The sequence below is a fragment of the Sturnira hondurensis genome, unplaced genomic scaffold, assembly GCF_014824575.4.
Source record: "Sturnira hondurensis isolate 20B ecotype Veracruz unplaced genomic scaffold, ASM1482457v3 Scaffold0019006, whole genome shotgun sequence".
Classification (NCBI taxonomy): domain Eukaryota; kingdom Metazoa; phylum Chordata; class Mammalia; order Chiroptera; family Phyllostomidae; genus Sturnira; species Sturnira hondurensis.
Genome location: NW_028091637.1, coordinates 10,420,479 through 10,533,150, shown reverse-complemented (window position 1 = coordinate 10,533,150; position 112,672 = coordinate 10,420,479). Strand labels below are relative to the sequence as shown.

The 112,672-nt window shown below is 43.5% G+C and overlaps 2 protein-coding genes and 1 long non-coding RNA gene across 8 annotated transcripts; 2 read left to right on the top strand and 1 right to left on the bottom strand.

The window, feature by feature from the left end:
* Positions 1 to 780: 780 nt before the first annotated feature.
* UBP1 (upstream binding protein 1) lies at positions 781 to 57,027 on the top strand. 4 transcript variants are annotated; one of them, XM_037070847.1, is made up of 16 exons: positions 1,012 to 1,136; positions 12,281 to 12,432; positions 28,555 to 28,631; positions 33,779 to 33,884; positions 34,623 to 34,729; positions 36,370 to 36,522; positions 36,620 to 36,730; positions 37,174 to 37,281; positions 42,661 to 42,764; positions 44,456 to 44,510; positions 44,780 to 44,873; positions 47,582 to 47,672; positions 48,437 to 48,555; positions 50,632 to 50,774; positions 51,481 to 51,532; positions 54,879 to 57,027. In XM_037070847.1, exons 1-16 carry the CDS (start codon positions 1,024 to 1,026, stop codon positions 54,914 to 54,916), a joined length of 1,623 nt encoding a protein of 540 aa, XP_036926742.1. In that variant the 5' UTR covers positions 1,012 to 1,023; the 3' UTR covers positions 54,917 to 57,027. The 4 variants fall into 4 exon arrangements, 3 of the variants coding, with proteins under 3 accessions (XP_036926744.1, XP_036926743.1, XP_036926742.1); XR_005070112.1 differs by lacking the exons at positions 50,632 to 50,774; positions 51,481 to 51,532; positions 54,879 to 57,027 and adding exons at positions 47,843 to 47,975; positions 48,204 to 48,275 and having other exon boundaries at positions 781 to 1,136; positions 48,437 to 48,529; XM_037070848.1 differs by lacking the exon at positions 37,174 to 37,281 and having other exon boundaries at positions 789 to 1,136.
* Positions 53,713 to 54,029, top strand: LOC119004105 (uncharacterized). Its single transcript, XR_005070113.1, has 2 exons — positions 53,713 to 53,852; positions 53,896 to 54,029. It is a non-coding gene; the product is annotated as an uncharacterized LOC119004105 (long non-coding RNA).
* Positions 57,028 to 57,983: 956 nt separating the features above from the next.
* Positions 57,984 to 98,299, bottom strand: FBXL2 (F-box and leucine rich repeat protein 2). 3 transcript variants are annotated; one of them, XM_037070850.1, is made up of 15 exons: positions 98,235 to 98,299; positions 91,566 to 91,627; positions 91,325 to 91,418; positions 80,053 to 80,127; positions 77,830 to 77,924; positions 70,124 to 70,192; positions 69,928 to 70,023; positions 69,573 to 69,699; positions 69,354 to 69,428; positions 68,049 to 68,179; positions 66,519 to 66,579; positions 65,687 to 65,731; positions 65,173 to 65,229; positions 59,554 to 59,766; positions 57,984 to 58,734 (listed from the first exon to the last, which is right to left on the bottom strand). In XM_037070850.1, the coding sequence occupies exons 1-15, from the start codon at positions 98,235 to 98,237 to the stop codon at positions 58,627 to 58,629; spliced, it is 1,311 nt and encodes a 436-aa protein (XP_036926745.1). In that variant the 5' UTR covers positions 98,238 to 98,299; the 3' UTR covers positions 57,984 to 58,626. The 3 variants fall into 3 exon arrangements, with proteins under 3 accessions (XP_036926745.1, XP_036926746.1, XP_036926747.1); XM_037070851.1 differs by lacking the exon at positions 91,325 to 91,418 and adding an exon at positions 80,398 to 80,452; XM_037070852.1 differs by lacking the exons at positions 80,053 to 80,127; positions 91,325 to 91,418; positions 91,566 to 91,627; positions 98,235 to 98,299 and having other exon boundaries at positions 69,928 to 70,042; positions 77,830 to 77,918.
* Positions 98,300 to 112,672: the final 14,373 nt, after the last annotated feature.

The following is a 112,672-nucleotide window of genomic DNA, read 5'->3' as shown; positions in this document are numbered from 1 at the left end:
TCCAGAGACTACCCACAAAGACCATTGACGAGTAAAATACCACAGGAAGTGGCGTTTGTGCTTCCTCTAGTGCGGTCCAATGAACTCTTTATTTTGGCAGCAAATTCAGTTCTGGAGCCCGCCCAAGAGGAAGCACATTCTGATTGGTTGTTTAGGACAGGGACACAGAGACTCACGGGAGCCTCGACCAAGCACTTACCATCATTGTCCAGTTCGCCGGTCAATCAACTAACCTTTCTGGATCGGCGGAAACTGGCAGCCCTTTTGGCACCGCCTTTTCCTGGGCTGGTGTTCCAGAAGGCAGCAAGGCCGCAGGGGCCAAGAACTTGCCGTGTGGGCGGGGTCGCCGTGCTCCGCTGGGACAGTTCCTCCGCTGTGACAAGCGGGGAGTGCCCCGAGCGCGGGACCCTGCGGGGCGGGCCTGCGCCTGGGGCGACCTCGGGGGCGGGGCCGGGGCGGGGTTGCTGGAGGCGGAAGCGGCGAGAGAGCTCGAGCCGGAGCTGTATCGAAGCCATCGTCCGCGCCCGCGGAGCGGCGTCGGCGGGGTTGGCTGGGGCGGCAGAACCTGGGCGGGCGGGCCGAAGCCCAGGGGTCGAGGCCGGGGATCGGGTGACGGGCGGGCTCACCCCAACGCGGTCGTCGGAGCGGGCTGAACTCCCGCCCCCGCGCAGTCCTGGGGAGGATGCAGCCGGGGGCCCCGGGGTGGGGCGGGCGGCGGCGGCTTCAGCGCTAGCGGCGCAGGGGGTGGGCGGCGGCGGCGGCATGAGGCGCGGGGCCTGCGCCCGCGGGAGGGAGGCGCTGCCGGCGGCCCTGCCGTGCCCGCTGGAGCTCCTCGTCTTGCCCTGCCCACGGGGCCCCGGCCGCTCTCGTCCCGGCCGCCGCCCGGGCCGCCGCTGGTGACCACTCGCCGCGCCGCCGGAGGCTTCACCCGCGCCCTCCCTCAGGACGCTCCCGCGGAGCTCTGGGCTCTTCGCCCCGCTCGCGGAGGCAGCGCTGCGTGCCGGGCGACGGCGAGTCCGGAAGATGGCTTGGGTGCTCAAGATGGACGAGGTGATCGAGTCCGGGCTGGTGCACGACTTCGACGCCAGCCTTTCGGGCATCGGGCAGGAGCTGGGTGCCGGCGCATACAGCATGAGGTACCTGGCGCTCTGGGGCGGGCGGTAACCTCTGTCCCCTTGGGAAAGGCCTGCAGGACCCTGTGCCTTTGCCAGGCGTAGCTGCGATGATCGCTTCCCCGGCCTACCTGGCTTGGGGTCAGTCCCCTGCCGCGTGGCCGTCGGGGCCACGGAGCCTCCCAGGCTTCTGCCCACCCCAGTGGCGGGCGTGGGAGGGCGGCCCTGCAACCTTCGGCGCGGGTACCGTGCTTGAAGGCTTCATTTTTGCTGTAAAACGTGCCCGGCTGTTAGGTTGGCTTGTGTCAGTGGGGGAAGGGGTTTCATTTCCTTGCAAGTGATTTACAAGCCACTTAGAGCTGGAAAACTGGGCGAGATAATAGGACTTATATTGAGAAAGTACTCTCCAAAGTTTTGGTATCAGTTCTACCCTTCTACATTGTAGTCTTTCCTAGTTGCAAGTTTTAATCACTTGATATTACAGTATTAATTGTATTTGAAAATAGCTACAGGGGAGAAAAGCACATCAACATAGTTAAGGTTTTCTGATGGCCTTCAAAGCGACATTTTTCATTTTGGGGACTACCCTCCTGGGCTCTTGCCTTTTGAAGAAGTCTAAGATGCAGTGATTGTACCACAAACAACAATTTGTTTAGTCTTCACTGCCTGTAGCAGCAGCCACTCATTTTGTTTAATTTTGAGGGGTTGGAACAGATCTGGAGTTTAGTCTCTGGCCTTTACCCTAAAGCATACTGTTTTTTTTAACTTATGTTAGTTTGGCAGGTCTTTATTTTTCTTTCTTACCTTTTTTTGAAATACAGTTTACATACTATATATTCACCTGATTAAAGTATAAAATCCGATGGTTTGGCAGCTTTCGTTAATGCGAATTGAGATTTTCCAAACATGTTCCTTAAAGTAACAATGCCCGATGCCTTTGAAGTGCTGTCCATTTCCCAGTGACTGCCATGCATCTTGCTGCAGCTCCAGGGGCGGGGACGGGCACCTAAATGTCTTGAAGAAGGACTTCTGGGTCAGGTTGGGCCTGGGGGTGGGGAAGCAGCTCGCTGAAGTAATTCAGCTTTTAAATCTTGTAAAATAAAGAGCTCTCAAAAAAGGTGCAGATGTTCCTCAGGGTGAGGAGGTGCCTGATGGAAAACCTTTTTGCGCCAGTCTCTAATCCTGATTCTGCTTGTGCTGGTCTCTCTGAACTTGGCACTTCTTCTCCCTGCTGTTGTGCAACTCGAGGGTGCCGTAAGGTGGCTTGTTTTGTGGAACAACTGTTTCAGTTGTGGAGGAAATTGAGCTACTGAAAGTCATAGGGTCAACCCAGTCGGGATTACTAGAGGCAGTGATTTCCTTGTGAAAAGCTGGGCCTCCAGGGTCATGCTTTTTTTCATAGAGACCTGGACTTGCCCTTCAGGAGTGAGAGGGCACCTGAATCAAATTCAGTGTGTCTCTTCAGCTGTTTCTCAGTTCTCAGTTATGGCAAAATGGGAGTTTGCTGCTTAGAACTTTGCTTACTGAGAGTTATTTTGAGCTTTTACTCTCCACCCACCCCCACCCCGCCGAATTTGTTTATTTTAGTGATTTGACCAACTAATGAACTTTTTGTTTATGGTTTATTCTGTGAAAAAGAAATATAACAATCTTGACATTAAACTTTTCCTTGACCTTTTTCTTAATGTGCAACATCTTTGTAATTGTTTTTTACAACACTTTCCATGGGGAAACTGCTTCCATTGAATGCTTTTGGTTATTGGTTATATAGTATGTGTCATTTAATCCAAATTTTGAAGTATCTTTGAAAGCAAATACCATTTTGGTTATTTTTTCAGATATTCTTGGTATCAGTATGCTCCTCAGCATTTGCTCCTCAAAAACTAAGAGGAGCCCTTAAGAGTCTTTGCCTCTTGCAGATTCAAGACTCTTTTCTTGAAATTAATACTTAGGAAACTACAGAATTAACTTGATCTGGACGAAGTCTGAAGAAAACTTAAGTTAGCAGGGTGTCCATATTTTAGCATCTCTGGGCCACACTGGAAGAAGAAGAGTTGTCTTGGGCATCACATTAAATACACAAACACTGAAAACTGATGAGCAAAAAAACCGGTTTTAAGTGAATTTACGTTTTGTGTTGGGCCACATTCACAGCCATCCTGGGCCACAGGTTGGACACCTCTGCGTGCTGGCCTTTGATTGCACTTAATTCCCCCCACCTGGACCTAGAGCTGAGATGGCCAGACTGGTCTCAGGAGTGCCCAGGGTCTCTTCCTCTGGTACCAAATGGGAAATGAGGCTGTTGATGCTTGTCTTTTTCATTTGTTCTCTCAAGGTCAAGAAGTAAACTGGAGATGCTAATTTTGAAATTATTTGAAAAGTGACTTTCTGATAAAAGTTTACTTTGTAGGCAGCTTTGCATTTTTCTTTCAAAGTGAAGTATGCATACTGTATTTGCTTTTTGTATGACTTCAAACAAGAGGGAGTTTTTAAAGACCACTTTTAGAAAAAAATTTGGGGGAGTTCTGGGGTAACTGACTTAAAAGAGACAGTTTCTTTTCATAGTCTAACTTTAAAAATATCTGCATAAATTGTAGGTTCATAGTATTGGGATACTGTAAGGCTAATTTCTGATACTGCCTTTGCTGTTCTTTTCCCCCTCGTTTTGTGCCATTGCCCTTGCAAAGGTGTACTGCAGTATCACGTTTATATGTGAGGTATGAGCGGCTTCAGATTCTGTATGAAATGAAGTAGGTCGTAAAGGGTTTTTCAAATCTTAGTTATATATATATATATATTCCAGAAATGAATGAAGAGATCTTAGAAAACCGCTAGATCATTCCTTATGAGCAAGTAAACCTAAGCTCATAGACGTTACAGTGATTGGTCCAAGAGGCATGTGGGTGGCATTACCGCTCCAAATGGAAGCTGAGTTCCCATATACTCAATGAAGGCTGAAATTCATTGCGAGTTGAAATCTGGGGTCATCCATGTTTTGTGAAGTAAGGACCAGATAAAACTTCTACCCGGTCTTTGGGCGGACTGCTGGTAATTTTCTTTCCATCTTACTGTTCACATGAAATGTATAATCTGTAGCAACTTAATTTTAAGGATTTAAAAAATAATGCAACTTCTTGCCCTGGCTGGTGTGGCTCAGTGGATTGAGTGCTGGCTTGCAAAACCAAGGGGTTACCAGTTCGATTCCCAGCTGGCGCACATGCCTGGGTTGCTGGCCAGGCCCCCAGTGTAGGGTGTGCGAAAGGCAATCACATATTGATGTTTCTCTTCCTCCTTCCCCTCCTCCCTTCCTCCTCGCTAAAAATAAATTAATAAAATATATTTTAAAAAATAAAAAATAATGCAACTTACTTAGATTACACATAAAAACTTTGATAATTAATCAGTACTTTACAAAAGGCATTGGTCTGAGCCCTGTTAAACTACCCTATAGTATAAATCAGTTTCAAAAATTACACTTTACATATTCTGTGAGAGTCCACCCATAGTTTATGAATAATTTGCTAAATTTAAACTGCTTTGAGCTGACAACTTTGCTATATTGATTGATAGTTTGAAGTATCAGTCTGTAAAGCTACTTATTTCAGAGTTTGAATGTTTTTTCTAAATTTACTCTTGACTCAGGTATAGGAAAGAATTTAATAAGTTGCTGATTAAAAAACATTTCAGATATCATGTTTGCGATGTTTTTTTTATTTATTATTTTAAAACAAGTTGGCAAACCTATTCTGTAAAAAGCCAGATAGCAAATATTTAAGGCTTTGCAGGCCAGAGGGTTCTCTGTCACACATTTTTGTCTGTATATGTCCCCTTTTAATAATTTAAATGTAGAAACCATTCTTACATCATGGCTGTACAAAAACAGGTTGACTGAAGTGGCCCTATCTGTCTACCCCTGCTCCGAAGGATAGACTCTAACAATGAGATGTGACTGCCTTGGGAATTTGTTTGCTGAGTATTGACGTCTGTTTAAGAAGTAACTTTCATTAAAAGTCTGTATGGTTTTTTCCATAAAATAAGACATTTTTCATTTTCAAAAGAGCTCTGGAATAATTTATTTTGCTTGCTTTGGGACATAACTAATAGATGGATATGAAATTGTTCTGTGTTGAACGTCGGTGGTCTTTCTTTTTTTTTAAAGATTTTATTTATTTTTGGAGTGAGGGGAAGGGTGGGGGAGAGAGGAAGAGAAACATGAATGTGAGAGAGAAACAACAATTTGGTGGGATGACACCCCACACCAGTAAGGGCGTAGTCTTTTCTTTTGAAACTTCCTGAGGTTTTTGGCATTTGTCAAATTGTTATCTTGTGATATGGACTGTGACAAAACTTTATGTATGTATGTGTTGGTGGTGAAATTTTTAACTTAAATTTTTTTGTTTTAAAATAACTTGAGGGTTTCAAGTTAATAAGTTGTCTATGATCTAGTAAGTTGGCATGAACCCTTTACCCAGCTTTTCCTACTTGCATAACTAGAGGACAGTTTTATGTTATGTAAACTACAAAATTTGTTTCACAAGTTCCTGTCTGTTGTCCTTTTTCCAATCTAGGTTTCAACCTCGGATGCCATACAGATTGCATTTAGTTTTTGTCTCCTTCAATGATAATTTTTTAGTCTTTCCTTCTCTTATGACTTTGCCGATCTTATATATAGTGCTCAAAGCTGTGGCTTTTTTTTTTTTAATTTTTATTTATTTATCTTTAGAGGGGAAGGGAAGAACAGGAGAGAAATATCAATGTATGGCTGCCTCTCGTGTGCCCCCTGCTGGGAACTGGCCTGCAACCCAGGCATGTGCCCTGACTGGGAATCGAACCATGATCGTGTGGTTCGCAGGCCTGCGCTCAGTCCACTAAGCTACACCAGCCAGGGCAAAGCTGTGGCTTTTAAACATGTAAAAATTTTTGGAAGCAAAGGTAAAATATTCCTGTGAATACTATTTAGCTTTTAAAAAACCCGTTACTTTAGAAGAATGACTTGGAGCAGAGGAGGACCACCAGTGGTGTCATTTTCGTTCGTTTGAAAGTCCCTTTGACTCAGTCTCAGATTCCTGTGTCTCTGAGTAGGGTAGTAGGTTGTGGTTCTTTGTTGTCCTTTCATGTGAAAGAAATTTGGAAATTAATTTATTTAAAATAACAATTATATGCCGTTATGTGTTACCATTTTCTAATTGAAATACTGTTTTGCTTAAAAAAAAAACTGAGAGTGAGAGGCATTATCTTAGGCTTTTTGCAAATCTTTTTAGTGCGTAGCTTAGAAAAATAAATGGATTCTCTTCTCTGCTATTGGAATACATACATGAAGAAAATCCAGCTTCATACAGGGATCTGACTGGGAAACAGAAGATTGTTTTAATAGCGCTTTTAAATAATTTTGGAAGTTCTTTGACAAAAAAACAGCACTTGGTAGTGTCTTAAAGTTGCAGCTTGGCGTCTGCAGCTATCTCAGTGTGCTTTTTGCACCGTTACATTAGAATCCGTTGGTGTGTCCTGGACTTTGGATCTCTTAACCTGTGTAATTTTGAACTACGCATGTGTTGTTCATTAGAAAAGCAATGGTCTCCTGAGTTACGCAGATCTTCTGAATGTTGACACTTTTCACTGTGCAGTATCAAAAAAAAATCACATTCCTTAATATTGCCACCATCTCATCAGAGAAAGCACATGGTAGAGAGTCAAGATTTTGTCATCGCCAACAAATGGTAACACAATTATAAATGGTAGGCCTGCTTACTCATTTTTAAGGAAACTTTTGTCAAATACCCAGGTCCGAATAATCATAGCTTGTCATTTTTTTCTCTCAAGTAAAAATGATAATTCTGTGGCAAAAACTGTTAGGTCAGCTCACAGATCACAGTTACATAGCATCTTTTCCGTGAGACAACCTTTGCACCAGAAAATACATTATTTGCAGCAGGAATACATTATACCTACCCAAGGACGAGTACATTGTAACATTTCTGTACACCTGTTGGTACAGTTGGTGCCACTGCCTTAATTCATGCCAAGGCACCAGCAGTTTTCACCACCATTGGTTTTCACCACCATTGAGTACAAGTGGCAACAGAGTGAAATGGGCAAATAATGTGTTATTCTGAAAATAGGTTTGACCTCCGGACCCCTTGAAAGGGTCTCGGGCTCCCCAGGATTACACCAGCCACACTTTGAGAATCTCTGATCTACTGTGTTGAGAGTTTTGATGCTTAAAATATTTTATTCTAAGTTAAAAACAAACCCATTTAAGTAGCCGCCGTAGTGTTACTCAGCAAGTGGCGGAGCTGGGATTTGAAGCTCCAGAGCTGGGGTTTCATCTCCACTTCTTTCCATGACACCCTTTGGCTACCTACTGATTAATAACAGAAGTTTTCTCGAGGTACTAGAATATCATCGTTCTGCATAGGAAGAATCAGCTGGGAATGCTGTGTGTATTTCTTATTGTTGTATCTTGCCTTTCTTTCCTCCAGGACCTTGTTGATAGGTTTGTTTCTTCCTGTTAATCATTACATTTCACTTTCTTGCCACAGTGTGCTAGCTAGGGCCTCACTGAGCTGTCATTGTGAAATCTCCCTTTGTCCTTAAAGTCTTCTGCATTTTCCATCATTTGACTCTCTGTGCTCTCTTCTGGATAACTTCTTTTTACCTATATCCCAGTTTTCTTATTTACTCTTCATTTCTCTCTGAGCTGCTGTTAAATATGAGTTTTTGATTTTAGCAATTTTCTAGTTCTAGAAGGTTCTGTAACTTTTTTCAGTCTTGCTGCCCCTTAAAATTTACTGTTCCTTGAAGATTTTTTCAAGCTTGTCTTTTATATATTGTTGAACAAAGCAAGCATAATTTAAAGTATGGGTCCAATAATTCTAGCATCTTAAGTCTTTGGGGATATCAGTCCAATCAGAAAACTACAAGCCATTTAGATGTTTCAAGCAGAGACAGACTGACAGTGTTGGATTGCACAGGTGCCAGAGGGTTTGGGAGGAGGGCCTGTTACCTGATTGCTCCTGAACTGCCGACTGCCAGCTGGAGGCGTGGTGGTTGCTGCCCTGAAATTCCTGCGCCTGCAGTGTGTGTGGTTGCTTGCCTGGTCCTTTCTCTGCTCCCTTTTAATTTTCCACCAGTGTTTCCCTTCGGAGCAACCTAACAGGACTCCAGCTGCCGTGTGTATGTACAGGCCTCTCAACTCTGGAACCAGGGGCAAAAAAGAGGAGACAGAATCTGGAAAAGGGTATATGGGGTCTGTTGTTACTGTTGTTGGTTCTTGTTCCTAGAGTCTCGTTTGACTTTGTGTGCCTGAATATTTTCAGGTACTGGCATTTAAAATTACTTGGAACAGTTTGAAGCCTTAAGGCTTCTCGTTTGTTTGTCAGATTACTGGGAGTTCTATGGTTCAGCCTAGTAGAAATTGATCTTAAATTATCCAGAGAACTCATTTTCTATTTTAGTAATAACTGATCACTAATGCTGTGATTGGTTCATTGATTTTAGCGGATGTCGCGCTCCTTCTTTGTGCTGGATGCTGGGGTCAGTCAGTGAAGAGGAACAAAATTGGGGGGGTGGCTACCGCATTTTGCCACGTATAATGCACACATTTTTGCCCAGATTTTTGAGGGGAAAAATAAGGATGTGCATTATACATGGGTAGTACCTGAAATACCTTGTATCTGTTCTTGTGTTTTGTAATTACTTGTTACATGAAATTTCTTGTACCATAATACATTAAAAAATAAATGCCAAAATTCCTTTATAATACAAATACATATCTAAATGTAAATGATTTAAAAATCGAATTAAAAACTTAAAATGAAAGATTTTTTTCCTGAAAGTTTGGGCCAAAAACATGGTTGCACATTATTCACGGGAGCGCATTATACATGGCAAAATACAGTGTATACCTGTGGAGGGAACAAATCTCAGTCATGTATACTGTTTGAAAGTGGCCTGTGTTTTGGATAAATGGAGTAGGGAAAGGGAAATTGGGGGGTGTGGATGGGAACATTGCAATTGTCAAGCTGTCACCGAGCTGACATTTGAATTAAGTGAGCCAGTAGGACACCAGCAGGAGAGTGGAGCCTGTGCAGAAGGGCCTGAGGAAGACCTGGAAGGAGGCTGATTGGGCTCGGGCAGACGGAGAAGGGCAGACGGAGGAGGGCCTTGCGAGGACCCTGGTTGAAAGTGAGCCGATGGAGTTAAAGTGACAAAATGATCTGGCTTCTGTTGGAAGAGAATCGCTCTGGCTGCTCTGTTGATTGGAATGTATTGTTTTTCTAATTAAGTAAAAAATTAATTGGGATTTCAGTAATAAATGATCTTTACATGCTTATTTGTTGAGCTTGTTTAAGAATCATGTAGTCTCTGGCTGGCTTAGTTGGTTGGAGCAACCTACCATACACGGAAAGGTTGCAGTCTGGGTCCCTGGTTGGGGCGCGTGGAAGATGACCTGTCGATTTTCTCCCTCCCAAGCTGCCCCTGTCCCTCTGTACCTCTCTTGCCCTATTCTTCTCTGCTTCCCTCTACATCTCTCTAAAATCAATAAACATATTCTCTGGTAAGGATTAAAAAAAATCATTAGCATCCACCATGAGCGTAGTATATCCTGTGTGGATCTTCCAGGCTGTATCGAAGTGAATAAATGGTGGTTGCCTTCTAGGATCTGAGGCAAATATGATTTTATTTATCATGTGTGCGTTTATTTATACATAGCTACTCTTACACAGTCTTATGGGTTATTTTGATGACATGTATTTAATGATCGACCCAAGAGGTTAGCATTGGAACCTTAAAATTATTCTCCATGTCACCTTACTCAAATGTCACAGTACTCAAAAGTACACTTTGGATGCTCTCAGTGTATCAAGCTAGCTAATTCAGTATAATTAGCTAATACTTCTGAGGCATAGCTCTCATTATCTTTCTCACAAAGGGGACTTTAAATGCTTACATATGTGTGGCATAGGAATATGTATATTTTAATCTTGTGGAGAACCATTTTTTACTGTTATGGTGGTTTCTCATAAAGACAGCTGCTATGAGTCTTTGTAAGTCTCCTGAAAAATGTTTGTATCTGCCACAAAGTTTTTTTATCATTCCACTTAGGTGGGATCAAAGTCCCTAGGTCAGTGTTGGGAAGAACTCCAGAGGAGGGCTGGAGGCCATCGCTGACTGTGTTCCTTAGTTATACTGCGTGCTGAGTGTTTTCATAGTTCCTAGGTATAAAGAAAACAGAAGGAGAATTAGTAGTAATTTAGTTTCTGAATAATCAGTCTAGTGCTTTAATAGAAATGAATGCGAGGAGGAGGGAATGTAGGGTTTTCCTCCCATTTCATTTATTTCCACATTTTATTTGTAAATTCAGTTAACCTAAAATGAGCCAGCCAAATATCTGAATTAGTCATCAGCTTGCAGAAAACAGAAGGGGAAATGAGCGATCCAAACAAGCCTTTGATATTGGTGTTACAGTAGTTACTCATTTGATTATCTTATTATTTTACTTTTTATTGAGGAACAAGCAGAAAAATTAGCAAACTGTAAGTATACAGCTTAGTGAATTATGTCAGTTGCCTCATACATTACTGATGGGGATGTGATGGTGTAGCTGCTGTGGAAAATAGCTTGGCGCTTGTCCAAAAGTTAAACAGTTACCATATGACCCAGTAATTCTACTCCTTGGTGTATATGCACATCCTTATATGCCCAAGAGAATTAGACATGTCTACACAAAAACATATGCAAGTGTTCATAGCAGCGTTGTGCACTATAGCCAAAAATTTGAAGCAAGCCTGATGTCCATCATTGGATGAATGGATAAACTGACTGTGGTATATCCATACAATGGGATATCATTCAGCCATAAAAAGGAATTAAGCACTGGTACATGCTGTAACATGGGTGGACCTTGAAAACAGACTGAGAAGAAGAAGCCAGTTTCAAAAGGCTATGTGACTCAGTTTGCATTAAATGTCCAAAACAGGCAAATCCATAGAGACAAAGTAGGTTAGTGGTTGTCAGGGTTGGGGACATGGTAGGGGGGAAAGGGATGGGGAGTGACTGCCAACAGGTACAAGACTATGGTGAACATGTTCTAGAAGTAGTGATGATGACAACTCTGCACAACTCTGAATATACTAAAACCCACTGAATTTACACTTTAAAATGCATGACTTTTATCATGTGTAAATTATATCTCAGCCCTGGCTGGTGTGGCTCGGTTGGTTGGAATGCCCTTCCATAATCAAAAGGCCGTGGTCCAGTTGAAAGGTTGGGGCACATACCTAGGCCCCCTGGTCGGGGCACATACAGAAGGCAGTCAATCGACTGTTTCTTCTCGCATCGTTTCTCAACCTTTCTCTTTAAAAAAAAAAAAAAGGTAATGAAAAAAATGGTCATGGGTGAGGATTAAAAAAATGTTACTCTCTCTCAGTTGTTTGTTGTTGTTGTTTTGTTTTTTCTAGAAAACCAATGTCTCCCCAGGTTAACAGAATATAGACAGTGTCCCAGAAGACCCCCGCCCCATTCCCCTCTCAATCACTGACTGCCCCATGTTATTCTTGGTAGAAAAAAATACTAGCTGTTTTTACTGCTGTTTGCTTCTCAGAAGAAGCCATTGTTTTAGATAAGGGTATGAAGCCCTGTACTCTCAGCAGTTGCCAGGCCTAGCAGGAAACTTTTTGTAAAGTACCATTTTAATCAAATGCTTCTTTGTGGTTTCATGGTGCTAGTGTGACCTACCTTTGGCAGCAATAATAGCTCCTGCCTTTCAAAGCAGGTAGCTATGTGCTCCTCGCTGGCTTTTTCCTTTTTTTATATACAAACAATACAGTTTAAAATGTTTTAAAATTTTTTGAAGTAACTTTTTAAAAAGTACCATCTTTATTGTTTAGCCCAGTTTCTTTATCAGTAGCATGGACTTTATTCACCATTAAATACTCTTATTTTATGTACCTAATCATAGCTGCCCTCCTTCTCCCCACTGCCACACTCTGGAGGTGTCATTTGGGGAAGCCAGATTAGCATTATTGGTACTTTTATTTTACATATCATTTTGTAGCTTAAATTTAAAAAGAAACTACCCCTCGACATTTTTATATGCTTTTGACTATTTTAAACCCCAAGCAAGGTTGGTGTCGATTCATTTATTTGCTTATTTTTTTGCTTTTCAGTGATGTCTTGGCATTGCCCATTTTCAAGCAGGAAGACTCCAGCCTTCCGTTGGATGATGAAACTAAAAACCCGCCCTTTCAGTATGTGATGTGCGCCGCAACGTCGCCCGCAGTGAAACTGCATGACGAAACGCTCACGTACCTGAACCAGGGTGAGTGGGGCCATCTCGTAGTCTGGTGCCAGAACTTACAAGAATACTAAATGAAAGTTTGGGCATTATAGCCTTAGTTACTGGCAGTAATTTTGAGTTAGGTTTTTTCCTTAAGTTTTATAAATTCAGTTCATAAAAGTTGTAGGAGTTTTACTGTGAGCCAACAAAGTTGTAGTTTGTGGAAACTGATTTAGATAAAGAGGGTCCATGCAACAAGATTTATTATAGGGTTGTTCAGACAAAATCCAAAGGAGAAGCAAGTAGGAAGGCTGTCAGTTATTTTTAAGTGTATGGTTTCAATGTGGAATTTGAGAATGAATCAGAGCCCAGCTCGCAAGGACGTGGGTCTCAGGCATGAGGCAAGTTTGTGCTGAAAATAGATATAAGCTGTACCAAGATAGAGTCTGTGGCTAAAATAATCGTGTCAAATTTTGTCTGCCCATATCTTGTGTATACTTTATGAGAATATTATATTTTAGTGATAGAAAATTGAGAGGGGGCAGGATTGAAAATAAAGATGAGGGGTGTAGAATTTACCACTGGGAAGTATAAGGGAGTTTTTTCAGGTACTCTTAGCAGTTTGGGCACAGGCCAGTAAAACTAACCAGTGTAAACAAAAGTACTTTGTTGTGCAGGAATTAATGTTGGGTACATATACTGAAACTGTGTTGAATTCTTTTTTTTCAAAAATGAATATTATAAAGATAGTATAGACTCATTGTAGAAAAATTGGGAGATATGTCAGAGGATAAAGCTGAAAATTGACTACAGTTGCATTCCACCCAGATAATTAACATTTAGGCATATTTCCTTGTGTGTATATCTGTTTCCAAAAAAAATGAAATTAACATCTACTCACTTAGGAGTATGTTGTGATTATTTTAAATTTTTTAAAGTATATTTTATTGATTATGCTATTACAGTTGTCTAATATCTCTCCCTTTGTCCCCCTCCATACAGCACCCCTACTCTCTCAGGCAATCCCCCCACCATTGCTCACGTCCATGGGTCATGTATATAAGTGCTTTGGCTACTCCATTTCCTTCATATACTGTACTTTACATCTTCTTGGCTATTCTGAAACTACATAGTTGTACTCTTATCCCCCACCTCTTCACCCATTCCCCCACCTCTTCACCCATTCCCCCACCTCTTCACCCATTCCCCCACACCCCCCATCCCACCTGGCAATCATCAAAACACTCTCTGTATCTGTGATTCTGTCTCTGTTCTTCTTGTTTGCTTAGTTTGTTTTTTAGATTCAGTTGTTGATAGATATGTGTTTTTTGCTGTTTTATTTTTTTATAGTTTTGATCCTCTTAAATAAGTCCCTTTAACATTTCATATAATAGTGGTTTGGTGATGATGAACTCCTTTAGTGTTTTTCTTGTCTGGGAAGTTCTTTATCTGCCCTTTGATTCTAAATGATAGCTTTGCTGGGTAGAGCAATCTTGGCTGTAGGTCTCTGCTTGTCATAACTTTGAATATGTCTTGCCAGTCCCTTCTTGCCTGCAGTTTTTCTTTTGAGAAATCAAGAGAGAGACTTACAGGAACTTCCCTGTAGGAAACCTAATTTCTTTTTTCTTGCTGCTTTTAAGATTCTCCCTTGATCTTTAACTCTTGGTATTTTAATTGTGATATGTCTTGGAGTAGGCCTCTTTGCATCCATCTTGTTTGGGACTCTGTGCTTCCTGGGCTTGCATGTCTGTTTCCTTCACCAAATTAGAGGAGTTTTCTTTCACTATTTTTTTGAACAGGTTCCCAATTTCTTGCTCTTTCTCTTCTTCTGTCACCCCTATGATGTGAATGTTGGACCTCGTGCAGTTTTCTTAGAGGCTGCTTATATTTTTCTTGTTTTTTTGGATTCTTTTTTTTTCTTCGTAATATTCTGATTGTTTTTTTGTTTGTTTTCTTTTTTGGTTTTTTGTTTGTTTGCTTTCTTTTATTTTACTTTATTTTTTTGCTTGCTTATGCTCCAAATCATTGATTTGATTCTCAGCTTCATTCACTCTACTGTTGTTTCCCTGTAAATTGTTCTTTATTTCAGTTAGTGTATCCTTCATTTCTGACTGGATCCCTTTTATGCTGTTGAGATCCTCACTGAGTTCTTTGAGCATCCTTATAAACCAGTGTTTTGAACTCTGCATCTGATAGATTCCTTATCTCCGTTTTGTTTAGCTCTTTTTCTGGAGTTTTGATCTGTGCCTTCATTTGGGCCATGTTTCTTTGTCTCCTCAATTTGGCAGCCTCCCTGCGTTTGTTTCTGTGTATTAGGTAGAGCTGCTTTCACTCCATGTATTGGTAGAATGGCCCAATGTACTGGGTGTCCTGTAGGGTCCAGTGGCATATCATCCCCTGTCACCCAAGCTTGATACTTTTTCACGTACTTGTCTCCTAGCATTTATTGCTTAGACAAAGGTCCAGAATCCAAGATTTCTCATGAATTCCCTAAAATTGTTTTCAGATTTTTAATGTATACTTTTCTAAAGAGAGGCTCTGCTCCATAGCTCTTTCTAGATTCAGGCAAGGTTTGGACGTGATTGGAATGCTGCTGAGTATCTTTCATCCTGCCTCTTTTAAACTGATAAAACACATAGGGCCAGATTTAGCAATTTTCAGTTGACCGGGCTAACTTACAAAAGGAAACATTCAGTAGTGCATATGTGGTTTTTATTTTATTTATTTTTTTTACAGAATTCTTTTCTGTAATGTGCTGTAAAGAGAATCAGGCATATATGTGTAAAATAATATTTAAGCTTGACTAATTTATCCAGGAATTCCATAAAGTCCCTTTAATATATTTTTAGTTGGAGTAATACTGCCATGGAAAGTTCTTGCAAAGTGCACCTCAGTGACACCATTTTAGTAGCATCCTGCATCATCTTTGACGGTGTGACTGTTAAGTGTTGATGTAATTTAGTGTTCACTCTTTCTGTTAGGAATCAGATTGTGGTTCAGTTTTATTGCTCATGAATCAATTTTCTTGTCATCAGGTGATCTCTTAAGCTCCACCAAAGAAAATGACTTAAAATGGCCGTGTTGCCTTAGCAAAAAAAGGTACAGTGACTTACAGGGATCAGATAGGGCACTTGAAGTTGTCACTCATCAGCACAGGTTTCGTTCCTTGTAAGCTCCTGTGTGTGGGTTTATCTACATTTGTTCTAGTAAATGGGAGGGAAATTAAGCAGTCAGTTTTCCTTCTGCATTCAGGCTCTATGTAACGATGTTTTAGTGCCATCAGCGCTGTCGGAATGTTGTAGGGCATTGGAGCACTCACGTGTGATGCTGGGAAACACCCCTGCTGCGCTGGGAGTCCTGTTAAAGTACAGCACGTACAATATGCATCGTGCGTACAATATGCATAGTACTGAACATGATAGTAAATGACTCGATGACGGATACTGGTTTGTGTATTTATTTTTTATCATTATTTTTGAGTGTACTTTTTCTACTTACTAAAAAAATGTTTGCTTTAGACCTATGTTGTGTTACCCCGGCAACAGCCTCATATATCTTGTGTTTACTGTGCCTCGTAATCACATTTTCTCTTCTGCTTGATTTAATCTCATGTTCTTCTGTTCATCATGGCCTCTAAGTGCAAGATTCACTGCTAATGGTGCCAATGAGAGGCCATGTCAAGTGATTGGCCTGGAAATGAAAATAGAGTTGATTAAGGACTGTGAAGGGAAAAATCAGTGGTGGTTATTGCTCATCAGTCAGGCGTGTCTCATTCCACCATAGCTACCATCTTGAAAAACAAAAACAAAGTGACACACTATCAAAGGATCTGCTTCTCTGAAAGCGGTGAGAGTAACAAAGAATTCTAGAAAGGTCTAAACTAGACATGGAGAGACTTACTAATGACGTGTATTGAAGACCTGGGACAAAGGTGTATCCCTCTCGGCACCATGAGGATCACGGCCAAAGCAAAACATCTGTTTGCAAGTTGAAAGAAAGGGCCAGACCTGACTGTGATGTTTAATTTACTGCTTGCTCTGGATGGTTTAAATTATATTTAAAAAAGTGTTATTTATTACATAATGTAAAAGTGTTGAGTCTACAAGTGCTGGTGCGAAGTTAGCTGAAGAATTTTTGGAAACTACATAAAGTTAATTGTGGAGGAAAATTACTTGCTAGAACAAATCATTCACTTTGGATGAAACCTTTGTATTCTGAAAATAGAAAGCCTAAAAGGACTTTCACCCATAAGGAGGTTTCAGGGGTAACAGTCTTGCTTGGAAGCAGTTCTGCAGGCCGCAGGCTGAAACCCTGTCTGAGCTGGAGAGTGAGGCCCCCGGGCCGGCAAGCCTGATGATAAGCACACACCGCCAATGCGCTGCAGGAGCAGGAAGTCACGGGTGACCCGGCTGCTTCTTTAAGGTGCCCTCCTGGCCAGCAAAATTCAAAAGTACTATTTGGAAAATAACATACCTTTCAAGGTTTTGCATACTATTGATACTACTCCCCAGACATCCTCCTTTTGGTGATCTTCATTGAATATCAAAGTCACATTTCTCCTCCCAAACACCACCTCCTTGATCCAACCACTGAATCAAGGCATTATAGCAGCTTTTAAGACTTAGTACCTGAGGAGGACCTTTTCCTGGGCTCTCACTACAACTGAGGCAGATGCTAATGGAAGGGTTGTTCCGGAAGGATTACAGCCTCTGTGACTGCATCAGGAACTTTGCTTGGGTGATGTCACCAGGGAGTGTTTGAAGGGCATCTGGAAGAAGATACTGAAGAAGTTTGTCCATGACTTCAAAGGATTTGCCAAGGATGGGGAGGTTGCGAGAATCAACAGGGCTGTGGCTGAGGTAATGACTCTCACCTGAGTGTGGATAGGGACGACATCGAGGACACCCTAGAGGTGGTTTCTGCGGAATTGATTAATGAGTTGTTGAAACTGGAACAGGAAGGCACAGCTGAAAAAGAGGCAAGAGAAAAGGAAACTGCAAGAAAAGAAACTAGAAAATTCAGAGTGAAGGGTTTAACAGGAGCTTTTGCAGACCTCAAGAAGCTCCTTTAAAAGTTTGAAAACATGGACCCCCAACTTCCTCGTTAATACAGAGGAACGTTCATGGTGCACGATCTGCTTACAAGCACATCCGTGGTGAGAAAAGACACTGAGCAAACCACCGTGGACGCATTGATGTAAAGAGTAGCGCCGCCTCAAGAGCAGCCTCGGCCAGGTCCTTCAGGAGGTGTTCCAGGAGGCCTTGTAATAGGCGGTGACAGCTCCATGCGTGTCCCTGCCCCTGAAGGCCTTCCAGTGGGACAGGATGTGGGGTAGAAGACAGTGATACTGACGACCCTGGCCCTCTGTCTTTGTTTTTTTTAGTCAGCAGACTTAGACTTGATTTTCTTTATTACTGATTAATTTTAGACCACATGAACTTGAAAAACATTTGGGTTTCTATATTTCTGCATTTGAATTAATGTTAATAATGCCATCCGGAGGTAGAAAATTATCTCACATTTACAAAACATAACACAGACATACACAACATACCCTTTAGTGAAAGGGGCAAACTGACTAGTTTATAAAAGAACAATTATTGCCCTGGAGGCATTTACAGTTTGTATCTGTTTTTGACAAGTGAAGTTCCAAATGACCTTCCCCCCTTTAAGAATAAGGACAGCCATTTTTAATACCTCAAAGAATTGGGTTGACCCTAAATGACATTATAGTTTGATCTGTTTTTCTAAATTGTTTTGAAGCTTCAAGGGCCAGCCAAATGTTTTCCATTCATTCTGCCTAATTTTATTAACAGCTTTTCCTAATTGTGTGCAAAAAAGTTAACTTAAAGGTATTAATTTAATACTGGGAGGCACTATTTCCCATGTTAATTTTGAGATCTGTAGAGTCAGAACAAACTTCTGGGAAAACCTGCCTTTATTTTCATGTCTCCAGACAAGCTGATGTAGTGAACATCCCTGTAAGACTGCTTTAAACCCTAGAAGAATTTTATTTCCCTAGGCAACTCCACGAATAGTCTTAATCACTTAAGAATACCTGAGCAAGGGCCAGTGAGAGTTGGAACCATGACACTTTCCAAAGCATGGTTCCACTTCCTGCCGTGTGTCCCCTGCCAAGGTTCCTCTCTCGGGGTGAACCCATTCCAGGGTGTCCTGCCTGCCTCCTCCCTTGGGAGCCCCTGTCGCCCTCCCCAGGATCAGCTGCACTGACACACTGGATGGCTCCTGGCACCCCCTCCACCACTCTGGGTTCAGAGGTCTGGAAAAAGGGTCCAGAACTCCCTCGAACCAGGCTGTCCAGGTCAAGGGAGCAAGTGTCCTTCCCCTCTCTGAGCTAAGGAGGGTTCCGTCTCACTTAACCGGCAAAGACTTTGTTCAGACTCTCAGGAAGCAGTCTAATTAAAAAGTCGGCTAAAAGCAGCAACCCATTCTTTTTTCCTTTTTCCTGGGTTTTCTCTATCCTGTCCACCCTAAGGATTTTCAGAGAACAGCTCAAATAAAGTCATGGCCTGCTACTCAAAGCAAAGAGACCCCAATTTCGAGAGAAACTCACCTAAGTTCATCCGGTGGGGCACAGTGGGCCCTTGTGTGTACTTAGCACCAGGTCCAGGTCTGCAGTGTGGTCCTGGGTGGGCTTTGGAATCCTGCCAATTACGCGAAATACATGGCAACGTGAGAACATCCCAACCTGCAGAGCGTTTTTCTAACAGCTTATTTGAGCCAAACTGATGACATGCTAGGGGGCAAGATCTCAAATGTGCCCTTTGTGTCTGTTAACAAAGAGTTTAAAAAGTAAAATAAAATTTAAAATTAGAAAAAAACTTACAGGGTAAGGATGTAAAGGGATTTTGTACAGCTTTACCAGTGTGTTTGTATTTTAAGCTACCTGTTATTACAAAAAGTTGAAAAGTTAAAAAAATCAAGTTTATAAAGTAACAAAGTTATAAGCTAATTTGTTATTAAAGAAAAAAGTTTTTTAAATATGTTTTGTTATTTATTTGGAGAGAGAAAGAGAGGAAAAGAAACATCAGTGTGTGGTTGTTTTTCATGTGGCCCCACTGGGGACCTGGCCCACAACCTAGGCACATGCCCTGACTGGGGATTGAACCAGCAACCCTTTGGTTCACAGCCTGCACATCATCCACTGAGCCACACCAGCCAGAGCTGAAGAAAAAAACTTTAATAATTTCTGTAGCCTAAGTGGAGAACCTGCCGTAGTGTACAGTAATTCCTAGCCCTTCACATTCACTCCCCACTCGTTCACTTGCCCAGAGCAACTTCTGGTCCTGCAAGCTCCATTCATAGTAAGTGCTCTATACAGGTACCGTTTTTTATCTTTTATACTATAATTTTACTCTGCCTCTTGTATGTTTAGGTACGTAAATACTTTACCATTGTGTTACAATTGCCTATAGTATTAAGTACAGTAGCATGCTTTACAGGTTTATAGTGTAGGGTTGTAGTAGCTATCTGTCTAGGTTTGTGTAGTACACTGATGTTCACCCAAAGAAATCACCTAATGGTGCATTTCTCAGAACTTAACCCCCTTGTTAAATGACACATGACTGCTTGAAAATGATAGTGGCTGTTAACAAAAGCATGATCATCCCTATTTTATGATGGCATTACAGCTTTAGAGGAAGTAATTTTTCCTACGGTTATCTATTGAATATGCTTTTTATAAAAATTTAAACCCAGAGTTTGCCGATTCCAAATTTCATTTTCTTAACCAATAAGCCTTGTTACTAGAATATTTCCAGAGTTTCCTGAGTTAATCGTAACATTTTAAATTTAGCATTTTTAAAAGTATTTTTTAAAGATTTTGTTTACTTTTAGAGAGAGGGGGAGGGAGAGAAACAGCAGTGTGAGAGAGGTATATCAGTTGGTTGCCTCTTGCATACCCCCAACCAAGCCCACGACCCTTTTGGTCCTTAGGTCAGCACTCAGTCCACTGACCCACACGAGGGAGGGCAAGCTTAGCATTTTAAATAGGTGATGTATATACATGCTTCAAAATTGAAAAGCTATGAGAGGGTGTACAATAAGAAGTCTTAACTCTCATGAATCCTACTTAATCTAGTCTGCTCATCTCAGGAAGGCACCGAATTAGAACCACTTTTTCTAATCATGGTTTATGACAGTGTTTGTGTAACAAAAATATTCTGTGGTTACTACTTTATTGAATTTATTCTAGTAAGTTTATTTGTTCATTTAATGAGTGAATTGCATGCTTAAGTGGGCTTGTGGTCAGTTTAATGGTCTTGTCACTAAAGGGCGAACTTTAAAAGAGAATTTCCCTCTCTAAACTGATGCCTGGCAGAAGCTGTCACACATATAGTTGCCAGTGCTTGCCCAGGATATATGCACCTCTGCTGCAAATTAGATGTCCTCATGTGCATTATTTAGATAACTTCGTTCCTTTTCATTGTTTCAACTAGTTATAGTTAATGGTAATTATCAGCTGTCTCTAGAGCCAGGCTGCCTATGCGTAGATCTCATTACACCCCTTGCTAGTCTAGGCAAGTTCCTTAATTTAATATCCCCACATAAGGTAGTTGAGAATTAAATTGAGTAATATATGTGATGCATTTAGAAGTCGGCCAGCACAGCATGAGCTTTTGCTGCTGTTACTATTAATTAATAAGTAAGTAGCTTTAATGATTCCTGGTTGAACTGGAAAACCAAGTGTTTAGACGTTAGTTGATGTGTTAGTTTCCTGTCGCAGCTGGATGAGCACTTTTTACAAATGCTAGGAGCACAACCCAGGGGCTAGATATCTGTGTAATGACTCAGAAAGTTTGCCAGGTTTGTTGGAAAATAAGATTTTAATCTTTTAAATATGTCTGTAACAGTTAGGGTTTTGAACTGTAGAAATGGCATGTTTACACGCTTAGCAACTGCTAGGCAGAGGGGTGGCTCCCCAGAGATGCCCACGTCCTAATCCCAGAACATGGGAATATCTTACTTTATGGAGCCCGGGGGGCTTTGCAGATGCAGTAACTTAAGGATGTTGAGATGGAGAGGTTATCCGGGATTATCAGAGTGGTGAGTACAGTGAAGTCACAGGATGGAAAGTGACATCAGGCGGGAGAGTCAGGAGTCAGAGTCGAACACGCCGTTTGCAGCTGGCCTAAAGATGGAAGGAGGGGCTCTCCGCCAGGGCTCGTGGGCGGCATCAAGAAGTAGAAAGAGGCAAGGAAATAGATTCTCCACTAGAGTCTCCAGAAGGAACACAGCTCTGCCAACAGCTTGATTTCTTTTTAACCCAGTAAAATCCAGTTGGACTTCAGAATTCCAAAACTGTATAGTAATAAATTTGTATAGTTTCAAGCCACTCAGTTTGTGGGCATTTGTTATGGCAGCAGTAGGAGACTAACACATCAGTCGGGCAAATGTGTGCTAACCAGGTGGAGGATCTCCAAAGTGGTGCAGGTGAACCACTGTTACGTGCGTCAGAGTTGTTTCCATGGGGCAGCCAGCGGGTACTTGAATGAGATTTCAGAGAGCGACACTGCATCCCGCAGTGCTGCCCCCAGCTTGTCTCTGAAGGCCCTGTCAAAGCTGGGTCTTGAAATGGGCACCTAGCAAGTCCTGAGCCCTTGTTTGCGTGCATGAAATGTGTGACACATGTATATCCAGATATTTGGACTGTACACATGTAATGTGTGAGGTACAGTCCATACAATGAGTGTAATTAATATGTGAGCATAAGTGCATTTGCGGAACATACGTAATGGAGTAAAAGCTGTCCTGGACTCATAAGGCTTACAGTCCTGTCAGACAGGTGAATGACTTGGGAGTTTTAGTCGCTCATGAAGGAATCATGATGCAGTTTACTTTAAAGAGCTTTGCATTGACTCACTACTTCTTCATTTTAACATGCACAATCAAATAATTTGAACTAAAAAGGACTTGAAACCTTATTACATGTAGTACCATATAGTGAGTGTTTCGTGTAACACTACATTAAAGGAACCTTAGGCAAAGTGATGCAGTCGTATAATCAGCCATCCCAAATTAGGCCACTTTCCTCTTTGGAAGAGTGTTTATCATAACATATCCTACAGTATTTATTCGGTTTCTGAGAAAAGACAGTTCATTCTTACCATTTTACTCAAGTGTTTTGAGTATTAAGTTATTCCCCTAAGAAGGTCCTGAACACTTTGTGGTGGACACTATAGAGTCGCCGGACATTTGTAGCTTCTCCACCTTCAGCGTGCATTGGAGTCACGTGGAGGGCGTGTCAGAATGCGGTTGCCAGGCCCCCTGGAGTTCCTGATTTAGCGGGGCTGCCGTGGGGTTGGCCACTTTGCATCTCGGACAAGTTCCCAGGTGATGCTGATGCTGCTAGTCTGTGGGCCGAGCCAGATTTTTTATTATTTTGAATATTCAGGCAAATATGTGAGCTTCCCCTCACCAGCACTTTTTAAAGATTTTGTTAATTTTAGAGAGGGGAAAGGAGGGGAAAAGAAAGGGAGAGAGAAACATCATTCAGTTGCCTTTTGCATGCCCCCAGTGGGCCCACAAACCAGGCGTGTTTCCTGACCCAGAATCAGCCAGTGACCTTTCACTGTATGGGATGATGCACAACCCACTGAGCCACGCCATTCAGGGTCCACCACCACCTTTTATAGACGTATTTCCTCAGAGGAAAGGGATGGCACATAGCAGGGACTGTGCATCATTATTAGGTCATAGCTTGGTCACTCCTAGTAGCTTCCCCTTAAAGCTCATTTCTCACCTCTGCCATCTGGGTAGCTATTACCGAAGAATATTCGCCATTGTATAACATCATAAAGAAAAAAGTAAACTGTATGGCCTTCATCAGTCAGGTAGAAATTGGAACAAGTGTCCCAAGTTGTATTAATGCCTTAGAGTGTCTGATTTGTACTCTTTTTTTGAACAGTGGAAGTGCAGAGATTTAAAACTTTGTGTTTTCTGCTCTGGCTGATGTAGCTCAGTGGATTGGACATAGGTTGCGAACCAGGGGATCGCCAGTTCGATTCCCAGTCGGGACACATGCTTGGGTTGCGGGCTAGATCCCCAGTGGGGGCAATGTGAGAGGCAACCACACATTGATGTTTTTCTCTCTCTTCCTCCTTCTCCTATCTCTAAAAATAAATAAATAAAATATTTAAAAACAAAATAAAAACACTTTGTTTTCCTGGTTATGTCTAAGCACCTGTCCTCTGCTCTTAGGTAGCAAGAAGAGTTGAGCTTGACTTTGTGAAGTAGAAACTACAGTCCCAACACGGAAGCACAGGAGGGTGGAGGAAACTCGGCGGGCTCTCCTGTTTAGCAGAGAGTTCGCTGGAATAGGCTGCCCTGTGTTTTACAGCTCAAGCCAGGTCTTTGATACTTTCACACCTCATGATACGAGAGAGGGTTTTGGTTTTAATCCCTGGATTTATCGCACATCAGTTTATTGCTGCTATTGGATCAGAAATACCTATTTGTTTGGAGGCCAGATTCTACTTGGAGAATCCTCTAATAATAATTTTGCAAACAGGTTTTAGGCCGTAAGCAATAAACACCTATTGATTAAATATATTGTTAAATGATAGACCTTCAAAAAAAATATAGGGTGGGCTGGGATGGGAGTAAAAGACAGAAAACTGTACTTGAACAGCAATTAAAATGAAATTGAAAAAGAAAAAGGAAATATAGTTGTGTGTCCCTTAACAATGGATGCATTCTGAGAACTGCATCATTAGGTGATTTCATCGTTATGGGAACACCGTAGAATGCACTTACACAAACCTAAAATGGTAGAGGCTACTACACACCTAGCCCATAGTTTAGCCTGCTGCTCCTAGGCTGCCAACCATTACAGCATGTTACTATGCTGAATATGGTGGGCCACTGCAGTACAGTGGTAAGAATGTGTGTATCTAAACGTAGAAAATACATGGTAAAAATACAGTGTAAAAGATAAATGATACACCTATATAGGGCACTTACCATGAATGGAGCTTGCAGGACTCGAACAGTTGCCCTGAGTGAGTCAGTGGGTGAGTGGAAAGTGAATGTGAAGGCCCGGCCGTTACTGTGATGCCCTGTGCTAGGATTTTTATGTACTGCGTCAGTAGGTAATCAGAATCTTCCAGTTCCAATACAATCTTTCAGGACGATCCTCATATGCAGTTCATTGTTGACTGAAACTTCACGATAAGGTACATACCTGTCATTTTTTATTTTATTTTACATTGTAGGAGATTTCCTTGAGTTTAGCTTTGGTTGTTGTTTTAAAGTTGTATATTAGGACATTAAAAATAAATGCTTTGAATTTAACCAAGGTAGGGGCTGTCACATCTTAGGATTCAGTCTGTGTCAGAGGTGGCTGGGGACGTGAATGTACTGCAGCTGTATTTTTGAACTCTTGTCAGTGCTTTTGCATTTCTAAGTCAGAAAAGGGAGTGAAAAAAATCAAAACATGAAACGTAAATTCAGGAGACAAAGCTAAAAATAGGATTAGCAACTAGTATACTGTATACTGAAAACCGAAGTCACACTTGACTAGAATATTGCTGTTTATGTTAATTTCGTATAGTAGAACCTTCTTTATATTTCAGTTGGAACCTAGACTGATATTTCAGGAAGCTGTATTAATATTATTATGGAAAGGATTAAATAGAAGAGGAAATTAAACCCATTAAAGTACTACTCAAGCAGTTGTATTAACATTGGAGAAAATTGTTGGTGGAGAGGAATTTCTAAATGAGTTGAGGACATAAAAGTTTCCAGTGAGGAAATCGTTTGAAGCATAAGTGTTATAGGGACTTTAAGAAAAATCCCCAGACAACTTGATTTTAGAGTAAAAATCTACAGTGCTTTAATACAGGAGGAACAGATCTTGAGATCTGCTTGTGGAAGCAGATTGAAGTTTGTATTTTGTTAGGTTGGCTAGGAAAAATACAAAAGAGGATGGGACCGTTGATTTCTTCCTTAATTTGGTTTCTTCAGTTCTGGGAGTTTTGGGTTTTTGAAGATCCCAAGACAGTCCGGGTGAGATGGGTCTCTCCTCTCCTCAGCAGCCCAGTGAAGGGCTTCCAGGACACTGCGTGCACTGTCCACCTCCCATCCTGCCAGCTGCTCTTTTTTGACTTTCTCTTTGTCCCAGAGAAGTTTACTTAGCTCCTCTTCTTTTTTCTCCACTCACTCCCTAGGTGATCCCGTTTTTAAATAGCTTTACCTGACAGTGGTACCCTGAGAAGGCCCCTATTAGTATCTCCAACCCAGCTCTCTTCCGCTTAGCTCCGTATTTGTGAATCCAACTGGATTAACAACTTGGATGTCCAAAAGGTATTCAGACTTAGTGTATTCAGTTGCGCTCTTTTAAAAAACATTTATTACTAATTTTAGAAAGAGGGAGAGAATTTGTTGTTCCACCTCTTGATGCATTCATTGGTTGCTTCCTGTATGTCCCATGACCTGACATCGACCCACGCGCACCCACAGCCGTGGCATATTGGGGTGATACTCTGACCAACTGAGCTACCTGGCCCGGGCTTAATGGCACACTTGATTTTTCTCCTCCAAATCTACTCCTTGTGCTCTTGCCTGGCTTGAGAAATTCCTTGGCTAAAAATTTTCAACTTTGCTCTTAAACTTTATATTTGATACTCCAGAAAATGTTCAGTTAGGCTCTCCCTTCAAAATGTCCCCAGAGAGTTCTGCTGCGTCCATTTCCCCTGTCCTGTTGTCCTAATACGAGTGTGACTGTTTCCCTTTAGCCTCCGCAACTTGAACTGAACGTCAGTGCTAACCTGACGGGTGAAAAATGATTTCACTGTGCTTTTAGTTTGCATTTCTCTGATGGAAGTTGATTGTCTTTTGATATGTTTAAGAACGGTTGGCATTTTTTTCTTTTGTGAACTGTGTTCATGTCATTTGCTCATTTTTTTTCTTCTAGGGGTGTTGGGCATTTGTTAGCAATTTTGTAGTGTTCTGTGTATTGGGGAGATTAGCAGTTTGTGTGTAATGCGAATTACAAATATTCCCTTTTTTGCACTTTTTTCTTTTTGTCTTGACTAATTAGAATTCTTGAGTGGAAGGATACAATATTTAACTTAAACAGGTGCAGCCAGATTGGCTTTCAGAAAAACTTTAATTAATATATCCCCATATTATGTGCTTATTTCTCTTCCATTCTTCCCCACTTGATTTTTAATTAAACATTTTTGATCTGATAATTAGCACAAACATTTTAATTTTTATTTCCTGAGTTCTTATGAGATTGAGGGTAATTTTTAATATGTAATGGTATATCTTTCAAAGATATCTTCATATGCTGTATTTTAAAAATTGTATCTTTCTGTTCTGAGTTGAGATCTATTGTTAAATATGCTACAAATTTAACATAAAAATACCTCTTGCCATAGAAGTGTTCATTTATTGTTAATCTCACAATCTGTTGAATAAATGTAAGGACTACTCCTTAGGAACGTAGTATCTGTAGTTGTTTCCATCACCAGCCTTGGAGTGATTTTGTTGTAGTTTGATGACTCTTTCTTGTATCTTGACCCTGTGCTCTAGTGCCCTTTGTGTACATCTTTTTGTAAGCCCCATTGGTGCATGGAGAATATACAGTTATGAAATTACAGTCATATCATAAAGAGCCTCAACTTCATATGGTACTAAAAGTACTCTTTTAGCCCTGGCTGGAGTGGCCTAGTGGGTTGAGGGCTGGCCTGAGAACCGAAAGGTTGCTGGTTCGATACCCAGTCCGGGCACATGCCTGGGTCGCGGGCCAGGTCCCCAGATGGGAACATGGGAGAGGCAACCGATTGATGTTCCTCTTGCACATCGATGTTTCTCTCCCCCCCTTTCTCCCTCCCTTTCATTCTTTCTATAAATAAATAAAATCTAAAAAATAAAAAAATAATAAAAGCACTTTTAATTTCTACTGATTTTCTACATAGCAATTATACTGTCATTTTTATTATTTAATAACATGATCTAGAATCATTTTTGTGGATTTGAAAGTACATTGTTAACTTTTGGTTAGCAGCTTGTTTTCCTAGTTATATAGATTGGTGTATGAATATCTATATGTGTTTTCTTAGGGGTACCAATCGAGCAGTGAGGAAATAGGAGTTGGGTTCGTTGGACACAGGGGTGGAGGCTACAGGATTAAATTTTGATCCTGGCTCAATAAAAACCTATATGCACATATGATCATAGTGTTGTTATTAATAATAGCCAAAAAGTGGAAACAGCACACATGTTCATCAGCTGATGAAGATGAGCAGAATATGGTACATTTATGCAATAAATAATATTTGGCAATAAAAAGGAATGAAGTATTAATACATCCAATAACATGCATAAACATCATGTGTAGTGAAAGAAGCCAGTCACAAAAGGCCGTACATTGTGTGATTCCATTTATATCAAGTGCCCAAAGTAGGCAAATCCCTAGAGGTGGAAGTAGATTGAGTCATGGTTACCAGGGGCTTGGGGGATGGGAGTGGTGAATAGTGACTGCTAATGGGTTTTGAGTTCTTTTGGGGGTGATGAAAACGTTCTCAAATTGATAGTGGTAATGGTTGCATAACTCTGGATACAAGAGTATACTAAAAACCAATTGTACACCTTATTTTTTTTAAGATTTTATTTCTTTTTAGAGAGAGGGGAAGGGAGGTAGAAAGAGAGGGAGAGAAACATCAGTGTGTGGTTGCCTCTCCTGAGCCCGCACTGGGGCCCTGGACCACAATCCAGGCATGCGCTCTGACTGGAAATTGAACCTGCAACCCTTTGCTTCACAGGCCTGTGCTCAATCCACTGAGCTACACCAGCCAGGGCCAGTTGTACACTTTAAAGGGTGAATTTTATGGTATGTAAATTTAGTATCTCAATAAAACTGTTAGAAAAAGTTGGTCTCAGATACTGGATGTATATATAATATAAATTTAATATGAGAGGGTAACAGGTGAAAATAAATTGACAGAAATTCTAGAGTATTCTCTAATAGCGTAGGAAGCAAAGAATGGCAGGATTTTCAGGAAAGAGAGGTAAACCTAAATTTGCTTTTCTAACAAATTAACACTGAATAATTTTATTTTGAGAAATAGTTAAAAGTTTATGTTAAACAGAGTGATGTTCTTTGCATGGATTGTTTTGATGCACGGTTTCTTTAAATAGGTCAGTCCTACGAAATTCGAATGCTGGATAATCGGAAAGTGGGCGACATGCCTGAGATCACTGGGAAGTTGGTGAAGGTAAGGTCAGTCCATTTACATTTGTAGCAGGCACTGCAGTGATTTTTAAACTGCTTTATTAAAAGAGTTTCTATTAAAAGTTTAATTTCACTTTAAAAAGTTAGGACTATTTTAAAGCTCCTGACTTTTTTGAGGTCATGTGAAAGCCCTCCAATTTGGAAAGGCACCATAGAAAAATTACTTGCAGCTATATGGGCAGAGACCTACCACCACTACAGGAACCCTAAGTTTCTCTTTAAAATAAAAGGATAATGTGAAAAAAATCTAAGTGTTACAATAAAATGTCCTCTACTTCACCTCTTAAAAGTTCTATAAATTTTTTTCTTTTCTTTTTTTTTTAAAGATTTTATTTAGCTTTTTTTTTTTTTTTTTTTTTTAGAGGGGAAGGGAAGGAGAGAGGGAGAGAAATATCAGTGTATGGTTGCCTCTGGTATGTCCCCTGCCGGGAATTGGCCTGCAACCCAGGCATGTGCCCTGACTGGGAATCCCTCTGGTTCACAGGCCCCCCACTCAATCCACTGAGCTACACCAGCCAGGGCAAATTTCTGTAAATTTGAAATCTCTGGTCATCCTACCGATGTATCTGAATGCAGGTATAGGAGGTATAGGCATTGGCCAACTAAATCATTGCTTTTAGGATATATCTTCAGAACTGGCCCCGCCCCTTCCATTGTAATATAAGGTGGTTCTTTCTAGTCTCTACCTGTTGTGCACCACAGTTTATTATAAATTCCATAGCATTACAGGGCCAGGGTTATGGAAGAAGCTTACATAATTAGGAAAAGGCAAAACGTCAGGGTGGTTAAATATTAGCAAAAAGTAGTAGGTATGAGTTCACTTGATCCATCCATCTCCCCGCAGAGAGCCATGTCAGGCACTGCTGAGCCCTCAGTACGAGAGACCTTCCATGGGAAAGACTCTGTCCTCTGTGGATCTGCCTCTTTGGAGGGCAAGTGTGTGAAAGGCAGCCTCAGTAGGGCGCATGAATACTAATACTAATGCTAGCAAATTTGGGGTATTTTAGTAAGCCAGTGGCTCAGTACCTGCATGCCTCCGGGTGTTTGGTATGTTTAAGTACTCCCACGCCAGGGGCAAGAAGCCCTCCATCATCCTGTGGGAGGTTGAGGGCAAAGGTAAAGGTTCTGGTCCCCACTGGAGCGCTGTCTTGCCAATTCAGAGTGAGGTCCCAGCTTTCTCTTTCTGACTTGGTCTCCCAACGTACTCACATTAGAAGAAGAGGTTATTTGCCCATTCTCACATTTGTCATCTACAGTTTGAGTCTGTCATGTCTGTGTTCCATCAGTGGCTTTGGTCATTTCCCTAGAGGTTGAGTCAGATGGTCTTCTTTTTTTTAATTCCCCCCTGTTGGCCTTCTGACCCGTAGTAAGCACTGAGTGGACTCACTGTTTTAGAAAGCCATCAGCATTGTTCTTTCTCAGCAAGCAAGCCCTGTTTGGGTTGACTGGACTCCAGTGGCAAAGAACTACTGCTTGCTCAACGAGCCTACAGGTCTCATTTTGCAGTGTCTAGGAAACTTAGAAATGTGAAGATTTTCTCAGCATGCCCTGGTCCCAGCTGGCTTGTCAGACAAGCCATTGGGCATGAGACTCACCTTAAGGGAAGATGTGGGTGAGCTCTCTGTGACTGTGGAAGTTACATTCAATGACTCAGATACTGACTTTTTTTTAAATCAGTGTAATGAATGGATTGAAAGTTTTTTGTTATAAAAATTAATTTTAATATAATGGAATAGGGCTTGATGGCTCTTCAACCCAAATATACCCAGAAGGAGAGAGAATGGTATAATGAATCCATGTTTTGTCGTGTGGTGGTTACAATAAACCCACCTATGTCGTCAGTTCATGTGTTACGTTCTCCCGCCAGTTTCAACAGTTAACAATCTGCCGGTCTTGTTTCATCTAGTCCCATGTTTATTTTTCTTTTTTTTGTTTGTTTGACTATGGAACTTACTAATTCATAATTTTAACTCACTTTAAGTTTATTACTCATTATTACTCTGTGTTCTGAGGAAAATATAATAAACTTTGGCACCAAATTAAAATGCCAAAGTTCAGTTTCCATCAGAGCAGTGAAGCAAGTCATTTCTGAAGTTGTTTGTTATCTATCAGTGAAGACAGACTGGCTCTATAGGGCAGTTTGCTGAATAAGTGGTAAGATTGAAAAATAACCAGTCCGATAGATAAGACTTGATGTTTATAATACTTTTAGCAAGCTAGCCTGTCAAACAAACTTGGAGTGGCGGAGTTAAGTAGTTGCACGATGGCTTTAAGCTTACTTGCTTGGATTTTGTTCTAAATTAAAACTTGTAAAAAAAAAAAACAAAACATTTACTACACAACATTAATGCAAGGTAAGAAATGAAGGCCCTGGCCAGGTTGCTCAGATGGTTACAGTGTCATCCCTATATGCTGTGATACAGGTTCAGACCCTGGTCAGGGCACATACAAGAATTAACCAATGAATGCATCAGTAAGAACAAGAAATCAATGTCTCTCTCTCTCCCCTGCCCTTTAAAATCAATCAGTAAATTGGTGTGTTTTTTTTAAAGAAACTTAAGTAGAGAAAACATCCAGCTATAATAAGGGCACTTATTTTGAAAGCATTAGTATCCCTAAAAGTTTGCTTAAAAATTGGAAAGGGTTAATTTTAAAAGATCTTAAATCAGTTTCATCTTTCACTTGATAAGTCCCGTCTGATTTTTGGTGGATATTCCAGGATATATCCAGTTACACCTCGAGAGCTTGCCAGGGCTTCAGAGCTACGGTCTGCCACTGCCAAAGGCTATAGGATGAACTTCTAAAAATCAAATCCTTCTTCAGCTAGAGAGTCCCTGAAGTATTCTGCAGCCATCTAGAATTTAATTTTTTGGCCCCATGATCTTTGACTCTGTTGTAGGGGGAGCCTTGGGGATCAACTGCTGGGTGCTTTTGTTACCGAACACAGGGCCAAGGGGAATATGATATACTATTACCTAAAGGACCCCTCCCATTAGGTTCGCTTGTCCGCTACCAAAGGAAAGACATCTCTCAATGCCAGAGATTTGTGAAATGGAAAGAAAATGTTTATTTAAAGCTATACAGACTTAGAGTAGTGACCTAATGTCTTCATTAAAATTTCAGAATCCTTTTAGGATACCCACAGAAGCACACGGTCCTTCCTTCTCCCTCTGCCCTAATTTGGGGTACCATACCTCAGGAAAAGAAGTAGATTCAGGCTCCCGACACCATCAGCTGTGTCGTGGGCCAGGATCAAGCCAAGTGGTTTTCCTTTGCAAAGCTGCAAGGGGGTCTCCACTCTGCCAAAGCTGCATGGTTCTCCCCTTAATGGCTACCATGCAGCTCTGTTTAAATCCCTGCGCCAATCCTCCTTTGCAGCCGCATTTCTGACTCCTCCCACAATTGGCTACACTTGCCAGAACTCCCGTATCCTTCCAGCCTTACTGAGCTGCCCTTGTGAGTCTGGGCAGGCGTGGCCCCATCATCTCCAAGCTCTCACCCAGGTGCCCTATTTGAGGCCCTCTCTTGCCTGCACCCTGTTTCACTCTGAAACAACTGGAGTGTGCCTCTCATAGCAGCGCTGTGATTTCTGCTGGTTCTGTTTCAGTCTTACTGCTAGGGCCCCTTTATCTCTTGCTGGTTCTCTAGATGTGTTCAGTCTCCTTTTAATCAGAACTTACAGGTAACAACTTTTCCCTTCCATTTTCATTAAAGAGGTTTTATGTCTTGCAGTTCTTAAACTATGTTCGGTCCTTTCATATTGTTTACTGTGTATCTTAGTCTGACCTCCTATGGCATTTTGGAAAGTTAAGTCTAACATGTATATTCTCACATTATTTCCATCTGAATATTAAGATTTAACCTGGTTCTTACAAAATACAGAATAATCAAAATCAGTACATTTTCTGTGTTACACTTTCTTCTGAGAGGTCAACATGCAGGTGAATGTGAACCTGGGGCCACCACCAGCCCGTGGCACTGTCACTGAGGGCTTTGGCACCAGCAGCCAGTGGTACGAAGCAGGTGGCGGAGCAGGGGCTGCCAGGGCAGGCACGGTCACAGGTGGGGAGGTGACACCAGGTCCTACACAGACTTCCCCCACAGTGGTCCTAACTACTGACTTGTTCTTTAATTGCTCAAGTTAAAATATTACTGCCTTTAACTGGTTCCCTTCAAAATGTTTGCCAGCTGCATTTTGGACGTTATTTGGAGAGTGTAGAAGGCAGGTGTACTAGTATAGTATTTATTTGTATTGCTAACAAATTATTTCCTAATCGTACCAGCAGAGTATGCTGGAATCATGATTATCTTATTGCAGCATAGTCTGAGAAAGTTATTCATAAATGTGTCAGAAACACGAATTAGTACAAATCTGTTATCTGAATGTATTTTGAGACCTGTTTAATCCTGTCCCTGGAATGAAGTAGTAGCTGGCTTCCCAAACCTGTGGGAGGTAAAGGAGGGATGATAGGTAGAGAACAGAGACTTAGCCCAGAGTTTGTAGAGTTGAATTAAAACCTTTTCCTAGGAACTTGGGTGTTTGAATAAAGTTACCTTGTGTATGTGTGTTTCTTGCTTGCCTTAGACAACCCGACTTTCTGGTAAAATAGTTGAGAGTGAATTTTGCATATAGGTTCTCAGGGTGGGGGAAGACCTCCGTTCTTCCTGCCAGGTGACTCTCTTTTTAAAGATACTTGGTTATTAACTCTCACTTTAAGTGAACAGTTTTTACCATTGTGCCTGGGTTTCTCTGCTTCTGTTTATGCCACCTTTCATGTTAGTCATTCCTGTGTTCATCCAGTGCTTTCTGCATAGAAGTATAATTTTTGCTCATGAATTTTCTGGGCATGGACCTTAATTCTGAATTGCAACATCAGATTTTTTAATAAAAACTACACTTAATCACTTTATTTGGGCTTTTTACATTTGAATTGTAATTCTTTGCACCAAATAACTATACCAATAATCCAGATAAAAAAGATCAAAGCAGTTATCTTACAAAATGTTTAAAGCAGAATTTGTTTTTGTATGTTCTTCTATTGTAGGAATGCATAAGACATGAAAACGCTTCTGTCTTTTAGCTAGAACGGTACTCATTAAAAGAACTCATTTTCCCCACTTATTTCATAGAGCATCATAAGAGTTGTCTTCCATGATAGACGGCTACAGTATACAGAGCATCAGCAACTTGAAGGTTGGAAGTGGAATCGCCCAGGAGACAGACTTCTTGATTTAGGTACAGTTGATCGTCAGAAGACCTCGGAGAGAGAGATGAAGGCGTTTTAGCTATGTCCATGTCAGCACCATGGACATAGCTGTGTGGGCGTGGCCCCATGGCGTGGGGAGAGAAGCTGTGGGAAGAGTCCTGGAGTGAGTGGATGCTATGTGCCTTGAGTTGTTTTATAGTTTAAAATGTTGACCCTTGAACAACACTGGGATTGTGGGCGCTGACTCCCATGCAGTCAAAAATTTGCACATAACTAGACTCCCCCAAAACTTAACTGATAGCCTACTGTTGATTGGAAGCTTTACAGATAATATAAACAGTTGGTCAACACATATTTTATATGTTATTTGTATCATAAACTGTATATTTACAGTATTTATTGAAGGCATTTGCATGTAAGTGGACCCATGGAGTTCTCACCCATGTTGTTCGAGGGCCAGCTTTAGCTTTTGGTGCTAAAAGACCCTGTGCCAAGAATTTTATGAGTTCAAAACTATTTATTTAATTCTCAGTTGGCACTACCCATCATATTCTGAGTAGAATGATATGGTGGAAACAGTGCTGGAAGAAAGTATGATACTCATTAGGTGGGTTTTGGTGTTGAAATGGTTGACCGTGGAGAATGCTGAAGAAAAAGTTCATCTTGGAGGTATACCGTTTTTCACTAGAACATAATTATAGTAAGTGCTAAGCTTTTAAATTATTCACAGTACATAAGTTTCTGTGTAACTCCTTTTTACAATACAGATATTCCAATGTCAGTGGGAATCATTGACACAAGGACAAACCCAAGCCAGTTAAATGCAGTTGAATTTCTGTGGGACCCTGCGAAACGCACATCCGCCTTCATTCAGGTTTGGATTTTTTACATTCCTAGAGGTAATGACGTTACTAGCATAGCCTTTATGAGGCCATGGGCAAGACTGAATTCTTGATGCATGATATCACTTTCTTAAATAAAATCTTATTTATAAACTGCTTTGTATTGTCTTTTTAAAAATATACACTGTTAAATTGGGGGTTAATCTATTAAATCCATTATTTTACAAACTCACATACAAAAGCAATCTGATACATGAAACATTCAAACGTTACTTATAGTTCTGGTAGTAAGAATAATCAAACTTCCATTTTGCATAAGATGCATTTCTCTTGACCCAAAGCTGCCATTTTAAAGTATGTGATTGACAAAATAGAAGATTCTTGGTTAAAAAAACATTCTAATACTGAGATTTTTCAAATGTCCACAGAAGTAAAAGAACAGTAATAATGAATCCTCTGTGTAATTACCACGTGACTTCAAGAGTTGTTAGCTCCTCCCCCTCTGTAAGTTACTGATGGAGTACCTTAAAGCAACTCTTAGGCACTTCATTTCACCTAAAAATACTCAGTTTGTATCTAAGAGATAAGTTTTTTAAACATTAATATATATAAAATAAATGGTAATTCTGATACCTGGAATGTTCAAATTCGTAAGTGGTAGAATTCGTAAGTGGTAAAACAACTGATGAAGTACTCTTATGTAGAAAAGGCATGTTGCTTAATTGCTGACCAGTCTAAGTAGACTATGGTTTTTGTGAACAGTAAAGAGTCTTTGGTATTCTGAATTTTTGTGGCCTGGAAAATATTATCTCCCATAAATTAATGGTCCCTAGGGACATGGCTCATATTTGTTGAACGTTGTTTCATACTGTTTCTCTAACAGGACAACTAGTGATGTAGTGAATGAAAGTAGTATAAGAGCTGGCCTTGCATCTCAGGCTGTCCACAGTGTACTCCAGGGATCAGTTTTAACTTCAATAGTCACTAGAAGATGGGATGTGCAGCAGTCAGGAATTACCAAAATCTGTTTCCTAATCCTGTGAGGTATCCTGAAGCTACCTTTGTGGTGGTATTAGGAGAGGGTGCAGAGTGGTGGGAGATGCGTATTTCCCTCAGGACCCTTTGAAGGGCTGACAAAGAGTTTAAATGCATACAAGTAGGACAGTCCATGGGCTTCTGGACTGTGGAAGTTCCCCAGGCAAAGTGCCCCAAGTTGATGTAGGTTGGAATAGCTGTAAGATGATTGACAGGGTAGAGTGGAGGAAATGGCAGGAGAGGGCAAACAGTGGAAGCTCTGAATGATGAGGTGAGGGTTGCTGTGGATTGAGCTTAGGCTTAGGACCCAGGATCTGAGAGCAGAATACCCTCTGAAGTGCAGGTAGGGGATGTAGGCAGGACACCTCTGTACTGTTGTACCCTTGAAGGGAGCAAGTCCTGCCTTAGAGGGAGAGACACTGGAGTGGGAAACGAGAGCTCCTTCCCAAAAGCTCAGAAAAGGCTCAGATTTGTGAAAGGAAAGCCAGTATTAAAAGTGATCAGAGAAATCCGTAACAGATACATGCCTAAGATACAGGAGTTTGTTTTAAAGGATCTTGAATTCATAGAGGTGGCAGGACATAACAGAGGGAACAAACCAGTGGATGGTACTTGGAACCCTTCCCAAATCATTTAGGTACACTGCATCAGCACAGAATTCACTCCCCGGAAGCACGGAGGTGAAAAAGGGGTGCCTTTCAGGATCCAGGTGGACACCTTTAAGCAGAATGAAAACGGAGAGTACACAGACCATCTACACTCAGCTAGCTGCCAAATCAAAGTTTTTAAGGTAAGAGATAGAAACCAAGCTTTCAGTAAATAAAGCCCCGTTCTGCTGCTGTTTGTAACCTGATAGATGAAATAACCTCCTGTGCATTGTATTTTAGCCTAAAGGTGCAGACCGGAAACAGAAAACTGATCGAGAGAAGATGGAGAAGAGAACCGCTCACGAAAAAGAAAAGTATCAGCCATCCTATGATACCACGATCCTCACAGAGGTAATGCAGAGCGGCGTTTCGGTGTCTGAGGAGAGGCGGAGGTTTGCACAGTGGCACTTCCCTAAGGATGAGTTCGCTGCAAAAGGGTTGGGGGAGGGGCGGCGGGGGATAGATTGACATAGGTTCTTTGTGAATTTGGGGGGGAAATGTTTTATTTAAACTCTGGGATTTTAATAGATTAGTTTCCTGGGTGGGATCTTGAATGAAGATGCTGAAATCCCAAACAGGTCTCAGAGACAGACCTTAAAAACCTTGAAGTTGGCAAGAGATTAAGTCGGGGCCTAGAAAGTTTGATTTTTGTCACTGCTGGGGTTTTGCATTTTCTTTAACTTTGAACCCTGCTAGTCATGTGGTTAATTGGACTGCAGAGACATAAAATAGGGTGTTAGATCTTTCTTTGTATAATGAAAACACATTGATCCCAATCTTTGGTGTTTGTCCAGATGAGGCTTGAGCCTATAATTGAAGATGCAGTTGAACATGAGCAGAAAAAGTCCAGCAAGCGGACTTTGCCAGCAGACTACGGTGATTCTCTGGCAAAGCGAGGCAGTGTAAGGGACTTCTGCTTCTCTTTTCATTGTGCAGGAAACCTTGTGCAGTGTTAGATATAGGACCCACTTCCACTGAAAAGTAAAGCCAAATTTGTTTTTAATGTCTTTGTCTTGGTTTAATTTGCTTTTGTTTAGACTTCCTGCTTTCTGTTTGTTCCTCACTAAGGAAAACTTCCTAAATCTAACACTTTAAAACAAAGTTGAGCTTATTGGGTGGTTTTGGAGGGAAAAAACGACACCCAGAAATGTGTTCCCTCCCTCTCTCCTTCCCTTCCTCCCTCCCTCTCTCCTTGTCACACGCACTTCCTTCAGGAGCACTGGATTAACTGAAAATACACTCTTCAGTAAAGTAGTTACCGTTTTTGTGTAATTTAAAAAGGTTTCGCTTCTTCGTGTGTCCAGCAGATGAGAAATTTTCCCGGCTATCTAGAGACATGATGGCAGCAAGCTTAACGTTAATATCCGCGTTGCTTCGGGTTACATTTCCCTGTGGGCAGTAGAAGAAGGTGTGTCTGTCTGAGCTTTTCAAAGCCTCGTTTGGCAGCCCTGGTAGAAAAAGGTCTTTGCATCAGTGTTTCCTCTTGGCACTGCATTGTGAGCTTACGCTTCAGGCCAGATTCCCCTCCACACACAGCCAGGGGGGTTTGGGTTGCATACAAGCTTTGTCAGCTTCAGTGCAGCACACCCTTACTTTCTGACCCCACTCTTCATCCAACAGTCCGGCTCAGCTGTGTGTCCAAGTAAATGTAAACACAGTAGTAACCCTTTCCTTAAATAACTCACCGTCTGCATTAATGGCTGCTGTGTTCATCATTGCAGTGTTCATATTATCAAGGTGCCGGAAATGGAATTCTTGCTCTTAAACGTGTCTGCGATTCTCTGTAGGCTCTGAAAGTCACAAGCACCGTCACTAGACCTTCGTTTCCAAAGTATTGTAAAGGCATCGAGGGAACATGTGTTAAATGCTTCTGTGTGCACTGCTACCGAAAATGCACTCCTCTGAAAGGCTGGGGAGCACCCTTGTTGCATTTTAACTGGGGTTTTTGAGGCAAATCAAAGGTTATGTGGAACTACTCAGTACTCCTTCCCCAAATGCTGGGCCCTCCAATTTAGTGTTTATCCTCTTCTAGGTTCCTAGCTGAAGACTCTCAAGTGGTTCTTAAACTTTCGGGGGGAAACCGTGGTAGCTCAAATCACTTTTCCCCTCTTATTAAAAACTAATTAAACGGAATGGGTTTTGCTCACTCATAAAATAATCTACTCGAACCCAGAGCTACTCTGAAGATGGTAGAATTATTGGCAAATTATTAATGATTCTTAACTCAAGTCTAAAGCATGCAAAACGTCAGCAGTTCATTGGCCTGGGATTTCACATCTTCCTCGTCTGTGTTGGCTGTCGCCCTAGGCTGCATTTGGTTTGGTTAGGATATTTCTAGGGGTGGTTAGAACTCCTCTTGGAAACCTCTTTTTAAGAATCAAGGTACAAACTAATCCCCTAAAGAAGAAAGTCTGCAGCATTGCATGTATTTGTGCAAGTACCTAAAAAGGGAGGCCAGCACTTTTTTTTTTTTTTAACAGACCTTGGAAAGTCACGGTTGGTTCTTCTCAGTAGGGAAGGGATACCCAGACTTACCTGTCAGGGTTGAAAGGTGCTGTGTGAAGTGGTCTCCCATCTAGTAGAGGGCTTTTGTTGGTTTCTAAGAACAATTTGTTCTAAGCAGTTTGTTCTGCTGCAGAACAAAACCCCTGCTCAGGTGTCTGTTGTCTTTGCCTCTGAGCTGTACTTTATTGGCTCAGATCAGGGTGGCTAATTTCTATAGTCTACGGTGGGTCATCTTCTAGTCCACCTGAGGAGGGAGTACCAACACTGTGACTGTAAGAGTCCAGGCCAGGCAGTGCTGGAGCCTTAGTGGATTACAGGTTGTCTTCAGGACAGTGGTGTATTTTGCACCATTGCTTACTTTTTTTTTTTTTAAGATTTTATTTATCTTTAGAGGGGAAGGGAAGGAGAGAGGGAGAGAAATATCAATGTATGGTTGCCTCTCGTGCGTCCCCTGCCAGGAACCGGGAACTAGCCTGAAACCCAGGCATGTGCCCTTGACTGGGAATCGAACCACAATCATGTGGTTCGCAGGCCCGCGCTCAGTACACTGAGCTATACCAGCCAGGGCTGCTTACTTTTTTTTTTTTTTCCCCAAAGATTTTAATTATTTATTTTTTTTCAGAGCAAGAGAAAGGGAGGCAGATAAACAGCAATGTGTGTTTGCCTCTTGTGCACTCTCCATGGGGACCTGGCCTGCAATGCAGGCATGTGCCCTGACTGGGAATCGAACCAGCGACACTTTGGATGACAGACTGGCACTCAGTCCAGAGAGTCACACCAGCCAGGGCAGCAATATTAATCTTAGTTTCAAAAGTTACCCAAGGGCTCTGGCTGGTATGTGGTTGAGTGGATTGAGCACTGACCTGCAAACCAAAAGGTTTTGGGTTCGATTCCCAGTTGGGGCACATGCCTGTGTTGCATGCCAGGTCCCCAGCTGGGGGTGTACAAGAGGACCATTGCTTACTTTTAAAGACTGGGAAGGACAAGGTAGAAGAAACATGGTGAAAATATCCTTGGTAGGCCTTTACCATCCTGGGCTGAGACTGCTAGGGAAACCTGTGAAACACAAGCGGGCATGTAGGTCTTAGTGTTTCATTTAGCCAGGCCATTCAAGAACTTGGAATGTTACTTTCTAAAAGTAGAGGCTTCCCCTTAGAACCGGTTATCACTGAACACTGGTCTCCTGGTATTCAGTAAATCAGTCTCATATTTATGGGCAGTTCTTACATATCAGCTGTTAACAGCCCTGCCTCTATTGCTAAAAGAGTCTAGATATGTAAAATTGAAAATAGGTATGTTTATGAGGTTTCCGTCAATTTGGTGTCTCCCGTACTAATATGAAGCTTTTGATGGCTTCGTGTCCTCAGTAGGCAGCTGGCAATAATTACCAAAGCAAACTGTGGGAGTCTTGACATTAAGAGGTTGATATTTAGCTGTGTGTGTTATGCTGCACTGCACTATTCTGTACTGGAGAGGAGGGTGTAGCGGGGAGTTCTTTCAGGTGCTGGAGATGACTGAGCAGGGGACACTCCTAAGTTACTCCCTCTGCCAGTTGGCTCACAAGGTCTTGGGTTCCGCACACTACGTATAAGCTCAGGAAGTAACTGCGTCATAAGGTGGAAAGTCAAACAGGGAGGGGCCCTGGTTTAAGAAAGAGCATTGTGGTGTGAAATTTATAGTGGAATTAGTTTGCTGTGCAAGGTGCTTAGCAATGCTGTCCAGCCAGGAAATTTCTTTTGAAGGTTGAGAACAATATGTTCCGTCATTTTCCCCATTTTTAAAAGGAAACACATGGGTAGTTGTAATAATACTAAGATTTGGGATTTCTATTTTGTTTTTCTTGTATCCTTGCTTTCGACAGGTGTCAGTTCCTCTAGCCAATAAAATAAAGTGCTTCATAGTCTTGTAGCTCCTTCTACATTTTTAGGTTGACAACTAAAAGTTTTCATTATATACATTTAAGTAGGAGCTGCGGCTGGTGTGGCTCAGTCGGTGGGGCATTACCACGCAAAGCACAATACAGCTGGTTGGATTCCCGGTCAGGGCACAGCCTGGGTTGCAGCTTTGGTGCCCGGTCGGGGCATGTACCACATGCGACCCATTGATGTTTCCCTCCCTCTCCTTCTCCATCCTTTCCCCTCTCTTTAAAAATAAATAAATAAAAATTTTTAAAAAATAATTCCAGAGGAGACAGTTTTCTGACAGAGTGGGTATTTGCATTTACAATTCTGAAGCGTACTCTGTGGACCCTGACTCCCGTAGCAATTTTGACACCCACTGTTGTTATTTTAAAATTTCATGGGCAAGCCCTTTATTAAGTCTGAAACTTTACTCTGCTTCTTCTTCTTCATTTCATCTTTTCTTTTCCACTCCCCTTAAATAATTTTACCGTTATGACATACTTTTATGCCTGAAAGCCTAATTTTGTATGACAAATATATACATTGACATTTAATTTTTTTAATTTTCTGTGACCAGAGGCTAAATCAGTTGAAAAAATTTTTAACTTCATTATTATTGGTGCCAGGTTATCAAAGCAACAAATTGTGTAAATTTTGATGAGTAATTTTTTAATATGAAATAGAAATGTTATTGGAAATACATTTTGAATGAGACAGGATAAAACATAACTAATTGTAGGGGGGGTTATAGATAAGAGAAATTTTATTTAGATACTTATTTTTCTTTCGGCAGTGTCTTTTTGGTCTTGAAACTCCTTTTGAGTTATCTGCCAAAAGTCCCAGTGATTCATTTTGTATGATCCTAGGTTTATTTGAAAACTGTGTTTCAGCTGACAGCACTTTTCCGAATTTAAAGCAAAGAATTGAAGACCACCTGACACGCAGAAGAATTTCTTTTGTAGAGTCGTGTTCTTCCTTAGTATCTGCCCTAATACCTTTGAGTAGATCTTTTGCTTGGATTTGGGGGAGTCTTGTATGGCCATGGTGAGATCCAAAGCCTTTTTTGTGTGCAATAGGGATGTTTATGAAAGGGGACCTCTGAGAGCAAGGGCGTTCTCAGATCAGTTTTAGAAAGAATACACGGAGTGAAGTGATTAGATTCCCTTTAGGGCCAGGTGTGAAGACTCCGACTGGGCGCCACCCTGGCCTGCCCAGCATGCTTTCAGTGTCGGTGCGCCTCTGTGTCTCTGCTCTGTCTTGGGCCAGAATTGTGCTTCGGGCTGAAAGGTGTTTTAGTTTGCCGCGCCCCTTCCGGAAAATACAAATAATAGACACACATGGATAGACAGATACAGGCAGTACCATACTCAGTTGTATTTTGGTCTGAACCGATCTCATCTTACTTGGGGATTATGAATCTTAGAGAAATCTAAGGAAGCAGGTGGGCACTGGTGAGGCAGAGGGAGTACAGGTAGGACAGACACCCCCCCCCCCCCCCGCCCCCGCCGCCATGTGAGGTCAGATGCTGCTTACGCGTCCTTTCTTGCCTCTGCTATTCTTGACCCTTGATAGGCACTTTTTGGAGAATTGGTAGAGGAAAGTGAAGAGCTCTCGAAAGCAAATTGTACATCAGTATACATGTAAAATGCCTGCATGAAGCTCTGCTGCTATCGTCACTTCCAGTCTTCTCTAGAATTAGTGCCCAGACCTGTGCAGCAGAAGGCAGTCTGATGCATTTCCACAAGGTTGCTTGATGAGCGTCAGGTGTCTTGTGTTTTAGAATCTCATATTCGGCCAGACTAGAGAGTAAATACAAAGTGTTTTTCCATGTCCTTTAAAAGCATACCATTAATTTATCTTTGTTTCTGTCCTTAGTGTTCTCCGTGGCCCGACACCCCCACAGCCTATGTGAATAACGGTCCCTCCGCGGCGCCCACTTTCACATCCCCACAGCAGAGCACTTGCAGTGTCCCCGACAGGTACCTGCTTTGTGTCGTTGTGCATCCGAGGCCGGCTGCTGCTCGAGCTCCTTCGTTGCCCTTCCCCTCGATTTACAGCAGCCTCTCTCTCTGTTTTTCTGATGTATGTAGTCGTGGGAAGTGGCCTCCCAATTTCAGAGAAAAATCATCTTCCCCCGCCTGCCTTCTGCCTCCCAGTGCCTCGTGTCTCACACATTCACAAACTGTGGAAATTGTACGTGCGGGGGTGTTTTCAAGGTAGATTCTCCCTGAGATAAAAAGAACATTAGTGGGGTTGATGGATAGAGAAAGGGCAGTGAGGTTTAAAGGTGAAGCTATGGCTTGAATATGTTGTGATTGCAGTTGTTACAAATGCTTATCATATCAAACAAGGGTTACTTTCTGCTCCATTTCTTCTCCTTCCTAATAAATGTACTCTTTGTTTAGTAAGTCTTCAAACTTAAAGGAAGGGCTTCCAGTTTCTAAGGACTTACAGTGGTTTTAAAAACAGGAATGGTGGACTTTGCTTACTCCACTATCTGGCCTTGACATGCAACTGAAAGTCCCGTGCCCTCTGGGTGGGAGCTGGAGCGGTGTCTCAGGCGTCCTGGACGTGCGGCCGCAGTGCCCAACGGGACTTCCCTGCCCAGCTTTGCTGAAGGACTGGTGCCAGTCGGGTCAGATCAGGACCTTCCTGCCGGGAGGAAGTTCCGGCCCCGCCTCCCAACCTGTGGCCTGAGATTTCAACATACGATGCAAACATGCTTTTTCCCCAAGGAGAAGGAAAAGCTGGCGAGGCAGCCAGTTTTTTAGGTTGTTGTGCTCTAAGAGTAGAAAAAAATTCAACTCAGATGGAAGAGTCCAGAAGACCACCAGCATGTTGCCATGTAGGGGGACTCTTCCCGTTTCAGTCAAGTCCAGCTTCAATAGTCTTAGAAAATGATTAGGATATTAGAGACAGGCCATGAATTCGTGCACTCACTAGTTGAGTGGCTATTTCCTGAGGCTCCTGTGTGCTCAGCACTGTTTCCAGGTGCTGTGATGTTTCAGAGACAGATCCCTGTCTGAGAAGCTGAGGTTCTGGCGGGTGAAGGAGGGTGGTAAACAGTCGACACAGTGAACCCAGGTAAAACTCGAGTACAAGTTGCTGAGAGAGGAGCGAGAGCCCAGGACCTGGGAGGGAGGTGGCCCCGTTCCCTGGGGAAGTGATCTTCCTTTCACCTTAGTAACAGAAGGAGGGCGCGCATGTTTGTTGGTTTCTTTCGTTCTCTTGAATTTCACCCTCTTGAATCATTGGTAAATGTATTGATTAAAGCGGCATCGTTTTCCATTTTGATTTAGAATTGTCATACCACTTCTTACAGCTTACTGTGGTCTTAGACTTTTTTGGCAGTAATTTCCCATTGTTTATCTTCCTTGGTTTCTCACATTTTTTCCCAACTAAAATGAGTATCCTTCATTTTCCTATTATCCTGGAGATAATTGGAGCCCCTTAGTTTCACAAAACTTGAATCTCTCACCAGAAGAGATGAGAGAAAGAGGCAGCATCAATTAAGAAAGTCTTCTGTCGTAATCTCATCATATTCACCCGACCAGCTGTTGTGTCAGTATTCTTACTGCAAGTTTATATTGTTTTGTCACATGGTGTTTTTTACAATGTACACACCCACTCAAACAATAACCATCTTTTCCTCCTTCTCCCCTCTCCCCAGCAATTCTTCTTCCCCAAATCACCAGGGAGATGGAGTTCCACAGACCTCTGGTGAGGTGAGTGTCGTGTTCCGCACACTGCCGCGTGCTTCCCAGGCCCTGTGTTTTCAAGGCCCTGGCGAGGGCTTGAGGCATTGTTTGGGTCACTGAGTGCTCAGACTTGTGCTCTCCTTGGGGCTTTTTGTTTTGTTTTGTTTTGTTTTTTTAACTTCAGCATTGGAGGGTCCCTGCCTATTGTTCCAGTGTTCTTTATAACATGCCAACGGCCTGGGGTTTCATTTTTCTGTAAATTTGAATGGTTCTGTTCATGTTTTCTCTGTTAATAGCAACTTCAGCCTTCAGCCACGACCCAGGAAACACAGCAGTGGCTGCTCAAAAACAGGTTTTCTTCCTACACAAGACTGTTTTCCAACTTTTCAGGTATGTGTGTGTGTGTGTGTACGCATGCATGTACATGTGTATTTTTGTCTTTGTACTTTTCATTAACCTTATTTTTTTAAATTTTGAAGTAATTAGAGATTTATAAAAAGTTGTCAGAAACCCGTCCAGGGAAGTCCTGTGTTCCTATCACTCAGCCTCCCCCAGCGGTAACAGCTCACATGGCCTGTGCACATGTCAGAATCAGGGGCTAACATCAACGCAGTTGGTGTGCCTGCATTTGTGTATGGGCACATACAGTTCTGTGCAATTTTTTCGTTACTGACTTTTTATTTTGAAGTAGTTCTTCCCTTACTGTAAGTCGCAAAGATAGTACAGAGATGTTCCAGGGTATCCTTCACTCACACGATTATAGTCAGTGTCGGACCATGAAATTGATACTGGCGCACTGTGTGTATATAGTTCTGTGTCATTTCTCACACGCACAGATTTGTATAACCACCACTGAAGATTCAGAAATACGCCCCTACAGAGTTTCCATTTTGCCGTCCTACCCACTACCACCAACCCCTAATCCTGACAGTCTGTGTGTTGTCTGTGATTATGTCATTTCAAGAATGTTACATAAATGGAATCATACAGTATATGACCTTTTGAGCCTGGCCTTTATTTTTAACTTAGCATAATGCCCTTGAGTCTGTCCAAGTTGTATCAATAGTTTGTTATTCCTCTTTATTGCTGTGTAGCATTTGCATGGTATGAGTGTACTCAGGTATGGTTTTTATAATACTTAAGTATAACCTTGCATAATTAGCTAAAAGAATATTAAGTGGAATTTTAAAAGGGACCAAGCAAGTGCTTCTTTGGGTGATGCAATAGGATACCTGTTTAGAGGGACAGTAATAGATACACCAGGTGGAAGATTTTTCCCAAACATATTGGCTCCAGAACCCTTTTCCCACGAAATACGAACAGACGCATCCTGAGAACCACTGGGCCGCAGTAAAGTGTCACTTAGCTCTCCTTTGCCCTCGGTGCTGTGGGCCATAAAAATGCGGCTTGAGCCTTTTAGGGGGATGGAGCACTGGCGCGCATATACCTGGCCTAGAGGAAAGCGTGATCCCACAAAGAGTATGGCTTACTTCCGTGTCAGCCATGTACGGCGATGCTTGTGCGATGATTAGTCATTTCACATGTCATTCTTTGTCTCTCTAAAATTAAAGCACTGGGATAAAGTCATGCTACCAGCCGCACTTCTGTTTGATTAAGTAGAACCTTATCTGTGGAAAACTGGAAATTCTAAGTTTTCAGTGTGTGAGAGAGGGAAACACATCTTGAACCCTCGTCAAGAGTAAAATTCATACAAAAAGCTTTGACTGTTGGAACTAGGGGCTGGTCCCAGGTTACGCCTGTTATATTAGACTGGTCCATCTTTCCATCTAGAGAGTTCTAAGCTCTTTCCACTGTGACCGTGATCCCCTGCCTTGGCCTCTGGCCCTTACCCTTTGAGCTTCCCAGTAACAGAAGGGTGAGCAGGAGATTGAGCTCCTGCTCTGAGCCTCCTGGGCATCCACATTTCAGGAAGGTTGTGCACATGAGTATCTGTCCAGTTCTGTGGAGGGTTACAGGTGCGCACACCTGTAACTGACAGACCACACCTGTGAGCCAGTCCAGTGTTCAGGGGGCATGTCGTTGGCCACAGTAGAGAGATAAGAACGATCCTGTCTTGGTTTCACTGACTCCATCAGTGCTCGTGCCTCATGGGAAATGTGTTTCTCTGGTCTTTGTATCTCTTAACCAGCTGTAGTTGGTGGGCTCTCACCTTCAGGCCCTCAAAAATAGAAAGTAACCCTATTGTCTTGTTACATAGGTAAGTGGATATCTGTCATATGGAAGTCATGCCTGAATCCCATAGGGTATCTCACTTCTCCCAATAAACTACATCTTGAGTGTTAATAAAAGGGAAAAACAAGATTACAGAGATTTTCAGACATAAAGAGTAGACCGAAGAGTATGATGGACTCTTGTGTAACCATCCCCAGCCTCAAACATGAGCAGACTTTGGTCGGTCTGACTCTACCACTCCCTCCCCCCCTTTCTGTTGTATTTTACAACATATTCAGATAGGCCATTTACACTTACAGATATTTGGGGGTGAGGGTGGAATCTAAAGGCATAATGCACAGTTCTCTGCCATGCTTTTGTGCCAAGCTGGCTGCTGTGACAGTTGTTCCAGAAAGCTTGGCTTCACCGGGCATGTTGCAGAAGAGGCCTACACCTAGGTGTCCTCCCAACTTGTGTGGCATTAGCTAGGCAAGTGCCCAGAACTCTGGACTTCATTTCCTTTTTTTATAAAATGAAAGATTGGTCTAGGTGACCACAAGGAAAATTACGTGGAGTCAGAATCACGTTTGTCCACACGACCACAGCACAACCCAAGTAACGCAGGTGGTGAAGCCCTGTGTTGGAGCAAACCGTCCTGTTGGCCCCACTCGTTGATCCGGTTTGCCAGCCTCTGGGCTTCTAAGCTCCTTCGTACCGGATGTGGAAGAGCCAGCATTTCCTTTGGCTTTGAGAAACTGTGTGTGTATTCTTGTGTGTGTGTGTGTGTGTGTGTGTGTGTATACACAGGAGACCTGTGATGATTTTGAAAGACCTTTAACTGTGTAAAGACAGATGCCATAAAGCAGCCAGTCCTGCTAGCTCCCTTTCCATTTCTTTGAGAAGAATCTCTTTATGCTATTCTCCAGGTGCCGACTTACTAAAACTGACAAAGGAAGATTTAGTACAAATTTGTGGTGCAGCCGATGGAATTCGGCTCTATAATTCCCTGAAGTCAAGGTAAAATACTGTGTTTCAAAGGAACCGTCTTGCTTGAGAGAAGAATGTGTCTTTCTTTGTGTGGGGCTGTGGGCAGAATGGGTGTCCACGCTAGGTGGGCGTGTGCCTGTGCGCTGCCGCGCGTCGGCAGCGTCATGCTCACGAGGAGACTGTTTTGTGTACACCTTCAGGGCAGGCCCACATATGATGCAGGCACTGATGAGGGCAGAGGTAGACGGTAAGACGGGTAGCAATGCACATGGGCAGTACTGAGTTCTTGAAGACGACTGGGTTTGTTGCCAAGAAAACAAACTTCTCATTTAGGTGAGCTATACGGAATCTATGGTTTTCAAGGTCATATGGCTGCTACTAAACAGTTATTAAAAATGTAAACCTCTAACTGTGCATTAAAATGAAAGAACCGTAAACTGTGCTGGCTTTTAGGATTCATTTACTGTCATTGCTGTTTCTAGACCTGTGTGAAAATTCCATTAAAATTGAACCTTACTGATTTTAAATTGCTGACTTAATCTTGAAACTTAAATTTACCAGCATCTGACAGACCATCTCAGTGGTTTAGAGTCTGGATCATCAGATTAGACCACCTGTGATAGTTGGTGTGAGGTGTGTGTTTTTATATTTTTATTAGTACATTATTTTGTATAATGAATTAACATTGTAAAGTTCTCATAAGGAACTAGCGCTTAGATTCCTGTAGTGTCATTTGTACATGTGGCGAAGCCGCGCTCTCCCCTGGGCTCATGAGTGGCATCTTGTGATTGCAGGTCGGTTAGGCCACGCTTAACCATCTACGTGTGCCAGGAGCAGCCGGGCAGCACAGCGCTGCAGGGGCAGCAGCCGGCTGTGGGCCAAGGAGCAGAGAATGGCAGCGGGACCCCCTACGGTGGGTATGGGCAGCTCAGCCTCCCGTCACTCCTCTGACACCGAGGTACCAGCAGAAGGTGTCAGCCAGGGCTTTGAAGGACACCTGTCCCATTAGGACTGTCAAATTGCTGTCGTGCAAGTCCCAGCAGCATGGAGCTCTAGGGCCAAGTCCCCTGGGAGCAGGGAGATGGGGCCATCTCTCAGTTACTTCAGCCACATGATACTGTTTTTTTTTTTTTTTTACATGGCCCTTCATGCCAGAAATATCTAACACATAAAAACACTAGCTTGATGCTTTGGGGGTTTGCAGCCTTAGGAAAAAATCTCAGGTGCAGTGATGAATATGACCTTGGCCTCTTGTCAAGAAAGCAGGAGGGTTTTTCTTATTATCCATTTTACTGACTGGGGGAGAAGACTTAAAATGTCACGTGCGTAAAGATGTATTTTTCTGTGTATCAGTGGGAGTGTGTGGCCTTCTGTCAGGCAAGCATCTGGCCAGCTCTGTGAGCTCTATGTGGTGAGTCTGGTGGCTGTGCTGTGTCATCATAAATACACTCTACATCTTATCACCTGAGTACTGGGAGGGCCTCATCTGCCCGCAGGTTTTCCTGAATTAGGGCAGAGATAAAAACCCGGCCCCTTCCCACCCTCTAAATGTGGTCTTTGGGAAGAACAGTGTGTGTTCTCATTTGTAAAGCAGGTGTGAGACACGTTCTCCCCTCTTCCCATGTTCTGAAACACAGTGAGCATGGCCCACTCAGAGCTTTTCAGGGAAAAATACGGAATTCAGAGAGGCAGTTAGTTGCCCTAATACTGGATGGAACTCTGAAAAATACTTTGTGGTACTTTGAATTTTACTAAAAAAAAATCCCAAGGACAGCGTCACTGTTATGAGCTCTTCCCCATTTGGTGTCATTTTGACTTCAAAAGCTATGAATTGTAAGACTGTAGATGCTAAGCCTTGGTCTTAGAGGCTAACATTTCAAAGGAACTCTGCATGTATCATCAAGGTCCTCTGCATCTTTTACACGTGGTCAGGATGGTAATGTTTTGGAAGGTGCCTCCTCAAACATGAGTGTTAGTGGAGGGGGGTGCGGAAATACTGGTGAACTCACCCTAGGTCAGGGTCAACCACCTTTTTCTGTTAAAAGCCATGCTCTGCTGTTGTGTCAGAACCCACAGACACTGTGTAGATGACAGGTGTGGCTCGGTGCTGATCACACTTTATTTTTGAACGAGTGGAGGGCAGGGTTTGGCCCCCATAGGCTGTGGTTGGGTGACCCTGCTCTCCAGCATCTCTGCGTTGCCCTAATTATAGTTCCAGATTCTAGTACTTTCATAGTGTATAATCAGCAAAGGTTTCTATACTTAAAACGCTCAAGGAAAAAACCCTTGTTTGGGAAAGCAGATTTTGAGCACTTACATTCCCCGTCAATGTCTGGCTTGAATAGATAGTAACTGAGCTGGACCAGCATCAGACCCACTGCAGATGTGCCTGGCGCTGTGCAGACAGTGGCTGACACCAGGTTCTACGGTCCAGAAACACAGGACCTGCGGTAGAACGCACCTGGGACTGTGTAGAGTAGCCACAGGCCTCATCATCCACATCCTTGACTTTCTGTGTGCTATCATACTATACTGTTGGGGGGGGTGGAGGTAGCTTTTATTCTTCATCAACTCAGTCATGATTGCTGAATCAAAAACTATGAAATTGTTAGGTTTTTAAAAATATATACATATATGTTGCTAGAATCACGTCTTATTTTTGAAAAGAGCTTCCTTCAGGTATAATTTACATGCCCTAAAATCCTCCCGCTGTGATTATGTAATTCAGTGACATTTTCGTAAATGTACAGTTTTGCAGCCATTGCCATAATCTGGTTTAGTTCCGTGTCTCCAGAAAGACCCCCTGGGCACGTTTGCAGTCAGCTCCTGTTTGTTTTTCATGAAAATGAAAATCTCAAACCCTTTTGTACTGATATTACCGTTAATGTTTATATTTTTAGTACTTTGAAAGATGTGATCTTCCTATAGGTCCAGGTGGGAAACAGATAAAAGATTATTGCTGAAATGCTATTCTCATTTTTTTTTTCAGTTTATCATGCCATCTACTTGGAAGAAATGGTTGCCTCAGAAGTTGCTCGAAAACTTGCCTTGGTGTTTAATATCCCTTTCCACCAGATTAACCAGGTGTACAGGCAGGGTCCCACTGGTATTCACATTCTTGTTAGTGACCAGGTAACTCGAACCCACGTGCCCATCTGCTTTTCCCTTTCACACCGGTTTTCACCTGTGTGTGTGTGTCACTGAAGAGCTATAGAACAGTTATGTGGCCTCTTTTACAAGTACTCCTGAAAATCATTTCAAACTCTTGGGAATCAAAATCTGTGAGAATTGATAACCATGATTTCAGGGAGTCCTCCAGTGATGCAAGGAATTAAAACTGAGGAGAGCTATGGCTCACCCCGCCTCCCCTCCCCCGTTTCAGTTCAGACACTCCCTGTGGCGGGGGAACTGCAGGGTAGTGGGGCTTTGGCCCCTTTTTATGGGGAGAGGGATTGGGATGTGTTTTCCTTTTTCCGCTATTTATTTGGTGACTAATTTTGAAAAACAGGAAGGTTAGAGGTTCAGTTTTTCCCTCTGGTGTTCAGTGACGAGTAATAGAAGAGCACTTAAGCAGTGACTTTTTGTCACAGCTGTTCAGAGGACCTGGTGGAGATGCTCCCCAGCAGGTCGGGGGGGTCGTTGACCAGCTCCCCGGGGACTATCACTGCCGCCAAGCAGCAGGTGTCAGTTTCTGCTGCCACATCCTGCGTCATCGGTTGGACCGTGTGCTCTTGTAGTGGTGTGGGGATCATGACATTTTCCTTTACCCATTTTAATCTTTTTAAGTCAGTTATAGAAGGACAGCTGGATCTTAACTACATCTGCTTTCTCATTCCAGATGGTTCAGAACTTTCAGGATGAGAGTTGTTTTTTATTCTCCACAGTAAAAGGTACTTTGAGTGTGTGCATGCATCTTGAAATGCTGGGGCCGAGAGAAATGATGTATGCCTGTAGTCAGCACTCACCTTGTGTTCACTTTTCAAACGCCAGCTTTACTAATTTAAGAAGAGTTGGAAAAATGAATCCAGAGAGTATTTTCAATCCTCACCCAAGGACACATTTATCAGTTTTAGAGGAGGAGGGAGAGAGAAACATGGATCGGCTGCCTCCCATATGTGCTGTGACTGGGGCTCGAACCTGCAGTCTGGGTACGTGCCCCAACCAGGATTGAACCACGGATGAGGCTCCAACCGAGCACCCAGCCAGGGCTGAACCCAGAGGATATTTCTCGTGGTCATAATAGAAATCAACTAGCCAACAAGGAAGAGAAGTCCATCCTTTTAGATGACTGGGGAAGATAACCTCAGTTTAGCCAGCCAGCTGAGCATCTGTCAGGCACCATGCTTGCGGTACTAGGAAAGGCTCAGCAAAACAGTGCGTGGAACTCTTCCTCTAGTGGGGGAAGCAAACCAGAATTGGCCAACAGATGCACGTACTTAGACAAACTTCAGTGCCATGAAAGAATGGGAAAGCGTGGGGTGTTTATGGGTAAGGAGAAGCTGGGGAGGGAGACATGAAGCTGTTGGGGAAGGCCTCTCTGAGGTGGTATCATTGGTGCTGAGGCTTGAAGAATGAGGAGGCAACCATGCAAGGAGCATCCCAAAGCCATGTGTGCACAAAGAACCGTGGCTGCTGAGGAAGTTTGAAAGCTACCACACAGTGTGTGGTGGGTGAGGAGAGCAACACCTGGTGGTGGCACCAGTGTGGATGTTCCTGGCAATGTGCCGGGAAGCTAATGCAGTTGTATAAACAAAGGAGTAGTGTGGCTTTTTCTTTGTCTCTGCAACTCTGGAGACGGGTGAGAAGATGGGAAAACTTGGAGGGAGGTGATGTCATCTGACACGTGTGTAGACAGGGTTCTGCTGGTGTCCACAGTCGGGGGGAGGAGTGGTTTGAGCTGGAGAGAAACTGCAGGGACAGTGGTCCCAGTAGTTATGGTTGGGGGAAGTCGTTCAAGAGTTCCGTTTTGGGTGTAGGAATCTGAAGTTGGCATTTAGTTATCCCTGTCTGGGGCTGGCAGGAGAGGCCAGGGCGTGAGGTGTGACTCAGAGCCATGGAAATCATTGCTGCAGTGATGTGAGGACCCGACTTCCAGTAGGAGCGTTAGGTAAAGGGGCTTTTGCCCCTTAGTGGGGTTTTTACTTCAGGTTTTGTTCTTCCAGGGCCTTTAGGTGTAAAGTTGGACTGTTGATTTGGGGGTTTTTTCTTGAGGTAGGCCCATATAGTTGTGAACTTACCTTGTAAAACTGCTTTTGCTGAATTCCGTATATTTTGAAAAGTTGTGTTTTTATTTTTTTTGTTTCAAGATAGTTTTTGATTTCTTGATTTCCTTTTTGAGCCATTGGTTATTTAGTAGAATGTTGTTGAGCCTCCCTGTACTTGTCTGTTTCCAGTTTTCTTCCTATAGTTGATTTCTAGTTGCATGCCATTGTGGTTGGAAAAGGTGCTGGGTACGAGTTCAGTCTTCTCGAATTTATTGAGGCTTGTTTTGTGACCTAACATGTGATGTGCACTTGAAAAAAAAGTGTATCTGCAGTTTTTGGATGAAATGTTCTATAGATGTCTATTAAGTTGATCTTACCGTAATTTCCTTAGTTTTCTGACTGGGTTATCTACCGTCAATGGGAGTCGAGTATTTAAATCCACTGCACTTCCCGTATTGCTGTGGATTTATGTCTGTAATAATTGCTTTATGTATTTGGCCACTCCTGTGTTGGGTGCATAGATATTTACTATTGTATCCTCTTTTTGGATTGACCCACTTAAAATTACGTAATGTCCTTCTTTGTTTCTTTTTCCATTTTTCATTTGTAAAGTCTATTTTTTGACAGATGTAAGTATTGTTACTCCAGCTTTCTTTTCATTTCTGTTTACATGGGATACCTTTTCCACCCCTGCACTTTCAGTCTGTGTCTTTAAATTTCAAGTGAATCTCTTGCGAGTAGCATACAGATGGCTCGTGTTTTTAACCACCAGCCATCATGTGTCTGTTTTGGTACATTTATCTATTTATATTTAAAGTAATTATAAGTATGTACTTACTGTCATTTTGTTCATTGTTTTTCTAGTTCTCTGTAAGAAGGAGTTTTTAAATGCAAAATTACATGAAAAAAGGTTTTTAAAAGTCTGACGGGTTAAAATCTAAACCCAGTCTCAGCACAAAAGCTGCATCTCAGAGAGCAAGTTGTCCTGTGTCACCCTTTCTCAGGAGTCACTCTTGACGAGAGCAGCCCCCACGGTGCTGACATACGAGTTCACTCTCTGCCTGACACACTGCCCATGCCATCAGGCTGCCCGTGAGGCGGAGCTTTAACTATGAAGTGGTTCACTTCATCTTTTATTTTCACAAACTCTTTAGCTTGGTACTCTTCTCAATATTTTGATCTCCGGGCAGTACAGTACAGTTTTCACCTTACCTAGTGAAAGGAAACTCGTACTGTAATTAATTGCAGGTTGTGTTCTGTGAACGTGGTGGGCATTCCTATGTCAGACATCACAGAATGTCCCCTCCAAACTCAGCACAGTTTTTCACTTTTGTCCTCATGAAAAAAATTCATTTTTCCTTGGTGAATGCCTGTACTGCTTCTCTCCATTTCTGGAAAAACAACTAGGGCACCAGACAAAAACACAAAAAAACACTTTTTTAAGTGTTTCAGATCTACCTCTGTGGAGTTCTTAAATTATTTCCGGCCCTGTTAAACAGCATAGTCCTGATAGGCCCAGGCTGTGGGTTCCACCCTGGTTAGGTCACATAATAAGAAGCAACCAGCGGGTGCACCAGTATGTGGAACAGCAGATCGCTGTTTCTCTCTCTAAAAATCAGTAAGAAATTTCTTCCCAAGCAAGATGGACACAAAGCACCCAGTTTATTTGTACGTGTGTGTGGAGAGTTGACAGCCTGGCCTGCCCCTTGCCGACAGCACTTCGCTACTTTGTTGATTCCTCTCCCCCCCCCCCCACCGCCCCTGCAAGTCGGTGGGCACATGGTGCTGATGGGGCTGTGAGCCAGACACAGAAAAAGCAGAATGTTTAAAAAGGGAGTGTGTACATGAAGTTGCCTCGGGGAGGGGGAGCTGGAGGAGGCGACCTTTTATTCCTGTAGAATTATTTAAAGGTGACCTCTGAACTGGGGGAGGAGGTTAGAGATTTCTGGGAATTTTCAATTTCAGAGTCTTAATTTTCCGGTTTGGCTTTAAAAAAAAAAAAAAACCTAACTTCTCTTTCCTTTTTCTGCAGTTGAAAATAGTGGTGGTATCCACATAATTTTGAAGTGATGTCTTACATAGTCTGAACTATATTCAGTACCAAATAAAGTCACGCTTAAAAGTGTGTGAAGACTGAATCCAAGAAGTCTTGGGATTGGATTTTACTGTATGAAATGTTTCATATTGAAAACACAAGATGACCTTTCTAATGAGCTGTACGAGAGGCGAATCTCCTCACTGTCACTGCCATAGCCAAGCATCCTCGTGAGAGTGAGCACGTCGGGACAGCACGCCTGTTCTAGGGGCCGAGGCGCAGGCAGGCCGCCTGCCTGCTTCTCTGGCAGAGGCCAGTAGATAGAGTTCCTAGAAGCAGCCTTTGCTGTCTTTTTACACTGTATGCGGTTTGGAAATGAATGTAAAAACATACTGTGGGCATTTACCTTTCTGTGCCAGTTGTGGCCTGTGTTGCCTGAACCTTCTGCTGAGCTGGGACTGGGGGACAATGCTGTTGTGGGGCCAGCATGGAATCTGTGTGCAGAGAGGTGCCACGTGCTGACACGGTGACTGTGGTCAGGTAAGAGGCTTGCCACCTTCTCGGAAGAAATCATGTCTAACTAAGGGTGTGCGTCTCATGTCATCATGCCAGATGGGGAGGAGCCAAGCAGGAGGGCCGGAAGCAAGCTGCATTATCCAGAGTACCTTGGCGAGAGGATCAGTGTAAATCCTAATAGGTACAAAGACTTCTGTGTTTTTGCTTTGTCACAGATTTATTGAAAAACTTTTTGCTTGTGCTTTCATTTTTAGCATTTTGTTTCTGTCATTTTTGAAGCCCCTTTGCCTTTAAACTTCTGTGGTTTTCTTTCTGTTTCCTCTGTCCCTGTGTCTGATCCCTTTGAACCGCCCTTCCCACCCCAGCCTGCACCATCCCCTTCTGAAACGTCTTTTAAAAAGTCCTGCCCCAGTGTCAGAGCTAGGTGACCGAAGCAGGAGAAAACAGATAGTTTCTGACATTGTGGTGAGGGGTCTTCATTATCAACAAGTGGAAATTATTCTGGGAACATTAAACATCATAAATCCAACACTATATTGCACCATGAAAATTCCTTAAACTTCTCAGACGTGGAGCTTTTTAGTACAATCATGATTAGATGTTCTGGTGATTACTCAGAGGCTTTTTATACACCACGCGATAGTTTCCTTTTCTGTAAAGAGATTGCCTCTTTCACAAAACAACTGCCGTGTCTCAGTGTGCTTTTCAAAGGGAATCTGCTATTTTCGTGATCTTTTCCCACTGTCTTTATCTTCCCTTCACCCAAAGCCTTTCCCAAAATTCATCAGCAAGCATTTTTCAGGTCCGTGGTGTAGCACGCCCAGTTGGTTTTTAAACTTCAATTCCATGTTCATTACAGCACCTCTGTCCACTCACCCAGGTGTCTTGGTTTCGAATGTGTTGTTTGATCTTGATCTTTGTTCAGGCAGAATCAGTAATGAGTCATTTTGAACTTAAAATCTCTCCCATAAAGGAGGTTGTCTGATACAAAGAAGGACTGTTTCTAAGTATCTCCACCTTCAGTTTTAAAATATCTGTAACTCTCATAGACCCTAAAGCAGGAGAGCCTTCCTTTCTGTCGTTTTCCCTTTGCTTTTATATGACCACATTTTCTATACCAATCACTTGGGAAAGAAGTCAGCTTCCATTGTTTTAGTTTTGCTTGTCTACTTAGCATTTCTTTTTGAGTCTCAAGATCTATGGAACAGTAAGTGTCATTTAATGCTGTGTGCTATAGTGAGTTCTGCGTCGGGTTTTAGAAGTGGGGTAAAAATAATCAAAAGCTCGTCAAACTTGAAACTACACCAAGTTGGTGGTGGAGCATTAGTCTGTCCAAGTGAAACAAGTTAAATTATGGCACCAGCAAATTTGCTACTTTGTTTTTTAATAGTAGGATGTATACATCTCAGTATAATAAATGTTTTCCGACTGTTTTTGCAAACGTGTGTCTCATTTGAAAATCCCAGGTCCTGCCAGTGTCGCAGGACAGTTGACTCAAGCGGCTCCCTGGGTATGTTCTGAGTTCCTACCAATCTGAATGTTTTCTAAGGGGTGCGGCCCATGCTGTTTCTTCCCAGTAACTTCCACACCTGAAGCAGACCTGAGTTTATCAGAGGTTCTCCTGTTGTGTCAGTGAGGTCACGGGTCATTGAGCACTCTGATAGGTTAGGCATTTACATCAGATAGAAACTATAATGCATAATCACTGAAGCACATCTGTGTTTATTTAAATAGCATCCTGCATCAATCCCCACACAGTGGTGCAAATGTATATTTAAGTAACTGCAAAATTTGTAGGCAAGTGAATATCAGAGTGTATCATAAAGCAATAAAATCATCAGGACTTGAGTGCTTGTTCGAGTAGTCCTGTTAAGTTGATTTATGGGGTTGTAGATTTACATGATGCTCCCTCGTCCTCGAGTGCAGCTGAAGCATCGTATCCTAAATGCTTCTAAAACTGTCCACCCAGTCCACCTAATAGAAGTACTGCTAGTCACGGGAAAAATGACACCTTGTCTTTGCTGTTTGACTTCACAAACTCTGGACTCCTCAGTCCGGGGGTGGGGGTTGCTAGGAAGGATCAGCTCCCATAAAGACAACAAAAGTGGACAGCACTGGCAGAAACTAGATCCGTCGCCTTACTGGAGTTTAGATAATGGGTCTTGAATTTAGGAAATTGTTTTGCTCAGATTGATCTACCACAGATTATAGCAATAAAACCCTCTGACATAAGCATTGCAATGGTTTATCCATTTTTATATTTTGAGTTACAAAGGTGCCAACACTTTACTGATCGGAGTTTTAAGTGTGTATGACTTCTGAATAGTTCTGGTGTAACTTGATTTCTAAGATTTTAAAATAAACTTGGAAAAAATCACACCCATTCTACATGCATCCATTCATTATTTTTAATCAATTATAAATAACCTAAGCCTATTCAATTCTATTGCTTTAAGGTCCCCCAAATTCTGTGAGATGACGTGATTAGCTTTTCTCCTATAATAAAACTGTGCTGTAGCATACACCAGAGCTTAGAGTTTCCCACCAGGCAGCACAAACTCTGAGTCGACTTTGTTTTTGGTCCCCAAAAGCATATACGGCAAGTTGACAGAAACAGAGGCGAAGACCCTGCTCCACCCAGTTTAGAGTCCTTATTTCTTTGGTGTCTCATGGAAACTTCTTAACGTGCCTTCACGTAAGTCTCTACATATAAAACTATCAGGTATTATGAATTTGCAGTATAGTCACTGATGCAGTTGCTATTTAATCTTCAAAGTGGAAAAATCCTGCTAATCAAAATGGAATCACTGTGAATTAAAGTAGGCCACTGTCTTAAGTATCAGGTAGAAAATCAACAGCCTGTTTTTTCTGCCCAATTTGTGCTAACACTGATGGACTGTCTGCGCAATGCTGACAAGGCCAGGGACAGAACCTCTGTTCCCTGGGAAGGTGCACCCACCTCTTTAAGAAACCGGGTTTCACCAGGTTTCTTGCACGGCCCTGGCTGCATGGAGACGCCCCTGCCATGTGGTTCCTGGCACAAGGCGTTGATTTGATTGCTTGGCAGCAGAATCAAGGTGAAAACCATCACCTACAGAAGTTACTGCGATCCCTACAGAAGTCTTTTACCTGCAAATGCCTTTCCCAATGGAGAACCAACAGATGGCGGTGATGGTGGAGAAGGTGGGGAAGACTCAGGTCTCCTGGAGTTGGGCCCACGCAGCCACTGTCAGAGAATGACACAGCACCTGCACAGCCGATGTCCGCCTCCTCCCACTGCTGTCGGGGGGGTGACGGGCGCAAAGTAGGCATGGACTTTGACATGAGGGAGCTGAGCCTGGAAACAGAAGGAAAAGGTGGAATAATCTTCACACTGATACTTTGGGGATTGTAGGCATAAACCTAGAAAAACCTGTAGTTCTCCATGTAGAATGGCTTCACTTTTACTATTAGGCAAATAGTTAAAGAAATCCTGTTGCCCTGGCTGGTTTGGCTCAGTGGATTGAGCACGGGCCTGTGAACCAAAGAATCACGGTTCAATTCCCAGTCGGGGCACGTGCCTGGGTTGCGGGCCGGTTCCCAGCGGGGAGCGCACGAGGGGCAGCCATACATTGATGTTTCTCTCCCTAACACTTCCCCTCTAAAGATTAAATAAATAAAATTTAAAAAAAGAAAAAAATCCTATTTACGTAAAAGCACCTTCTAAAGACAGGAACATGGATTTATACTGCGTCTGCCCATGGGTCATTACCAGCCCTGTATGCAAAGTTAAATATTTTAAAGCGTATTCAAGAAAGTTACATTCTATAAGGCACTGTCATGGAAAAGTTAGCCAAGACCACATTCGACCTCCTAGTGGGAATGACCTGCAGCCCTTTTCCTTGTAAAGGTGCTCATTACACAACTGTGGAACCCGTTCTGGAGGCTGAATCTTCCAGGGTGGGGTCTAATTAAGGGAATTTTGAAGTCTAAGGAGGTACTTGTGTAATATCAGTTTGAGTAATTGGGGGCTTAGAACAACGTAGAATGTGGGCGGTTTTTTATTACTTGTGGAGAGACAAGAAGGGAGAGAGAGACACTGACTTGTTCCACTTACTTATACATCTCAGGGAGGATGTTGGTTCTTACTGGATCTGTTGACTCCTGCCACACTTACCCGCATCCGCTTAATGCCTGCGCGGGTGACCTGCTGACAGTCATACAGCTCCAGGCGCTCCAGGCCACGGCAGTTTTCCAGGTGTTCCAGGGCCACGTCTGTGACGAGGAGGCAGTTGTCCAGTTCCAGGACTCGCAGTCTTTCGTGGCCACAGGTGCTGTTGCTCAGGTGCAAGATGCCGTCATCTGTGATGAGCTCACAGTGGGACAGACTCTGCGACAGGAGGAGATGAACATGTTTACCAGACCCTCATTCCAAGGCTCACAACCTAGGCAAGGCAGCAGGGCTGGCTTGTGCAGGGTCCCAGAGCAGCCGCTTGTCAACGGGAAGATCAGATGCTCGTGGTCCACAGGCCGTTGGTTTGCTGTGGCTGGGCAGTGGTTTCTCCCCCACTCTGACCATGAAATTAGAATTACAGGGCATGGTCTGGTTCAAGATGGCAAAGGAAGAGGATCCTGAACTTGCCTCCCGTGAACACAAATCCACAGCTATGTGGAGAACAATGTCCTCTACAAAACCTGACATGCGAGCCCTGGCTAGTGTGGCTCAGTGTACTGAGCGCGGGCTGTGAACCAAAAGGTCACTGACTCAAATCCCAGTCAGGGCACGTGCCTGGGTTGCGAGCCAGGTCCCCAGTGGGGGCCATGTGAGAGGCAACCACAGATTGATGTTTCTCTTCCTCTATTTCTCCTTCCCTTCCCCTCAATCAATCAATCAATCAATAAAATATTTGTAATTAAAAAAAAAAAACCTGGCATGCGGAGCAACCCCTACATGTGGGTGAAGGCCCACACCAACTTGGGTAGGAGAGGCTGGGACACAGTGCTGCGATCCACAGCTGGAGGTGCTCAAGGAGGGGTTAGAATCCCACATCATGTGCTGACTTTGACTTTGAGGCCTATACCTGAGAGGCCCCCAAAAGAACTACCTCAGAATACTGACAGGCTCAAGGCCACAAGACCACAGCAGTCTGAGAAACAGGTCTCAAAGGCTTGCACCTTGGCTTCACCAGCACATCAGTCAGTCAAGGGGCACCAGGACAAATGAAGGAGAGGCTCATTTATTTGCTTGGAGCACCACCCTGAGGGGTGGATGTCTGTTTATACACCCATTTGAGGGTCTTCTGGGGTGCTGTCTGGTGAGGGAGACTAGAGGTGCCATCTTCGTGCACTACTGCCTTGCTCTGGCCGGAGGGTGCCATTTAAACTTAGGGGCTTTTTTCCTTTCCTGCTGGGACTGTATCTCTCCTCCCCCCCTGCCTCTCTCCAGCTGGTGTGCACCCTCTTGGCACCCCCCTGCCTCTGCCTCTCTCCAGCTGGTGTGCACCCTCTTGGCACCCCTCTGCCTCTCCAGCTGGTGTGCACCCTCTTCGCACCCCCCTGCCTCTCTGCCTCTCCAGCTGGTGTGCACCCTCTTTGGACCCCTCTGCCTCTCCAGCTGGTGTGCACCCTCTTTGCACCCCCCTGCCTCTGCCTCTCCAGCTGGTGTGCACCCTCTTGGCACCCCCTGCCACACTGAAGAGCGCCTTTATCTCTTGAAGGGAAGCTTTTACACGTGTCTGGTGTCCAGGTCCCTCCTGTAGCTGCCACCAGGGGACACCTACATCTCTTGTCCCTGGTGGCCAGTGGGGCTTACATGGGTAGGTCCCACAGGACTGTAACCAATAGAGAGAGAGTTCTTAAAACAGCTGCCACCTCAAGGGCCCAGTAAGAGCCCACAGACCCAGGAAGCTTAGTCCTTCTGTGAAGGAGGCCTGTTAGCAGATCATCGTAGCTGCAGCCCAAGGAGCTGTATGGCAGCGGTCCCCTCTCTGCCATACAGCAGATGCCTGGGCTGGGGCCGTGCTCGCTGGGGCCGAAGCAGTTAGGCCAGAGAAAGAAAAGGCATCCAAACTGGAATGGAGTAAAACTCACTCTTTACAAAGGACATACATATACAGAAAATCCTAAGGACTCCTCCACCAAAAAAACTTAAATGAATTCAGTAAAGTTGCAGTATACAAGATCAGTATATAAAAATCATATCTATAGGTTAATAAACTTATCAGAAGGAAATTAAGAAAGCAATCCCATTTACATCTTCATGAAAAAGAATAAAATACCTAGAAATAAGTTTAAGCAGGATACGAAAGGCCTGCACTCCGAAAACCATGAGACATGGGTGAAAGAGACTGTAGGCACACATTCCATGCTGGGAAATTACTATTGTTAAAACAGTCATATCACCCAAGCAGCCTGCAGCTTCAGTGCAATCCCTACCAAACTCCAATGGCATTTTTCACAAACAATCCTAAATTTGTGTGCAACGACAAAGGACTCTGGTAAGTCAAAACAGTCTTGAACAAAGCTGGAGGCACATGCTCCCAGACTGCGAACTATATTGCAACATTATAATCAAAACAATGTGGGACTTCCAGCCAAGATGGAGGCGTAGGTGGAAACACTGTGCCTCCTTGCACAACCAAGTTTAAAGACAACAAAGTTTTAGTAACAAAAACGCAACCAAAACACAGAAAATTGAACTGTACGGAAGTCCGACAACAATGAACTGTTCAGCCAGACTGATAAACCAGGCAGAGGAGTGAGCAGTGAGACAGACCACACTGGCCCCAGCAACGGGAAGCAGCAGAGGGGACTGACATTACCCCTCTCTGACCCCGCCCCCACATACAGCATCAAAACCCAGCAACTGGGTCACCCTGCCCTGGTGAACACCTAAGGCTCCACACCTCATGTAACAGGCGCGAACAGACCAAAATATTATGGCTCAAACAAGAACAGATCAAAGCCCCAGAGCCAATACTTCTAAGCGACAAAGAGAATGAAGAAACAAAAATTCAAAAAAACTAGGAGAGGTTTAGGAACCTCCAGGACATCTTTAAACATTCCAACATCTGACTTATAGGGGTACCAGAAGGGGAAGAGGAAGAGCAACAAGTGGAAAACTTATCTGAACAAATAATAAAAGAGAACTTCCCCAGTCTGGCAAAGGAAATAGACTTCCAGGAAATCCAGGAAGCTCAGAGAGTCCCAAAGAAGTTGGACCCAAGAAGGAACACACCAAGGCACACCATAATTACATTAGCCAAGACTAAAATGAAGGAGAGAAGCCTAGAAGCAGCAAGAGATAAGGGGACAGTCACCTACAAAGGAGTTCCCATCAGACTGTCAGCGGATTTCTCAAAAGAGACCTTACAGGCAAGAAGGGGCTGGAAAGAAGTATTCCAAGTCATGAAATCCAAAGACCTACATCCAAGATTGCTCTATCCAGCAAAGCTTTCATTTAGAATGGAAGGGCAGATAAAGTGCTTCTAAGATAAGGTCAAGTTCAAGGAGTTCATCATCACCAAGCCCTTATTATATGAAATGTTAAAGGGACTTATCTAAGATAAAGAAGTTTAAAAATATGAACAGTGAAAGGACAGCAAACTCACAGTTATTAACAACCACTCCTAAAACAAAAGCAAACCAAGAGGACAGCTAGATCAGGAGCAGAACCACAGAAATGGAGATCACATGGAGGGTTAGCAACAGGGGAGTGGGGGGAGGAGAAGGGGGGAGAAGGTACAGAGAATAAGTAGCATAGACGGTATGTAGAAAATAGATAGGGGGGAAGGCAAGAATAGTAGGGGAAATATAAAATCTAAAGAACTTGTGACACATGGACATAAACTTAAAGGGGGGGAATGGTGGGGGAGGGATGTGCAGGGTGGAGGGGAATGAAGGGGGGGAATTGGACAACTGTAATGGCATAATCAATAAAATATATTTTTAAGAAAACAAAAAAGAAAAGGTAAAGCTTCCACAGCCACCAGAACATTCATTGACAAACATACAATTAATTTTAGTGATGTCAAACTTGTCTTACATCAACAATCGTCTACTCACATTAATGTCCTGATTAAATACCACAATGCAAAATACTCACACATTAAGTAAAAGAATTCCAGCTAGTAAACATGACATGGACATTTGTAAGATATAGTTGATATATGTATACACATTGTGTTCTCAGGTAACAGGAGGAAAAATGTAGCACAGTTTTCTAAAGGCACTATCATTTAAACATAACCCTGGTGTACTCAAAATAGAATTCAAGTTTACAAAAAAAAATGCGGTACTGGCATACAAACAGACACCTATTGGAATGGCTGTTATCAAACAGACAAGAAGTAAAAGTGTTGAAGATGTGGAGAAAAGGGAACCCTTGTGCATTATTGGTGGGAATGTAAAGTGGTGCGGTTACTATCAAAACCAGGAGGAGGTTCCTCAAAAAAATTAGTAACAACTATTAGATGATCCAACAATTCCACTGTTGTGTATGTATGTGAAGAAAATGAACATGTCAGTTTAAAGAAGCCAGAGGCACTGCCGTGTTCACTGCGGCATTCCTTACAACAGGCTCGATGTGGAAACAGCCTCCGTGTCCACCGCTGGCTAACTGGGTCAAGACAGTGTAAGACAGACTCCACACACAAACTCGGCCACAAAAAAGGAACTCCTGCATCTGTGACCACATGGATGGGCCTTGAGGGCATTATGCCCAGTGAAATAGAGAAGGATTAACACCTTATGATCTCACCTGGAAGCAGAACAATGTGGGAGTTAAGACTTCACTGGAACTACAAAGTTACCATAATATGCAGATGGGAAACAGGTTAGTCAGAGAACCCGGATACAGGTAGATTCCTGACAACTCTGAAATCTGACCCTGGGGTCTTAGAAGTCCCACAGCTGTCCAAAGGCCAGAGGGAATGTAGAAATAAGGGAACTTGGTGGGGAGAGTAAAGAGTAACTCAAGGCCAAAAGGTGCTTGAATGATGTTATCAAACTCTACCCTCCAAGGACAGAGTCCGTTTCAAAGACAGAGAAGGCTGGCTTACAACAAATCGTGTGCTCAGGGCTGGGAAGACCAGGCCCTGTGGTGGTCAGGAGGTCTCAGGTCTCCAAGCAGCTGTGTAACTGGGCCTCAATTTGTTCCACTAATAAAGTGGGGACGTCCACAGTGGGTCACTCAGGGTTATGGAGGGGTGGAACGAGACACTGTCCAGTGAGTGGGTGAGGCAGCACAGTCCCAGGCTGGCTCAGTGAACCCGATCCCATCCCTACTCCAGGCTCCTGGCGTGAAATGTGCGCATGAGAGTCAGTGTGACTTCTCACTGCTCAACTTTGGGTCTTTCAATACATTCTATTTATTAGTATTTATTATGTAGTATATACCTGTATATGGAAAAGAAATTGTACCTATATACATATGCACAGATATGAAATGCAAACATAACAAAGCCGGGAGCATCCTCCTCCCTGATCTCAAACTGTGTTACAAAGTTCGAGTAATCAGTCTTCTGTCTTAGGTGCTGTCACTGTAGCGTGCTAATTTTCACTCCACCTGACACGATGAACAGGAACTCGCGTGCAGTGGTAAGGATGTGGGTCCCTCTATTTAGGTTCACATCCTAAAACGAAAGCAGTGACATTTCAATACCCTGCCTCCTGTGTTAACCCAACCAAGAGACCGTTGAAACCAAGAATGATGACACTTTTATGGAAAGGAAACCAGACCCTTGTGGCGAGGCCTTTCCATCCCTAACAGAAGAAAAGGTCACAGAAACAGACTCACCAGGGCTTGCAGTTTAGGGCAGTGGATGGAGAGCTGGACGAGGGTGCTGTCGGTGATCTGGAGAGAGATGCACTGCGTCAGTGTGGCTTCCACAGCGGAACTTAGCACCTAATGATGGCTTCTGAGCCCGGGGATCAAGAGGGAATTAAAAACGCATCCCAAGCCCGCTCTGCTCAGGCAGGGACGAAGCACCTCTTTTCATCAGCAACCTCAACTCTGCCCCCTCCTGCAGAAGCGTTCTTTGGTCTCTTCTCTGTTCCCTACGGGGGCCTAGGGACTGGGAACAAAGAGACAGGGCAAAGAGGGTCTCTGGGATTCTATGCAGTCACCCCACCACTGAGAGTGCAAGCTTATTTCTCTAAGTTCTGTGAAAATACGAGTCTTTTCTATGTTTGGCAAAACACAGAGCTATGCTGACCACCTCAGCCGTACTCTCCGATGGCTGAGAACAGACCGAAGTTCACACATTCCACAGCCATGGCCCCCGTGCCAGGGCCACAAGGGGTCCACTCACCAGGATGCATTCTTCAAGATCCATCTTCTCCAGGTCATGGCAATTCTGAAAGAGTCCACAGGCACCCCTCAGCACGGGTCAGTGGTGAGGGCGGCCCTGGTGGCCTGCCCCGTGACACCCTCCGAGCACTGGCCCCGTATCCTTGTTCTCTTCCATTAGGAAATGTGTCCTGTTCCGAAAGAGACCCAGGTGGCCAGCAGGAGCCCTTTGAATCACACTCATTTTGGAAATGGGGACAGGGCTGCCCTGGACTGCATTTCCTTCTCTCACCCAGGAGAGGCGGTTGCCTACACCTTCAGATACCAGCTGCAGAGGAGGTTCTTAAAGGACAAGGCGGGGGGGGGGGGGGGGGGGGGGGGGGCCCNGGGGGTGCTGGGCCACAGCCTGGGCAGGTGAGGGCAGGGACAGAAGAAAGTGTATTGGCCTCCCCAGGCGGACAAGGGTTCCTGACACAGGCCAGAGGGGGCCCCAAGGGGGTCCGCATGTGCAGGGCAACGTGGAAGATGGAGCAGAGGCGGAGCACAGCCCAGCTGGGGGAGCTGAGGAGAGGCTGAGCTGGGTGTGGATGCGGCAGGGCACGGCCTGGGAAGGAGGCTCCTCTACTGCAGCCCCTCCTGACCACAGAGAGAAGTCTTGCCCACTACCGACCCTCCCCAGGGCCTCCCTAGCTTCCCACCACCTGGGAAAGTGCAAGGCACACCCAAGGACTATTCTGCATGGCCCCGGTCACTTCTGAAGGTAGTTCTCTGCATACTCCGAAACCCCTCCAAGTCGCTTTGACTGAGGGAGGCGAGTTAGAGCTGGGCTTTATTTTATAAAGCCCCCACCTTACCCGAGCGAGAAGTGTAAAGCCCGCGTCGGTCAAATGGGAACACCGGGCAGCCTCCAAAATCCTGGGATGCAGAGTGGGGGAGAAGAGAGTAGCGACTGTTAGCGGTGGAAACACTCTGTGGCACACCCTTGTCTGGTCGCGCCCTCAGGGCTGTAAATGCAAATGATGGCCCCACGGGACAGACAGGAGAACGAGGCTTAGGGAGGAACATGACCTGCCCTCAGTCCCACAGTCCCATCCGAAATTCCGGGGTAAATCCAGGGGTCTTCCCACAATACCAGTACATTGTTGCTGCTGCTGTTTTTAAATAGTTTTCCAGTGTTTGCTGACTTTTAAACACAATTAAAATGAGCTTTTACTGAACAAAATTACCTTGATAAGTACTGCACTTACTGAAATTCTCAGTTACTATATAAGGAGAATTAAAAAATTTACAGCCAATGAAAGAGTTAAAAAAAAGTTAATTCTCAATACCTGTGTCAACAAGGATGGATACCATATATATTTAATAATTATATATAGGACATATGTACATATAATTATATATATAATTTTGACTTTCTGACCAGTTTTAACCACACAGATACCTTTTACTATGCAGAAACATCAGAATTATCTGGAACCTTCCTTACCAGTAAGAAAAATGGGCAAAAGACAAAAGTAGACAATCCTTAAAAGATATGTAACTGATATAAGCATGAAAAATGGATCAGTTTCACTGGCAAATAAAAAATACTACAATATAGTAAAGGGGTTAAGATTGCTGGTTCTGAAGTCGAACTCAGCAAGTTCAAGTCCCAGTTTTAATTCTTACTCAGATGATCCAGGACAAATCACGTGATTGGGGAGGGGGGTGGGGAGCCTGAGATTCTCCCCTAAGAAACAAGTGGAAGTAACAGTGCTTCCCTCCTAGGGACGCAGTGAGGATTAAGTGAGATACTGCTTATCAAAGGGCCTAACACGAAGCCTAGAGTTCAACCGCGGTTAGTGATGACTAATATTTCGTTGCCATTACTGGAGATTTAACATTCACAGAATTATGTGGAGAATCAGAAAATAAATCATTATTTATTAAAACAAAACTTTGCTTCCTGCTAGGGGATGATAAACATGTCAGTTGGAATGCCCCTGCCCCACCCCTCCCCCAATTCTGCCCATTTAGCCGCTGGTGTAGAGGCAGAAACATGACATCTGGATGCAGGGCTATCACCCTGCTGACGATCAGGTCACTCGGATCAAGCCACGATCAGGTCACGTGACAGGACAAAGCAAACCGGGCAGAGTGGGCACTAAATGTGTGCAGCCCATCAAGACACCCCGGTTTAGACTCCCTAAAGTCTAAACATTCAGCACTACCCCTACGTCCCAGAATGAACTGGATGCCACATGCCCCCCTCGACCCACCCGATAACCACGGCCTCCTCCCCCAGCACTGATGCCACCAGCTCGCCAGACTTCCTCCTCCCCCAGGAAGCCCTCCAGGTCAGCCCCACCACATTATGAATAGCAAAGCAAGGCACAGTGACTCACTGAAGTCTTGGGCAGTTCAAAGCCAGGGCTGTGAGGGAGGCATCCGTGAGGTTGCTGCAGCCGGAGAGGCAGAGCGCCTGCAGCCGGTGGCAGCCCCGGCAAATCTGCACCACGCCTTCATCTGTAATGCGCTGGAAACCAAACGGGAGAGGAGGGTCAGAGGGCGCCAGCACCCTGAAAGGGAGCGGCAGGAACACGGGGACCTGTGTGGCTCCTCAGCTTCAGTCGCGGGTCCCCAACACTAGGTTCCAGCAATTTAAACAAGGTGAGGTGATGTACACGGCAGGTGTGTATTTAAGTTACTTCTGCGCAGCTGAGAAGCAGAGCACCACCAAGGACAGTGATGCGTACTGTAAAATTCTATTTCCCTTCCCAGGTTCACTGCATATTTTTTCAAGAAAAATTCATAAAATTTTATTAAAAATATGATTAAAGAAAGAGCTCATGAGACTTGACTAAGTGACATATTAATTTTTGGTTGAATTCTATAGATGAATGCTTTAGTTACCTGCCACATAAATCCTAAATGTCTAGAGTATTTCCTCAAATATTTATAAAACAGCAAAGCTAAGTAAATCACTAAATCACTGGTAAGTGAACATTCAAAATAATATCATTATTTAAATGTATTAATTTGCATGGAAGTAAACATGCACCTTTATGTCACACTAAGTCACGGCCAGGGCAAGCTCAAGGCGCTGTGTGGAGCGGTGCGGCCCCTGAGGTCGCTGTGTGTCCGGAAGAGCTTCCCCTTTGCCCTCCATTCTAAAGCTCTGTGATTCAGTCACTAAGTGCCGCATGCGAGGGGTTTCTCTTATTTTCTCAAAACGGACGCTCGCCTTGAGAAACCCGGTAGGAGGCGGACAGCATTCTCCCCAGTGACTCATATTTACAAGGGCAGCGAAGCGGGAACGCCAGCTTTTCTGAGACTGCTGCTCTGAGGAGAGTTACACCTTGCTCTGGCCCTTTGTCTTCAAAGCATTTGCGTATCTGTCATTCCTTTTTATTCGGAGACACCGTGACGTTTATAAGTAGAACACTGAGACCTTACCACGAATTGTGCCGGTTCCTGATAGCCTAAAATAACCCGAGCCCCGATGCACATCCTCTGTAGGAGAAACGTCAGCGGCTTTGCACTGGCCCGTCTGCTCAGGTGGCCGTGTTGCACCTTGTGGCAGACGGGCAGATCACAGGAGGACACCGGAGAAGACCCGCCCGGGGTGCGTCGGCGGGGCCCCTGGCAGCAGGCCCCTGAGGGGGCAAACCCGGGGCAGGAGGGGCGCACAGGAAAGGCACGTTACTTACCGAGCAGGACTGTAAGTTGAGGCTCACGAGCTCGTGGCAGTAATTCTGAATGTGTTTGAGGGCTTCGTCTTCTAACTGGGTGGACAGAGGAAATGAGGGGTGGGGCCAGGTGAGGGAGCCGGGGGACACCAGGGAAAACGCCGCAGCAAGTGCCCGACGAAGGGCCCGCACCCAGCTTTAGACAAAGGGTAGCCGCACCCAGCCGAGCCCACCCCATACCTGCGTGCAGCCCCTCAGCAGCAGTGCTTTCAGGCCTCGACAGCCGCGCACCAGGGCCTCCACGCCATCCTTCGTGATCTGATCGCACCAAGACAGGTTCAGGTACTCCAGGCTGCGGCAGCCCTCACTGCGAGAACGAGAAGCAGAACCACACATGCGCAGTCTATCCCGAGGAGGCGTTACTACCGATCCTGAGTTTAGCAAACCACCAGTGATTCCAGGGAGAGAGAACCTCCGGGGCCTGTGCAAGCCGCCAACTTCCTGCTCCCGGGGGACCATCAGAAGGGCTTCGGACACATCAACATGTTCTCGGCTTTGGGTATTTCCCTCGACCACAAACAGCAGGTACTCTTACCTGATCCCCTTTAAGGAGCCGTTGGTAATGGACACGCAGGAGGTCAGATCCAGGTGTTTCAGCTTGGAGCAGAACCTGCTGAGGCTGTAGCACGTGCTGAAAGAGAGCAGAGGCACTAAAGACATTTTCAACCATGTTTCGCTCCTCTCCGTCTCCCCGTAGCCAATTAGTCACCAAACGAATTTTCATTACTTACCTGTCGGTGATTTTTGTGCAGCCATTGAGGTTTAAATGTTCGATGTTTCGGCAGTTCTGAGCAAAGGTCCTGAAATGAGAAAACATTTAAAAACTCCCTGCAAGTTGCTGGGTAGCCACTAGAGGGCATGAGTAACCATTCACATTTAGCACGGTGCCCCTCGAAATTTTATTCTATTGGGCAAACAACCCTTAACAAGAGATCTACTCACTTAACAGAATTTTAAGTGGACAATATATTATTGCTGACTACAGGTACTAGGGCTCCTCAAACTTTAATGCTTCCACGAAGAAGCTGGCGTTCCGGTCCCCGTGCAAAGCACGGCTGCTCTGGGGACCTCTCTTCAAAGAGCAAAGTCCTAGAGCAGCGACTCTCAACCTTTCCCACCTCATGGCACACACAAACTGATCACTACAGCTCCATGGCACACCAAAAAATATTTTTTGCTGATCTGACAACAAATAGGTATAATTTGGATTCATTCTCAGCGAACAGCTACTGTTGTGTTGGCCGTGGTCATTTTTTATTTCACAGTCTATGGGAAAAGAGGCTGGTGCCCCGACTAGTCAGGCACTGCACGTTGTGAAAGCCCGGGGCACACGGCTGTGCCACCGCACACTGTGGAAACCCCTGCTCGGCACTGACTACGGATCAGTCTGAACTCTCTTCATCCACACTTTGTGGTCCACTAAGAAGCAAGGCCCAGCCCCTGTTAACCTCCCTTTAAAGAAAAGTCCGTGGGAAGTAAGAAGTCCGCATCCCTCCTGGGCTGTGCCATGTTGTCGCGTGGTGCCCTGCAGCCTTTCTGGAAAAGCCACCTCTGGCCATTGATGGGGTGGGTCGTTGATCAGTATCAAGAACTGGCCACTCACTGGGGAAGACACTGAGTAATGAGGGGCAGCTCCTTCAATGCTCTGTGGGTTGGTGGCAAGGCCAGAAGCAGAAAATTCGACATCTCCTACTTGCCACTTAATTCTTAACCTATCAGCTAGGTTTTCTGCATTTTCTGCATTTTCCTAAAATTCAGTTTCAACATATCTTATAAGACTGAGCCCTGACTCTTCCATGCATTACCCAAACCTCTCCAAAAGCTGCACTTGTGCCAGATGTCACTCTATCTGTGACATCCTTCTGCCCCGTGGCAGCACAGGGAAAGGAACCAAGCTAGAGCCGGACAGGATCCCTGAGTTGAGGATGTGAAGCCAAAAGTCTCTGACCAAGGCAGTTAGAGTTATCAGAAAAGAATGACCTTTACAAGGAAAGAAATTCAGAGATCTGCAGAGGGATCCCCTCCAACAAGGACTAGAGGGGCAGTAGCCAGAGCTTTCCAGGAGCCAGGAACAAGGCCTATCCCCGCCCCCAAGAGTGTCCGATGTCACCCTTCAGGGGGCATGGGGCAAGGTAATGACAAGGATCTTGCTTCAGGGGTGGGGTACAATTAGCCCTTGGCCAAATGCTACTTTGGTCCAAACTAACAAATTTTGAAAACAAAATCTGAAAGGAACGAGGTCCAAGTAACTCAAGTACTTCAGAACAAAACTCAAGAATATTTTCAGAAATACAAAAATATCTGCACCCAAAGTAAAATTTACAATGCCTGGCATTGAACAAAAAAGTACCCTGCACTCAAAGACAGAAAATATGTCTTCTCCACGACGAGGAGCAAGTTCAGTCCATCAAGGCTGACCTCCAAACTGACCCAGACACCAGAAACAGCAGACAAAGGCAGTAAAAGTTATTACAAATGTCCTCTGTGGACTAGAATTCTACAAAGCTAAAGATGAAGCATGCTATGTTTAAAAACATGTTATACAGAGACATGAAAGATATTTTTAAATATTTTATTTATTCATTTTCAGAGAGAGGGGAAGAGAAAAAGAAAGAGAGGGAGAGAACATCAGTGTGCCTCTGACGTGGCCCCCACTGGGAACCTGGCCTGCAACCCAGGCATGTGCCCTGACTGGGAATCGAACCAGCAACCCTTTGCTTCACAAGCCTGCTCAATCCCCTGAGCTACACCAGCCAGGGCTGAAAGATATTTTTTAAAGCCCCAACTTAAAACATTTAAGTATGAAAAGCACAGTGGCAGAGAGAGAAACTGGCTGCATGGGATGAGGAGCAGATTCGACACCGGGGGAGAAACAACAGGTGAGCTCCTAGGAACAGCGATGGAAATGTCTAAGAGGAAACATGGAGACAAAGGTCAAAGGAGTCACACCAGATAAAGTAGACTCTCTGATCACAATAGAATTAAATAGCCATCAATAATGTAAAAATCTGGAACATGTCCAAATATTTGGAAACATCTGGAGAATACATTTCTAAATAAGCCATGGGTCAACAAAGAAATCAAAAGGTAAAGAGAATGCATTTTGAACTAAAAAACGCAAACACCATTAGAATTTCTGATATGCTACTACATCAGCACTTTCAGTGAAATTCATAGCACCAATCTTCTACATTAGTAAAGAAACAAAAATTCTCAAGTCCATGACTTCAGCTTCCACCTTAAGAAACTAAAAAAAGCCCTGGCTGGTGTGGCTCAGTGGATTGAGCACGGGCCTGCAAGCTAAATGACTGTGGTTCGATTCCCAGTCAGGGCACATGCCTGGGTTGCAGGCCAGTTCCCAGCAGGGAATGCACAAAAGGCAACCACACATTGATGTTTCTCTCCCTCTCTCCTTTCCTTCCCCTCTAAAGATAAATAAATAAAATCTTTTAAAAAAAGAAACTAAAAAAAGATGACCAAATGAAACCCAAAGTAAACAAAAGAAAGTAAATAATAAATATCAGAATGGAAATCAATGAAGTAAATAATAATAATAATAATAATAATAATAATAATAAAATACCAATGAAACCCAAAGCTAAGTCTTTGCAAATACGAATAAAACTAGTAAGTCTCTAGCCAGAGAGACCAGGGGAAAAAAAGACAAAAATTAACAATCTCAGAGGAATTTACTCATTTTTTGCTCTTCTGAAATGCATTATTAATGCCAGTAAAAAATTCAGACTATATAAATTTCAATTATATAATCATTGTAATTTTTATTAAAAATGACAACAACATTAATATGGTAAAAATAAAACCATATTAGGAATAAAGAGAGGAGATACCACTGTAGATATTGATTAAAATGATAAGAGGGTATTATAAACTTTATGCCAATAAATTCAAGAAGTCAGATGAAATGGACAAAATCTTTAAAAGACAGAAACTACAGCAAAGCTTAACTCAAGAAAAAACAGAAGACTGAAGAGTTGTGTGTATATTAAAGAAGTAGAACTTGTGCCCTGACTGGTGATGCTCAGTGGATTGGGTGCCGGCCTGCACACCATAGGTTTCCAGTTCAGTTCCGTTTGGGGCACACGCCTGGGGTGTGGGCCAGGTCCCCCACTAGGGGTGTGTGGGAGGCAACCAATCAATGTTTCTCTCCCTCTCCTCCCTCCCTGTACCCTCTCTGTAAAAATATAAATCTTTTTTAAAAAGAGGGAAAGAAATAGAATTTGTAGTTTAAACCATTCCACAAAAGAAACATGCAGGCCCAAATAACCTCAATGATGAATTCTACCAAACATTTAAGAAAAATAACCAATAGGAATTATACATAAATGCTCCCCAAAAAGCTGAAGAGGAGGAAACACCTCCCAATTGGTTTTATGAAGCCAGTATTATCTTGGTAACTAAATCAAACCAAAAAAAATCATAAGAAAACCACAAAACAACATCCCTTATCAACATAGATACAAAAAAAATAAAATTTTAGTGAGTCCATAACATATAAAAAATATAATACACAATGACTACAGTAAGATTAATATGAGGGATGGAAGGTTGGTTTAGCATTCAAAAATTAACCAATGTAATTCACCATACTAACAAAGAAAAACCTATGATAATCTAAAATATGCAGAAAAAGCATTTGACAAAATCTACCATCTACTCTGAAAAACTGCAAACTAGGAATAGAAGAAAATCTTCTCAATTTGATGATCATTGAACAAATAATCTATAGCTAACATTGTACTTAATTCTTAATACATTCCCCCTAAGACTGAGAACTGGCTAGGATGCCTATTTCCATTTTTATTCAACACCATACTAGAGATTCCAGCCAGTGCAATCAGACAAGAATAAGAAAAAGCACTGATTAGAAACAAAGAAGAAAAACTTTCTTCATTCACGGGTAACACAGTTGTCTACACAGAAAATCCAAAGCCATCAACAAAACAGCTACTAAAACTAAAGAGTATATTAAAGTTGCAGGATAAAAGATCACTATAAAAACCAAAAGTATTTCTATTTACTAACAATAAGCAACCCAAACTGAAGTTGAAAACAGTAATATTTACAGTAACATTTCATAAACCTTAGGGATAAATACAAGGAAAGAAGTGCACTGCCTGCCCACTGAAAACCACAGAGCACGCCGAGAGAGATGTCAGTGCACCACCAGGTGCGGGGAGACACCCTGCGGTCGTGGGAGGGGATGCTCAGGCGGTTTCAGTGTCAAGTCTCCCCAAACCGACCTCTGGATTCAACACCATTCTAATCAAGACTCCGACAAGGTTTCTTGTAGAAACTGACAAGGTAATTATATAATTTATATGGAAATGGAATGGATCTAGGAGAGCTAAAACAGTTTTGAAAAAGAACAAAGTTAGAAGATTAATATTCCCTGATTTCAAGACTTATTATAAAGCTACAGTTATCAAGACAGTGTGGTTTGGTGTGAAGATAGACAAGTAGATCAATGAAAACTAGAAACAGTACACTGACAGTCCCACTATTATCTGGACAACTGATTTCCAACAAAGGCACAAAGGCAATTCAGTGGAGAAAAGGTGGTCATTTCAACATATGGTGTGAGAACTGGACACCAGAGGCAAAAAAAAAAAAAAAGAAAAGAATTTCAATCCCTGTCTCACACCATCTACAAAAACCAATTCAAAATACATCATAGGTCTAAACTACAAAACTCCTAGAAACACAGGAGAAAACCTTTACGGCCTTGGGTTAGACAAAGATATCACATATACCACCAAATGCATTGATTCATAAAAGAAAGGAATTGATAACTTGAACTTCATCAAGATTAAAAACTTATCTTCAAAAGACAGTTAAAAAAATAGAAAGATAAGTCACAGACTAGGGGGAAATATTTGCAAAATACGTATCTGACAAAGGACTTGTACCCAGAACATATTCAGAACTCTCAAAATTCAGTGTAAGACAAGAAACAACCTAATGAAAAAAACAGCAGAATATTTGAACAGACATTTCAGCAAAGAAAATGTACAGATAGCAAAAAATTGCTAAATAGCACATAAAATGCTCAATAACATAATAACATAAAAATGCTCAATAGCACTCATTATTAGAGAAAACAAAATGAACACCATGAGACACCACTGCCTATCTCTCAGAACGGTCAACGGTAGGAGGACCTACTGTTGGAGGACCAGTGCTGACGGGCAGGCGGGCGGAGGAGCCAGAAGCATCACCCACTCCTGATGGGGATGTAAAACATACAAAACAATCATGGAAAATAGTTTGGAGGCTTCTTAAGAATTAGACACGTAACTTCCGAGGGATCTAGCCATTCCACCCCTAGTTACATCCCCAAGAGAAATAGAAACACGTGACATTCAGTCTTGTACACAGATGCTCATAGCAGCTCTACTGAAAACTGGAAAGAATCTAAGTGTTCATAGACAGATGGAGGAATAACTGAACTGTAGTATATCCATACTCAGCAAAAAAAGGAATGAATTATTGAGATACTCAAAACAATTATGCTGAATGAGAGAGATCAGGCAAAAAAGAATACATACTGAATAATTACATATAAAATTTTAGAAAATGCCAACTAACCTACAGGGTCAGAGAGCAGAGGAATGGATGCCTAGAGATGGGGCAAAGACAGGGCGGGAGGAAGGGAGGAATCAGAAGGGTATGTGGGGAAACTTGTGGGACCCACCTCCATCATCGCGACTACAGTGTTGGTTTCATAGGTATATACACGAATGCTGAAACTCATCAAACTGTACTCTGCCAATATGCACAGTTATCGTGTATGAGCTATATCTCAAAAGAGCTGTTAAAAATCCATAGGACTTCACATACAAGGATGGAGCAGGAGTTAGAGAGAACATACACCCAAGATCCCACTACCACTCGGATTTTAATCTGTTTTGATCACTACCGTTTGTCTCCTTTGCCTGTATCAGTACTTGGTGTAGTACATGCTCAGTGAACATTTACAAATGAAGAGCCCCCCTCCTACCAAAACAGTATATATACAGGGGCAGAGGTCAAGGCTAATTCTAGGTGATTGTAATAAAAAACTGGAGGCATGACAAAATTCTTTCTGAGTCGTAATTCTGCTTATTATTTCTCACAGTAGTCTGGTCTCATATCAGAAACTTACACAGATGTTAACTTAGGCTTCTGCTCTAAACTCAGGGCAAGCCAATGAACATGCTTAGCCTTGCAGGGTGGTTTTGCTAGTGTATGTGGCCTCACTCCAATTGACAAGAGTATCTGTCTTTGATATTCCTCACTGACAATCCAAATCACATGTATGTTACTTTCCACTACATTTATTTTAGTTCCTACTAAAATAAACGGAACCCCTATTAGACTCTACTGTAAATTATCTCAGGCCCTGTTTGGTTCATTTAAGCCTTCTGTCAAAATAGACTCAACCTTTTCCACAGGTTTACAAAGCTTTAGAAGCAGCAAAAAATTTGGTCTGATGATCTCAATTTGATTTTTTTAAAAAATCACTTTGTTCCATAACATTTAAAGAGAGTGTTTTGATCCTTAAAAGATGTTATGAGTCAGTTTTCTTAGCAACAGTGTAGCAGATGTTTCAGTGACAAGTTCTACTGTCTACAGTCTCTACACACTGCACGTTCTCCCTGGCGGCCTGCAATGGTGTACACTGTAGTAATACTCAGTCTGCAAAGGACAAAGACTAGGGGGCAGCGTGTGTCCTGATTAGCCGACCTCAAACTATACCAGAAACCCCAGGACAAGGACAAAAAAGTTTTAATTATGTCTTGTCTCCATAAAAGCTCAAAGCACATTAACCCTGGATGGACAACATTTCCAATAAATAATGGCTCACCAGTAAGGGGTGGGCATGCATATATATTTAGTTGGGTAGGGTACATTGCTAACTATAATAAAAGGAACGTGAAAATAACATCCCATGGTGGGTACACAAAATTCCAGGTTATGCTAAGGAAGTTATGGGAAGAATTATTTTATTAGTAGAATGTTTATAAACAGGCAGCCACTATTAGGAGAAGGAAAGTAGGAAGAAGGGAAAGCAAAGAAGGGAACAGAAGACAGAGGCACTAATATTACAGTGTTATCACGTGCCAGGCGCTTCATACATGTGGTTTCACGTGATACTCTTGACATTCCTGCACAGGTGCTGTAACGGCTTTCACCTTGCAGAGGACACTGCACTCAGGGAGGGGAAGTAACTCCTCCCAAGGTCACGTCCTGTCCTGAACAGCAGCAGAGCGCAATTTCTAATCCAGGCCCGCTGACTCCAAAGTCAAAGTTCTCTCATGACTCTGTGCCCATTTCCACAGAAAGAATTCCACCGAAGGAAAGCACACAACACGCGGGGTTCAGTTTTGCTGGTGCACAGGCCGGCCCGGCCTGAAGGAGCGGCTGCGGTCCGACTTACTTCAAGGAGGAGTCCCCAACTCCAATGCAGCCCCGCAGGCTGAGCTTGCGCAGGAACCCGCCACATCGCTTGGAGATGTTCTCCACCACGCGACCCTGGAATCGAGAGTTGGAAAGAAACACTGTTCATGCTGCTTATCTGACAGACGGAATACTCTTCCAGGTGTAAGAGAAGGGATTCTGGAACGTTTCTCCAATCCCCGACCTGTCCCTGAAGCATGAAGGGGCCGCACACACTGAAAAATGTTTTCAATTAAAGCATTATTTTTTAAGTGCATTATTTTTTGAAAGCCAAAACTCTGAAGGCAGGCCTCCCTGGCTCATAGCCCCTCCACCACCTACAAGGCTTTGTCAGGTCAGCTGCGGAAACCCAGGGCTGCCAGGCAGAGATCAAACACAATGTTGCTTCAACAAAGAAATTCTATTGCAACTAAACATTATCACTCTAAAAGTCTGAAAATGTATCATAAAAGTTTCTCCTCATCCTCCCTGGCAATCGCCTGTTTCAGTGCATTTGTCCTGAAGGAGCACGGGGGAGGAAAAGGGCGACTGCCCGTGGATGAAGCACTTTCTCTATTTCGGACTCGATTTTAACACTGTCTTGTACCTCCTGTGGCTCATTTTACACCCACTACAGCATCCTGGCCCCCCGCTTTACATTCAAGGGAAGAGGGAGCATGTCTGGAACATGTATTTTTGACATCTGAAGTTAAGTTTTTAAAATGCCTTCCAAAAAGTTGTATAGTTTGGAAGAGGCATCAAAGAAATCTGAGGCGACAATACAAACCACAGAAAAAGAGAAAAAAAATCTTGCAAAAATTTTTTAAAGCCATGACTGTCCACTGGCCAATAGAAAATACTATAGTTTGGGGATGGTAACATTCTCCTCAATTTCACAAAGTAAACACAGGGACTAAAGATCCAGAGATCATCACTTTGAAGAGGAATTACCCACATGAGCATGTCTGGGTGGGACACCGTTACCACCGCTGCATTTAAATCTGGCAAGAGCACTGGAGAACTCCTAATTCAGGGACCACAGTCCGAACCAGGGACTGGAACTTATCTTTCCAGGGCAGGTGTGATGCCCTGAAGTCCCCAACCCCGCTTCCAGCTCAGAGCGCCCGAGAAGAAACCAACCGTTGGAAACCCCACACTCAGCCCCATCTGCTGGAGGCACTCTGCCCACCGGCTGGAGCCTGGACCAGAGACTCTGCTGCAGCCAGTAACCTAGAGCAGGGGGCAGATGGCCTCCACAACGGCTGCTAGCTCTTCTAGGGAACACCAGGTCAAGTAACTCACAGGAAACTGTTGGGCCCATTTCGGTTTTACATGCATTCATTTCCTCATCCACTGAAAAAGACAGCAAACTTACGATTTGGTAAAAACACTGCAGGAACACGCTGTATGTGTCAATGAATCAAAATGCAATCCCACTGCTGTAACTGTAGTTGGCTAAACCAGAACGAGATTTTCCTAACGCTGGGTAGATGCTAAACTTCAGAATCTCCAAGTCCTTAAAACAGCACTAAATTATTACAGACAATTATGACGGGCAATGTTCTTTGTTAATTCCCTCTTTGGGGGCAGGTTAGAAATTGGACTTCAACATTAAAGTTTTTTTAAATAAATTTTTCTCATTTGGTGGTTTACCTCTCTTAAAGGGAGATACACATATTTCCAGATAAAGACACCAGAATCCTGGGACTATAAAAGGCTTTAAAGATTATTTTATAGAAAATAAAACTGAGGCGCTGAGAAGTTAAATGGCTGAAGTGGCCGAGCTGGCGCAACACCCCGGTGACACCTCCGGCCTCACCCCTCCTCCAGCCCCGGCTTCTGTCAAATCTCCAATCTCGACGGTGAATTGCAAGTCCCACTGGACCTTTCCGATCAAAAAATACTTGTCAACCATCTGCTGCTATTAAAGCACTGAAGCAGGTGTTAGCGAGGCAGGTGTGAGACTTTAAAGAGCTGAGGGGTGAAACTCAGATTATAAATACCAACACGGCGGACGAGCAACCTATGACTGATACAGAGCAAAGTAAAACACAGGCAGAATTTTGGTCTCGATGTATGAAAATACCTTCCAGGTTTTCTCCCTCTCCGTTCTACCTGGCCAGCTTCATATTGAATCTACGTGCAACAAAATAAAAAGGCAGGAAGGACTGAGCAGTGCACGGATCTTTTAAAAAGTCTTTTGTGTAAAACAAGGTGAACTTACCTCTACATCTGTTTGAAAGTTAAAAAGGTCTATTCTCTGCCAGTTGCTTCCATCCAGGGCTAAGACGTTCCACGCCTGGGAGGTGGGCGCAAAAGGCCCGGGATTGGGGTGGAAGAGGAACATTTATTGAGACCATTAAAGAAAGTCTGATTCAACCTTTGTATTTTCAAACTTTTCTCCTTGATACACATTAAGCTGATCATCAAATACGGAATCATACAATGCTGGGTTATATTAAATATAAAAGATGACACTTTCATTTTTAACTGTTTACTTGAACTAAAATCCATCCTCATTCTAATAAAACTTGAAATTTACTGATTAAAAATCTGGTTAATACCCTACCTTGGAAATCTGTGCGCATCGGCACAAAGTTACTATATCCAAGAAGGAAAATATTCTGGGAAGAAAGGGGGAAAAACAAAAAATGAGATGGGGTTAACATTTCAGGACATGTGTAACTTGAAAGATATAGTCTAATGCTCCATCTGGATATATCACACGTTTTTTTCAAGATCCTTCAATTTGCAATACACAAGTATGCTGTAATTTCACATACTACTGAGAAATATTAAATGTTTGCATGTTCCCAAGCTGTTTTAGACATACTACACAAACCCCTTAAAACAGAACTTCTCAAACTTTTACTTCCTTTGTTCTAGGCATGGACATGAGACAAACCATAATGTGTTCTTCTCAGAGACCAATGTGAATGTCCCAGGAACTGTGCCCGCTGAGAGCTCAATTCGTCTAACTCTCGTGCCCTGAACGCACAGCACAAACCCCTCTTTGGGTGGAAGATGCTCTAACCAGGCTCAGGTACCTGAACCTCAGACAGCATGGCCAAGAACAGCTCGATGATAAAATCCATTCGGGCAGAAAGATGGAGCTCAAAGTCTGTAAGTGACCAGTTTTTTGTGTGAGCAAAAGCCAAGAAGCCAGGGAAGATGGGAAAAAGAAGGAAAAAGAACAGCAGAGAGAAACAAACGAAAACCTTAGCTGGCATCGGTAATGCCCCTAAAGAAAGCAGGAGCTGTCTCGGCCGGGGTCTGAGCCAGGCCTGACGTTGTGGCAGTGGAGATGAGTCACTGATGATGGTGGAGTGACAGATAGCTAGCTGCCTGTGCCTCAGTCCTGTGCAGTCGCAGCTGAAGACAAACATCATCTTTGCTATGAGAAGACAGGTGGATGGGATGAGATCAGGGATAATAATAGGATCTTAATTCCTGCAGCCCCAGAAGGTAATACGAGAGTCTGCTCTGTGTGTGGGAGGAAAGAAGGTGGAGAAGGCAAACAGCCACCTGCAAGTTCTTCAGAATTCTTCAAAGACAACAACCAGCGGTGAGCTGAAAAACCACGCGCTCCGGAAGAATAGTAATAAAACAGCAGAGAGTTGTATCCTATGGCAATGCACTCACAAGCAGCGCCACAAGGCTGGCATTAGCATAAACACCATTCTTAACGAGGCTCTAATCGTCTCCCAGTAAAAAGCAAAGGACAGACACTGCACTGACCTTAAAAGACTCAGGACAACTCTGTACACAGGAAAATGCTAGTGGCTGAAAGTCTGTACTCAAATACATACATAAACACATTTCAGGGTGTCTGCACACCCACACGGCCTCTGTGGGAGCCCATCTTGCCCCACCCGCAAGCGCTCCCGCCTCAGGTGTCCTCGTTCTGTGCCACACGACCATTCCGCAGTGAGCCACGACTTGCTGTCAGCTCCACAGCAGAACCATATTTCACGCCAGGTTGGGTTCCACGGTACAAGCTGAAGGTGAAAAGGGGTTGGCTAAGTTTTCCTGGACAATCCCTTGCGAATGTGCCACCTCGGAAACCACAGGCTCTATCACCTCTTGAAAGTGTAACAGTAACAACAGTTAACATTGAGTGTGTACTTACTGAGTGCTAGCCACAGTGTATGCTGGTCATTTAACGGTCACAACAATGCGGTCCCCAATTTACAGGGAAGGACACTGAGGGTGGAGGGGCTAAGTGACCTGCCCAGACCACAGAGACGGGAAGAACGGAGCTACAATTGGAACCCAGGTAGTCTGGCTTGAGAGCCCGAGTGCATGGCCACTCTGCAAACCACCTTGAAGTTGAATGCAGCTTCCCCTTGGGACTGGACAAGGTGCCGTTTCCTCAACTGGGCAGCAGGTGCAGGGGTCTGTGCACTGACAACATCTACCTGTAAATGCTAGGACCACACGGACCAAAGCAAAAGGCTCACACGTTCCGACACACGGGGGACCCAACAGGCGGACACAAGTCCACTTTCCTCATCTCAGGCTTACTACCCCATGTCATGGTTATTGAATGAAGAATAGATCGACTTCAGTATTTACATTATTTTCCCTCTCCCCAAGGCCCCCATGATTCCATGTGGTTGAATTTGGACCCCAAAACGCCAACCTGCAGCCTATGCCAAATTCCTGAGTCACGTTTCAATGAATAAAGTACATGCCCTGAGTGGCACAACCCGGGACCCCAGCAGCAGAAACAGAGACAGCTGCTGGAGTTAGGGCAGTGCAGTACTGAATTCTAGCCCTTCCAGACCATTTCCTCCTAGAAATGCCTTCCTAACTCAAAGGATGATAACTTCAGCTTTAGTTAGGAAAGCACGACAATGGAACTTGGTTATCAACACACACACACAGGGGCATACAGAGCAGGTGTACTCGTGGGCCTGGTATCCTGCTCCCTTGGTCTGCATGCCTACCTCTGTGGAATACGAGCATTTTAATTATGAAGCTTTGTACCAAGTCCTGATGCCTGGCAACTGAGTCCTTCAACTCTGTTCTTATTCGTCAAGACTATCTTGGTTATTGCTGGCTATTCTTGGCTCTTTAAACTTCTACTTATGTTTTAGAATCAGCATGTCAATTTCCACAAGAAAATCTGATGCACTTTTTCCTGGGACTTCACGGAAGCTGAAGGAGAACTGAGATCTTTACCAGACTAAGTCGTCCGATCCGGAAGCGTGCCCGGAACTACAAGAAGGGAGGTCTACAGACCAGTCCCCCTTGTGAACACAGTGCAGAGACGCTAAACAACGTAGTAGGAGATCAGATCCAGTGACACGTAGAAAGACTTAACGTATCACAGGTGAGTAGAACATCGACTTAACATTTTTAATCAATCGATGTAATTCATATTAATAGAACTAAGGAATAAAACCTTGTGCTATCTCAAAAGATGGATTGTGGGGCAGCTATAAAGGATGTAACATACAAGGGAGGACTCCCCCCAAAACGTAATTTATTTATAAAAAATTGGGTATTTATTCTTACATGTTTAAACCGCGGTGACCCTCAAACTACTCTCCATTTGATGCAATACACTTACCGAGATGTTTCTCCCACTGCTCTAAACAGTGTTTGAACTCACTGATTTTGATGCCTTTTAGTGCTTCTGCCATTTTGTGTTTCACCTCTTCCACATCAGCAAACTGTTTTCCTTTGAGGACTTTTTCATCCAGAAAAACAAACAAAAAAGCTACTTGGGAGGAGATCAGATGAATGGGGAGGGTGGGGCACAGAGGTCACACCATTTTTGGCCAAAAACTGTTGAACACTCAGCACAGTGTGGGCAGGTGAGCTAGTAAATCACGCATCATAAAATACGCAAATGTGTTGAGTCTTCAAAAAACATTACCTGAGGCTGAATGCAACCTCTCACACCACCACCAGCTGGCACACTGCTGGAGATGGGTTCCTAGAACATGCACCTAGTGGGAGAAGCTTGTATTACAAGAGGACTGCCCTCCAGAAGATAATTCCAGATTTTGGGGGTCCCCCCTCATACACCTAATGGCATTACCAAAAAAATACTTGAGACAATAATGGCTGAGAAGTTTTTAAAAAATTTTCTAATTACACATTTCACTGGTTTTGTGGAGTAGTTTACTATCCCTATATTCAAATATTTTTTATAATTTATTTTTTATGGCTGACACTACTACAGATGTCTCCATTTTCCCTGCCATGGCCCCCCTCCAACCCAGCCCCTGAACACCAAACTACAGACTCAAAAGCTCAGAGAAGTCCAATCATGACCAATGCTGGCCTATAATTTACCTTTTTAAAATAACATTCCCATTTAGTTTGGTATTATAGTAATACCGGCCTCATTAAACTCCTTTAATCCAGTCTAAAAGATGCTTAGCCACTTAGCTTTAAACATGACCCTTCCCACACATTCACTGTACTCCTTGTCTGTAATTTTCTTCACACATATGTTGAATCATCTAATCTCATCTTCCGGGTCTCTTAACCTTTTCTGTATTTCCATATTCTTCTCTCTCAATGCCGAATTATGTATAAATTTCCCATCTCTATTTTCCAGTTCTCTATTCCTTGTCAGCTTCATCTAATAGACATTTAATCCATTTACTGGTTCTAGTGTGGATAGTTTCCTTTAGGTGTCTTCTAATTATCACGGCCTCATTTTCCTCTAAGTACTGATGTGTGGAAAGCTCATGAATCTTGGTTCTTGAAATGACCCATTAAAATTTTTTCATATTTGATTCTGCCGAGTTCTCTCAAAGATTTCATCTTTCTGGCATAAACTTTAAGTTAACTTCTAAGCTTGGAATTTCTAAATCTTGTACACATGAGATTAGATTTCTCAAGACTTACTCCCCTTCACCCAAAGCCCTGGTCAGAAACAAATTTGTTTGTTTGTTTTCTGGGTCCGGGATTTTTTCCACTCCCATCGTACACGATGCAGGGAAACTTCCCAGGGTCTCTGCCTTGTGCAGGGGTCACATTCAGTCCCTCCCCTCGTCCACGCAAGGCCTCACTTCCCTTCTCTGGGCGGCTTAAAACCCCGGCCTTGCTGATTTGCTAACCCCAGGTATGGGTGTACGAAGATGATTTCTTTCTCGAACTACGTGTTTACTCTTTTGTTTTACCCTATTATGGCTACTGTTTTCCTCGTGGTTTCCTGATACCCCAATTATAAGGTTACAGGATCCAGAAGTTGGGTGTTCCTCTTCTTTGATGACAATCAATAGCATGGAATACAGAATGCGCTACTCCAGTGGGCTGGGGGGTCCGACCTGCTGGCGTCTCTGAGCCACACTAGAAGAAGAGTTGTCTAGGGCCACTCACTAAATACACTGTGACACGTAATCACAAAAATATCTCATAATGTTTTAAGTAAATTTATGATTTTGTGTCGGGCCGCACTCACAGCCATCCTGGGCCACAGGTTGGACACCCCTGGTAGGATATCAACTAACCTTCACTTCCATTACTGTAGCAAAAAGCAAAACTTAGGTACATAAGCTAGTTTATTTCTGATTAGACATATAACCTATAGTGCTGAATAATCTGTTATATGCCTCATCTTTTATAGGTTGATATGTGAAGTGTTCTTGGTAGATTATAAAACTAATACTGTGCAAACAATTTTTTGACTGAAAAGTAATAAGATATAGAGGAGAACAGGAGATTCAACGTCAATAAGCCTCGGGGGCCCTGGCTGGTGTGTCTCAGTGGATTGAGCACCATCCTGCAAACCAAAGGGTTGCTGGTTCGATTCCCAGTCAGGGCACATGCCTGGGTTGTGTGGTCCAGGTCCCCAGTGGGGGGCATGCGAGAGGCAACTACACATTGATGTTTCTCTCTCTCTCTCTCTAACCCTTCCCCTCTGTCTAAAAATAAATAAATCTTTAAAGAAAAAAAAAAAAAAACAAAGAGGCCTCAGCTAAAGTCTCAGACCCAGACAGACCCTGCAAACCCCACATACCACGTCTGTAATGACTGTGGAGCCTTGGCTGACTCATTCAACCTCTGAGCCTCAGGTTTTTTGTCGATAAAATGGGGATGGTTAACTGTCCTACCCACTTTAAAAGACTGTTTTGAGTACCCAGTGGTGATAGTGGAATTGCTACAGGGCACTCAAGGAACACTCCTCTCTTCCCCAAATAACCATCAGCAGTCCACGCTGGTCTCAGGGGGTGGTGCCCACTGAGAACAACTTCTGAAACAAACAAAAGAATGCAACAAGAATATCAACAGCTTCTCTCAAACTGGAGGCAGAACCCTGACAAACCTTTGGGGAAGTATAAGGAACTGGACCACAGGCACATCGGCTGTTCTGCTAGAAATCACGGGAGGGAAAGAGGCAGTGAGCCCCGGAACACGGGGACTCTTGGCATCTGTCTGTGCGCACTGCCTCCCTATCCTTAGGCCACCAGAAAGCGATGCCAGGCCCTCTCCACATTCCTCAGAGAACTACCTACTTAGAGGGATACACCCCAAGATGAAAACACAGGCTCCGCTCTCTGGTGCAGATGGCTGGTCTTTGGAGTGTGGACACAGAAAACAAAGTGGGCCCCTAAGACCACCACGCCAGCACTCATGCCCCCAGGGACATTAGTGAAAGCACCAAGGTCCTTCCTTCGAGCAAATGTTAAATGTGAGGTTGCAGACTTATTGGTTTAGTGATGTTATCTAAAAGGGAAAAAAAAACCCTGAATTCCATGGGTCTTCTTTTAAGGGCGTCTCCAAAGAACTCAACTATGAGACTAACATGCACATTTACTTCAACTGTCCAGATGAGGAAATTCTCAAATTCAGCCACTGCTTTCTCTCCCTACAGTCTACCCCGTCAGAACTACACAGTGCAAAGACTCATTTTCCGAAAGGAAATCAGAGGAAACCTTACACTAACTCTTGGTGAAGAGTAATTATGAGGCAGCACGGAAGAGTTTACTACCTCAAAAATGTTCCCGACGGTACAGGTAGTATCGACACTCGTTACCTGAGACTGTGAGAGCCGGGGTGCGTGCGTTAATGGAGATTCATCTTTTCTCTATGCATCTTTTATTGTGTCACTTGCTGGAGTTATCAAGCTTTTTAATTTAAAATCTAATAAAGAAAAGATTAAAGAAAGAAAATGACTCCAACACAGGAAAGCTAGCCTCCCATGAATGTACAGCCTCTCTCTGGTTTGGACCCTCCACATTTTCAAAAGAAGTTACAGCTAATTAGCTCATTATTAAAAAATGTAACCATTACATTTTCTGATAAAGAATAGATTATTTTATGGCTCCGTTCCAATTATTCCATTACTAATTCATGAGTAAAGGTTTCATCATCAACATTGGGCACTAAAAAGTAACTAAAATAAAACACCGTAAACGGAAGTCAGCCAGCTTCTGACTACATTTATATAAAGACATTTTAAACAAGAGGAAGGACCACAGTCAGAGGAAAGAGCGCTGACTCCGTGCAAACGCAGGAGGCCGAAACAGTGACGACTCTACTGCCAGAACGCCGCCGATATTAAAGAATCCACAATCAAGCTCCTGGAAGAGGAAAGACTTGATTTTTAAAATATAAGTCAGCTGACGGGCTTCTTAACTTACTGAAGAAGCAGGCTCTTCCCTGAGACACTGCTGGCAGGGCCGTAAACTAGGTCCGTTTCAGGACAGCGGCTTTCACGGGTGGTTCGCACTAGAACTGACTGCCCAACAGCACAGAGTGCGTGGGTTTTCAGGCCTCCAAAATGATACCAATTAATAACAAGAAACGAACACTTACTTAACAGTCATCACATGCCAGGTACTCTGAGAGCTAGCAACAATGCCACAAGGCTGGCAATGTTACTCTTACCAACTCCTAGATACGTGAAATCATGGCCCAGAGAGTTAAGTCGCTTTGGGATCACAACCAGTCGGTGGGGAAGCTGAAATCCCAACCGAGGCGGGCTCCAGACGTAATATAAACAGCAGTGACGAAGACAAACGTAGGCAATAACAACACAACTCACTAATACTAGATCCACAGATTACGACAAATTAGATATTCCCATACAACTGCCTCCCAAGGAAGAATAAAATCACAAGCTGTATTGTTGAAATGTGTGAGAGAGAAGGTAGACAGGGAGAACTTGAACACCTTGAATTTATGAGTGAAAGCCATAAAAAAAAAGCAAAACTGTAATAATGTGTTAATTAACAAACTAAAACTGGGTGGCAGAAGAAATCTGTGAATATTGGGTTGCCTTAAAACTGGCGTTAAGATGTTCGGATGGAACGAAAACCTCACAGATCTTTCTGAGTGATGCGAAGTGACATAAACAGATGGACAGCAGCGTATCAGCCCAGGCTACACTTGTTCATGGTCCACAGCGGAAGCTGAGGCTCCACCGGACCTGCCTGGAAGCTGGCAGAGTTTAAGGGGGTGGTAACAGAGGCAGTCCCAAAGGCGGGGGAGGAATGACCTCGCCTACAAGCAAGGAAGGTGACCAGAAAGTCAAAGAATCACACCTACTGATGCGGCGAGACTGAAGGTGAGAAGGAATTCCACGAGAAGGGGAGTGACAGTGCGCTGTGGCGAAGACCGCCGGTGAAATAACAATGCGGGCCTCGGACAGACCGAAAGTGTGAAGACATCATCTACCCCAGCACAGTGAAGCTCCCCACCCGACTGGTGACGCAGATGGCTGCTTCGGTAACCTGGCTCAAACCTCCAAAAGTTTGCTTAGGAAGGTTAGCTAGGCGAGGGGAGAGCTACTGTTACTGAGAATATAAAGTCTGAGAGTAAAACGGCAGAAATGATTTAAAGGCCGACAAAAGTTAAAACACCAGGAGTGACCAGTGCTGACTTTGAGATTCCAGAGCAGAGAAGGCGCACGGTGGCGGTGCTGACACCTCAATTCCCCTCGCAGACTCCAAAGGAAGAAGTGGAGATGCAAACCTAGGAATAGATACACTATGCGTATTTGCTCTCGAATGGCAATTCTTTTTGAAAAATGACCTATATATGAGCCGTGTGGCATGATTCAAAAACTGTAACTCCAGGCCCTGGCTGGTGTGGCTCAGTGAATTGGGCGCTGGCCTGTGAACCAAAGGGTCACCAGCTTAATTTCCTGTCAGGGCACGTGCCTGGGTTGTGGACCAGGTCCCCAGTTGGGGATGCCTGAGAGGCAACCACACATTGATGTTTCTTTCCCTCCCTTTCTCTAAAAATAAATAAATAAAATATGTATTTTTAAAAACCCTGTAACTCTGGGACTCTTAACAGCTGGCTCCATCGCAGATCTTTAAAAGAACTAAAATTTCTAAAACAGCAGTTCAGAAATCACATTAGCACAAAAAGTAATATAATTTCCTGATTTGGGCGGGGGGCGGTGCTCAATAGATAGAAACTGCTCCATGGCTGAGTACAGTATAAACGCTAAACCTACCAGAAGGGAAAAAATACTAAGTCAGCAGCCTGGAGTCACAGACAGCAGCAGCATTCAGGAGCACGGTGCAGTTTAATCACACCCCAGTGCTGATAACGAATAAGGGTCTGCCTGGAGCTGGTGACGACTCCCCCGAGGAAAAATGACATGTTCATGTTACCGCTTGAGGTCTGTGCTAAAACCTGCTCAGACCAACAATGAAACCTTGCCCAGTTCCAGGGGACACCTCCATCCTGTAGCCTGTTGTGGACAGCGCCCCCCACAGTCATGCTGACCGCCTGCCACCCTAACCCAGCCACGCTGCTTCTAATGGCTTATTGTGCTTAACCAGGACTTCGCGGGTTTCATAATAAACACTTCATTCTTCCCTTGTTAGCACTTGCTTAACTTTCAAACGGTCTACAATGCCAAAAATGCTGCCTTAGCCAAACAAATCTTGTTTTATTGAAATAAAATATAATGGATGTATTTTTCACATGAGCCTGCCATGAGTTCGTTTCCTTTTTTATTAACTGAGTAGCATGAGCTCGTGACAACAGTGACAGACAACACCTGATGACTCATGACACAGCCTCTGAAGCCCTGAAACGTGATCCCCACCACAAAGGAGCCAAGTCCTCACCCTGTTTCTGAGGACAGCAAAAGTTAGTAATCTGTGGCCTATACAGCGTGACCCTGTGGTGAACTCCAAACAAAATTCATACTCATTCCCCAGGAGTTCAGATGAGATTTAGCACAGCCAGGGAAAGGAGGCAGCTAGTAAGTCTCCTACTGAATGCCAGCGCCTCCCAGCCTTTTCTCCACAGAGGATTAAAAGGGTTCCAGGGTCAGTTTAAAATGCCACCACTATGCATCTGGGAGCTTCACGACGCCTACTAGCGCACTGAGGCTCTGAGAAGCCATGCAGTGAGGAAACTAGCTTCGTTGACCCTATGTTTTCCATATCTGTTGTGTACAAAACCAGTTTTTCTGTTTGTTTGGTGTAACATCAGTGATATTGGGTTGGCAAAACTCTTGTTTAGTTGTTTCTATGAAATAAGAGACATTTTCATTTCACCAATAACTTTATTGATTTGGATATTCTGAGTGTGTCAGCTGTCTCCCACTATTGGTTTCTAGTGGGTGGAGGCCAGGGGCGCTGCTACACATCCTCCAGTGCATAAGGCAGCCCTACAGCAAGGAATTATTTGGCCAAAATGTCGACAGTGTTGAGAAACGTCGCAAACCACTTTTGAAACGTTCCATCAGTCACAGCGCCTTCTCCATGCACTGCATAAATCTTTTTTTTTTTGCATTTCAGTTGCACTTTAACCTTTCTTAAAATAATAAAGCCTAATATGCCAAAAATGTCACATATCTTCTTCCATCTTCAATATTAAAATGGCTACATAAAAATTCACCAATCTTGATGTTTTTTTTTAAATGCACAGTGACAAGACAGCTGTCACAACACACTCTAACAATAAAGTTGTTTCGAATGAAGTTAAAGACAACTAAACACCACTAGAGCCACTGTATACAAAAAAACAAATAAACTTTGTGGCCAACCCAATATAAAAAGAGTTTGGGAAATGGCACACAAAGATCACCACATAGATGTATATTTACTATCTGTAAACAATTAAAATGTAACATCCAAACCTACAATGAGATGTATGTGGTGACTGGGGAGCAAGCACCAAAGGAAACCGCAGGGCCTCGGGGTCAGCAACGGTTGGTTGATGGCTTTACTCGGTAAAATGACACGGAAAGTAGCACTCACTGTACATTCGGGGGCGCCACAAACAAAGGACGAAAGGCCCGTCGTATATGGTGCTCACTGCCACCTAGCACATAATCCTCATAAAATGGATAAAAACATCCATATTTGGGCTGAGAGCATTTTAAATGCTCAGTAAGAACATAACTGTACTTGTTTTAAAACAAATTTATCAGAAAATAACTGGATGTCTGCGACTTCAGGAGCTCACAACCTTAACAATACTCTCTCCTCATGTTATTGACTACACCAAGGTTATCTACTGATACCAAAACAATGGCACCTACTGAAGATTATTACAATACTTACCACATTACAAAAAGAATCCAGACCAATGCTATGTACATACTTAGTACATTCTGGATTAGACCAAGTAAAATTTAACAACAAGCTGAACAGCATTCTATAAAACAAAAACAAAAAGTCAGTTAGGCTAATTCTGTCTGTTTTTCTGTGCTATGGACTCACAGTGAGAAAGAAGACTGTCTTGGAATTTGATGATGGAATCAAATCTGAATTCTTTATCTAAAGCTTATCTATACTTACTTACCTTAAAAGAAGTTCTTTTGGTAACTTTTTGTTAATAAGGCCTTCATCATTATTTGAGAAAACCTAAAAGGAGATAAAAGGGAACTTGTTAGTGTTCCTCAATCGATTTTTTTAAAAGTTACATGTTTTTTCAGATCAGAACACCCCAATCACTGTCCCACAGATGTGAGACTAATTTTAGGAAGCCACCACACTCCAATATTAACAGCTTTCAGAACAGTTCATATCCTATCACTATTTTATTTTAAAAGTGGCAATGCAGCCATTTCTATACTGCATTGTACTGAAGGTTTTAGTCAAGGTTATTAGGCAAGAAAATAAATAAAAAGCATCTTGATCAAAAAGAAGTAAAACAAACGCTAATCACAGATGACAATCTTGTACATAGAAAAGTCTTTTAAAATCACAAAAGAAATTATTAGAACTAATCAAGGAGTTGATCAAGGTTGCAGGATACGGAATACAAATATGATATATTTATATAAAAATACACTGTATTTCCACACCTTAGCAATGAAAACCTGAAACTGACATTTAAAAAAAAATCTTTTACAACAGCAATAAGAATAATAAAAAACTTATTAATAAATTTCAAGAAATGTAAAACAGATATTGAAAACTTACACAAAGCATTGTGGAGAGAAATTTAAAAACACAAATATACTCACAACCCATGTTCATGAATTGGAAGATTTAATAGTGTTACATTAGCAACATTTCTCAAGCTGATCCATAAATTTAACAAAATGGAAAAGTTGACCCTAAAATACATATGGAAAGGCAAGGGACCCAGAGTAGCCACGGTATCTCGATGCCCTGGTCAGGGAAGCACTGCATGCACCAGGGTGGGCCCACAGGATGGTAACAGAGCTGAAAGATTCCCATGGCCCTGGGGGCGCTGTAGGCCTCGTAACAGCGCAGTGTGATGCGCTCCTCATGTCTGCGGCGGTGCGGAGGGCAGTGTCATCAAGTGCTCAGCAAAGTCACGGAAATGCCCCGGGCCTTCCCACTCAGGCACCGCTCCAGCTCACGGACTCCCCGGGGCAGCTTCCGGTCCCGCAAACTCCATCCCCGCTCAGCGCCCTATACAGCCGTACTGTTGGTATCTTTTACACGGTACTTTTTAAAAACTTTATTTCTTTATTTTCAGAGAGAGGAGAAGAAGGGGGAAAGAGAGGGAGAGAAACACTGATTGGTTACCTCTTGCATGTGCCCTGACCAAGGACTGAGCCAGCAACCTAGGAATCGAATAGGCCATCTTTTGCTTTATGGGACCGTGCCCCTGAGCCATACCACTCAGGGCTTTGATACTGTATTCTTACTGCACCTTTTCATGGTTATGTACGCTTAGATACACAAATACTTACAATTGTGTGACAACTGCGTATAGTATTCAGTACAGCAACATGCTGTACAAGTTTATAACCTGGGACCAAGAGGATATACCATATAGCCTAGGTGTGCAGCAGGCTGCACCCCGGGGATTTGTGTAAGTTCACACAGTGATGAAACTGCCTAGCGAGGCATTTCTCAGAATGTCTCCCCATCATTAAGCAATGCATAACTGTAATCTCGAAAAGGGAAACGAACTCACACTTCCTGATTTCAAAGCTTACTGCATAGTCCTAGCTGGTGCGTCTCAGTGGATTGAGTGTGGGCTGTGTTGAACCAAAGGGTCACCAGTTCAATTCCCAGTCAGGGCACGTGCCTGGGTTGCGTGCTAGGTCCCCAGTAGGGGTGTGCGAGAGGCAGCCACACATCAGTATTTCTCTCCCTCTCTCCTTCTTTTCCACCCTCTCTATAAATAAATAAACAAAATATTTTTTTTAAAAAGCTTACTGCAAAACTATGGTAACTGAAACGCTGTGGTGCTGCCGTAAGGATAGACATGCAGATCAATGAAACAGAATGGAGAGTCCAGAAGTAAACCTGGTATTTACGGGCAACTGATTCTTGACAAGCCTGTCAAGGTACTTCAATGGGGGAAAGAACAGTCTTTTCAACAAATGGGGCCAGGACAGCTGGCTATCAACACGCAAAACAACAGATTTAGACCCCTACCTCACAAGATATACAACGTTAACCCAAAATTGATCAAAGACCTCAATAAATACGAGTTAAAACTACCACCCTTAAAACAAAACCCAAGTATAAATCTTGGTAACCTTGAATTATATAATGGATTCTTAGATATGATACTGAAAGTATAAGCAACCAAAGAAAAAACAGATACAATGGACTTGATCAAAATCAAAAACCTCTGTGTTTCAAAGGGCATCACCAAAAAAGTTCAAAGAAAACCCACAAAATAGGAGAAAATACTTGCAAATAGTGTATCTGATAAAAGGGCTGTATCCAGAATCTATATTAAAAAGCTCTCATAATTCAACAATAAAAAGATGGGTAAACCAGTTTAAAAAGGGACATGGAATTTGAATAGAATGTCTGCAAAGAAGATATGCAAGTAGCCAATAAACACACTTTTAAAATGTTCACCATCATTCATTAGTCTTCAGGGACATAGAAGTCAAAAACACAGGACACGTCACAGGCAGAAAGACGGCTGAAGCCAGACAGGTAACACATAATGGCGAGAATGTGGAGAAATCAAAACCCCCACGTACCACTGGTCAGAACGTAAAATAGTTCCAAATAGCCACTTTGGAAAACAGTCTGGCAGTTTTTCAAAGGTTAAACACAGAGTTCCCTTCTGAGCCAGCAACTCCAACCCTGGGTAACTACCTAGGAGAAATGAGAATGCGGCCATACAAAACCCAGCACATGCGTGTTCGTAGCAGCCTTATTTTTAATAGCCCCAAGGTGGAAACAATCCAATGTCCATCAGCTGAAGAAGAGATAAACAAAGTGGGGAATGTCCATACAATGGAAAATGACTCACCAATCAAAAGGAATGAAGTACTAACACACAGTACAACAGCAAGGAGCCTTGAAAACACCATGCCACAGGAAAGAAGACACGGACAAAAGGCCACACACTGTATGACTCTGACTCCACAAAACCTTTCCCAGAGACTGCACTGCTCGGCCCCAGCCCCATCTCTTTCAAGGCCACTCCGGGGCTGGGAGTGGCAGTGGCTGAGGCAGACACGACAGGGCAGAAGTGAGGCACAATGTGACGCAGGGATGGCAGGGGTCAGCGTGTAGTTCAACCCACACCTGTCCATATCTGAGCTCTGGATGCCCAGACGTGGCCGGCAGGAAAGCCAAGTAAACCCTGCACAAAGAGAGCTTGTCATAAAATAAAAAAGAGATTGCGGGCTCCATTGCTAAGACACCGAGACTCTTAATTTGGGTGTAGTACGCTCACACCAGGCGCTGGGCACGATCTCTGGTTTGAAAAGAAGCCACAGCATGATGGTTGAGAAGCCAGACTTTGAAGACACGCTGGTCTACAGTTCAAATCCTGGCTCTGCCACTCGTCAGCTATGAGACCCTGGGCCAACTGCCTAATCCATCTGAGTGTTAAATGGGTATAATGCCAATCTCCGAGGAATGTTGGAAGGATTAAATGAAATGTGAACTGGTCAGCCTAAAACTAGACACAGTAAAAGGCTCTATGAAAGAGAATTACTGTTCAAATTAAGTACTAAAAACCACGTTCCAACCCCAGCGCAGACACAAGGGAGTCCAACACTGTCAAGGGTGAAAAAAAAAGTAATAGAGAAACCTCTTCGTTCCACAGTGTACTAACACAGATCTCATTATGGAGGCTCTATGGATTATATCACGGGATGGCAAACAGACCAAAACTGTCTGCGGACCTCAGATACACTTTAAAGTTTTTCCCTCACCGTCTGCTTCCAACACCATTACAGAAAGGGAAGTGCCAAAGTAGGGGACAGTCCAAGAGCACGAATGAAAATGGGAAAAGTGTATACTACAAATAGTGTACACTTTTTTTTTAATTTCCAAAAAATCAATCTGCCTTGCAAGCTAAAGGAATGGCATAGTAAAGCAATTTAAAAAAAACCTAGAGGTGATTAGCGTCCTAATGTATATTTTGATCCATATGAATTAAAGTTTGAACAATTATTTGCTTTTGGAACATTTTATGTTTTTATGCATTTTACATAATATTTATGTATTTTAGAGTACACAACTAAAATAAATGTCAAAGTTAATATTAGGAAAAATCTCAGAAAATACAGTTTTATTTTCTAAAGTTTCATCCCCCCCCTCAAACCTAAACGCCTTTATGTGAAGCCCTGGCCTTTCTGATTCACTAACACTGGTGCCAATTCCCGAACACACACCGAAGTGACAGGAGAAATTTTCAGTGCTATTACAGCCACGACCCTATGGACCCTAATCTCATAGCCTGTCTTCGTCAATTCTTCCTCATTTCATCTTAGTGAAAGAGGAGAGGGAAAAGGAAGGGGAGGGAGGGCCAGGCATCCCTAATTTGCCCTGTGGCATCTAGTCCAGTGCCAGGAACAACAAATGTAAGTACTCGCATGTGCTCACATTAAAATCCAAGGAAGAAAACGAATTTCCTCACATATATATATGTGGCAAATATATTGAGGAACATATAATGATACACTATACATTAGTTTAATTCATAAGCAGGGTCTGTGACAAACTGCCTGGTTTTGAAATCTGGCTCAAATTATCAGCGGGGTGACCTGGGCAAGTTACATTACCTCTCTGTGCCTCAATGTCCTCACCTCTAAAATGGGAAAATGGTGTCTTCCCAGGGTTGTTGTGATAGTGAAATAAGACATAAAGGTGCTTAGAAAAAAAATGTCTCATATATAGAATATCCAAAATCAATGTCAGCTGCCATCATTTTTATACAGGCAACAGAAACAAGTGGCTTAATTGAAGAAAGTTTCATAGAGAAATAAAGAATTCCAAAATTCACAAGCCAAGTCATTTATATCAACTGCTAAAGTTATATGTTTAAATTCAAGCATTTAACGGAGGTTAATGTTACAACCTCAAATACAGTTTTGGGGCTTATGTAGGAAGCCTCCTCATGGCCCCTCCCACATCATCCACTCATTCCCCACCTTCCTCGGAGCTCAGACCTCAGCTTTTCACCCAGTCGAATCCCTCCCACAAAATAAAATCTTAATGCTTAACAATGCACCAAAAGCAAAGCATTTCTAAGTTCAGCAACGCAGCCTGTAGTTGTATTTACTGTATACAACTACAGTAAAATGCTCTTATTTTAGAGTAAAAAAACCCTCCAAAATTCACAAGTAAATCAAGGTGAACTGTGGGTCAGAATGGGAGGGGAAGGAGAAGAGAAAGAAAATGGACAACAGGAGGAATTCGAGACTTCAGAGAGAGGTGAAAATTAATTCCTGAGTATGCTTCCTTGACTGTAAGGGTTGTTCTCACATGTAACATAAAAGTCAGTCATTGCGATATTTAAAACACAAGCGTTCTATCAATTTCATCTTCTAAGGCTCTTGCTGGCTCCATTAATTTGTCACTTTAAAGCAGTCCATAATTAAAAAGAAACACACCAGATAAAAAAGACCTCGCTGTTATTTGTGGGTGATGTTCTTTTCCTGTTATCCACAAGCCACACACCTGGCCGGTGGTTGTTCTACAGTCAGAGAGAGATGCCCACTACACACCCTCCCTTCCTACCACGCCTCTCCTCACTTAGAAAAAAACAGAGTCAGCCGAGGGTCCAAACGGTAGACTTTTCCCTCCAGAAGGCCAACTGGCACTTGGGAAGCACCCTGCATTCTCAACTCAGCACCTCCACTAATCCACACTAAATCACCGATGGCTTAAACAAAGAAAGAAAGAAAGAAACCTGTTTCTTAAAAATAGGCATTTCCTTATTACCCGCCCCAGCCCCTCTCCCGTATTCTATGCCGAAGGTGTGTCTCCAAGTGGAGAGTCGGCTCGGCTCTCCCTTTACACACTCGGGAGGCCTCTGGAGAAAACACACCTATGGCTGGCAATTTCCCGAGTTCTGTTTAAGTCAACATCTCAGCTGCGTCTTCAAGTCCGGTTTTATAAAAACGAGGTTAATGGGCGCCAGGAGGTACGCCCACTCTCAAGTTGACGGAATTCAGGTAATGTACTATGAATTCCTGAGGGTGCTGCGTGCAGATAAAATCCTCCTGCCCCCATTTTTTAAGAAAGGAGGGAAAATCTCCCAAATTACAAATTTAAATCTCCACATGCTATAAATTTTTTTTAAAAAAACCTGCCAGAAGGATGAATCGGAAAGAAATACACATGTATTACATATTTGTATATACACAACTGCAGAAACCAGACAGGAAGCCCACAGGCTGCAATAAACGTAGTTCTAATATAAATACATGATATTGATTCATATCCTTCCTTGTGGACCACACCCTCTCTGGGTGGCTTCCCCGGCTCGCCACAGCCAAATAGCGTCACGCCGTCCACCAGGAGGGGGGGTCCCAGCAGTGACCCAGAGAGTCAGCCGCAGAAGCAGCTGCGTCGCCCTCGCCCGGGGCAGCGGGCGTTCCGCGTCCTCCAGGGATCCCCTCCCCCGGGCCCGCCCAGCCCTGCCCAGCCCCCGAGCCCCGCAGGCCGCGGCCCGGCCTCTCGGCGCCCCCGCTGCCGCCCGCGGTACCCTAGCAGGCGGCCGCCCTGGGACACAGCCAGGGCCGGGAAGGGCGGGGCGGCCGGCCGGCGCGGCCCCCAGACTCACCATGGCCGAAGAGCCGCCAGCGCGCCCACAGCTCGAGTCACAAGGCGGCGGCAACGCCCGTTGTCCTGGTGACGCCAGCTGGGCGCCCCGCCCCGTCCCCAAGGTGGGCTCGGGAGACTGCCATTGGCGAACGGCGAGCACGTGACACAGAGGCGTGGTACACCCCCCCTTGGACCGCCCCCTCGGTGCCCCACGCTGGACTCTGGGGCGGGGTCTCTTTGCTGTCCCTAACTTTGCACCTGGTCCATCATCACCCAGAGCACCTTGACATCCCTCACCTGACAGCCGAACAGCAGACCGCTCAGCTAGAAAAGCCCTTTATGGAGTCTTTATTTAAGAAACAGCTCACACAGGTACAGGAATAGAACCGTGCCAAGTGCCAGCAGCTGAGGCAACCACTGCTTGTGTTCCAGTTTATCTGCTTCCAACGAATACTTATTATACTGTAGTCTTAAAATTGGAAGCAAACCATATGCACCTTTAATAATCTACTTTTTCAATTAAAATTATCTTTGAATGTCAATTCATGGAGTAGCATTGTGTGTGTACACTCCTAATTTCTGAAATCAGTAGGTAATTTGTTGACTATTTCTAATACAGTTGAAGGCAACTTCACACCCAGCCCATTAAGTCTGTGAAGAAGAGACATAATCCGCAGCAGATCTGACATTTCCCCTAGAATGTCTAATAGGCATCTCGAACTTAATAAAGCCCAAATAAGACTTTTGATCTAAGCTTCGTACTCTCCAGTCCTCCTTATCCCAGCAAAAGTTCCCTCTGTCCCCTTTGCTGTTCAGGACAAACACCTACAGATCGTTCTTGAGTCTCTCCCAGACTCACGCCTCCCACCCAGTCCATTAACAAACGTTCTGGACTCTAAATAAGCCTGCGCCCATCCATTTCTCACCACCTCCATATCACAGCTGCCATCGTCTGTTGTGTTACCTGAGTCTCCACACCACCTGCCTTCCCTCCTACAGCCCACAGGACAGCCGTGTTTCAGTGGCTCCTTGTGGCACTCAGGAGAAAGATCTAAACTCTTCCGTTGTCTCCAAGGCCCTCCATGACGGGGGCCTTGCCTACTGCTCTAACCTCATCTCCTACCTCCCTTCCCTCACTCACTCCGTACTAGCCACCTTTTATTTCCCGAGGTTCCTCACACGTGTCAAACACTTTCCCACTTACAAGCCTCAGCGACAGAGCCTTCCTGTATTTGAAAGTCTTCCTCCATCCCGTCACCTGACGCAAGTCAGTCGTCTTCTCACACGTCATCTTCCCAGAAGCCTTTGCTGACCATTCGGTCTAAAGGCTCTCACCCCAGTTATTCTTTCTCACCCCAGTCACCCTCTCTTTCATAACTGTCTTGTTTTCAAAATACTTAGTACTCCTTGAAATGATCTTGAGGGTGTTTTGGCATAGGAATTACTGCCTGTCTCTTCACCCTGGAATAGCAGATGTCTGCCTCGTTCCACCTCTGTGCTCCTAGTGTTTGGAACAGTTCCTGACTTAGAGTCGGTGTTTAACAAACATTGATGATTGACTGACTGACTGAATGAGTGAATGAACACAGATCCTACGATCTGGATGGTCAGTTTGAAGATACAACTATGGACATGACCTGTTAAAGTAGGGAGTGTAGTAGAAGAAAAACTGTAATTACTGGCAGCGTTTGTCTGTTTTATTAGGAGGCAAACGTAAAAGTAATAAAATATCAGTGTCCAGTTTCTAAAAAGTGAACACCAATGTAAACATCATCTGACTTAGGAAGTTGAACATTGCCAGAAACCCGACCACCACACGTGTTCTTTCCCAATCTTAGCCACCCCCCTTTCCAAGTGACCACTATGTTAATATTTATATAAAACATTTTCTGGCTTTTCTTTTTATAAGTTTTATAGTTCGTTTATTTTAATTGCTATAAAGCATTCTGCTGGATGTATATACAAGAATATGTCCATTCACCTGTCGATGGTCACTTAGGTTGTTTGGGCCATTTCCTGTTCAGGACCACTATAAACAATGCAGTTAGGAGCCTTCTCCTCTGCATATGAGTGCTCACTTCTCTAGTTGAAGGTTTCTCAGCCTTGGCAATTTTGACATTTAGGGCCAGATAATCCTTTGTCATAGGTGGATATTGGGCGGGGAGGACTATGTATTATGGGATGTTTAGTGGTGTCCATGGCTTTCCCCACTAGAAGCCAGTGGTATGCCTCCACTTGTGAAAACCAAAATGTCTCCAGGCATTCCCTAATTTTGCTGGAAAGGCAAATTTGCTGGAAAGTGATTCTCAGTTGAGAATCACCACTCTAGGGTGAATAATGGAGAGCAGAATTGCCGGTTTGTACCAAACTGTTTTCCAAAGAATTCACAACAGAAGTGGCATCATGGCATTAGCAGAGTAGGAAGTTCCAAGAATTGGTCCCTTGCAAGGGATTGGTCCCTTGTAAGAATTGGCCTCCCCAGTAAGAATTAAGGTGGCAAAAGCTGGCAGAATTAACTTCTTTGGAGCTCTGGAATCTAACCAAACACCAGTGCTTAGTGAGGAAAGAGGCCGTTGAATTCTGCTAAGAAACATTACATGGTTTTTGCTTACCTGCCTACCAGGTCTACCATAGACATAGGCAGATTAGTTCCATCATCCCCAAAACACCCTTGTTCTACACTTTTATAGTCACCTCTTCTCCCACCTCTACCCCCTAGCAGCTACTGACCTATGTTTCATGTCTGTAGCTTTGTCTTTGAAAAAATATCATAGAATTGGAATCATACAATGTATATAGACTTTTGGATCTTTCACTCAGCAGAGTGCATTTGAGACTCATCCACGTTGTTATGTGAATCAGCGGTTCTTTCCTTTTTCTTGCTAAGTAGTATTCCACTGTATGGACGTGCCGCAATTTGTCTATCCATTCAGCTGTTGGAAAACATCTGGGTTGTTTCCAATTTGGGACAATTTTCAATAAAGCTGCTGTAAGCATTTCACATTCAGATTTTTTGCATGAACATTAACTTTTAAAACATTTGGATAGATAACCAGGACAGGGATTTCTGAGTTGAAGGGAGAAATCATTTACTATCTCATCATCAAGCCTGATGTTAGCTATAGATTTTTTGCAGGTGCCTTTATTAAGTCAAGGAGCTTGCCTTTTATTCCTAACTTGTTGGGAAATATTTTGTTTTTTTTGTTGTGCCTTGTTTTACTGAATATACAAAAGTGGGTAAAAGTAGGTTTACAATTATAATACACATAAACAATATGATAATAAATAGTAATACAAGAATAAACTCTGTTTTGTGTACTCACAACTGTAAACCAACTTTTGCCTGCCCCTGTATATTAAATTTTATCCAGTGCTTTTTCAGAGTTCCCTCATACTTGCTTTTCCTGTTTTGTTCCCAGTACATTGTTGCAATAAAACATAGTTTGTGGTGGACATACTCCAACTTAGTCAATGCCAGATGTCCTCAAACTCTAAATGGATACCTCCTCCCCCCCACCTTCATCAGTTTGGACACACTGTAACAACGTTCCATAGACCAAGTGGCTTATAGACAGTGGAAACTTATTTCTCACAATTTTATTTCTTCACCTCCTGGAGACTAGAAGTCCGAAGTCAAGGTGCCAGCAGAGCTTCTATGGGAGGGTCCTCTTGCAGGTGGCCGACTGCTATCTTCTCATTGTGTCCTCACCGGGTGGAAGGGACAAGAAAGCTCACTGAGGTCCCTTTTATCAGGGCACTAGTTCCATCCATGAGGGCTCCACTTTTATGACCTAATTACCTCTCAGGAGCCGCATCTCCTAATACCATCACATTGGGGACTGGATTTCAACATATGAATTTTTGGGGGGGGGGCGGGGAGAAACAAATGTTTGGACCATTGCATACCCCATTCCTGGACAATACGAAGACTTTAGAACATCTTAACTTCATTTTTTCCCTCCTGACTTACGTGCTGTTTACCTGTATTTTAGTTTCTATTAAACATTTTATACCCCATTAGATATCATTTTTGTTTTATGCAGTCAGTAATCACCTATACTTACATATTTATTAATATTTGTTCTTTCCTATCTCTAATATTCTTTTATGGATCATTTTTCTTCTGCCAGAACAACACCTTTGGTATTTCTTTTAATGTGAGTGCACTGGTGTCCTGCAGTCTTTGCAGATCTGAACACAGAAGGTCCGCGTTTTGCCTTCCCTCACAAAGGGTATTTTCGTTGAGCACAGGATTCTGTGTTGGCGGTCGTTTTCTCTCTTCAAAAAAATTTTTGCCCCTTTCTTACTCTCCTTCCCTTCTAGCACTTAATTTATCATATGTTTGATCTTCCCACATTCTCTACATCTGTAATTTTCTGTTTTATTTTATATATTCTTCCCTTTGTCTCTTGATGCTTAATTCTAGATGTTATCTTTTTTAAAAATATATTTATTTTATTTTTTAGACAGAGGGGAAGGGAAGGAGAAAAAGAGGAAGAGAAACATCCATGTGTGGTTGCCTCTTGTGCATCCCCTACTGGGGACCTGGCCTGCAACCCAGGCATATGCCCTGACTGGGAATTGAACCGGTGACCCTTTGTTTGCAGACCCGTGCTCAATCCATTGAGCCACACCAGCCAGGGTTAATTCTAGATATTTTCTTCCAACATATGTTTCAGGTCCTTAAATTTCCCTTCAGAAATATTTAATCAGCTATTAAAAATATCCACTGAGTTTTTCATTTCTGTTATAATTTTTAGTTGTAGTCTTTACATTTTTGAAATTTTTATAGTTTCTAGCTGTCTGCCAGATCTCTCCAGCTCATCTTCTGTCTCCCTGAAGAGAATAATAGAGTCATTGGAAGTTACTCTCTGACAGCTCCAGTATCTGGTTTCGCTGTGGTTCTCTTTTTATCACTTGTTTCTGCTTTTGTTTTACTCTTATTTTTCCTTTTAGCCTTTGCGTGCCTGTTTTGTTTTAATTGTAGGCCAGATATATATTTGCAAAATTGCTTGTAGAGTAAGTTATTCTCCAGAATGATGTGTTCCTCCTCTAGAGAAATATTTCTTTATTTCTGGTAGGCACTCACCACAGTTTGCCAAGTATTATGAGTTAACCTGGAGCCAAATTCAGTGGCTAAAATGATTCAAAGCTGAGCTGCAATTTCTGCAGGAACCTGCCATTTCTTGTGTAACCTTACTACTAACGTGGTGCATTGAGGTCCCAGCGCAAAGCGAAGGGACACCCCTTCTTGGTTGAACTATCCCGTTCCTGTTTCCTTAGCCCAACAGGCTATCCAAGAATCTTCCATTTCTCCTCCTCTCAACAGTCCCCTCTATACTGAGTCACTTATCCCCCAAGGGAAAGAGGTTTTAATAACTGGGACCATGTCCCTTAGCCCTTGCCCTTCCATGGTTCCTAGTCTAACACCCTGTTACTCGCTGCTTGAGGACTTTTAGTCCATGTTGTCAAGTTTTGTACAGATTTTAAAACCATTTTTCTCTTCAGAAAGAGACATTTAAATTTTATTCACCATTACCAGAAGTGAAAATCCCCTTAAACCTTTTCTGTTTATATCCTACAGAGACATAAATATCATTACCATAAATAGGATATAGGTATATAGATATAGGTATATATAGAATTGTCTAGGGTATATTTTCTCCACGAACAGTATCATAATGTATGTTCAGTGACTTTCTTTGTTTTCTTAACAGAACGTCTGGGGCTTCCTTGTTCTCATTTGAATAATACCCACTAAACTCGTAATGATGGGTATTTCTGATATAGAGGTACATCTTTGCTTCATTTGATAGTCAAAGGGTTCTTTGGCTTTTGTATAACATTTTAATTTTTTTAATAAATTGAATGAACTCATTTTGACTTGTGTAATTAAAAATTCAAAAGATAAGTAGAACTATACTCGTGAAAAGGGCATGTTGGAGTAGGAACAGAAGACGTTTGGGTATAAATGTCATTTGCCAGACAAATTCTTTAGCATTTGGGGATCATTTTTAACACTCTGCATCTATGGTAGCTTTTTCTCGGCAGCGTTTCAGAAGAACCTACTGCTCCTCCGTGTTCCCCAGGAATTTGGTCGATATCACTACGTAATCAATCCACACAGGGTCCTCCATTGACTGGTCACAGAATACTCTGCTCTGAATACTGAGTCATTCTTTCCACAGTTTTTCCCTTTTGCTTCTGTAGGCACATATTGTGCATTTTTGTGGGACTTGGAGGAGCTGAAGTTGAGAATTTGTTTATTTTTTCATATGAATAAGATAAAGTTCCTCCAAAACCAAGTCCAAAGAGCTCCAGAACAATCCCTTTATTTGCTCATTTACTCTCACAAAGACTATTTGGCAGGGCCCTCTGAAAAGTCAGTAGACAGGAAAATATGCTCTCTTAAAATGTAATATAATGAAAAACAGTGGGCTTTTAATTATTCTCTCAAGGCTATTTCTATGCTTTTCAATAAAGCAAAGCGAGCTGAGCCACCTTTTTCCTGGCTGGCATAAACAGTAAACGGGCCGAGACAGCAGATGGCGTGCCTAGCAATCCAAGACTTGCAGATAATGCAAGTCTTCTGAGAGTGGGGGTGCCCTTCCGCTGGGTTTAATTGGGCATTAATTCAATGTCCGGGTGGGGGACTCCTCAGGGCGATATACCTATACCAGGGGTGTCAAACTCATTTTCACTGGGGGCCACATCAGCCTCGAGGTTGCCTTCTAAGGGCTGAAAGGAATCTTAGGACTATATAAATGTAACTGTTCCTTAACAGTTAAGCAAGAGTTCGGCACTGCTGCAGGGGGAAAACAAGGTGCCAGGCTGGATAAAGCAAGGTGGAGGGCTGGATTCGGTCCTTGGGCCTTGTGTTTCCCACCTGTGGCCTATACAGCATCTGCCATGTGTGGTGACTGCTCTCTCTTAATCCCAACCCAGCTTCATTTTTAGACTTTACTAGTCAACCAACCTCCTTCAACTTGAATGTTCCTTGAGACTGCTTCTAAACTTCTTGTTGCCCCGCGAGTTGTTTGTTGAACGAATGAATGAACGAACGAATGAACGAATGTATGGAAGCTAAGCGATCTGTTCATGGTCACGGTATGTGAGTTGGTATGTTGAACAGAGGGGATGCATGGGTTGTGATCAAAGCACACGTTTACGTTTACCTCCCATAGTTCCTTTGGGTATTGTTTAGTGGGGATAATTGTCCCTGTTCTCCAGCTCCCCGTGGGTCCACAGGTTGTTCGTTTTCTCCACTTTAAGGTATGCTCAGCACCACTGAAATTTACAGATACAATTTTGTTTTAGAAATTGGCACTAGACGCTTAACTATTGAAATGCACAACTTTGCTTGGCATTAAGTCACCTCCTCTCCACCTGTTTGTGCTCCGTTGTCCCCTGTGCATGCATTTTTATTTGGGGATCCCTTATAGTTCTTTGCTCAGCCCTAGGGCAGCTTACACAGTCCTCTTCCTGCCAAAGTCTCTGCCTTTCCAGATGGCTTCGTGTGACAGGACCAAGATAACCCCATGACAACTCTCTTTCCAGCAGGGGTCACATTTGGTTCCATGCTCTGACAGATTTGGGGAGCATGGGGTGGAGACTCCAGCTTGGCCAACAGGAGACATTCTAACCATGGAAAACAGCTGTGCGGGAGGAAAGGGGCCTTGGGATCCAAAAGACATAATGGAGGTCTCCTCAGAAGTCATCTCTCCATTGCTGGCCTTTGCTGGACAAGACACGAAGGGCAAAGGCATGATTAACCCAGCAATAGGCTGACAATAGACCAATAGTAGAATCCAGTTTTCTGATGTCCAAGCACCCGGGGCCTTTTATCACAGTACTTCTCAAAGTAAATTTTAAAGTATCGATGCCTTGTTATAGTTCAGTAGGAAGCAAAACCAACATGGGAGCTAAGGTGAGAGCTATTTACGATGTCACACTGCTAGGTTAGGTTTTTCCTTCCTTATCACCATGTCCCATGTACATGGTGACCAGTCTTCTGGAAACAAAGATTTGGGTACGGAGCCTGAAAAGTACATGTACACCAGTGGGCACACTGGGACTGTCTATTATCGATACCTGGACCGTGTGAAGGAGATCCAGGATGCATAGTCCCCAGAATAGCAGCCCTTGTGTTAAATGGATGTGAGTTCCACAGGGAATTTAGCAGAGGTGGTCCGTTTGCCCTGCTTTCCCAGAGCAAAAGGACATACATAGTTCAGGAGTGACTCAGAGATTTTTAAAGAGAGCATCTTAATGTTAAACATGATAGAAGACTGGAGACTCCTTACCCTTCTTGCTGCTGCAGAGCAGCCTGCTCAATTCACCTCCCCCTTATTGGCTACCTACTATGCACCAGGGACAGAGCTAGAGGCTAGATGCAAAGCAAGACAGCCCTTGCCCTCAAGTGGCTTACAGGGCAATGCAATGTGCTAAGGTGCCGTGCATGTAGAAATCAGTATGGATATCATCTTATGGGCAGAAAATTTTTGATTTACAAATTCCAGTCTCAAAAACCCTGCATGTTAGGCAGCACTATCATCCCCATTTCACAGACAAAGAAACGGAAGCTCAGAGCTGTAAAGTGATGCATTCATGGTTCCATAGAGATGAAGTTGCAAAAAATCACACTCGAACTCAGTTCTTCTGACTGCTTTGCAAAGTTGCCCCTCTGGGTGGCATCTGCATCTCGACAAGGATCAAAGTCTCCCGTGAAAGCTGCGGGGCTCACACTGGGGAGTGCAGAAGATATTTGGGAGATTGGAGCCCTGGAGCCCTGCCAGGGTCCCTGAAAAGCCAGCACAGAAGCAACCTGTGGCTAACACCCTCCTGGAAATCAGTCTTATCCTGGCGGGTAGGACTGCAGCCCCAGTCCTTGGCCGCCCTGAACTGCCTTGCTGCCAAGTCCAAAGCATACCTTTCTCTGCGGCCAGGGCTTCTGAATTGCTTTCTGAGGGCTCGTTCCTACTTTTCATTAGATTAGGTGCAAACACTCTGGGTAAACAAAAGTTCCCTACCATTGGCAGGCCGCTGCTAACTCCCACACCCTGGATGGTTTGCTTTTAGTTAATAATTCAATTGCCAAAAAAAAAGAGGGGCTTGGCAAGGACTTGGCTCCAGCTGCAAATCAACTTCAGACCCCAGAGGAACTTGAAAGAACCACCAGTGCCCACAATGGCTCTTCAGTGCAGCCCATGTTTACTCAGGACCCAGCCCACAACCTCCACCGCCCTGAAGGCAGCCTGCATGTAAATGCTACATTGTGCAGTGATTTTTCAGTTCTGTGGCTTCAGGCTGGTGGCAAATGATTTGTGAGACTGCTGCAGATCCATCGGGCTTGAAATTCTACATTGGCTGGTATACATTGCCCTTGAGGCTCCTGTATTCCTCCTTCCATTCGTCGAAGCTTCTCGTCTGTGCTAGGTACGTTACGAGCTGCCAGACACAGAAAGACAGCAAAGGGCAGGGTCAAAAAAGAAGATGGCAAGAAGAGACCCATGCCACCCTTTGACACGTCCCTTATTTTACTGAGAGCGTTCCTGTGACCCTTGACGTGCTCTCTCCTTGGGGTCCTTTGATGAGTGAAGCCAACAGGTTGGGGTTAATGTTCGATTACTTCATCAAACATAGGTCGAGCACCTACTGTAAACCAGGCACCAGAGACAAAAAGCACAGAAAAGCCATGAGCTCTGTCAAGGACATTCAGACTATCGGGAGAGACAGACCCACAGAGCAATAGTTCCCGAGACAGCTGTCCAGGGTACAGTGTAAGCACAGAGGAGAGCACAGAGCGCAGACTGAATCACAAAGAAGAGCTTACAGGGGAGATGATGCTAGTATTGAGTCAAGACAGCTGGGTAGGTGTTCAACCAGATGGACTGTGGAAAGTGGAGTGTCCATAATACCATGGGCAATGCCTCACTCATTCATTCATCAGACGTGTATTGGGTAGCTCTGATGTGCCAGGCACTGGGAGGGTGGCTGCGGTAGACACTGGTGATACAGAGATGGTAAGGCTCTTCCCTTATCCCCATAGAAAGGGCTAGATCCATAAATATAAGATCACAGCACACGACCCATGCTGGACAGTCACAAGGTGTTCGATTGGTTACTTATTGTTTTTGTTTTTTAATCACACCGGGACACAGAATGTTAGCACAGGATTCTGCCTTCCTAGAACCTAATTTAATGGGGAAAAATGCTTACAGGGCATCTAAGAGGCCATATGGTGTGAAGGTAAGAGCAGAGGCGTTAGCATCACACAGAGGTGGGTTCAAATCCCACCTCTGCCATACTCGCTGTGGGACCTTGGGCGGTTTGCAGAACCTACATGGAAAAAAGCTCCGTTTCTCATCTGCAAACTGACTGTAGAGTCGTTGTAAGGATTACAAATAAAAGTCTAGATTAAAGTGCCTTGTTATCATAGGTGATCAATAAAAGGTAATTACTTCCTAGTGCACACACAACATTGTGGAGTAAATTTCTAGTTCCGAAGTAATGTAAGTTTATTTAGGACAATCACTATCCATTATTCCAGTGTTAAAATAACTATGATCAATATTAAGCTTTCTGATTCCATGTGCCCAGGAGAAATCTTGACATAATAAAACGTAAGTGAGGCCAGCGAGGCTAACTAAAGTTTGAAATTCTTATTGATAACAACAAGAGCTTCTACTCCATGATCCAGGCCAACATAATCCTCGATCAGATTTTAAATAGAAAACCAGCTTTCCCTACATGTGAGAGGCCAAGCTGGACCTTATAGAAAGGCCTAGGGATAGGGATCTGTGCGTAGCCAGACATCATTTTAAATGCGTCAACTCTGAAATAATTTAACCACAGCAAAATCTTTCGAATGCAAATCATGGAACTCTCGGGTATAGTCTAAGCTCACTCCACATGTCATTTTACACATTTAATCCCTGTGGGATGTTTATGAGTGTTGTTTTTGTATGTGATGATGGGAAGCTAGCGGGAAAGGGGAACTGAAAGGGAGATGAGTTTGGGAGTGGGAGAGAGTAGAGGAAAGACGAGAGGGGGAGGTGGGAGCAAAAGAAGATGACCACAGAAAACGGCGGAGGGTCAGGAGGACGGTTAAGAAGAGGTAAGTGTAATTCAGCAGTTACCCCGATCTTGGGGGGATACGTTTTAAGACCCCCAGCCGATGCCAGAAACTGCATATAGTACCAAATCCTATACATGTAAACTGTCTTTTGTCCTATACATACATACCATGTCGCTTAAAGAAAGTACTTTATGGCTTCTCTTCGGCATACCCAAATTGCCAGCTTCACTATTTTTGTGCTTTTGGACCATCACTGAGCAAAATAAGGGTTACCTGCCCACAAACACTGCAATACTACCACAGTCACCTGATCACTGACGTGGCTCCCCAGCGACTCCCCGGAGGGGAGCACATGCAGCGTGGTTACAGCAGACAAGACTCAAGTCCAGGGCAGGACAGAGCACAATAGTGCAAGATTTCACCACGCTACTCAGAACAACATGCAGTTAAAAACCTAGGACTTGTGCCCTGGCCGGTGTGGCTCAGTGGACCGAGCGTCGGCCTGGGAACCAGAGGGTTGCCAGTTCAATTGCCAGTCAGTGCACACGCCTGGGTTGCAGGCCAGGTCCTCATTTGGGGGGACACACAAAAAGCAACCACCCATGGATGTTTCTTTCTCTCTCTTTCTCCCTCCCTTCCCTTCTCTAGAAATAAATAAGTAAAATCTTAAAAAAACAAACAAACAAGGAAACCTAGGACTTGTTTATTTCTGGAATTTTTAATTTAATATTTCAGAACACTGTTGACCACGGGTAACGGAAACCGTGGCACTACAAATGGTGGATAAGGGGGCACTACTGTGCTCAGTTTTAAGTTGTTTGCATTTATGCAAAAGAAAAAAACCCTCACTTCTCTAAAACCTTTGATAAAGGACTCTATCATGATTAGAAGCCTTAAATAATTAAAGTTTTGGTAACTTTTTTTAAAGGACTCCAACATGAATTCATATATGAGTGGGCCCCCAGGGTGGACATAAAGGAAAGTCACTTTCTGTCGAACCGGAAGTGGGGCAGGAATTCGACACCCAAGTAGCTCAAAAAATCGGAGAAACCTTTGGGTGGACCGTGGGCTTTCCACAGAATGTTGTGACTTTGTTAACATTTGTTCATTAGAGACACAAAAGAAGGGACAGTGGAATAGAGAGATTTATTACCTACAGGTTCCAGGAGGAAGTACGTGGCATCCTTGGAAGGGCCACGTGGTTGAGGTCAAGGCAAGGTGCAGGCTGAAAGGGCATTCCTGGGTGTCCTTTTTTTCTCCCCTATTTTCTACTCCTTTGTCTTTCTGCTATGTTTTTCTGGGACGTTCTCTCAATTTTATCTTCCAACCCATCTATTGAATTTTTGTCTCTGATCTCACGTCTTCATTTCCAAGAAATCTATTTTTTTTTCTCTCTGAATATCCTTCCCCCCTTCTTTTTTTGGTACATCACCCTATCCTAGCTTTTTTGATGCAGTGTCTTCTCTCATCTCCACGAGGGCAGTGTGGTTACTGTGTTGAAGTTTTTCTGTCCCTGTATCATTTCTGCCTCTTCTAGGTTGTTCTCATGTCCCATTTCTTTGGTTAGGTCTCTACCACATCACAGGGTTTCCTCAGATCTCACGTCATTGTCTACACTCCGACATAGAAAGTCAAGACATGCGCGCTGTGACAAACTGCTACTCAGATGGAGTCACCTCAGCCACAGCACATCTCCGTTTTCTATTTAGATGCTCCCGTAACTTACACGGCATGTCTAGGCGTCCATGCCTCAGAAATCCACAGATCACAGGGTTGTTTACCATAAGCAAACCTAGGCAACCACGTACAACCTACTAAAAGCCTCCTGCTGGCAAACACCATTAGTCTGTTTGCTAGACGTTCTGCCATGAACATGTTTCCAAAGGGATTTGACCGATCACCTTCTTTCTTCCCTGGTTGTGTCTCCCAAGTAATAAAGAGAATGAATTATAGGCCTATTGCTTAGTCCATTATTCACTGTGTTTACAGTGTGCTGTGACCTCTCATTGAATCACAGCAAGAACTCTGTGGGCCTGGAATTATTATCCCCGTTTAATAAACAAGGATGTGAGGCTCAGCACTTAAATGGTTTCCCCAAGGTCGTGACATCTGGTGCAATCAGGAGGGCCTCCGATGGCGAGGCTCCCTTGAGCCTCCCCCTTGTCCTCCCACCTGTCCTCCCACCGATAAGGTCCCCCAGCCAAACAACCCATCTTATCAGGGGCTCCAGGCACGGTTTCTGTTGTGGTTTTTTTTTTTCCTGCATAGCAGGTTTCTGTCCCCCACCAGCCTGAGGAGTTATCCCAACAAGACAAGCTTATCCTCCCATGGGAACCAGAGGTCGCCTGACCTTCTTGTTACTGCAAAGCCTATGCTCCAGAGCCCCTGTGACCTCTATTCCCAAGTTCAGCCCCTGCGCGGCCCTGCACGGCCGGCAGTGTCCTCCTGCCCTAGGCTGGGAGTACATTGCTGTCGGTCTCATCTGCCTAGTGTTGGGTGGCATGTATTCAGCCATCCTCATGACTCTAGGGAGAAAAAAACAATGAAAAATTAGAGAATGATTCCAGGCGATGCAGCAAGTTAAAAGTAGACCAGAGGCACAGCTCCTGGGTGAGTCAGTCTCTTGCAACTGTCTTCCTGCCCATCCTGTCCATTCTCAGCAATAATCAGGCTTTAAAAGGTCTCTCAAGGAGAAGTCTCACTCCTTAGGTTACCAGCAAGCTGGCAGAAGAGAGGCAGCCAAGTAAATTCATTTACACTTAGGTGTGAATGATTGTCAGGCCTCGCTGCATTTCACACTCTAGAGTATTTGCATTTTTCTAGGCAAAATTTTATTTTACAAAGGAATTCATCCCTAGTGGTAAGAGTCTTGCAGTTGACATTTGCGGGGGAAGGAGGCGATCGGTTTTCTGTGCACTTCAGAAACGGTGACAGCTGAAAAACGCCGCCTGTGCGATGTCAGGTATGGGTCCCGATCTCCGTTTTTACCTTAAAAAGAAAATAGACAATCGTTCAATGTCTGTATCCTAGATCGTTCTCACGGGGACAGTCATCTGTGCTTTTTTAGCACCAATCGTTCAATCTGCCTTATTTAAGTGTGGGCACTTTCAGGGCAGATTAGAGCCTCATTTGGGGTCTAGAACAGGGGCAGGCGCGCTGTGGGCAGGTGTGCCGTGGGCACTCAATAGCTCTTTGTTGACGCCTCTGGTGTCCCAGTGATAACAGTATTGGTCTTTATACTCCACCTGTGAAGAAGGCAAAGTAAGTCCCCTTCCTTCTCGGAAAGGTGCTGACGCTGAGAGACAGGACGGGGCGAGGTGGAGGATGGAATCAATCCATGGCAGGGGCCCCCACTGCAGAATTCAGCGGGACACCTGTTT

What these genes read in the sequence shown, in the direction of transcription:
- UBP1 (XM_037070847.1), top strand. Translation starts at nt 1,024, where the DNA reads ATGGCTTGGGTGCTCAAGATGGACGAGGTGATCGAGTCCGGGCTGGTG. An exon ending in GCCGGCGCATACAGCATGAG is followed by an intron (nt 1,137 to 12,280) that starts GTACCTGGCGCT and finishes TTTGCTTTTCAG; the next exon opens with TGATGTCTTGGCATTGCCCA. An exon ending in TATAATTCCCTGAAGTCAAG is followed by an intron (nt 47,673 to 48,436) that starts GTAAAATACTGT and finishes TTGTGATTGCAG; the next exon opens with GTCGGTTAGGCCACGCTTAA.
- FBXL2 (XM_037070850.1), bottom strand. An exon ending in GTTGGGGACTCCTCCTTGAA is followed by an intron (nt 70,193 to 77,829) that starts GTAAGTCGGACC and finishes TTCTCATTTCAG; the next exon opens with GACCTTTGCTCAGAACTGCC. An exon ending in TGCTGAGGGGCTGCACGCAG is followed by an intron (nt 69,429 to 69,572) that starts GTATGGGGTGGG and finishes CTGTCCACCCAG; the next exon opens with TTAGAAGACGAAGCCCTCAA.